At 42.6% G+C, this 131,518-nt stretch overlaps 2 protein-coding genes across 12 annotated transcripts; one reads left to right on the plus strand and one right to left on the minus strand.

Moving 5' to 3' along the window:
• The first annotated feature begins 8,009 nt into the window (after positions 1-8,009).
• On the plus strand, positions 8,010-9,200 carry LOC311592121 (small ribosomal subunit protein uS14-like). The gene has a single exon (XM_084772112.1). The coding sequence runs from the start codon at positions 9,021-9,023 to the stop codon at positions 9,174-9,176; it is 156 nt and encodes a 51-aa protein (XP_084628238.1). The 5' UTR covers positions 8,010-9,020; the 3' UTR covers positions 9,177-9,200.
• An 11,782-nt stretch (positions 9,201-20,982) lies between these two features.
• Positions 20,983-97,165, minus strand: EMSY (EMSY transcriptional repressor, BRCA2 interacting). 11 transcript variants are annotated; one of them, XM_084773968.1, is made up of 22 exons: positions 95,049-97,165; positions 93,284-93,392; positions 85,443-85,542; positions 84,037-84,111; positions 82,635-82,676; positions 78,975-79,150; positions 77,238-77,390; positions 74,827-75,086; positions 67,295-67,571; positions 63,342-63,677; positions 58,134-58,283; positions 56,006-56,176; positions 50,121-50,257; positions 47,116-47,289; positions 44,831-45,029; positions 36,417-36,581; positions 34,448-34,603; positions 33,567-33,608; positions 31,047-31,198; positions 28,477-29,040; positions 27,066-27,545; positions 20,983-24,378 (listed from the first exon to the last, which is right to left on the minus strand). In XM_084773968.1, exons 2-22 carry the CDS (start codon positions 93,351-93,353, stop codon positions 24,184-24,186), a joined length of 4,074 nt encoding a protein of 1,357 aa, XP_084630094.1. In that variant the 5' UTR covers positions 93,354-93,392; positions 95,049-97,165; the 3' UTR covers positions 20,983-24,183. The 11 variants fall into 11 exon arrangements, with proteins under 11 accessions (XP_084630094.1, XP_084630096.1, XP_084630093.1 ...); XM_084773970.1 differs by lacking the exon at positions 33,567-33,608 and having other exon boundaries at positions 77,238-77,387; positions 95,049-97,163; XM_084773967.1 differs by lacking the exon at positions 33,567-33,608 and having other exon boundaries at positions 95,049-97,163.
• Positions 97,166-131,518: the final 34,353 nt, after the last annotated feature.

Genomic DNA, 131,518 nt, shown 5'->3' on the forward strand with positions numbered 1-131,518 from the left:
CACAAAAATCCATTCCGGGTGAATAAAAGACAGCTGCAAAAAGTAGTATTCATATATTTTAACAAAAAGATAGCTGCCTTTCTTTCAGTGCTGGGGTGAAAAAGGTTATTTTCAAAAACAAAACCAGAAGTTCACAGCATGCGTACATCTGTGTGCTGCACTCACCCAGAGGCAGAGCAGATGGACTGAGCTGAGCTGGTGTGCTGCCTGGGCCTCTGTGGGTCCAACTCTGCCTGCTTCTGGAGAGGCCCAGGGCAGCCTGCGGCCCTCTGCCCTGTGGGTTCCCTAGTGGCAGCAACAAAGGGCCCCAAACCGGGAAGCTCAAAGCAACAAAAAGTGTGTCTCTCGTCTGTATTCTCTGTGCTTTTGAGACAGGCTCTCACAGCCCAAGCGATCCTTAAACTTACATAGATCCGTCCACCACAGCCTCCCTGAGTGCTGGGATCCCAGGCCTGTGCTGCCTGCCACGGGCTTACACACCAGGCTTCCCTCTCCTTACAAGGGCACAATTGCTAGGCCTGGGGAGGAGCGAAACGGGATGGGGAGGGGTGGGGGGGAAGGTGGAGGAGGGGGAGGGATGACTCAGTTGCAAAAATGTTTCTCTTGACAGCGGGGGGGGGGGGGGTCTAAATTGGTAATGCTTTTGCCTTAAAACATAAGGATCTGAATTCAGTCTCAGAACCTACATAGATGTGCCGAGGGCACAGTGGGCTGTGCTCATAATGCCAGGGCAGGGGAGGCGGGGGACGAGCAGACGCCTGGAAGTCATTCACCAACTAGCCTAGCCAACTTAACCAGCTCCAGGCCAGTGAGAGGCCCTGTCTCATAAAAAACAAGTAAGACAGTGCCAAGGAGGAACAAGTGACTCTAGCCTCCACACGCACATACACGTGTCCACACAAAATAGCACTTTTTATGTGGCATTAGGGCCCCCCTTCATCACCTTGACTTGCTTACCTGTGCAAAGACCTTGTTTCCAGGGAAGATCACATGTATGGGTACCAGTGGGTAAGACTCAAATGTATCTTTTGGGGAGACCCAGTTAACCTACACTTTAGCTTCATTTTTATCTTAGCAACACTGAGTTGCGGTGCACAAGCAGCCCTGGGCTTAGCAACTCTATCTACCGGTCTCCAAGTGGACATTAGTGGACCACACTGCGGCCTGTGGGCTAAGGATGTTAAATTAGTCCTGATGACAAAACCCTAAACAGACCATGCCCAGAGACCTCAGAGTGAAGGCTAAGCGGATGGTATCTGTGGAAGTGCTGGTGTGTGAAGAAGAGACCACGCAGTCCCCAGGCTTCCAGGACCTTCTTGGGAAGAGAGGAATCCGGCAGGGTCTCCCTGTGTCTGGGAAGCCCCTCCCCCATCCGTGCCCAGGCAGAACTGTGCTGTATTTTTCCTATTTCCCCCATGCATGGTTTCTTCAATTGTCCCATCAGCGTCATGATGTCTGAGGAGTAATGACCCTGAGGGAAAGGGCAGCCTGACCCCGGAGAACAAGCCGGTGGCCTCTGGGAAACCAGCATGAGTTTCCATACTCATGTCAGGAAACAAAGTCTTGACCCCGAGAAAGGAACCGAAGGCTAAAAGCCTGGGCCTCTCCGTAGGCGGTGGCCCGTGCCCCAGCCCCCTTCCCACTCAATCGAGTCTGGCCCCATTGAGATGCAGGGATGTTTATTTGTGTGTGTGCGTGCATGCGGGGAAAAGAGAACGAGATAAAATATGTCCTTGCATCTGGAAAGCTATTTTGAGCCAGGCCAGCTGGGCGGTGCTCCTGGCGATGAACCCCGGCTGACCCAGGCTGGGCCCCTGTTATGGCCTCCCGCCACCCCACCCCCACCCGCAACCCCCACACTGGGACTCAAGAGTTCTAACAGCTTCTGCGATTCCAGACCAAACCAGCGGCTCATCCTGGGGTGCTCTTGGGGTTGCCTTTGATGCTCCCTAGTCCTGATCTTCCAAAGGGAGACCCGGCACTTCTGCCGCCCCCTCCTGGGGGATCTCGATAGGGGAAGCTGGCAGTATGAATGTCCTTGTCAACTCTGTGAAGACAAACAAGGGACCGGCCACATAGCCTACTCCACTAAGAGCCAGAGGAGGAAGGCAGCTCCGTGGGTCCCTCTGACTGACACGAGTGTGCCCTTCTCCTCCACTCACACATTGTACTTCTGGGCACAGCTAACCTGACTTGGTCCCAAACTCACCAGATCCTTTACGGGCCTCCCACTGCTCACAGAAGGAAGTCAAGCTCTGCTCTCATCCATTTTCCTGCCCACCCCCCAGTCTGTGGGCCCTTCCTGAACTAGACCCATACCCTGGCTTCCTCTGAAGCCAGGCTGGTCTCTCCAGTCATCCAGGAGCTTCACACATTTGCTACACACACACACACACACACACACACACACACACACACACACACACGTGTTGGGGTGCTTCCAGGGCATCTCACAGGACCCAGGGCTGCCCGGAAGTGATGTTTTCCAATGTGCCTGTCACACAATGGCCCCTTAATGCTAGTTTCTTCCTTCCTTATGAACACACACCCTCTTTTCTTTACAAAACCCCAATGGCACACACATAAATCTCACTCCAGCAGCGGCTGGCGTGGCCTGGCATGGTGGGAGAAAGGAAGCAAAGAGAGCCAGGTTCTGAGATGGAGACACGAAAGCAAGCGGTGCCACTCTCTCATCAGCCTGTCTGCACATAGGGCAGAAAGGTGTATGCTGAGCTCCCAGAAGCTCAGTGGAGACGGGGCCCTGTCTCCTGCTAGAAGCAGTTCAGGAAGGGAGTTGGGACAGGGAGGGTGGGGAGGATTGCTCAGTCAGCAAAGTGCAAATGTGAGGATCTGAGTTCAATCCCCAGGACCCATGTTTAAAAACCAGGCATGGAGGAGAGTGTGTATAATCCCAAGGCCAGTGAGACGGGGACAGGTGGACCTTTGGGACATAATGGCCAGCCGACCTAACACTCCAGCCAATTAGAGATTCTGTCTCAAAAAGCAATGGTGGATGGCTCTTGAGGAGCAACACTCAAGGGTTATCTTTGGCCTCTACATGCACATGTGCACCCACATGTACACACACACACACACACACACACACACACACACACACACACACACACTTTAACAACAATAAAAATAATCAAAGTGAAGGCTGGGCTGGCTCCGTGGAACACATCTGTAAACCCAGCACTCAAGGAGGCAGAGGCAGAGGCAGGTGGATCTCTGTGAGTTCGAGGACAGCCTGGTCTACAAAGGCAGTCCAGGACAGCCAAGGCTACACAGAGAAACCCTGTCTCGAAACTAACCAACTAAATAGAGAAATAAATAAATAGATAAATAACAAACACATAAATAATTAAAGAGGAAGGATGGTCCCTTGAAGCAAGAAGTTTCCACAGAGTTCCTAATCCGGAAGGTGAAGCAGGAGGGAAAGCGATTCCCAGAGAATGAAGGCTGTGCTCCCAGTGAGATTAGAACAAGGGAGATTGGGATGAGGAAGGGAGGTACTCAGAGGCCACGAGCCATCAAGTGTCTGATCTGGAGGCTGGTTCACACCTCAGAGCTTGTTAGACATATAGGTTCAAGCCTCCTCCCAGCTTGCAAGGAAGAGTCTGCATATTGACAGGGCCTGTGAGGTCCCAGTACACTACAGTGAGTGAAATTCCACTCTCAGCGACTGTTCCATCTTGGGAACCAAGGGCAAGAAAAGAGAATCCTCTGTCCTGTTGGCCACTGTGTTCGTGATGGCCTTGAGTCTGGAAGCCCCATCCAGGGGTCCTTGAACTAGAGTAGCCACACCCTGGTCTCCCCCAGGCAGGAAGCCATCCTCCCCCTTTCCTGGAGGTGTTCACTCCAGAAAAGGGTCTGGAGCCTGGTTACTCTTACCAGCTTGTGTTCCTGGAGCCTCCAATGGCCCCTGAGGTGGGGTGAGGTAGGCAATGCAATCAGGAAGTGCAATGTGGGGTTTCTCACAGATGCCGGGTGAAGCCAGCAGATAAGATATCCCTGCCCCACGGATGGGGATGGGGACGGCAAGATCTGTCAGGTAGTGACTGAAAACTCCAGGTGCTGTGACCCAACCCTCAGCCCAGCCTTTCTTTTTAATGGTTTGTCAGCTTCTGTTAGCTATCAGGGACCTCAGCTTAGCTGACTGTTAGTGCTTGGATGTCCACATTCCTGGGCTGTGATGGAGTGTACACTGGGGGCCCGGGCTGGGGGTACCCAGAGTGACATGCTTGGCTATGAGTCCTGAGGCCTGGCTGTCTGGGGTCCGTCAGAAAGCTAAGAGCATTCTCTCTCCATTGAGGGGGCCAGGAGTTGTGATTAGAGGCTAAGGGGGTTAGAGTTCGTCAGGGCAGAGATCCAGCTAGACCTTGAGACAGGGTCTCCTATCCCTGTTGTCGGGGGAAAGAGGGGTCAGGGTGAGTTTAGATTCTGTGGCTGCCCAGGGAACAGTTGTTGAGCAGAAATACTAAAAATTCTTGAGCTAAAGTCAGACTTGGCTAGGGTTTTAGTACAAGCTTTGTCACTTACTAGCTATGTGGCGTGGGGACAAGCCACTGCCTTGTCTGGCCTCAGTACTCCCTAGGAAACGTGTGGGGTAGACCTGCTGAGGCTGTGACAACATGCAGAGGCCTCATAACAGCGATGAACTTAACAGTATATCCAAACGAAGCCATTGAAACAGCCGTCCGTTTGAAGAGGGGCGGGGCGGGGGGCAGGGGGAATGCATTTAAGCACACACAGCCTATGCACCACTCCAAGAACACACTTCTCCCGCCCACTTCGGCCCTTTGCCTAGTTTGGTTTCTCTCTCAACCCCCTGGAAAATTCCATCCAACCCCTGGTCATCCTCTCTCCTGCAGCACTTTCTGCTGTGCACAACGTGGCCTTTCCTCTAGCATTAAAGAAAGTAGAGAGAAAGCTGCCAGACGGGGGTAGACAGCCCTGTGTTAGCAGCCAGGTCTTATCCCAGGTACTACTGTTATTTGAAAGACATATTTTTAGGATTTTATGTTTCATTTGTGTGTGTGGGGGTGTGGAGAACATGTGCACATGGGTATTGAAGGAGGCCAAAAGAGGGCGTTAGAGCCCCTGGAAGTAGGTGGCTGTGAGCCAGCCAATGCGGATGCTGGATCAGAGCCAAAGCTGGGCCCTGTGGAAGAGCAGCAAGTGCTCTTAACCACTGAACCATCCTTCCGTCTATACTGGCCTCGCACAACTTTCTTCTTGGTTCCATCCTTTCCCTTCTGGGGTGGGGGGGAGTACCACAATGCTGGGGGTGGGGGGGGCATCATTCACTTTGAAGATGGAGAATTGGAGAGTGGGCAGAGAGGAGCCAGAACAGAGGGGGATGGGGGCAGGGGGTTGAGGGGGGGAGGACCTGGCAAAAGAAGGCAGATGGGTTTCTAAGAACACAGGAAGGGGTTAGCTAGCTGCTGCTCAGGATGTAGAAAGCTGCCCTTCTAACGAGAAAGAGCCAGTGGTACAGCCTGAACCTTAAATGCCTCCCCAAGCACGTGTGGTGAGGGCTGGCTGCCTGAGGGACGGTGCTACTGGGAGCAATGGGGACTAAAGGAAATGGAGCCAAGTTGGAGGAAGTAGGCCAGGGGAGCAACGCCCTTAAGGATACGTCCTCCTCCATCTTCCTCCTCCCTCCATCATCCCTAGTCTCTATGAGGTGAGCAGCTTTGCTCCATCATGAACATGCTACACCATGTTGGGGATCAAGCCTGGGGCCTTGAGAATGCTAAGCGCGTACTCTACCACTGAGCCACACACCCTCAGCCCCTTGCAGAAGTACAGGGATGACACCACGAGTCACTGAGAAGCCTCCCCCACCACTCTTAATGGCAGGTAGTGATAAAAATCTAGCCCTAAGGGAATGGCAAGTGTGAGATACATTGAAGGTGACCACAGTGACAAGGCCAGCCCAACTCAGTTCTTCATTGAAGTGACTCCTCTACATACACCAAGGGTCTGACTCAACAGGAGACACACCTGTGTGTCTACTTCAGTTCTATTTAGACAGTGGCTGTGACAACCAGACTAAATAAAAGACAACTTCCTGGCCTGGAAAGATGGCTCAACAGTTAAGAGCAGTTGCTGCTCTTCCAGAGGACCAGGGTTTGGTTCTAACAACCCATAACCTCAGTTCCATGGGATCATATACCCTGTCTGGCCTCCACAGGCACTGCCGGGCACACATATACATGGAATAAAAATACTTATACACATAAGATATACATTTTATATTCCTTGTCTTTTTTTTTTTGAGACAGAGTTTCTGTGTTTAGTCCTGGCTGCCCTGGAACTCGGTCTGTAGACCAGGCTGGCCTTGAACTAAGCCAGTGACCCACCTGCCTCTGTTTTCCAAGTGCTGTGATTGAAGGCATGCGCCACCACCCAGCTTATATTTTCCAAAAAGACAACTGCCAATAGCTCCTCTGATTAGGAATGGGACTTCACGAACCCCTGCCTGACCCCTGCTGGGATTTGGCTGGCCTGACCTTGTGGAGATCTTATGCCTACAATCACGGCCACTGTGAGTTCATGTGCGCAACAGCTGGCACTTTAGTCACTGTCTCTGGCTCTTACAATCCTTCTGTCCCTCTCTTCCTTACTGATCCTTGATGCTAGTGAGGAAGGGCTGTGATACAGATATACTGTTTAGAGCTGAGCACTCTGAAGTCTCATGCACACCTACAGCAAAAAGAAGCTTTAATTTAAATCCGATCTCATCAATAACTACATTAAGTATAGGTAGTTTAAATACATAATCAATACAGACTTGCACTTGGATGAAAGTGCAAGATTCAACCCTGTGTTGTATGCAAGAAACTCACTTTAGACATAGGATATAGATAGGTTAACTGCAAAGGAACAGAAGACTGTGGATAATAGCCCCATTGGTAGAGTGCTTGCCCAGCATGCACCAAGGCCAGGGTCCCATTCCCAGCACCCCATAGGCTGGGTGTGGTGGTGGCGCATGCCTGAATTCCACCAGCCAGGAGGGGGAGGCAGAAGGATAAGGAATTCAGGGTCATCCGTGGCTTTATATAAAGTTCAGGGCCAGCCTGAGCAACAGCAGACCCTGTCTCAAACTAACAAACAAAAAGTAAAAGAATACAAACAGTTACATCATAAAACATTAATCAAAAGAAAACTTGAGTGCCTTTAAGATTTTCTCTTTATCATTAGACTTGAGCTGACTACGAGGTATCTTAGCATGCCAACTCTTTTATTATTTACCTAACATACCCAATGCCACCCATGGCAGATTACTTGATGTTGTCTCCTGGTTAACGGATAGTTGTTCATTTGAAAGAATATTCTTCTTGCCTCATTTTTGATAGTTCTTGTTATACTAGTAAGTCCACTAGTCTGAAACACTGTTAATTTTATATGCGCGTCTCTGTAGCCTGTATGCTGTCGTCTTCACTGGTGTGTAATCTGGACCTTCCTTTTATTCTGGCCACGCCTCTACTTAGCTTTGGACACAGTTAACACAGCCATAGTGACGGTTCCCTTCCTCCTGCCTGCAGTTTTCACATGTCAACTTTGAGTTAGTTTTGATACAGTCTTCTCATCATAAGTTGTGTGGGGTTTTGTTTGTTTGTTTGTTTTGGTTTAGTTTTTTGTTTTTTGTTTTGCTTCCTTTCAAGATTAATGGTTTTGGATTTTGTTTCTTTGGTGGTGTATTTTTTGTGTATGTTGTTCTTGCATGTTATGTCTGTGCAGCACATGCATGCAGTGCCTGCAGATCCAGAAAAGGGCACTAGATCCCTTGGACCTGGAGAAATTTACAGTTGTGAATTGCCCTGTGGGTTTTGGGAATCAAACCAGGGTCTTCTGGAAGAGCAGCCAGTGCCCTTCACCACTAAGCCATCTCTCCATCAACATTTAAAATTTTTAATGGTACTAATTGTAAATAGCATCTTACTGTGTGATACACACGTATGCATATGTGTATGCATATTCTAGAATTTTGCTCTGGGATACCTACTTGGAAACAGTTGAATCCTTTTAAGCATTTGAGATCTGTTCAGCTGGGCCAGAGCAGCAAACCTCAGAGCACTTTAGCCCTATGCCTTGTGAAACATGAGGCTTTCAGGTGACTGGCAGGAACAGGTACCATCCTGGCCAGTTACAATATCCTCTAACCCTTCGTGGTGCTTCTCTCCCTAGCTTTGGGACACCTCCTTATATGGGCACACAGGCCCTGCTAAGCTTTTAAGAAGTGTTCAGGTCTCAGGAGCCCTAGGTACCTGAACATTCTTCCTTTCTTGGGTCTCCCTGCACTCAGTTTTGTTTCATTAATGGAGTCTGCTAGGCTTTGTCTAGGTTCTACTCCCTGTGGTGTGAATGAAGCTTTCTCCTATGCTCGTGCAATTATGGATGCCAAGAGTTCTGGCCTTTGTTGCTTGATGTCCAATGTTCTGAAAACCACTCATTGTTGGCTCAGGCAGAAGAGAAAATCCATACACTATTGCTCTGCACTGATTATAATTAAAAGACAAAGACTCCAGGGATTATATTGAGGCAAGTTTATATGTTAGAATGATCTGGAAAGGAGACCTGTAGAGGAATTATAGGCTACTCTTGCTGGAATACAGACACACCCTTAACCTTAAACAATGAAGGTAAAATTAGTTTGTAGAAGGAAGCATCAAGGTCGGAGTTCATGAGTTCAGGGCAGGTCAGCAGATGAAGCTGAAGCCAGAGAGTGAGAATGAGCCAGAAGATTAGGACAGATTGCTAGAGTTGGTGTGAGGCCAAGCAGAGCAACCCAGTCAGAAGCTGAGAGAAGCCAATTTGAATCAATCAGCTTGGAGAGGAGTTTGATCCAGAACAGCTGAGTTGCAGCAGCTAGCCAGAGTTCAGAAAGAACAAGTAAGGGTGAGCTTATTCAGAAGTAAGTCTCAGAGGATGAAAACATTCTAGGCCTGGATAATAAGACTGTATGGAGGGCCAGCTCGCTCCTTTTTCCTGGTTGGCTGTCTGAAGGCAAGATGGGTCACCAGCAGCTTTACTGGAATCACCCATGGAAGTTTGGCCAGGCTTCTCGCTCCTGCCGCCAAGGTCTGATCTGGAAATACGGGCTCAAGATGTGCCGTCAGTGTTTCCGTCAGTATGTGAAGGACATAGGCTTCATTAAGCGGGACTGAACGACCTTGAGTGGATTATTCAAGACTGCCTACCCAGTGAAACTGATCATGTAACCTTTGTACATAAAGAATTAAGAAGTGGGGGGCTGGAGAGATGGCTCAGAGGTTAAGAGCACTGGCTGCTCTTCCAGCCAGTGCTGAGTTCAACTCCCAGCAACCACATGGTGGCTCACAACCATCTATAACAAGTTCCGATGCCCTCTTCTGGCCTGCAGGTGAACACGGAGGCAGAACACTGTATACATAATAATAAATAAATCTTAAAAAAAAAAAAAAAGAATTAAAAAGTGAAGACGTGGGACAGTGAGAGAGAGGGAGGAGGAGAAAGGAGAGGAGAGGGAGATCACACTAAACCAAAAAGGGACCTTTTGATGCTGGCGAGATGGCTCAGTGGTTACAAGTACTCGGGGCTCCTGCAGAAAACCTTGGTTCAGTTTCCAGCATCAAGAGGCAACTCACAACCAGCCTGAGATCCAGTTCCTGGTGATTGATGCTCTCTTCTACTTGTGTGGGCACGGTCTGCACATGATGCACAGGCACACGCGCAGGAAAAACCCCTCATATATGTGAAAGTACTATCTCTTTAAAAGAAAAGGAACAATTACAGGAGGGAGCTCCTTGAGCAGGTTGGAGGGATGCGTGCTGCAGAGTGTGACTTTAACAGGACACTCTTCCACCGTGACGTTGGTTAGGTATGTGAGTTCAGCTGTAAGTAGGGTCAGAGAAGTGTCACAAAGGTTGGAAGAAGTGGCTTAAGTTGGTTTCCCCGGCAAAGCTCCAGACAAGCTAGTGAGTGTGAGTTGTTCCTTTAGGAAGAGCCCCCAGGAAACACTTATGCAGTAGGGAAGTGCAGCAAAGAGAAGGAAGCAAACAGAGGAAACATTTCCAGGAGTCACAGATGCGTACCTGAAGTCTGATGTGGGTAAGAACACCTTAGCATGGCCCAGCCTGAGCGTCAAGGGGACTTCTTATCAGCTTCCAAAAGCTCTTGGTTGAGTAATGGGCATGCCTGTCTCTCAGTGCTTGCAATCCCCACACCAGAGAGAAGACTGGTAGATCCCAGAGCTCACTGACTAGCCAGTCAAACCTACTTGGCAAGCTTCAACTCCCACTAGGAAATCCTGCCTCAAAAGACAGGCAAGATGCTCAGTCAGTAAAGTGCCACCCTCTCAAGTATGAGGATCGCATTCAATCCTCAGAACCAGCAATACAAAGCTGAGTGCAGTGGAATCCCATCACTGAGGAAAAGCCAGACACCCTGGGGTTCACTGTCTAGCTCAGTCCAGTCTAACTGGAGAGTTCCCAAGCCAATGAGAGACCCTGCCTCAAAAGAAGTGGATGAGGATGACACTCAAAGCTTTCCTCTGGTCTCCACACACACGTGTACCTCCCGACATGAACATGTATGTGTGTGACCCAAAGAAATACACATACACAAAAAATCAATACTGGATTGTAGGGGATACTGTCTGAGGTTGACCACTGGCCTCCACACACAGCAACACACGTGTGCACCCGTGCAAGCATACACAGATGCAGATAAAAGAGGAAGCAAACGACACCAGTGTTCATCTCTGCTTCTTGACTGCAGATGCAATATGACCAGCCATCTCACTCCTGTCCCCATATTCCTGCTACCCCAGTCCTGCCACCTCACACTCCTGACATCACACCTCCACAGCCACACAATAATGAGAAAAATAAGAGATACCAGGTGACTCAAAGAAAGGCACATGAAAAGCTAGCCATGTTAGCTCCTGTTAGCCCTTGTGAGGTGAGGCAGGATTGCTTCCAGTTTGAGCAAGACTGGCCTAAATACTGACATTTGGGCTAGCCTGAGCTACTGTATGATAGCCTGACTAAAAAAAAAAAAAAAAAGCCAGAAGCAGCACACTGAAGCAAGCATTAGGGTCAACCTCTCCTTCACTAGGTTTGGACTGCAGTCCAGATTTTTTTTTTTTTTTAATGAGGACAGCACTGAATCCTACTTCCTGTCAGGAGGCTGTGTTCTCATTGCTGAGATGGGAACTGTGATCAGCGTAACAGTTCTGGAGAAATACCAGATGATGGGCTCAGGGTCATGAGAGCACGAGAATGTGTTTCTGGAAGTTATGTGCTGTGCATAAAATGAACAATAACAACATCAACAACGTCCTGTTGCTTCGTTTATTTGCGCTGTAGTCACCGGAAAAGTCGTCAAGCCCCAAATGACTCATTCCCTGAGGTTCTGAATATAATCCTAAAATCACCACCCATGTTCTTCCTGTCCTTTGAAGTGACAGAACAAATGACAGCAGAGATGGGCACTGTCCCCCTGAGTCCAGAATGGATGCTACATAAACATCACCTCAACAATAACATCCTCATCTAAAAACAACCTGAAATAAGGATGTTGTTTCTGCCGTGGCTTGTGCCCTTCAGTTAGGAAGTACTGTGCACCTGTGTGCAGAGACCAAAACCCAAGATGGTTTGTGGGGCTTTGTACAGTCAATCAATTAACTTGTTGGTGTTTTCTCTATGCAGACCCTGCTCTAAGGGCAGGAAAGTGAATTCGATTCTCATGGTGAAAGTTGTGGTCCCAGGTGAGAACAGCAAGAAAGTAGATGAGGATGAGGAGGCTAAGGGGTAAGAGTAGGAAGTCCCTTGGGAGGTGACTTGCAATGAAAGACTAAAGAGGATTTCATCAGCAGCTAGGGGGTGAGGGCTGGGGAGATGGCTCAGCCTGCCAAGTGCTTGCCATGCGAATCTGGGAACCTGTTGGATCGATCCCCAGCACTCACGTGAGAAAGCCAAGTGTGGTGGCATGTATTTGTAATCCCAGCGGTGAGGTAAAGAAAGGAGGAGGCCTGGCAAGCTCCCAGTGAGAGATCTTGCCTCAAAAAACAAAGTGGACACACTGGATGAGGAAGAAGCACGTGAGGGAAAGGGCCTTCAGATTCTTCCAGAAAGATGTACCAGCACACTGGAATTAGAACTCTAACGGGGCGTGGTGGCGCACGCCTTTAATCCCAGCACTAGGGAGGCAGAGGCAGGTGGATCGCTGTGGGTTCGAGGCCAGCCTGGTCTACAAAGTGAGTCCAGGACAGCCAAGGCTAACACAGAGAAACCCTGTCTCAAAAAAAAAAAAAAAAAAAAAGAACTCTAGACAAGCAGCCCTTTCGACCATAGATTCTGACGATGCCTTGTGGGCAAGTAGAGAGTGACAGTTTCTGGGTGACTGCTCTGAGCCACCGTTCCCCAGAACCCATCTAAGCTCAGTTTTACGTTCTACCTTTAGATGCTGTGACTGTAGCATACCCCACAATTCTGCTCACGTAGGAAATGGCGGGCTCCAAGGAGGCCTCTTCTTGAAGTACCCCACCCTGACTCAAAATACTGACTTTGTCAGCACAGATGAGACGCTATGGTCAAGGGTTAACAGGCAGGAGTTAGAAGGACAGGAGCTGCTCTCAGATGAGACAGCTTAAGGCAGAAGCACTTTTAGGAAATCCGCTGGCAATACCGCAAGGCAACGGGTTTGCTCCCAGAAGACATCGTGCAGATAAGTACTCGAGTCACCAGAAAATTGAGCCAGTGCGTCCATTCAGCGATGCACTAACCCTGTACAGCTTCCTCCTTGAGAGCCCAGTACCAGCTAGATCCTCTCTGGTCACCCAAGGCCAGCGCAGCAGCAGTTCCCTCTCACAGCACAAGTGCTCCTTGGACCAATCCCACCTGTAACAACTCCTTATACCAAAACAAGGCCAAGCAAAATGAATAGAACCGGGTACGGCGCACACCTGTAGCTCCAGCTGTCTGGGAGGCTGAGGCAGGAGAATCAACTGAGCCCAAGAGTGCAAAACGAGGCTGAACAAGAGAGTGAGAGCTCACCTCAAAATACACAAGCAAACACCCCAAAGCAGCTGTCTATGCTGTGACACACACCTCCAATCTGTAGCACTGAAGTGGCTGTGGTAGGATTGAGTTTGAGACTAGCCTGGGCTACACAGGGAAACTGTCACTAAACAAACTGTTTTCTAAAACCTTTCGACTCCACTCACCCTTACAGCAATGACCTATTTTGTTTCTGCTTACTAATCATGGAATTGTCTATACTCTTCCAATTCTCTCCATTGTCCTACAGTTTTTGCTCCCAGTTTCATCAGAACTAATTTCCCCAAGGTCATCAATGACTTCCTGGGGGCCAACTCCAAGGATCATTGTATTGGATGTAACTGTTAGAAATGCCTCCCTTAGGGCTGGTGAGGCAACTTAGCTGCTGGTGAAGGTCACCAAGCTTGATGGCCTGTTTGATCCGCAGAACCCACAAGGTAGAGAAAGAGAACCATCTCCTGAAAGTTGTTCTCTGTCTCTCCAAATGTAAAGATAAACTTGGAGACAAACTGCTTCTTTATGTGTCCAGGACACCAAGGTCCAGTTGTACCTCCTACCCTTCTGGCTGTCCCTTCCATCTTCTTTTGTTGTTGTTGTTCTGAGTCACCCTGACCTCGTGTGCTGCACTGTCCCACGGTTGGTTCATTCAACCTGTCCTTCTGTCTAGTAAGCACCTTGAACTGAGTGGATGTCAAACTTAGTCCTGTCCTCACTCCCCAAGGTAAGAACCTGCCATCATTTCCTGTTTCCATGGCCATTCTACTTTTCCAAGGTGCTAATCTCAAATAGCTTGGTGTTGAGTGGTACCATTGAGATGGTCTATGCTCCCATCCCCCAACGGATGCATCAGAAACCAGGCAGAGAATGTGAGAAGCAGCCTTGTCAGAGTTCGAGAAAACAGTGAGTTACAGCAACAGCCAAATACCCAGTAAAGGAAGAAGACAATTTCAAAACTTCAGAGTGTTTACCAGGAACTTGGGGGGTGGGGAGGGGAGCCACTGTGTAAAGGGGACAGCTTGATGGAAAAGTTCTAGTGACGGACAATGGTAATGGCTCAATACTGTAAATGCACTATGCCACCGAGTAATGCCCCCTGACCCCATCACCACCCCGAGACAGGGTGTCTGTGTGTATCCTTGGCTGTCCTGGACTTGCTTTGTAGACCAGGCTGGCCTTGAACTCACAATGATCTGCCTGCCTCTGCCTCCAGAGTGCTGGGATTAAAGGTGTGCGCCACCACGCCCAGCTCCATTAATGTTCTTAAAACAGTTAACATGGTAAGTAATTTCAAGTTATATATATTTTGCTAAAAGAAGGGGGCAGGGAAGATGTCACTTTGTGACACTAACCAGCTCATGTCCCCATTGTGGGACCTTAGTTCCAGCTCTAGAAGCAGAATAAAGATGCCAGGCATGCTCGCCTGTGGTACACCGTTAGCAGTGTCCTGCCACACTGTGGACAGCCCACAGATGCTGAAGGGAAAACTGGTTCAAGACAGACAGATCAATCTGAGCCCAGGAGGAAGAGGCAGCGGTGTTTCCTGGGGAGGCAGACATTCAAAAACACCTCTCAGGAGAGGGAACTTGAACACAGTCATTCCAGAAAACTGAAACTGTCACCTTAAGTGGGTTCCTAGGATCTGTAGTGTAGAAGTCTGAGTAAGGCTGAAGGGCCAGAGGAGAGAAGCAATCTACAAAGAGTTTTGTCTGTTTAGCCCCTGGAATCCAAGAAAATATGCAAAACACCAGTTGAACACCAGCTAGAAACAAAGACTTCAGTAATCACAAGATGAGGAAGAAAACAATCCGTGAGAAGGACAGGAAAGGCCCTAGACGAATGGATTGCTACAGCTCCCAACAGCTAGCAGGCACAAACAAGAGCCTGGCTGGGTGTAAATGCCTTTCATCCCAGAAGAGACAGGCAGATCTCTGTGTGTTCAAGGCCAGCTTGGTCTACACAGTGAATCCCAGGCCAGCCAGGACTACATAGTGAGACCCAGGCTCCAAATGAACAAACAAACAACACCCCGAGAAACCTGAGGCTTAAAAGACAATGATTTACATAAGCTAAATGACAAATGTATAAAAACCATTATAAATCTGTGTTACTGGGTACGTAAAAATATACTTTGAGGGAGGGAAGGCTATACGGGAACAGCAGTTCTGAGGTTACATTGGTATCAATCCAAACTGGACCACTACATATTTAAAACATTCAATATTATTCCCACAGTGACCAAAAGGAAACTAAATATCCTAAAAAAAATTTTCTCAGTGGGCAAAGGTACTGCTCCCCGAGCCTTACAGCCTGAGTTTAGTCCAGGGGCCCCACATGGTGGAAGGAGATGTTGGAAGAAGAACATGTAAGCTGTCCTCTGACTTCTGTAGGTGCTCCAAGGCACATACACTCGCCTCTCCCTGCGAAAAAGATGCAATTTTAGAAGTTTAAAAAAAAAATCCTTAAAATGTACACAAAAAATGAGTGAGGAATGAAGACAGTTCACAAGAAACAACTGAATGAAGAGTCTCTAAGACAATTGGAACCCAGGTGAAATGGTAGAAGCTGTTCCTCACTGGTAATCACTGAGCATAAACAAGCTAAAACCTCCGGTCCTAAAGCTAGGGCTGGAGTACAGCTTAGTGGTAGGGCCCTTGGTCAGTATGCTCAAGGGTCCTAGGTCTGCTCCTTATGTGGAAGAGGGGAGAAAGCAACATCAGAATAACATTTAAAACCACAATCTAATTTACAGTCTACAAAAGGTTCACTTGTGACCCAGCAGACTGTAAGTGAAAAGATGGAAACAAGTAGTACATATAAATTTTAACCAAAAGTGGCTACAATATGAAATGAGACAAAGGAGACTTTAAGTCAAACACTGTTTCAAGAGACAAAGGACAATGTATACTGGTAAATGGCTTAATTATTAGTGGATATGCACTATGCAACATTGTATGGTGTTATGCCCCAAAATGAGTCAATATTAATGGAATTAAAGGAAGATATTCTACAATAGTGAAGACTTGTGGAGATGCCAATAAACACTTTTAATAAGAAACAGAGCTGGATGTGGTGGCATAGTCCTTTAATCCCAGCACTTGAGAGGCAGAGGCAGGCAGATTTCTAGGAGTTCGAGGCCAGCCTGGTCTACAGAGTGAGTTCCAGGATAGGTAGGGGTATGTAGAGAGACCGTCTGGAACACTCCCCACCCCCACACAAGGAACAGACAAGATGTTTAGACAGAGGATCAATGAGGAAAGAGGACATGTGCTCTACAGACCAATTAGCTCTGAGAAGATACAACACTCCTCCTGTAATCAGAGGTGACATATTCCTAAGTCCACGTGGAAAACTACCCAGATAAACCACGTTAGGCTAGAGAACAGACCTCAAAGCAAGTTGAGAAGTCTGCAACTACACAAGGCAATCAAGTTAGGAGTCACTGCCAGGAGAGATGGAAAGTCCACGCATGCGGAGATGAAGCAGCACACCCTAAACCACCGCAGAGGACACTGGAAAAACACCTACAGCCAATGGAGTCACAGAACACCAAATGTCACGTGAATACAGCAAAAGCCATACTTGAAGTAAAGAATGAAGTAGAGCAGGGTGTGGTGGTGCACAGCAGAGGCAGGTGGATGGCTGTGAGCTCAAGGCCAGCCTGGTCTACAAAGTGAGTCTAGGACAGCCAAGGCTACACAGAGAAACCCTGTGTCGAGGCGAGGGGTTGGGGGGTGGGGGGTTGAGGAGAAAAGGGGGAGTAGGAAGGATGGGGGCGGGAGAGAGAAAGAATGAAAGTAGAGACACCCCTGTAATCCTACAAAAGTGAAAAAGATCAAAACAAAACTAGGATTTTTTTTTTGTTTTGTTTGTTCCAGGACAGTCAAGGCTACACAGAGAAACCCTGTCTTAAAAAAAAAAAAAAAAAAAAAAACACCAAAAACCAAAAACCAAACAAACAAAACAAAACAAAACTAGGAACAATTGCACATCAACAAGCTTTTTACAGATGAAATGGGAAAATTCTAGAAACACACAAATGACCTAAACTGATGGAGATGGGGCTGAGAGGAGCTATAAAGAGTCTGACTCACTAATCAAACCCCTCCAAAGAAAGAAATTAAGACCAGATGCCATCATTGGTGAATTTTATGAAATACTTGAAAGAACCCAACACTAATCCTTCTCAAACTGGTCCAAAGACTAAGTGCCTAACTCATTTGATGAAGCTCAATATTCCTACCAATTCAGATAAAGACATTAAAAAAAAAAAAAAGGTACAGACCAACAACCTTTAAGCAAAATTCTACAAAATGTTAGTAAATTTAGTTCAACACAGTGGACGTATCAACACTATAGTCAAATGGGATTTAACCCAGGAACCAAAGGTTGGCTCCACATAAGAAAACCACTATACACATTAATAGAACAAAAGGGAGAAAACTCACACGATCATCTCCATTGACTTAAAAAACAACAACAACAACAACAAAAACCAGCAAACACTCAGAAGCTAGCACCCAGTTCTCTTCTGTTTCTTTCTCTTCGTTCATTCTAGTGCCCTCACTTGTTGTGGAAGACCCCAAGCACAAACCCTCCATTTACACACCTTGGGATTCCCTCCTCTCCTATGTTACTTTTATTATCCAAATACTCTGTAATGTTAAATTTATATTCTTTGCCTGTTGAGAATGTGATTTGTGTTTTTTTTTTTTGTACACTATCTCCCCAATGGTTAAAACAGTGACCAAGACAGGGCTTGGGCTTAACATTAAGATACTATGCAACTTTAAATTTTGCATTAATTATTAATTCATTTATTTTGGTTTTTCGAGACAGGGTTTCTCTGTGTAGTCCTGGCTGTCCTGGAACTCATTCTGTAGACCAGGCTGGCCTCGAACTCGAAGAGATCTGCCTGCCTCTGCCTTCTGAATGCTGGGATTAAGGCTGTGCACCACCATTGCCTGGCTTGTACTTATTTTTTAATTTTTATTAATTCATTCATATTACATCTCAATAGTTATCCCATCCCTTGTGTCCTCTCATTCCTCACTCCCTCCCACTTTCCCCCTACTCCCCTCCCCTATGACTGTGACTGAGGGGGACCTCCTCCCCCTGTATATGCTCATAGGGTATCAAGTCTCTTCTTGGTAGCCTGCTATCCTTCCTCTGAGTGCCACCAAGCCTCCCCATCAAGGGGACGTGGTCAAATATGGGACACCAGAGTTCGTTTGTATTTATTTTTAAATGATACACTCATCTATAAATTAACTGGATTTCCTTTGTCCACACACCATTGAGAGGCGACGATGTAGCTACAGCATAGGAAATTTGCATGAGAAGGACCATGAGCTGAGCACAAATCCTAATGAACATAGCATGGGAAGAAGACAGAAGCCAGTGGGAATACTACTGAGTTAATGAGTCTTATAAAGATTAGCAGGTATCTAATACCAGTAACGGAGCACTGACACAAGACACCAAGAATGGAGGAGGGGGCATTCAGCTGCACTCTGAGGCCTGAGCCAGAGAGACTCCAGGTGTGGAGCATGGAAGCAGCGAAGGGGATAAACTGAAGAGGTTCTTAAAACGATGTAAGAAACTGAGAGTGGCATCAAGAAATGCCTTTTTGTTTTTATGCACCAACATCTAAATACTGTGACCAAATTAGTTCACTTTACCAGCTCTGGTAGCTAAGGATCTACACACACACACACACACACACACACACACACACACACACACACACACACACTTTTGTCATAACACAATTCCACTTCCATTTTCTCCTCTTACCACTCTGGGTTTGGTTGTCCCTGGACAGCTTCCCTCCTTTCCTTGCCTAACTCCTTTATTCTGTTATACTGTAGCGACCTGTTTCTCTGAGGGACACTCTCCAGCAGCCCCATTTACAGCCTTCTTTAGCACTCAGCATTTCCCTTCATCATTTTTGGCACTTACTGCACTAAGCTATAGTTCTTCGATTCACATGTACCCTTTATTAGCTTGAAACTCCTCTAGTCTGGAACACCTGCAGCTCAACATCTGCAAATGTATGCCAAGGACGCACGGAAGAGGAAGAAACAGAATCCTTCCACCACCATGGTAACTGGGTGGCAACTTCTGTATGTAGCAAAGTCTTCTTGAAGAAATCAGGTAACACAGGGCCAGGACTCCAGCCTCTACAGTCTTCCACCTTTTGGAGCTTTAAGTTCAAGTGGCATATCAGGACGCAAGCCCAGGCTCGCCTGCCTTAAAGAAAAACTCTGAACTCGTAGGCATAGAAGACAGAGTGAGCCTTCCCACAAGTCCAAATCTGCGCCTGTTTCTTTCCTTTTCAATATACAGTTCAACACAGAAGCCTGCAAACCTACAAAGCAGAGGCAGCCAACTTCTCCCCAGCCTTTCTGGGAAAGGTCTTGTGCATACCTCCTCTTAAGGATTTTGAAATATTAAAAACAAAATAACCACTGAGTCAAGGACCTCTGTGGGAAGCTGCCTACGGCTGATGAATGTTGCACAGCCCAAGTTCCCACCCTTCCACAGGCCAGCCCTGTTGGATGGCACAAGCATGCTCCTGTAGAGAGGGTGGTAAGGCCTGCCTCAGGGCTATTCCGTTTGCATTTAACCTGTGAGCTCTCTTACCTTTTAACTTCTCAAGCCCTTGTTACCTGTGTAGCTAATGCAATGGCATGACTGCTCAAAACACATGCAACACCTATCTCCTTGCACGGCACTTTCACACTGCCCAGCCTTTAAGAGTCCCAAGGTTAGACTTTATAGTATGGAAACAGAGAATGTGACTGACTCAAGCTCACTCACATAAGCGACCAACCAGAAGAGCCAGGGGCTCAAATCCAGGCCACTGTTTTCCTTTGTCTCTCACTGCCCTCCACCCAAGTGCCTATCGTGGGGACCTTAGAAAGCAATGCATTTAAAGAGCAAGCTTTCAATAAAAAGACTATGCAGTTTAAGAATGGTAAGCAGTGTTCTATCAGAAAGAAAGAATTAGAGCTGATTCAAAAGATTGTAACGGTGAAGGTGAAGAATTACTTGTCTTCCAATGGCAGTAATACTTCTCACAATTCACAAATTCTCAGTTGAAATTATAATACCACTGAGAAGAAGGAAAGGGACCAAAGAGATAACTCTTCAAAGACAAACCAATGACCAAGGTGCACATGAAAAAAGTTCATCACTAGCTATCAGGGCAATGTGTACTAACAATCACAGTGAGGTACATCTTAGAACTGCTCCATTAAAAGAGCAAGCGCTAGCAAGAAGCGTCATGCACAGCTACAGTGAATGTAAAACACCTGGTCTCTGTGGCAAACACTCTTGGCAGGTCCTTAAAAGGTCAAAGGTAGTTACTCTGGAGAATTGAAACCTGAGCATAATTTGTGCACACGAGTTTGCAGCAACACTGCTCATAGCAGTCAAGAAGTAAAGCACAAGTTCACCTGCTGATGATTTTTAAAGTGCGATACACTCATGTGTCGGAACAGCCATAAGGAAAGAAGCACTGATACTTGCTCCAACATGGACAAGTCTTGAGATATGACACCAAGTAAAAGGCATCACAAAAGACCATTTACTGTGTTCTATTCACAGGAGCCATCTAAAGCTGATAGTCCATAGGAACCGAGAGAGGATGGCCCCTAGGGCTAGAGAGGTGGCTGTGGTGATGATGTTTGGGGCTCTTTTTTGTTGTTGTTGACTGATGAGAATGTTGTAAAATTGATTTTTAAAAAATGGGTGCCCTATCTGAAAAATCCTAGAAACTATTGAGCCACACACATTACGTGTTAAAACTGGGTCTCTGTGAGTTCAAAACCAGCCTGGTCTACATAGTGAATTCTAGGTCAGCCAGTGCTACATAGTAACACCTGTCTCAAAAACAATAAATAAAAATAAAAAATAAAGGGAGTCTTTAAAATTCACCATAAGTTACACTTGCAGCAGTAGGTATTTATTAAGAGTTTACCTTAAACCAAATCTTTTCTGAGGTGATGCGTTTGAGGGCAAATGTATTACACGGTAGAGGGTGACTATGACTTCTCACTCTCCCGCCTCTACCTCCCACGTTCTGGAATTATAGGCATCCAGCATCTTGCCTAGTTTTGCTGTGGTGCTAAGGATTAAACTCAGGGTTCTGTGCTTTCCAGGCAAGCACTCTACCACATTATCTCTAAATATCATTCAGCAGAGATAGCTTACAACCACTTTTATGAACTTAAACATGAAACAAAGAAATAATCTATCCTTGTGGGCAAAAGCACGTTGAAAGACAGATCCTTACACGCCATCAGTGTCATTATCAGTCCACTTAAGAAGCCTAGGGAAAAGGGGGCTGGAAAGATGGCTCAGCAGGTGAGAAGAGTCATCTACAGCTATGGCTGCTGTTCTAAGAAGGCCAGGGTTCAATCCCCAGCACTCACATGGTGTCTTACACTGTCGAAGTCCAGCCCCAGGGGCTCATGGGCAATGCATGTTCATTGATACACACATATAGGTAAAACATTCACACACGTAAAATAAAGGGAGTGGGGAAGACACCTGGAGAATATGGTCAAAGAACATTACATATACAAAAATGTCTAAGAAACCCAGTGCTGTGGCTCGGGAGATAGTTAAGGTGCTTGCCACACAAACAGGAAAACCAGCACTCACATGAGAAATCAGGCCATGACTGTGTTTATAAACCCAGCACTGGGGACGAGGAGACAGGCAGCTCCTGGGACTTTCTAGGCAGCAAGTTAGACTGGTTAGCAAGCTCTAGGTTCCTGCTTCAAAAAACAAGGCAGGGATCAGCAAGATGTCTTAGTGGATAAAGCCACCTGCTGCCAGGCAGGTGTCAAATTCCCAGGACCCAGATGGTGGGAGAGCTGACTCCCACCATCAGCCTCCAGATGTATGTAGACATAATAAACACACATATATAAAATACATAAAAATGTAATTTAAAAAGAAAGGAACCAGGACCCCACAACCCCAAGGGTGATCTCTGCCCTCCACATATACAGACAAAGCCACAGCTATATACACTGAATATGTGCTGATTAAAAAAAGAGAAAGAACCCCAGAATCATTCTTACAGCCCCGTCTGTAAGCTTGCAGATGGGCAGGATTTTCCATTTGCTCACTCTAACATCCTTGGTGGTTAGAGCCTTACTTGGCATTAAAGAGGAATGAATACAGTTTGCTCATAAATTCATGCTCTAAATGGTGTTAGAACCTTTAAAAAGAAAAAAATTAAATCTCCCTTGATAATTCCTGTGTGCGTATGTGCACATGCAATTTTTAAATGTGTATTGAAATAGATTCACTTGGCATTTCAACTGCTGGAACACAGTAAGGCTAGATTCTCAAGGGGACATAAGTATACTATGCTGATAGTAGATAGGGAACATAACTTATTCAAATTTGTTCTTATGTCCTGATCCAATGTGTATTCAAAAGATATTTTATTTTATAAAAACTTAAATCTGTAAATAATAGATTGACCATAACAGAGGGCTTAACCTGGAATACATGGATGGTCTTGGGAGCCCAGAAGTCCCTAACATTGTATGCAAAACCTTAACACGTGTACTGCCATGTGCATCTTTTTGGTGAGAGAGTTCATAGGTTAGTCAGATTCTTAAAGACGTCTATGACCCAAGAGAAGTTAAAATTTTTCTTAGCTAGAAACAGTCACAAAGTGGTTGAAACAAATTTGTACAGCAGCTCCATCTATGGGTGAGTAATGATCACCTGGTAGAAATGAGGACAAGCACCAGGAGCAAGATGTCTCAGGGATGCTCCTGATGAGGCCTTCCGTGTCACTCTAGTGGGAGTTTATTAACTACAGCATCACAGCTTCTTCCCAGATGTAGACACAAAAATTAGGAAGCTATTGATAAATTCTACTTACAGTACTTCAGCACCAAAAAATTGGGCAGTTATGCTGATAAATGTATATACATACAGTTCAACATCTGTCAGTCTTAAAATGCTTATTTATAGTGAAATTCATATAAAACCGTTAAAAACTTTTCTATTTACACTTTTTAAAAATGAAAAGTATAGTTTCCTTTGCCACAGCTTGTCAAAATTCTTAACCTCCCATCCCTTAGCCTTCACTCTGCTTGTGACAGACAGCAATTACGGAACCAAAATAGCACGTAAACAAACTGCACCCTAAAAAAGTAAAAACTTAAAAACATTACATTTAGAACTGTAAGTGAACTTTTTCATACATTTCAAGGGGCTTAAACAAAAGTAAGTAAAAGTTGTTTTCAAAGTCTCAGTCCAACATGGATGTGCAACTTCGGTATCAAGAAAGCATCAAATGAGCGAAGAGTTCATTTTCATTGACACAACTAAGCATTTCCTTTGGGCTAGAAATGTCTTTTCCTCTGCTTCCTAACCAAACCTTCTCTAAAAGGGGGGAGGGGAGGCCAGGCGATCCCGCTTCCCAGGACATGTAGAAAAAGGGATCCGGCCTGCTTGGAAACATTTACATTAAATAAATAAGCAAGTGTGGAACACCACAATAAATTAGCATAGAACCAAGGAGCACATTTACAAGCCACCCCAAACACGTCCTGGCTGGCGAGCTGTTGTTCACCCTCCAGCAAGGACTCTTTAAAACTTTCCTAGGTATTCATGAACTGAGCAAATGTAAAATGTTAACCAAACCAACACTTCCAGGGCTATGCAAAAACAAACACGATTCTAAAAGAACTGTTCAGATACATCATTTAAAAAATACACTCTTCACATTCTCCTTGCTTTCCTGGTGGCATTTGCTCAGTAGAAAGCAGCGGAGAACCGCTCACAGGAAAGTCTCTTTCTACTGCCAAACTTCCCTCTGCCCAGCTCCAACAAGGTGCCGGTCTCCACAGCTGTGCATCTTTTCCTTTGCTTTTTTTTTTTTTTTTCCTTTTTCTCTATTTGTTTTTTTTAAAAAGTACATTCCTCTGTGAGTTTTATCTTGTTAAAACGCTGCTCCTGCAGCAGCATCATTGAAACACTGTGTTTCTAGGTCCCCAGCCTAAGTATGATCAAAGTGCTTTTTTTATATACAGCAAATGTTAAGGTTCCCTGGACACTTGGTAACCAAGCAGGCTTTAAAGTGCACTCCGGTGTCTGAACACTAGGACCGGTCAGCAGAGCTCTGAGAGGGGCTGGGCTCAGTTCCATCCTCCGTGCTGCTGTCTACATCCTGCTCCATTGCTGTCTCCTCGTCATCCAGCTGCTGGCTGGTGAAGTTGTTCAGCTCCAGGAGGCCACTGGGCTCCACGACCACGTTGGAGCTGGAGTGACAAGGAATAGCGTACTGGGGAATGGCCTGGAAGAGAAGATGAAGAGGAGTGTGCTCATAGTGAGAAAGGTAACGGAACAATGTGTCCCCTGCCCCAGGCACAGAACACAGAAAGCTGGCATGGACTGGACAACCTCCATGACAAATGACAAGTACTGCGCTAGATCTCACACACAGCATTCTACTGCATCCGTGCCATGTTGTATGGACACTATCACTCCATGTTTCACATGAGGAAAAATGAGGTAAGAGACGTCCTCAAGGTCACACAGAAGGCGGGGTTAATGCGGGATCTAGCCTCTAGTCCCAAACAATTCAAAGGGGTCTTTCCCTTCCCTTATGGGTCCTCTTCTAACAAAGGTTAAAGTCTACTGCAAAACCAGAAAGCAGGTGTTTTGCTTTGCTTTGTTTTGTTTTGTTTTCTGAGAAGACAGCCTTGGCTTTCCTGTAACTCGCTCCGCAGACCAGGCTAGCCTTGAATTCAGAGATCCACCTGCCTCTGTATCCCAAGTGCTGGGATTAAAGACATGTGCCCCCACTGTCCTGCTCAGAGGGTAGGCTTTAAAGAATACTTTCATCTTATCATTAAGTAAATTTTACCAGTTTTGCTTTGGTTTTTTGAGACAGGATCTTACTATGCAGTCCTGGCTAGTTTAGAAGTCACTATATAGGTAAAGTTGGCTTCAAACTCACAGATTCACCTTCTGAGAGTAAAAGCACCATAACACCCAGCCTGAACTGTAGCATAATTTTGCTCTTCATCTTCAAGATAAATGATTGGTTGCTGACATAATGTATTTTAAGCCTCTTTGGTGGTTCAAAGAGGAAACTTTTTTTTTTTAGTTATAGCTATGACTATACACCTGCAATAGTGAAGGTATTCAAATATAAGAAAATGCAAAAAAAAAAAATCTGCCATTTAAACAACTAGAAAAACGTTACTAGGTGAATACTGGGACCTCTTGGTAAGATTTATGGTCCTACTGGATTCTTTTTTCTTTATAACTTTATTTTGGGGGGGGTGGGGGGGAGTTGGTGGTGGTAGAGACATGGTCTCATGTACCAAGCTGGCTTTCAGCAGACTACGTAGCTGAGTTGACCGTAAACTTCTGATCTGTGGAGATGCAAGCATGCACTACCATGCTTGGCTATAGAAACTTTTTAACAAGGAGTATCAGTTATATCACACCTCTGCCCCTAATCCTTGACATGAACGAACTATATTTTCATTCCTGGGAATACAACATAGAAAATTAATTTTCAACTAAGCTACCCCAAATGAGTATGACAATCTAGACTCCCAGTTGCCACAATCCATTTTAGTGAAATCAGTACCAGTTACCATCCATTGGACAGACAATGAAGCAGTCACTTATGTTTACTAACCTCACACAAATTCTATAAATTAGGCATTATTTATTCTCACTATTGATGAGGAAACCGAGGCAAGAGTGGCATTAGTGGCCCAGCCTAGAGTAGTGAATGGCCAGGCTAGAAACCCATTCCTTTTCCAAAATAGTCCATCTCTTCAGGTTAAAAACAAACAAATACAAACAAAACAAAAAAATGCAATCACAACAAAACCTTTTAAGAACTATATAATTCACTAAATCCATTTTTATAGATGGAATCAAAATATCGGAACAACTCAATGGCTTCTTTGACTAGCCTTAAGTTTCAAGCCCTTGTATTTAATTATGTCTCAATTTATTTAACAACAGTCAATCTGTATTCTCGCATAGCTTGGCATGAGCATGGCAACTGGAAATCCTACCACATGAACTCTGAAGCACACAGCAGAGGCTCTATGCCAATTCTAAATTATCTGCTAGGCCCTGAGTAGGAACTCTTAATGAACTAAAATGGGCTGCTCTGATTCCTTGCAAGCATGTACTGGTTTGGGGAAAATAAAAACTGCCAATATCAAGAAAAAACCCTTAACATCTTGCATCGAGAGATGGAAATAAAACACAATTCCAAAGTGCTAGTCTGGACTCAGTTTTAGTCATCACTTAATCTGTAACACACAATGACCGGTGGCTTTTAGAACGAAGGCAGCAAAGGTCAAGAAGGTGGGTAGCTGATGAGCTGTCCACTGTGGCGACAGCACCTTAACAAGATGATCAAATGACAACTGGCACAAGAAGCAAAGCTTATGCCTAATGGCCAGTTAAATGTACAAGCAGTCTAGAAACACACATGGAGAGCAGGTTTCCGCAGACGCTCCAGCTGGCTGAAGTGTGATAGCTCTAGGAACCACAAAGTCAGAGGAGGAACAACAAGTGTTTACAAAGTGTCCCTGAAATTCAGCTGACAGAAGTGCAAGTGGTTACATTCCAGTTTGTCAGACTGAGGAGCCTAGAGCCTGAGCTCAGGAAATCATTCATCTTTTGAGTGAACTCACTAAGGGAACACACTGAAAATACAGTATGGACATAAAGCCAGGCTGGCACACACAGGGATGGTCCTTATGGTCACACGCTATGTATGTTCTTTGACCACATCCATCAACTTTCTATGATTGTTTTCAAAACAGCAACAACTAAACATAAATTGGGGATTGTAATAGTTTTTTTAAAATCAACTCAAAGGGAAAAACCCCACTATATTTTGTTACCACCTTGAAGTGACTAGTCCTGTGACATACCAAATGTATCAAACCCACAGTAGCCCCCCAGCTACCCAAGATGGCTCATTTTCCTTCCAGTTCTTACCTGGATGATAATTTCTGTTGGGCTCTCTTCAGCTTTCTTTTGGCCTACATTCTGAATACGCATGAACTGGCCTGTCGTGGGCACTCCTGCCGCTTCGATTTTTCTGGTCGTTAGGGGAGGGCCACCAGCGGATGGACTTGAACAGGACTCTCTACATTTCGTCATCCCTGCCACCACCACATGGGTGGAGGGTAAAGCTCCTGCCTCGCCAGTGAGCACACTGGTGGCTAGGGCCTTCTTTGGGGGATCCACTACCATATGGTCTACATTTGTATCAATCTGAGCTTCCATCAAAGACATCTGCAAAATGTCTGACACTGCTGTCTTCTCAGAGGCCTGAATGGGAGATATGCTTGTAACTGGTGAGGTCAGCTTAGGAACAGAACTGCCACCAGTTATCTTTGTAACTGTGGGAGGCTGGCGCCCCTCAAATGTTATCTTTGTAACAGAGGATCCTTGGGTTAGAATTGGCTGCTCCACCTGAAAACAAATTGGGTTGTGTGTATTATAGCTAATCTCTTTGAGGAAAACTAACCAAACACTCCAGAAAATATGGTAAAAAACATTCGTGCGGTATACTAGGAAGACATTTTGAAGCTCGATGTTTTAGTAAGAGGGCTGGATGGGAAGGAGCTGTTTTCTTTTAAGGAACCTAGGGAAAGAGGAGGGGTTGAAAGAACCTTTGTTCAGCCAGCCAAGCTTTGAGGCAGTAAAGGAAAAAAAAAAATCACAGCAGCCTAGTTTCCTTTAAGATTTAAATCCCTAGACACCTTCAACCCCCTCAAATGATTTCACATAATCTCCTTTTAAAATTAAAAGTGAGTTGGATTTCTTAATCTTTTGCTTCCAAGTACAACTGTACAAACATATTCTATATATGTATTTTCAATATACATATACACACATATATAAAATCAATCTAGAATCACCAATTTTTGCAAATAAAATTTCTTTTGATTATCCACATATTTCCTCTGTTATCTAGATGATAAATCTAGAGGGTGACTTCATCAACCAGATAGTAAAGATGTAAACTAGAAAGGAAGATAGATGGCCAATGACGTTCCTTAAAAGACTGCAGTTTACTTAGCATCACTGCCACAGAAAGGAGTTTATAAGCATGGGATATGGAGCTATCATTTTCATGCACTGCCAGTTACTGCTAAAAGTGATTTCTTTAGAAACCGCCGAGGAAAGCACCCTCTGAGAGCTGTGCTTTCCTCTGTATCAGGACGTGCACCTCTCTCTTAATACATGCCAGCATAATGAGGCTTTCAGGTTCCTCTTGCCTGGAAAAAGCACTGCTGGCATGTTACAGCTATGGTGACAACTTAAAAACCCTCACCTACCCCCAACCCCCAATCCCCATGAACACAGATGTTAACTTTGCATGCTATCAAAGTTCTGTTACCTGGTTTGTGGGTTGTTTCTCTGATGAGGTGGGGAGCGCCATTTGGCTCTGGGGAGTTTGGGGCTGCACGTAGATTTTTGGTTGGTTTGGAGCTTGCTGCAGTTTTGGAAGCTGCTGTGTGGTTTTCACGGCAAGCACCTGTACTACAGTCTGCGGGGGCTGAGCCATTAAGGTAGGAAGCTGTCTGTCTTTGGCCACCACAGGATGCTGTGTGTGCTGTGCATCTGGCTTGGGCTGTGCTTGTTCCTGCTGGAGAGGAGTCAGTTTCTGATGCCTGATGGAGAGCTGGGGCATCTGCGTGAGTTTGTGCTGGAGTTGGTCTGCTTGCAGGTGGATGGTCTGCTTCTGTTTGGTCTGGAAGCACTGCAGAGTTTTCACTTGCAGCTGAGTCTGTTCCAGCTGGGGCTGGCTAAGTTTCTGTTGTTTAGTTGACTGTGACTGAGTCAGGGCAGACCGGTAAAACAGACCTGTCTGAGGGTCCAACGTGTCCATCTCTTCAACCTCACCTTCCTCAGTTCCAAGTTCCTCAGTGTGTTTAGTAAAAGCAGTGTGACTACTTAATGCCTAAGTAAGAGACACAAAGTAAGAATAAAATAAGATAAAAACACTTACAGTGTCACATTTTTCTTCACTTGGAAAATATTTGATATTTTTTAGAGGAGCCTAAAAAGACCACAGAATCTCAAAACTTATAATCAAAACCCCTAATGTGAACCATCAGACAGTAAGTACTTCAAAATCCAGTCCACTCATTAGTGTAGGGAAAGTCCTGGAGAACCCAGAACCTACAGATTAGAGGAATAAGGTGACCTTACAGCTCAGGAAGAGCAAAGAGGCTCCCAGCTCAGGGGCCAGGCTGCAGCCTGTGCTTGAGGTACGCTCACTCAGCTAAAGACAGAAGCAACAACTGAGGAGTGAGGCAGCTAGAGCAAAATCAAGGCTTGGGAGAGCCCACTTTGACCACATGCATGCCCTTAGTCCCAAAGGCCAGCTGTACTGTCTGGGAAACGTGTCCACCCCAGGGCCCAGAGCAGGCCTCCCTGAGGACAGGTTGTGCCACCAAGGCCTGTGAGTCTCAGAGTCCAGGCTCACCAGGCCACAGCCTCCTAGAGACCTGGGACCTGGAAGGTGGAGCCAGAGGACAAGACATCCCTCTTCATGGGAAAGGAGACTGCCTGCCTGGGGTCAGCTGGCACTGACAGGAGAAATCATTCTGAGTGACACTGTTAGAGCCCGCCTGTCTGGCCACTGTGTGTCTTGAGAGAGATCAATGTTAGGACCTACCAATAAAGGAGAGACTAAGCTCTGTCACCCAGAAAAATCTTTAGACACATGGCTTTCCTTTAGGACACAATAAAATCCACCTTGCTCCTAACTCCTCTGCTGGCCTGTCAGACACCACAACACTACTCTACCTTCAAAACTGGAACTTGCCCTGGTATCTTAATGGCCTGATACACGCATAGTTTTGATTCAACACCTCTTCACTGTCTTTGAGTAGGTCATAGACAGTCAGGTTTAAGCCCTGGCAGCAGTGACACAGACTTAAGGGAATACTAAGGGGAGTCATAGCTGAATCTGACGCCCAGGATGAAGTTATGTGGTAGAACTGTCACTATGAGTTTGAATTATGGCTCTGCACCTGGAGCAAGTTACATGACTTTGGCGAGTAAGTGGGATGATACGCCCACTTTTCAGGATCATAGCGAAAGTCAAGCAAATGAATGTACTTACAGTTCAAAGCACGGTATCTTACACAAATCTGCTTAACAATGCAGTTTTCTTTTCCTCACCTTCCTTAATACCAGACATTTCTATCTAATACTGGTTCATTCCCTTCCTGTTGAGTCTTCTTTTATTGGTCACATATAATTAAGGGAGTACAATATTTCCCTTCTTGTTCATAATAGTCTCATAGGACTTATAATGTATAAAATAAAGGCAAAAACAAACTCAGCAACAAACAGCTAAACAAGTCAAATGTTATTTCCTTTTGAAAATCATATTTACTCCATTAGTAAATCCTTATGAAATAGTAAGAGACACAGAAACAGTGACTAGTTTTGATGTTATGAGACTCACCTGGACAACCCAACTCTTCTGAAATGCTAAGTTTCCAGAATGGTAAAAATAGATAGACAGATAGATAGATAGATAGATAGATAGATAGATAGATAGCTGGCTGGATGGCTGGAGAGATAGCTCAGTGGTTAAGAGCACTGCCTGCTCTTCCAGAGGTCCTGAGTTCAAATCCCAGCAACCACATGGTGGCTCACAACCATCTATACTAGAAATTGAGGCCCTCTTCTGGCCGGCAGGTGTACATACAGACAAAGCACTCATATGCATAAAAATTTTTAACATAGTAATTAGTAACTTTAAAAAATACTGCTTTCTAATTATTTCCTGGTGTTCAGACCCACACTCAGCCTCTATTCATTCCTAACAGACAGAGGAGTTATACATACAGTCTATAATTCAGGTATGTCTTCTTTTCCAAAGAGAAAATTAAACCTTATTTTTGGGGAAAAGTTGTTATAGGCCACAAGAAGAAAAAGAAGAGATACAACCTGCTGCATAATGTGGGTGATTGCTCCAGGGGAAGATGCTGGGATGGACTTTACCACCACCGAAGTCTGTGTTGCAGTCTGTGACTGAGCCACATGTTGGAGCAGGGTCCGCTGGGGCTGGGAAGGCTGCTGGGGCTGGGAGCGATGGCTGACTGAAAATAGAGGAGGTGGTGATGTTTCTTCAGAAATCACCTCAGCAACTGTAACCAGTGACCAATCATTTTAAGCACGCATATGAGCTGGTATCCCACAGGGTGGTACTACACACTAAGAGGCAGAAGACCAGAACTTATCCGCTAGGAACTGTGGGACTCTAAGAGTCTCTTACAAAACTGCTTCCTCTTCTGCAAACTGGGAACAACAGAGCTATTGTAATGATGAGGGGGATCACGTAGAGAGGCCCTGTGAAAACTGCTGTCACCCAGGAGGAACATGCCTTTACGGTGACTCCCTCTTGTGAACTGCTGGCTTTTCTCCAGTGACTTTTAACCCCTGAGGTCACAGGGGACCAAAGCATTTCCATAACTCCAGCTATATTAGGGAAAGCGGGGGGCGGGGGGAATGCAGTTCAAACACTAGCCCTGCTCCTTACATGAAGAGACACTGCTTCCCAGCCCAGGCTTTGGACAAGCGATGCTACAGGCAGAATCCTGTCCTACTCTGTTCCAGCCACCTGGGAACTTGAAGCCACCTGTTTCAATGACAGCACTGGACTCAAATCTAGCACTGTTTGCCTGTGTTTGGATGGGGTGATAAAAACCCGCTGTTTCTTCTTACAAGAGGCAAATGGGTTGAAAATGGTCCTTAAATAAAGAGTCAAGAGGAAAAAAAAAGTTGCTCTGTCAGGCCAGTGATAGCTCAACTAGACCAGCCAGAGTGAAGTTCTAGGAATCAACCCACTTCCTCCTCTCTTGCCACAGGACTCACTCACCCACACGTGGGTGCCAATCTTTTTGTTCTTTCTTTTTTAAATACATTCTATTCTATTTTTTATTTTTTTCACTTTACATGCCTATTGCAGCCCCTTCCAATCTGTGTCACCTTTTACCAGCCTCAATGTTAAGTTTTAGCAGCACAAACACTTGCCACATCTACCCACAGAACACTCAAATGTCTTTGGCCACTGGGAAGGAAAGCTTGGAATCAAGAACAGGTAAAAGAGAAAAAAAATCTGTAAATGAGATTATGAAAACTCCTCCAATAACCCACAATTGTAAGGTAAATGTAGCTTATCTTCAATTTCAAGCAGCACTGTTCCATGCTTAGAAACAGCTGAATGCCCGAGAGTGAGTTGGTTACACCTACAGGTTTAAGTAGCTGTGTGGTGGTTCAGGGACTAAACTCTGGCTACAACTATGATTACAACGCTCTTTTCTTTACACACTCCCGAATGCAGGGCTTCTCTCTAGCTACATGTGCCCTGAGGTTACAGACAGTGTCATCTGGACTCCTTTTACTCTGCACTACACTACTTCACTGCATTTCACAGTATGCCTTTACATTGCATTTTAAAGTTAGATGAGTTAATAAAATCTTCCGTATACTTTCAGCTAAACTGAAAATAAAGAGCCAGGATTTACATTTAAACATCTACTGAAATAATTTACAACAGGACTAAAAAGGAGAGAAATAAATTATGTCATTAAGCTCAAGCAAACAAATCAATGCAATTTTTAAATGAAAGCATCATCAAAAATAAGTAACATCTGAAAGATAATAAATTTCTGATGAAATTATCAGATTATATAGGCTATTTTGATACCTATATTAGCGTAAGTTTTTTGTTTTATAACATTTCCTTTTACAAGTGGCTATACGTGCATGCCTGTAGGCGTAGGTATGGGCAGACATACCACATATATCTGGAGGCCAAAGGAAGGTATCTGACAAGCTGGAGCTTAAGTTACAGGTTATTATAAACCATACAGGCACTGGAAACCAAACTCAAGACCTCTAGAAAAGCAGCATCCATGCTCACCTGTTGGGCCATTGCTCCAGCCCCAATAGTAAGACTTTTAAATTAATGAGACAAATTGGACTTAACAAAAGATCAGATAAATAAGATCAGACATGTAAAAATAATTCTCCTTCAAGATCCTATAAATTTCTTCATACCAAATGCCCAGAGTGTAGGAGACCAAAGTGCAGGGAAACCCAACATCTACCACAGAACAAAACAAGGCCTAGAGCAGCTAGCTTTAAAGACAAAGCAAATGCTCGGTGTGGCTGTGTGTGTAAGACGTGGCAACTACAGAAGGAGGTCACAGAAAGAACATTTGTGAAACAGGTGATGTGATCTTAGCTGGCACACATAAGCCCCATAACGTCATTTATTTCTTTAAACAATTCTCTCTTTTTTTCCAGCAAAGTGCTCATTTTCCCACTTTGCAAAATATCATTTCCTTCCCTTCACTAGTGGCGCTTACCAGAGCAGAGCAGGGTGCATCCATTTAAGTGGTTCCCCAAAAATTCATCATCATCTACCTTTCATTATACTACAAATGGATGCACACCACTTACCTAGAAGGGGAAAAGCAACCTCTGTCCCCTCATCAGTGCGTTCTGAAAAGGATAAGTAAGGGGAGAGATCACAGGTCTTTTCATCTGTTTACTGCATTCTAGTCCAGGCTACTGCAGAGACAAACACTGAGTTCTGCTGACCCCTACATCAGCTGCTTTGCTAAGCGTCTGGGAAGTCCATAGTTTTCTACTGTCTTCACTGGATTTTTTTTCTGAGCACCTTTAATCCTACAGTCCTCATATCTCCTCAAATAATGCTAAAGAATTCCTTTTTCAAAAAAAAAAAAAAAAAAGAATTCCTTTTTCTCTGTGGCATCTGGAGCTTTCAAATGCCTGAGACTTTACATTCTCCTTTAATCAATGCTTATAAAACAAGACAGGAGCTCACCTCATACGCCATCTCTCCTCACCCTGAATTATTCACATCACTATCCTCTGAACTTCAGATCTCAAGCTAATAAAGTATCCAAAACAGAAAGCAGTATTCCAGGTGTGGCCTCACTTGAATGTAAGAGAATTTCACTTCTCCATAGGTACCATCCCCAAAATCTCATTAGTATTTTGTTGCTGGACCACACTTAAATATCTAATCTGGTGTGTGTGTGTGTGTGTGTGTGTGTGTGTGTGTGTGTGTGTGTGTGTGTGTGTATGCAGGTGCACATATATGAAAAAGAAAGAGAGCGATTAAAGTCAGGGAAATGAGAGAAACAGACAGACAGACAGAGATTAAACAAGGAAACCCCAAAGAGGATGTCAATCTGATGTGAAAACAAACAAGAAAACAGCTAGAAATATAAAGATATGTTCTCCCCCAAATGAGCACCCCATGATATCCACAAAGGTAGCACTACCTTAATACTATGTTTTAAGAGGACACCTACCAGTGGTGATGTATTCAGCAACTAGTTCTGACTCTACCACAGCAATGGATGGACTCTCAGGAGAATGTCTCTTTTCCTGGGTCATCTGAATAGGTACTGCCATTTGACTCAAGTCAATAGTGGGTTGTCTTGGTTTAGATTCCAATTTTTCCTTTACTGCATAAAAAAGTCATGGAAAAGTTAACTTTTATTATAAACAAGTACTAAAACCAGAGCTGTCTATGGGAATAATGAGTCAGACCTCTGGGGTGCCACACTGGCAGTGACTAAGAAGACCCTGAACTGAAAACTGCTGATTGCTGTGTATGGTTGTGTAGCCTACAACCTGCATAACCATACCCAGCAGCCTACAACAATTCATATGCAATCACACTCAAGCCCCCCGCCCCCTTATTACTCCAGGCCAGCCAGGTGTTTCTCTTGATATACTCCTCCTAGGATGTTATCTCCATTGTATTCAAAGTAATCCCTGGTACCCTCAGTTCACAGCTGCATGATCTGCTCACATCCCAGAGCAGCACTTCCCATCAATCAGTTCATTTGACTTACTAAAAATCCAAGGGCCTGAGAATGTTACCCAAATGCTGGGTGCTCATCAAACATATGCACGGTCTTGAGTTGATGCCCAGCACAAGGTGGGTGGGGTGGGGGATTCACGTAGGCTTTACTGAGGGAGGGAGGATTGCTGAGATCACTGCTGATCTGAGTGAGCTACATTCAGGCCAGCCTGGGCTATGAAGTGAGATGCTGCCATGCGTTTTAAGATGTGGTCAAAAAATGTTACAAGTCTTTAATGACTCTTAAAGAATAAAACATATAGCTTTTCAGTGTTGGGAGGAGAAGGTGCTGTACTTCTATATGTCTAGAATGTCTGATAAAACAGCCTGTAATTAATAATGGTATATGTATAGATCTATTTTTAAAAAATGTTTTTACCACTTCTTCAACAAAATCTCTTCATTCAACATTCCTAATTATATAAACGATTGATGAAATGGTTGAATTTTTCAAACACAAGCATCTGGAAAAAGTGCCCAAGGCTAAAAATAATATTAATAGAAGAAATCATCTATATTTATGTCAAATGTATGATGTGTAGGATATAGCATGGAATTTATAATAAATAGCACTCAGTAACTAAGTCCACTAAAAGACTGCTTCTACCAAGTGTGGAATGTGACAAAAGCAAAACAATCATTTTAAACAAAGGAACCAAACCTGAAGAGTCCTGCTATGATCCCACAAGCGGAGATGGCCCTGGCCACCATTCTGCCACTAACCACTAGGCTAACCTTTCTCAGTCTTAGCTAACTTCTCCAAACCACAAAAGGGTTAGATGAGATCATTACTTTAACCCAAAATATTTGCATAATTGTTGCCCTTTATAACAGAACACTCAGTATAACGTACATGGAGTTGTCCTAGAGTCTATCACAGATATTTAGTAACTAGGAGCACTGATAGGACCCTAGTACACACAGATGGTCTAGCAGATAACCTACACAAAAATCAATACATAAATCTGAAAATACGCTGAGAACAAATAAAAATGTTTACAAACATGTCTAATGGTGTTTTATAGCACAAAATAACTCTTTGATAGTATCAGCGAGGACAGCAGGGGCCATTTGACTTGTGTCCTAATATACTTAAATATATCCAGCAACTGAACTGCGCCTATGCTTGTTCTATGCCTGTGCTTCCAAGTGACAAGCCCACTCCCTTCCGCTGACGAGAGGACTGCCCATTTGAAGTAGGAGGCAGCCCTGTCTACTCTGTCTGTTCTAGTGACAACACTCCATTTATGCTTCATACTCCTATATACATCTTAAAGAACCATAAACTGTACCAATGACTCTAGACAAATCCAGAGAGGGAGAAAGGTACAAAACTATGGAACAGCAGTGTGTTTTAGCAACCCATCTCTAGAGAAAACATGCTTCATTCAGTTGAGCATGTGAATTCATACCTGTTGTCTGTTGGAGTTCTAACAGGGCTTTGATTGTTGAAGTGGCTGATTGTGATTCACTGGATACATCCTGATATATTATGGTGGGGCTAGTCTCCATTGCAATCTCATGTTCTGACCAATCCTGACGCCGGGAAGCAATTACATGAACTACAGGCTGGGAATCTGTTTTATATTAGTTAAAAAAAAACAAACCCTATAAACAAAGTTTCTCTTAAAATAAAGCATTTTTTTTGTTTATCTTTGTATTTAATGTAAATGTCAAATTTGACCTAGGAAGACTGTAAGCTCCCAGAAGGCATACTGTCTCTCACTTCTGAATTCATTTATTCACCCACTCATTTTACACTAGACTCCTGTGTATCAGGATCCATATTTAAAGGACGTAAAGGAACTCACAAAATAATCCAAGAGTGCTGAAGAAGCACACAGTCTGTTTGAAGAGACAAACATGTAAAAAGACAAAGTATAATTCAATAGGCTAACTGCTCGCTACACAGGTGTGCATCTATGTAGGTACTTGTTTGTGTTTACCAAAAACAAAATGTTATAGGAGACTGGTTTTCCCCAATGCACAGGAGAAGGTTTTTATATACAGCGTGAGTACTTGGAGGAATACTTCATTGAATTATTGACAATAAGAAAAGAGAGACAGTCTAGAAACATCATGATGTAACACAACAAGTTACAGAAGACAAAGCCAGGCGAGAGCCTCAACCTGTCAGTTATTAGCAAGCTGGTTCTTTGGGTCCTGGCTCTACTGCTTAATAAGAACAAGACGCAGGTATAATGCATGATAGTCTGTGCTGCTTAACAACAACGGTCCAAGACACACCTTAGGCAATGCTGTCGTTGTGAGTCTCCTAACACTCTCACAAGAAATACCTTGCTACAGGTACGCTATATGGCACACCCTATAACTGTCATCACATACACATACACACATATACGCATATGTATATATGCATACACATACAGTCCATTGCTGACTGAAACATTAGTATAAGGTACATGTTAATAGGTAAATAAGCTTTATAAACTGTAAAAAGTCAGTAGAAATGTGGTTGTTGGGGAGTGTGGCTGAAAATTTACTTCTACCACTTTTGGTTGGTTTGAAAATAAATTCCAGTATATAGAAATATAACGGCATGTTAAGCAACACATACTTAACAGTTCTCTATAAAGCAAGCAGGTTGAACCACTTTGTGTAAGAAAATGGGAGAGGACACAAAGACATGATCCCTAACGCTCAGATCTAGATTGTAGTGGGGGAAACAAATAGCGGCTCAATCGTGGGGTAAACATCAAATGGTTGAAATAGGGAAAGAGGCTGCTTTTAACCATGCTACTTACTTAAAGCACAAGAGCAAGAAGTATGTGGTGGCTCAAAAATACATGAAGAAGCATCATGTTTACCCTCCAAAAACATATTTTTGAAAGCCTAGAGGCTTTCTAAAAATGTTGAGGCAAAGGGAACAACTCTTCTAATGAAACCATCTTCCTGAACAAAACAAAAATCAATATACAAGAAGTTCAGAATGTTTAATAAGCATTAACAAACAGGTCAGATGTGGGCACAGGCCTATAAGCCCAGAATTTGGAAAGTGAAAGAAGAATAGGAGTTTGAGACTAGACTAGTCTGTATGAGACCTTGTCTTCAAAAAGCAAAACAAGCTGGGCGTGGTGGCGCACGCCTTTAATCCCACCACTCAGGAGGCCGAGGCAGGTGGATCTCTGAGTTCGAGGCTAACCTGGTCTACAAAGCAAGTCCAGAAAGCCAAATCTCTATTACACAGAGAAACCCTGTCTTGAAAAACAAAAACCAAACAAAACCCAAAACAGACTACCTCAAAAGCAAAAATAAACAAAAACCTTAAGTAGAACACATCACACCAGAGACACACAATTTCTATTAAGCTTTCCAACCATGTATGAAAGACTGGCTGTTAGCCTGTAATGCAAAGTGCCATGTAAAGAATACCGCAGTTTTTCTTTACATACTTTAAGAAGATATGCCGGTCATTTTGTTTGCTTAGAAACAGAATCTCACGTAACTCAGGCTAGCTTCAAATTTGCTATGTAGCCAAAATGACCTTGACGTCCTGATCCTTCCGCTTCCCTCTCAAAGTGCTGGAAATGTAGGCACATACCACCATGCCTGATTTATACAGTGCTGAGAATCGAACCCAGGTCTTCATGTATACCATGCAAGTGCTTTTCCAACTGAGATACAACCCTAGTGTCTAAATATGCACAATTTTAACTTGAGAAATGATTATACTAGGAAGCACTATTTTACGTAACTTAAAAATAAGAAGTTTTCAAGATGCACACAAGCCTGTAATCTGAGTACCTGAAAGGATCAAAAGCTGGGTGCCATATAGTCTGGGCCATATAGTTTCAGACTGGTCTGGACCTGTCTCAGAAACACAAATGCTCATTGATTAAGAGAGTCTCTTCAACCCAACTCTAAGATACACTGAGTCTCCAGAGTAGGAACTGTATTTAGATAAAATGAGAAAAGGTCAGAAAAAGGTAGCAAATTTCTTTGCAAGAATGCTAACCATATAATATATCTCCAAATAAAACCATTCCATAGAAGTGGGAGACTGTACCACCTCTTTCTGTCCACACAGAGCAGCTGATAATCACCAACCCCAAAGCTACGATACAAAAATGAGAACGTGGGGGCTGGAGAGATGGCTCAGTGGTTAAGAGCGCCGCCTGCTCTTCCAGAGGTCCTGAGTTCAATTCCCAGCAACCACATGGTGGCTCACAACCATCTATAATGTAATCTGATACCCTCTTCTGCAGATAAAGCACTCATATGCAATAAATAAAATTAATAAAAATCTTTTTTAAAAAAATAAGAACGTGAACCCGAGTGGAAGCTTTCTGATGGTCTAGCCCTCTTCTACCCTTTGGCTTAGGCTCAGTTCTTCTATCGCAGGACACCAGGAGTCTGATGTGACTATTACTATCTGTTTCTGCAGCGTTCATTCAGAGGTGCCTGGTCTTCTGATGTTTTAACACGACAATGTGGTCTACAAGGTATTGGCATGTCTGAAACTAGACTTTCATACTCCTTAGGGATAGTGGCCAGCTGCAGACTTTCCTTACAGGTTACTTAACAACTATTCATTGGATGTATACGTGTTAAGTACCAGAAAAGCATACTTTCTTATTATATTCAAAGGCAAACCCAGACATCTTTATGGAAGAACACCTCCTGCCTTTATCATGAACTACCTAGATCACAATCTCATAGTCTTAAGACTTCTTAGGAACCCAAAGGTCCATGTTACCATCCACCCTGCACTACTCCCACATGCAGGTGTCATCATCAGAGAACCCACTGCTCTCTAATGGTTCCTTCTCATTTCAGCCTGCGTAGCTGTGATATACAAAGTTTTCTACGTAAAGTAGAAATAGACTTTCCTGTCATCTCTACAACAGTACTATCGTCTGCCCACTTATCTACAAAGACAACTCACTTCCTTTATATATTACAGACCTGAGCATGACTAACAGTCCCGGGCCCTTCCCACCCACCCATCTCTACTCTTCCTCACAGAAAATGATTCCCAGTAGTCTCACTCCCTAAGCCACCTCTTCCAAGCTAATCTTAAGTTGTCTATATTCCTTCCATGTTATAATATAACCCTTTCCTCAGAAGCATTCTCCCAAGGCTCTAGAGAACATCAATTCCACAAAATTTTCTGCAAAAAGCAGTTCTATAGTCAAAAACACTAGGGAACAGAACATTTTATTTTATGTATTATATATCCTAGTTTTCATCTTTAACAATATAAATTACCAAATAAATTAGCTAATGAAATTCTGCAAATATTTTGCATAACTTATGTTTGATCTGTTAAATCACCCTCACTCTGACCTCCTAAGATTATGAAATTTCAGGAAAAATAATGCCAAAAAGGGAGTTCTGAGTTAAACTATGTCTTTATGATACTGACTTTCAAATGTTCCTCTTGCTCTGCTCCTTTAAATCTTACTCTGAACTCATCTCCTTGTTTTCTTCAGGTTTGCTTAATACAATCTTGCATTTAACCCACCTTATACCTTTTAGATGGGCAGTGGTGGCGCACACCTTTGATCCCAGCACTTGGGAGACAGAGGCAGGCAGATCTCCTGGGTTCAAGGTCAGCCTGGTCTACAGAGCAAGTTCCAGTAAGCCAGGGCTAAACAAACCCTGTCTCAAAACAAAACAAAACAAAACCCTCTTAGAAATAGAGCTGTATACAATTAAAAATGATAATACTTTTAAAAATCTGAGCCGGGTGGTGATGGTGCACACCTTTAATCCCAGTACTTGGGAGGCAAAGACAGGCGGATCACTTTGAGTTCAAGGACAGCCTGGTCTACAAAACTGAGTCTAGGATAGTCAAGGCTACACAGAGAAACCCTGTCTCGAAAACAAACAAACAAACAAAACTCCGGACACCAATAAGGACATCCCTTTGCAAGTGAGAAAAGAAACAGGGAACAAAGCACAGTAGCCTCAGAAAACGCATGGTCTGATTCTCAGTGAGTGACCTGGGGAAAGCTGACTTTGATCTAAGAGTCTTGGTTAACTCACTGTCTATTGACATACAAGCAACGGTCTAGGTCTGTGAGGAGACACTGCAGAGGAAAAATAATGTTTTGGAATGAGGTGACAAGAAAATGAGTTTATAAGCATGAAGCTTAATGGTTTTCCAGCTAGTACTCTCCTTGAGATGCTAACAGAGAAGAAAATAATAACAAAAAGTACAAAACAAAACGGCTAACTTAAAAAGCCAGTATCAGAAACATAATATGGTGTGATGAACTCTGCTAGGGTGGTCAAGTCTCACACCAGGAAGATGCCCAAGGCTTCTACTCTACCTGTGAAGAGACAGTTCAGGAATTTTTAAACATGGGGCCTAGATGCTTCCTTGTGAGGTGGGTACACCAAGGAACCTTAGAAACCACAAATAGAACCAAGGCACTGCCCTGAAATAAAGTATCCAGCATATATAGGAAAAACACCTTGAAAAGGATTCTTGGGTCAAAAAAGAGTGCTTCTTCCTTAGAATAGAACAAAGAATGATGAACTTTAGAAACTCATCTGCACATGCTAAAACTTGTGGATAAATGCCTGCGGAGGAACACTGTATTTATAGTCTCAGAGAACCTCCTCCCAAACTAGTACCAATCTCCAAGAGGAATGTGCTAACTTCACAGTGGGGAAAACCAGAAGCAATCATCCTAACCAAGTGACCACTGCTCATCTCAGCAATGTGGCAAATGGACATCATGTGTCTCCTGAGGAAGGTGACACCCATCATCCACATGTGCGGCTCCTATTGAATTAAATCATAAAGAAGCATAGACAAACCCAACTGAAGAAGATTCTACAAACTAACCTAAACTCTTCAAAAATATCCAAGTCAAAGAGGATAAAGAATAAAGAATGATGATGGTATCAAAGTGGCGTCTAATACGTGTAACTCCAGCACTAGTGAGGCTAAGACAGAAAGATCTCCATGAGTTTCACCCTTGCCTGGGCTATGAAATGAGATCCAACTCAAAAGGAGCACCAGGGCTTGACTCCCAGCACTCAGGAGGAAGAGGCAGGCAGGTGTTTTTTCATTCATGCCCAGCCTAGTCTACATATCAAGTTCCAGAGCGAGAAGAGCGAAAGGATGCTAACAATATAACGTGTAGGGAGGAAAAAGAGAAGGAACATGATGACAATAATGTGATGTTGTATGTACTACAGCTGAGTAAAACGTGTGACCCTGAGTTGGAAAGTGACTAGGAGACAAAGCAATAAAGAACATCACCTAAAAAAAAAAAAAAAAAAAAAAAAGAACACCACTTATTAATTCGTAGTCTATCCAGATGATTTAGAAATTAGATAGCATTATAAATTACATTAAATCTCTTGACTTTGATAATAGCAATTTAGTTATAAAAATGATAACCCACAAGAAATAGACCTAAAAATGTAATTGTTGAGAGGTCAAAGAACATGGAACCTGTAACTACTCTTAACTGTCTAAAAAACTTAAATGTTATACACAGACAATGGATACAAGAGAAATGAGACTAGAGACAAAAGCAATAAAGCATGGCTGGGGGCATTGTTCACTGGCAGAAGTGTGTGTTTAGCCTCATATAAGGCTATAGGTTTCATCCTCAGAACCAAAAATTAAAATACAAAAATAAAACCAGGGCTGGAGAGAGAGCTCAATGGTTAAGAACACTAACTGCTTTTTTAGGGGACCCAAGTTTGATTCCCAGCAGCCACATGGCAACTGACAACTGTCTGTAACTCTACTCCCTGAGGATCTGATGCCCTCTTCTGGCTTCTTCCAGAACCAGGCATGTTGGTACACATACATACATGTAAGCAAAACACCCATACACATAAAAATTAACTAAAATTTAAAAAAATGAAACAACAATAACTGGGCTGAACAAAATATAAACAAATAGGAATGACTAGTAGTAAGAGTCACATATTATAAGTAGTTTACATACTGATTTACAATCAGCAGAAAGAGGAAATGAATATTTGCAAAATAACTCCCCAAATAGTACTTATTATACCTGATAGCAGACGGAGGAAAACTATTCACTTTCTAAATATAAGTGCTATATTGTTTGTTGAAATCAACAGCTTATTTTTTTTTTAAATTAACAAGCTTTCAAAGAGCCTTTTAAGTTCTACTTGCTTTGTGAATGAATGTTTCTCATTTTCTTACAGTGTGGACTTTTAGCCTTTGCCATTATTTTCTTCACTACTATTAAATAATTGTATACTGCAATTGTATATGAATGTTTTCTAATATCCTAGTCTAGATTTCAAGCTCCTACAGCACATGAACTATCCAGGTGTAGTGCAGCACACCTGTAATCCCAGCACTTGGGAGATGAAGACCATCCTCAGAGTTAAAAGCCAGACTGGGCTATATGAAGCCTTATCTTTAAGGGAATGGGGGGAGGGGAGGGCAAGAACTGTTACTCAACCTTAATACGTCTAACATTATTCTTAGTACACATTACAAACCAACAAATAATGGTTAACAAATAACAAACAGCAATGTAAACCATATAAAATTAATGTGAGGGTATCACTGAATTAAAATAATGAAGTGTTTGTATAATATGGGGGGGATGTGTTTTCTAACAGTGCTTTTTAAAAAAGCACCAGGCATACCAGCAAGGCTGACACAGAAGCAGAGAGAAGGAAAAGAGAAGAATAGTAGAAAAAAGAACGTTTTTGAGTAGCTGCATCAGATTGCATAAGCACACACATAAACACAGACCGACAACTCTAATCCAAAATGCTCCATGATCTGAAACGCTCTGAGCAAAGTGACCCTACTAGCAGGAAATCCCGTATCTGACCTCACACGACGGTCACAGTGAAAACACAGGTGTAGGGGAAAACCAAAACCTGTAACCTTACCCTCAGACTAAGTGAATAAGGCTTATATGAAACATACATGAATAACATGTTTAGAACTTGAATCTCATATAAACATGTTCCCTCTCTCCCTCCCTCCCTCTCCCTCTCCCCACCCCTTCCTTCTGTCTCTCTCACACACAAACCACTCACACACAAATACAAAATCTGAAACCCAAGCTACTTCTCATTACAAGCGTTTCAGACACAGGATCCTCAGTCTGCGGCACCCAACAAGGGCAGTCAGGGTAACTGCATCACATGAACAGAAGACAATGTCTCAGAGCTTTGGGCTAGACCATGAGTTTCTATTATAAAAGATGTTCTAGAAAAATGTCATATTGACAACAATACTGAAGATTCTCTCCTGCTGTGTTGTCTAGCTTCTAATAACTGGGATAACCACTGATTATCACTTGGAATACTTTAGAAAGTTAAAGAAAATGTTATTAATAATTAGGCCAGAACAACAGATAGAAACTCAGGCCCATACAAATTGGGATGTACAGTCACCCACTTAGCGCTCACGTCTGGCCACCTAGATTGACTCTTTCTTAAGGTTCAGCAATAATCATTTTTAAAAACACATTCCCTTTCTTGTATACTTCTTCCTCTATTTACCCAAACCAAACAGGAAAAATACATAAAATTTATCATTTGGAAATTACATTTCTGCTTGATACTGCCTATGTGATAAATACCATCATCTAAAAAAAAAAAGAAATCTATCAATGATTTGATGAACATTTGACCCAAAGTAATAATGGTAAGCTATACCAAAAATAAATTTTCAGCTCACTTATGAAATAAACTAAAAAAATAAAATAAAATAAAATCAAGGCAAATCAAAAGAGCTTCCAGCATACATGTTTGGTTTGTAGTCCCTAGAAGGAACAACTCTTTAGGAGCTGAGGCTCAACATCATCAGTGCTCGCATAATCAGAAGTGCAATCAGACTTACCTTGGGAACCCTGGGAAGACTCCGTGGAAGAGGAGCTACTATCTGTGTAACCCTGGGGTTCTTCTTTTCCTTCCTGAGCAGATGAATTCCCGGCCTCTGCTACCCTGGATGCTTGCTGTAATGTTTCTGTTACCAGCTGCCTTGTTTGTTCACTAACAACTGTAGCTTGAAATGTCACTGGTTTGGGTTTAATGAGGACCTAGAAGAAAAGCAGAAACATGCCCAGATAAAATTTCAGAGCACACTTACATGCTAACTAGCAGTGCATGGTGATTTGTGCCTGTACTCAGTACTTGGGAGACAGAGACTTTGAGACTGCCACAAATTCGAAGCCAGGCTTGGCTAGAAAAAAATCCTGTCTCAAATAACAAACAAACAACAACAAAAGCTAAACTCCCAGGTCATTTTCCAAATTTAGAACTTAGCATTCTGCATATTTATTATTAGGCTTTGGCACAGTATTGCTTATCAAAGACTAATTCAACCCACAGATGAACTAGAGCTAAGCTATGCTCAATACTGTAAGTGGTCTAGGCCAGACCACAACAGCTACAATTCTTTGTTTTTTAATGTCTACGTGTTTATGCATATGTGCACATGTAACTGGGTGCCCTCAGAGGCCACAAGAGGGTTTTGGATCCTCTGGGGCTGGAGGTAAGAACAGTTGTGAGCTCCCCAATGTAGGTGTGCATGGGATAAAACCCTGGTCTTCTGCAGGGACAGCAAGCACTCATGACCACAGAGCCATCTTGGTCTCCCAAAGCTATGATTCTGACAAGATTTTCAGGTTTTCTTATCTAACTTCAGAAATCATTTCCAGCACTATCTATCACAGTAACAACCACAAGCTGAGTGGTAGAAAAAAAATTAAAGTTAAAAAAAAAAACAACAACAAAACAAAATAAAACAACAAGTAAACTGACTCAATAGGATTTTCTAACCGAAGTATTTGAGCTTCCTCTCTAAACCTGTATTAACAGAATAAAACTAAGACTATAATTTGTCCAAGCCACTGTTTGTCAAGTTTCTTTTAATAAGGAACCATCCATTTAACAATGAATTCCTGGCACGCCTGCAAAAAGCAAACTGCAGGAGATCTAAGTCATCTGTCAAGAAACCACAGAGGAAACTGATGTAAAGTGCTATTGAAAGCTGCAAGAGGTCAACTGCTGGCAAAGTTAAAAGCCCAGACATCAAAATAGTGAAATGGGAAAAGTTTTCATACTGAAACATTTCCCTTCAAAATTTGAACTCTAGGAATTTAATTGGATTCATGGAATAAAACTACTGACTGACCCCCAGTACTACCACCACCACCACTACCAAAAATAATAATACTGATTCACATATGAGATTATAAACCACTGATTTCCATGAGTTTAAAAATAAAAATATGGTTTCTGTTATACTTTACATGGTGAGACAAATGAAGTCATGACTGTTGAATTCAATAAATAATTTAGACTTATCACGAAACTAATTTTTTATAAGCAATTTGGCTATAATTTTAAAGGAACAGATTCCAAAGACCAACTATGAGTTTAGATAAATTAATATAAAATTAACCTCTAGGATTCTATTTCTCAACAAAAGCTGATATTGCTTTCTTTGACAGTTTTAGAAAAGTAGTCAAAGCACCTACAAAGTAAAGAGTAGCCTACCAATGAGAGACTATCTCCTAACCCGCAGGCTGGAATACAGCAAACTTTTGTAAGAACAGCACCCATGCAGGCCTGTCAGCTCACAGGAAGGTCCTAGCTTCTGGAGCTCCTTCCTTCCTCAGCTACCCAGGTCTAAAGTCACATGCATTTTCAAAAAATTTTATCCCAAGGGAATTCACTTTCCTACCTTTGCTCACAATGTGACAGATATATTAAAAAGTAATGAAGAAAAGACAGGCTTTGGGAACAGATTAATAAATATACATTCAGTCTTAACTTAAAAAAAAAACTATTTCTTTTCTTATCAACCCGTTGGTCTTTTCCTTGATTTCTACCTGGGCTCAACATAGTGGCACAAGCCTTTAGTCCTATCAGACACAGGCTGATCTCTGTGAGTTCAACACAGCATAGATAGATAGATAGATAGATAGACAGACAGACAGACAGACAGACAGTCAGTCAGTCAGTCAGTCAGTCAGTCAGTCAGACAGGAAGGAGGTAGGTAGGTAGGCAGGCAGACAGACAGACAGACAGACAGAGATGAGATAGAGATAGGAAGAAACTTCTACCTAGGAATCTTAAGCATTCAAAAGCCAAGAAAAGTCAGCACATCTTATAGCATACCTGTGTTTTCCCTTGTTGTCCATAGACAATTTTTGTTGGAATGATTTTAGCTGCTGGCTGGACTGTGGAACCTATTCCTTTGGGCTGTGTTACAATCATTTTGGTGATGGGTCTTGTAGCAGTAATTATAGCTGGCTTCGCTCCAGTTGGCACTGTCTGAAGAGTCTTTTCTCCCTAAATTGAAGTCAATTATCATTTAAGAGTTATATATATATATATATGCATTTAGATGATAAATACAAACAAAAACAAAAACAAAAAAACACCCCAACTGTCTTTTAACTGAAAAAGCACAGATTTTGCCAGGATGGGAAAAGGACTGTAGATTATACAACAAAGTATAAGATTTCTAAGTGATTAAAAAATACTGAGCTTAGCCAGGCACAGTGGCACTCCTTTAATCTCCACACTCAGGGAGGCAGAGGCGGGAAGATCTCTATGAGTTTGTGGCCAGCCTGGTCTGCAAAGAGTCCAGAACAGCCAAGGCTACATAGAGAAACTCTGTCTCAAATAACCAAAAAACAAAACAAAATTAACCAAACAAAAACAAAATCCTGGACTTTGTTGAAATAATATTACAAGTCATATGACCAACTTTCTCACCAAAAAAGAAATTATTACTGATGAGTAAGTTTTTTTAAATCACCACATCTAAGAACATCTAAAGTCTTATACCATCCCATTCAAAGAATACCTATATTAAATGGAGATTTCTGGAAGAACATAACTAAAATGTTAACAACTGTTAGGTCTGAGACTACAGGTCATCTCTCACACTCATTTTTACCTTTTAATATATCTGAAGTGAATATGTAATTTAAAAAACTGCAGTATATAAGCAGATAAAGATATACATAGAAAATATGTCAGATATATATTATAAATGTATATGGCAGGATGTCTGTATAAATAAGTATGGGAAAAATGAAAAGAGCAACGATATTAACATTCTTCCTAAGGTTGTATGGATGAAAGAGGGAAGAAAACTTAAAGCATTTTTCATGTTTTCCTAGTATGTTAAAATACCACTTTAGTCTATTACAGATTTACACCCATTAACCTTTCACCATTTTCTGAATTTTCACCTGCATATTTGCCTGTCTGTCTGCCTCCCTTCCTCTCCCTCCCCCTGGGGCATGTGTGTGTGTGTGTGTGTGTGTGTGTGTGTGTGTGTGTGTGTGTGTGTGTGTGTGTGTGTATGTGTGTGTGTGTACGCGCGTGTGTGCATGTTATGTTGCTGGAGACTAAACCCAGGTCCTAATAAATGCTAAGCAAATGTTCTACCACTAATCTATATCCTCAGCCTATTGTTTTCTTCTGAAGTACCATCTTCTGGTCATATTTTTAACCTCAGTTTTATTTGAATTTAAAATACAGTAATTTTATTATTTTCTAATTAAAGTTCATAAAATTAAAAAAGAGTTGGCAATTTATTTATTTATTTTGGTTTTTCGAGACAGGGTTTCTCTGTGTAGCCTTGGTCTCCTAGACTCGCTTTGTAGATCAGGCTGGCCTCAAACTCACAGCAATCCACCTGCCTCTGCCTCCCAAGTGCTGGAATTAAAGGTGTGTGCCACCACCGTCTGGCTTGAGTTGGCAATTTTTACATTATCAGTTTTCTTAATTTTTAGTTATCATCATAGATGTGTGGCTTTCAAACTTAGCAATTGGTAAACTGAAAGCAATCAGGTGAACTGTCTAAAAAACAGCCATTGAGAATTCAGATCTAAATCCAAGTCTAAAAATTATAAAACTAACTATCAACTACAATTATCCAAAGGGCAAAGTGTCTCCAGTCTGGTAGTTATTTCAACTCTTACATACTGCTAGCAGCAGCATTCCCGGAAAGAGCTCCAATTCAACCTGCTGATCTGTAAATGGCTTACCAGTCTGTCCAAGTACTATGATCCACACAAAACCAGCTTGCAGGATGTCATCTGAGAATGCTCATGTGTATTGGGCCTGTACAGGATGCCGGTGGGGGAGATGGGGGGGAGGTGGCAGGGGTGGGGGTGGGGGTATAAGCACATGCTGAAGATGACGGCCCCATAGGTTGATCTGCTCATTTTACTAGCATTGCCTGTCAAACTATTAGTCAAGTATCTACTAGCAAAAAATCACCCATGACTCTTTGATCTCCCGCAGCAGATAACACACCCTTTTCTAAATCCAAGTACTACAGAACCCTGGCTTTCCTGTTGGGTTTGCTAATGTGAACTCAGGGAAGGCCTAATCTGGACTTCTTTGGGCATTATAAAAGACTGTGATACATAAGCTTTTATGGTCTCCTTAAAATGAAAGATCTCTGTCTTCTAGTGAGGTGAGGAGAGGTTAAAGAAGCTAAGTCAGAGTGCTTAAATACCAAGATAGGTAAGAAACCAATGACAGAACTTCCCATGTGTTAGACACTGTTCTAAGCACTTTCGAAAAAAACCTGTCATCACCCCAACACAGACATGAAGAAATAAAAGATTACAGTGGTTAAATAAGTCACTAGAGGTCAAACTACAACAACGAGACACAAAACCTAAATGTGTCTACCTCCAACCCCTTAATATTGCCTTCAGAACCTAAATTGGGAAAAATAAAAACATAACAACAAACCAGTCCCCTTAAGTAACAAATCCCCATCTATTAATTTTATTTTAAATGCAAATGTTTCTCTTTGTGCAGCCTAAGCCAAATGCTTATTAACTGGCCATAAGCAGGAATAAAATTGTTCCAAGGCTTCCTGTAGCTAAGCCAGTAGAATTCTCCATTTAAAGGAAACTAAACACTCAACTCATAGTCACAAGCCACCTTGCTATGAACAAGTATGAGCACGTGTTTTCAGATCACTGTGAAAAATGGCATCAGCTGATGATTAAGGTTATTCTATCACCGCAGTAGAGAATCAAGCCACTCCATCCAGAACCAGTGGGGTTCTGATGTCCTAAGGGAATTTTTGTGTAGATGGCCTTTAAACTGCTTAGTGGATTACTGTGTATGTTCAAGGTCTTACTTACTCCAGCATTTAGCAATGTTGTGACAACGTTTTTGCCAGGGAGGCCTTGAATGGTCGTTCCTTTTCCTGTAGTCTTTTGTACAACAATCACATTGGGCTTGGAAGTCATTGGGATTGTAGTGATTTTGGTAGTCGTTCCTTAGAGAAGGGGGAAGAAAAGGAGGCCTGAGTTAAGGACTAGTGACACTTGGTTGTTTCTGTTTATGATGTATACAGGTAATACATGTCTAAACAAAGTCAACTTTAGGTGACCTCAGTGCGGTCCTAAGGACAAAAATGAAGACTTGGAATAGTAACTATTAAATCATCCTGGAATGATACACTTTAAGAACTGACTGGGTTTTTGTTTTCTACTTAAGGTTTTTGAGACAGAATTTCACCATGTTTCATGTCACTGACTCCTCTGTGTTTAGCAAAGAGGGTGGCAATTACTTGGTAATTTTTATTGCGTATGTGAATGATCTCAGTTCATCAGTAACATCTTTAAATGATCTAAAAAGTGATATCCAGGCAAAGTGTAGCCAACACTGCTCTCCTCTGCTTCCCAATTCCTTCATGTCAAGCATCTCTATCTTACAGTTTGGACATTCCATACAAAACTCAACATTCTAAATGAAAACTTTTACAGCAAGAATCAGAAACAGACTAAATTGAGTATTCCTAACCCCTACTGTATCTGTTTTCAAGTTTCCCCTGCTGTCACAACCCTACATGTGGGCTGTCAGGGTGGAGCAGCAGGTAGCAGCAGTGCTCACCATGCCCTATGAGTAAATGCAGTCCTTAGGCCCCACATGGGAAAAGGATAGAACTAGTTCCTACAAGTTGTCCTCTGGCCTTGGCACTCCTACCCAACCCTCACATAAATAATAAAACCAATAAACAAAAATAGCAGGTTCAGGCCCTTAGTCTATCAATTTAACCAAATTAGTTCCTCCTGCTCCCAAGAAACATCATAAACTATAGGCAAACTCTGAGGCATCCCACTGCCTATCCCATAAAGCCCAAACTCCTGTACGGAACTTCCAAAGTTCTGACACATTTGTGTGTCTGCTTGTTTTTCAGTCTTGAAAAACTGGTTTCTCTGTGTAGCATTGGCTATCCCATACTCACTTTATAGAACAGGCTGGCCTTAAACTCAGCGATCCGCCTGCTTCTGTCTCCCCAAATGCTGGAATTACAGGCATGCACCAACCACACCCAGCTCTGACAGATTTTTAAAGATTAGCCAATATACACCTTCCCATGAGTGTGATGATTTCACATTAAGCATATTAGGCCTGATTCTATTTTTGCTCCTAAAATTTCTGTGCCTAAAGAAAGCAGGCAGATCATATTTTTCTACAGTAAATGATTAAGTACAGAACGGGCACTCAATAAAAACACGCCTAATAAAATTCTCAAAATATATTATATAAATTTTTATATTTTCCACTGGAAAAATAGTAACATTTCTTATTAGAATTTCAGATGGAATAATCTTACACCAAGAATAAGAAGATTCTAGTTCTAAGAATTACTCAGAAGGGGCCAGGGAGATGGCTCAGAGGTCAAGGCCTTGTTGCTCTTGCAGAGGATCAGAGGGCAGTTGCAGCACCCAGCGTGGCTCATAAGCATCTGCAATATTAGTTCCAAGAGATCTGATACCCTCTTCTGATCTCTGCAGGCATCATGCTGAACACACACACACACACACACACACACACACACACACACACACACACACACTTGTGTGTGTGTGTCTGTGTATTATAAGCAGTCAAAACACTCATACATAAAATAAATCTAAAAAATATTTTTAAAGAATGAGGAAACAATTAAATTGGGGCAATCGTGTTGTAAATCTTCACAGTACATTTACTATATTGCCCAGGGTCTCATCAGTCTGAGTCGCCACTCAGGAGGCCCATAGGAAAGCACTTGCATCTACCAACTAGCTTTACAACGGCTTCAAATACTCCGTGAATAAGTACACAATTATAAACCACATTTTTCACTTAAACCAACTTTAACTCTTGATTAATTCTAATTCCTCATATATGATTATGTAGGCCATTTTAGACACTAAAAAGTTATCAAATATTGATAATGAAAGTGTTTTTATAAACACTACCTCAAAGAGACATGAACTATGCTTTTAAATTAACACCAAACCATAAGGGTCATTTTTTTTAAGATAAGACTTTTTTAATGATTAATTTATTTGTATCTTCTATGAATTGGTGTCTTGCTTGCATGCATGTATGTCTCTTGTGAGGGCATCAGATCCCCTGGAACTGTAGTTACAGATAGTTGTGAGCTGCCATGTGGGTATTGGGAATTGAACCCTGGTCTTCTAGAAGAGCAGTCACCACTCTTAACCACTGAGCCATTTTTCCAACTGTTTTTATTTGTATGTACTAAAATATCTATCTCTCCCACTATAAAGGTTTGTCAATTAGGAGACAGTCATAAATCAAGTCTACCAGCTTAACCAAATTAAGCAATGGGAGGCCATGGGGTGGGGGCAGCAGAGGAAGGGCCAATAATACAAAATGGGAGAAAAGGGACTATCAGGAAATAACAAGCATAACACTATATTAAAACAGAACATCACTCTTTTCTAGAATGACCAATACTAGATGCCTGAAATTCCAGTGTATATGTTTCACTTAAGGAGAAATGTATGTAAAGAAGCATTACATGTTCAAAAAGAAGAAAAGAAGGCCATGACTAAGCTTTCATTGTAGCAGGTCTACAGTTTTATAATACAGCAGAACACGCAAAAGCTGGTTAGCATCTTTAGTTGTTTGTTTTGTTTTGTTGGTGTTTCCTTTTCGCAGTTCTGGGAAGCAAGCCCAGGGCTCACACTAGGCAGGTGTCCTGGCTGGGCTTCCTCTGTAGTCCATTTTCATTTTTTAGGGCACACACTGAACCCTATGTACATGTTTATGTATCACAGCACCACACAGAGAATCTGGAATTTCAGAGAACCTACCTACGGAGGTTATACTTAGAAAGGATAGAAACACAAATCAATTTGGATCACAATAGACTCTGATAATAATGATGCATCCCATAGATTCTTTTTTCTGTTTTCAGAATGTTTGTAAACTGCAGAGGCAAAAGACCTGCAAGTTCAAAGACAGCCTAGGCTACATAGCTGGTGTGTGGCCAGCTTAGAATACATAGTGAGATCCGGTCTCCAACTATGAAAACCTCAAATGATTACAGGCAGGCTTGGTGGTGTAAGCCTATACTACGCTAGTGAGTGACGCAGGCAGGAGGATCACAAGCTCTAGTTCAGCCGGAGCAACACAGCAAGAACCGCTTCAAAATATAACGTTAAATGGTGTGGGGAAAGACGTACTAAGGAGTTCTTAGTGGTGCAGTGTTTGCAGAGCACCCCAAAAGGGGAAACCGTTACAACATTATGGTGTGTTGACTTACTACATTTACTGGCTTAGCTCCTACTAACCACAGACTCTCAAATCACCTTATCTTGGTTTTTGTGTAATAAATAAGTAAAAAAGTACACAAAGTACACAAACAACAGCTCCTTGCTTAGACACTGGGAAGATTAAAGGAGTCACCATCAAGTCTTGTCCCAAGTCTTCAAAATGCCCTTAGAAGCAAGACAATGAGTTCATTTCTAAAGGAACCAAACCTAGGCATAGAGTGAGTATACTTCTACAATGAACACTCAAGAATGTTCACAAAAAAGTATAAATCTGAGAGTTATCTGATATATATGCATATAAATCACATAGTTTCCATTTGTTTCTAATAAAAATTAAAATACAATTTTTCTAGAAAATACTATGGGAAATATAACCTGCCTTCTAAGGTGTTATACAAAAGAAGCAAGAGCTTCACAAATAGTTTATATATGTTCACCACAGGATTATTTACAATAACCAAAGAAGAAGAAAAAAACTGAAAGTCAAAAAACCCACACCTATAAACCATCTAAATCATTCAATAGTAAGAATATGACTAAATTATGGCACGCAAGAGAATATTACATAACCATGGGGTAGTCCAAATGCATTTACTGATATGGAAAAATATGTAAATTGCTAATAAAAAATAAAATTTAAAATATACATGTAAACATTTACACAAAACATAGATTACTTTTTCTTGGACCTTTCTAAAGTCCCACATAATGAGAGTTCTTTTTTTCTTTTGTTCTAAAATCTTCTATTCTTGCAGCCAAATGTCTGAAAATGTTTTGGCAAAAATACTTCATTTGTGTGGGAGAGGGAAATCAGAACCCACCAGCTGCTCATAGATGGTGGAAATGTATCTAAATTTGCTGAAGTTGATGATGAATAGACTTTTTAAATTACTATACTATAATCTCAGTGTCATAGGACAGCAAGAATATAAAGTAAAAGCACTATTTATTTTTTAAGGAAAGATTGTGAAAGTATTTGCCCCAAGTTAAACTGTTTTAACTCTAAGCCAGTATATCCTACAATGCTGGAAAGCTGGAGGACTTTACTAATTCTTCTCATGCCACCTAGCACATGAAATAGCAACTAACCATGAGTAGTTTCTTCTGTAATACAAAGGTGAATAGTATGTGCGCGCATGCATGTGGGTGTGCATGCGTGTGCGCACAGGTAGGTATCAGATCAAATCTCTGCTTCTAGGCTGCGCATACTTACATTAATTTAGCACCCAGAAGCTACATCATGAATAAGGTCCTAAAAGAGATGTCACAACACCTAGACACACCTGCAAACTATACAGTACTATGGATGCAGATACATGTAAGAAAGCTGTTCAAACTCATAAAAAGCTACCCTCCAAGGAAGGTCAACTTTCTGAAATATGTTTGAGAAAGAGCTTTATATTAATAAAAATAGTATCAAATAGTAAGTTAAAGTATTAACTGTATTACTTAAATGTCCACTTAAAAGCTACTGCACAATGACCTCTTCCCCTCCTCTGGTTGGCAAACACTACGTTTTCCTTACTTACATTTAAGAGTGGAGCCAAAATTAACAGCTTTGAATACAGAGCTTTATGTCAACACCATGCTCTGCTCTGCTTTTTTCCATTCTCTGAGTTATCAGCAATATCCAATTACTGCCAGGAACTTTATTCCTTTCACTTTAAAAATGTTAGAACTCACCCGGGACAGACAAAACATGACTAGTCTACAAAAATAGTAGACAGCTAAAGTCCACAAGTTTTGCTTAATCAGATCATTTACATAATTTTAATTAAAAATAATAATCAATGAAATCAAGTGCCACATTAACATTCCACTTCAGAATCTATAACCCAAATACTGTAAAGAGTAAAGAGCCAATGAAAACCAGGTACTGTTCCAGCATACCAATAAATAGGCAGAGGGTTAGTTTTACTATCTAAGTAAAATATTTTTAAAAATCAAATAGCATAAATGGTGAAAAGAAAGTAAGATAATCAAATATTTTTTTGTTTAATAAGCTAAAGTGACACCGTAACTGAAAAATCCAAACTACATTGCTGAAATATATTCAGATGCAAATACAATTCCATTATCCCCTTTGCAGGCACTGGACATCTTTATGTGACCTCTAAATCCATGTCTCTAGTGTTGGCACAATATCAAGTTATATAAAGTCAAACAGGGTTGTCAAAGTGAGACTATTTTTTAAATAAAAAAAAATCACTACGCAAACACAAACTAATCTTCACATTGTGAGTTAAAACTAGATGCCCCTTCAACTTTAGACTTATTAAAAGCTTTAATACTAAAACTAAAAACTATTTAATCACTACATATAAGGACTGAAAACAAGGCATCACATTTTGAAGCAAAAACTGCTATTAATAGAGCCCTGCTGTAGAGAAGCACAGCTTTCCTTCTAACCAAATATTACCATGGTTTTAACATATTCTAAACATACCTACCAGAAACAATATTACTGCTAATTATCTTGCCTCCCAAGGTAGCTAATGACTTGGGTACTACAGTAATGATGCTACCACTGGTAGTTTTCACATAGGTTGCGGCTCCAGGGGTTGTGGCTACACGGCCTAAGGATGGGCTCACGGTCGGCCGGGTATAGGTTGCCTGAGTACCTACAGGAAGAAAGTAGTGAAAAGAAAAATCTGTCAATACTTATAAAAAGAATGATAATCGTATACTTCATTATAGTTCAATGTCAGCTATATCACGTTAATTTGAAAATGCAATTGCAAGACATCAAGACATTCATTTACAATTTTACAGCAGTTTTCAACATGAATAGCAAGAAGCAATACCAAGTCAATTTAAATTAACTTTACATATAAAACTTTGTGATGTATCGTGTCAAATTACCAGTCCAAGGAAAGGCAGAGCCCTCCCCTTCTTCTACTAGTTTTATGTCAAAGCTTAAATGTAACCATCTTCCTGCCAAAGCATTGTAAGGGTTTCCGTTATAGATAGTAAGGTCCCTGTATCTGTCTGATGCTGTCCCATAGCCAAACCCAATGTCACCATGCAGCAAATAAGGCAATATTATTTACATAAAATTTTTACGACATTTCTGTTTTTTTATTCTGTGCTACTTTCTAAAGAGATTTCCATCTTTTAAAGGATCAGGCCATCATTTTTCTACAGATATAGTTGAAACTGCCAAGAATTGCAAGGAACAGTTGTTAGCCTAAAATATCTCTATCTGCACATTTCTTCAACTTTAACTGACCCGTTAGAAGATTTATCTTTACGTCTCTCTCAAAGGATTGTCTACCCCTCCCCACTACTTCTACGGCTTTCTCTTTCCCAAGGAGAGATTAAACACTAAGCAGATGTATCTGTTGCAGTTTCTTAAAAAGCTAGGAACTCAGAAAGACTATTCCTAAAGGAAAATTACCCCCAGGGAAAATGAAGAGGAAAACCAGAAAAGACTAAGATGACATTTGCTTACACTGAAATGAGACTCAGAGACCACATGACAGACATTTCCAAAATACCCAGTTTAGGAAGTTTAAAAACTTATAACCACTACTACCTTGAGATTGAGAAGACCACTAAGAATTAGACTAAACACAGCATACATCTGAACGGGGGTGGGGGTGGGGGGAAGCTAGTGCAAAGTCAACACGGTATAAGGGTATATAAAGTATGAATACTTTGAATGATTTTAACACTTGCTGCACTGTAAACACAGAACCATGAGTCAGTACTGCTATGGGTCTAGCTTTTATATAGGTTCTGGGGATTTGAACACAGTTCCTTACACTAATGTTAAGGTCTTAACCAGTGCTTTTACCCACTGAGTTATCTTCTTAGCTCCTGACTTGATATCATTTAATACTTACAAAGTTCACAAAGGGTGGTAATTTAAAACATTCTACATTGTTACCACCTCAAGCACAGGCTGATTGTGCTCTTTTCTCTAAAACAGTAACATGCTTCCATCAGCCTAGGCAACTTATTACACTATAATCCAGCATGAACTCTTAACCCCATGAGTAACAACCTTGTGAGTTGGGCCATGTTTTCAGTTACTCAACAAACCCTGAATGAGCACCTATATGTGGTGAATAATGGATTTGTTCCCTTGATCCCATAAGACTTATTGTCTAATATGAATAAAACAATCCAACAAGCAACAGGGTAGGTAGAAACCGGAGTAACTACAATAAGGAAAAAGGACAAGACTGAAAAATATTTATCAAAAGAGAACTAACCTCAGGATCGGGACAGGAAGAGAGGGAGTCAAGAAAGATCTTTTGAAAGCTGCTTAGTAGAGAGCTTGCCTCGCATGCACCAGGCCCTTGGTTTGATCCCCAGAAACTTATAAACCTGTGTGGTGGCGCACACCTGTAGTCCCAGCATTCAGGAGGTGGGGGCAGAAGGATCAAGAACGAGTTCAAGGTCAACCTCAGCTACATAGAGAATTCTAGGCAACAGACTCTGTCTCTAAACAAAATAAAAAAGGACTTCTTTGTAGAATTGTCTCAGTTCCTAGATGTGCGATGTAGCACACACTGCTGGGATGGGAAGTTATTTGATGACATGAATGCATGGACTGATGCTTGTGAAACTTACCAGTAGGAGTAGTTACCAGTTTAGTTGTCATAATTGCACCATTACTGCTAACCACCATAATTGGGGAATTGCTACTGGTGGGTAGAGTTGCAGTCACTGGTTTGGGTAAGATTTTACTTGGTTGAACCTGCTGTGTGATGATTTTAACACCTTTGGGAAAAAAAAGATAAATCTCAGTACAAATAATGTTTTAAAACTGCCACTTAGCCCAACAGGGCAACAGTCACACACACTTACTGAGTCCTACCCTAGAGATAGATGCCTTTGTAACACTGATGAAACTTTACGCTTCCATTGTTCAAATTCCTCTTTCCTTAATTCTCCCAATTCAAGAATGTAGCTATATTACATTAAAAGATTTCTTAAAGAAAGCTAAACCTAAAAAAATTAAAATTAAAATTAAAAAAAAAAGCTAAACCTGGACTTTTCTACATGGTAGTGTACATATGAGCTTTCAAACTAGTTAGCAAAAGCAAGTAATCTGTTCCAAACAAGTATTTGAGAAAAAAGGACTGGCATAAGATGTCAAAAGCAGTCCACACAGCCCTTCCAGATTCTCAGCAACCAAGATTTTTCATGACTCTTTGAACTGACATAAAAAGCTGATAAAAACTTAATAGGCTAAGAACAATTTTTGTTTGGTTTTTTTAAAGTGCTGTCTCAATTTTCATTGTTTCGTATGAGATAGTGTCTGGCCTGGAACTCACTGAGTAGCCAGGCTGGCCTGGAAGTACAGAGTCTACTGCCTCTATCTCCTGAGTGCTGGGATTACAGATGTGTGCCACCATGCTCAGCCTAAAACAAACGAACGAACAAAAGCTTCCTTGCTTTGTTTGTTGTTGGAACTGTTGAACCCAGGGGTTCATACATGCTAGGCCAGTGCTCTACCTGAAGACCTTAAGTGGCTTTCTATAAAAAGTATTTTAATACTTCACTTTATCAAATATAGACTGCCAAAAACGGCTTCATCAGTACCGCACCTACATAAAACATGAATGTGAAAAGAACACAAAGCAATGTACAATAAATATAAAAATGTTAAGAAAGTTACGTTACAACTTTTCTACCTTGTTTGTTTGTTTCTCAAGACAGGGTTTCTCTGTGTAGCCTTGGCTGTCCTGGAACTCACTCTGTAGACCAGGCTGGCCTCGAACTCACAGAGTGCTGGGATCATAGGCATGAGCCACCAGACCCAGCATACATTTTAATTTTTTTACATTTTATTTACGATGCTATGATGTTTATATCAGTTTTCCAAGCACAAAGTTTTCATTAAAATGTATGAGATATTATGCTCACTACACTTTTAAATCAGTGGTAACTAAAGAAGAAAAATGTAATGCCATTTCTCCACTCTCATCTTTAAAGAAAATACATAAAACAAAACATTTTCATAGAGAAAATTAAGAATGGCATGGTATGATGGTGTATCAGGACTGGCAGTTTGGCAGAATTTAGAATCACCATGGAAACAAACGTCTGGACATGTCTGGAGGAGTTTTCTAGATTGGGCTAAGGAGGAAAGAACTACAGCATCCCTGGGCTCTGACCCTGAACCGCTCCCTCACTGAAGACTCAGTGTGACCGACAACCTCAGGCTCCAGCCACCATTCCTTCCCTCCCATCAGGATCTAACCTCAAGACAAAGTAAACCTTTCCTTTCCCCACAGCTTCTGTCACAGCGCCAAGCAAGTAACTGATACCGGTGATGATTTAAGCTGAGACATTAAGGCAGGACATAGACCTATGTAATTAGTAGCTTTAAGTAATCCTAAACTTCCTTTAGCTAAGAAAGGGCATAATTATTTAAACAACTTTCCTGACTATTTTTTAATCTACAAAATAAAAATTAAATTAGTATATACCTCATAAGGCTATTGTGAGGATCAAGTAAATTTGTAAGGTCTCAAATCATGTCAAGAATTCAATAAGTATTGTAGAAATAGTTCTGAATATAATAAACCATAAACAATGAGGTTATATAAGGAAAAATTACTTCTAGCACTTTTTTTACTAATGAGCCATAATTCCACATAATTCCCATGCTAGAAAGAAGCTCCAAGAAATAAACATCACAGAAAAAAATTCCCAGACCTAACAGATAATCTACTCAGTTCTATGCAAATCAACCAATAATAATCTGGATCAAATAAATACCATTGTGAAAAACATTATTTCTCAAAACTGACCATGAAAAAGAGAGCAAATTAAGTAAACAAATTTCCAAAGAAGTTCTGTGGAACTTAACCCTCTCAGCAGGTGGCAGGCCCAGAAAGCTGCCATCCAAAAGACAGTCATTTCAATGCACCTAAAACATTCTGGAAAGCCATGCCAGATGTGAGGGCATGAGGAACTTTTCAATCCCTCAGTGGAACTCATGAAAGTTTTAAAACAGCCACCACTGAAAGGCCCTAGGGCCCAGAGGATGGCTCCACAGGTAAAGGCACTCACATCAAGTCTGACCACCCGAGTTCCACCCCAAAGACCCACATGGTGGAAAACGAGAGCTCATCCTTTTAAGGTGTATTCTGACTTCCACATGCACACCATGGCTCACATGCATGCTCAAAACATATGCTATCACACAACACATGTGCACATATACACAAGTATACATAAAATACAAATAAAATGCAATAAAAGGAGCCGGGCATGGTGGTGCACACCTTTAACCCCAGCACTTGGGAGGCAGAGGCAGGTGGATCTCTATGAGTTTGAGGCCAGTCTGGTTCGTCTACAGAGTAAGTCCAGGACAACCAAGGCTATCATAACACAGAAAAACCCTGTCAAACCCCCTCCTTGAGAGGAAAAACCAAAACAAAACAATAAGAGAGAATCCTCTGGAAAGGGGTCATTTGGCAAATAGCAAACAAAGAAACACCTACCCAACCAAACCTATAAAAGCTCAAATCAAGCTCTGTGATGTTTGAGCCTGGACTTTTTCTCTTTCCCTCCTTCAGCTCAGTAAGTTGGTGATACCACTCCAGACTGCTACAGTCACAGAGTGCAAGGTCCCTTCTGCACAGCTCCTGGCCAGAGGACATCCCTTTCAGGAGAAAACAGAACTTCAGCTTATCCTCTTCAGATACTTAATGCCAACAGAAATACCACAGAGAATATTTCTAATCCATAGTAGAATCCAACTAGAAACCAATACCAAAAGGACTACCAAAAAAAAAAATAGTTTGAAATAAAAATAGCATAATTCTAAATAAATTGTCAAAGAGAAAGTCCCAGAGAAGAAAAATTGTAAGAAAATTGACAACATATCAACGTAACAAGATGCTGACAAAATAGTGCTGAGGAGGATCCATCAAAGCATGGTTAAATAGATTTGGAACTAAATGTTAAATGCATAGGGGGAAAAAGAGTTTTTAATCAACAATCCACATTCCAGTCGCAAGAAGCTAGAAAAGCAAAATAGAGCCAAAGAAAACAGGGGGAAAAATGAAACCAAGAGACAACAAGAAATGATCAATGAAGCAAAACTCTATTAAAATTTTTTTCCTCATAATCCCTAGAAAGCCTAACAAAGAAAAAGATCCTTAGACTTTGTAGCCACTGACAGGATAGTAAGGAACTGCTAGTGATAAATAACCATTTGACAACTTAGAAATGAATAGGCTGCCAAAGTTTGATAAAACAGCTAACCCAAACAGTTTTCCAACCATTAAAGAAAGTAAGCTGACAATTTAAATACTACCAAAATAGAAATCTCCAGGCCCAGTGATTCACTGGAGAAGTCAACTAAATATTTAAGGAATTAACACCAATGTTCCCTAATCTCTTCTAGAAAACAGAACACTTCAAACTCATTCTGAGGCCACTAGTCCCTTGATAACCGACTAGACAAAGACACTACAAAATAAGATGACTATCTACCAACTCAGCAGATGATCAGTGGAACTGAGTTCCAACTGAGGTCCACATAAACGCCAGGCAGGTGTGGTGTCCTGCCTGTAATCCCAGTGTTCTGGAGGTGAGAGGAGGACATGAGGGATCCTAAAGCTGGGTAACTGATCAAGCAAACTGGCAGGCACTGAGTTCCAGTGTGACTCCCCGTCTCAGCTTAGAAGGTGAAGAGTGACCACAGACATCTGCATCAACATCTGGCCTCCATGTGTACTTGTACACATGTGCACAGAAACCTTCACATACATCTATGAGTATCACATGTGAACATACATATAAAATTCACCCTCTCATGGACAGAGATAAAAACTGAAACCACTGATGTATAAAAAGAATCATGTGCCATGATCAAATAGGGCTTATTTCATATACGTGATTGGTTCAGTACAACATTAACCCACGTGACTCAGCACATCAGCAGCTAACCACGAGAAAAGGTATTTGGTCACATCACTTGATCACGGAAGAACATCTGGCAGAACCTAACACACAGGCATAATGAAAGCTCCAGCAAAGTACAAGTGTCACATCCTCAACTCAAAAGGCACTCACGCGGAGCTGGAGAGATGGCTCAGAGGTTAAGAGCACTGTCTGCCCTTCCACAGGTCCTGAGTTCAATTCCCAGCAACCACATGGTGGCTTCACAACCATCTATAATACGATCTGGTGCCCTCTTCTGGCGTGCAGGTGTACATGCAGACAGAGCACTGTATACATAATAATAAGTAAATCTTTAAAAAGCAACATTCACACAAATCACATAACAGGCCTCACACGCAATGCTGAAAGGCCCAATACCTTCTACTAAAGACTGGGATAAGACAAGAATGTCTGTTCCACTCACTCCTTCTTTTTATACATCCTATCCAGTGAAATAAGACAGGAAAGAAAGGAAAGGCAATTGGGGAAGAGTACTGATTGGAAAGGAAGAAAGGGCCTGTCCTTATTTATAGGTGACTCAAGGGAATACATCCTGCAGACATTGGAGTCCCAAAAAATCTATGCAGATATTTCCAGAAATAATAAACTTCAGCAAGGTAGAAGAATACAAAGTTCAGCAACATGTTTACACACCAACAACAAACATGTAAAATGAAAAACTAAAATCACAACACCATTCAGAGTCACTCTAAAGAAGATCCAGTAGGGCATTTCCTACTGGAAACCATAAAACACCAAAGAAAGAAGTAAAAGGATCTAAATAAACGGGAAGTCACACTATGCGCGTGGCCTGCAGCACCAGGAGAACTGTGGACTAAGGACTCCCAGCAGACCCCACGCACACTTCCCAGTTACCTGACTCCTGTTTGATCTGGATGGTAGGTTTGATCCCGGGTGGCAATGGTGACTGCTGAGGCGGCTGCGGCTGCTGCTGCTGCTGTGGCTGCTGCTGTTGCTGCTGCTGTGGCTGCTGCTGTGGCTGTGGCTGCGGCTGTGGCTGCGGCTGCTGAGACACTGAGGAAGGCTGGGCCACTGGCTGCTGTGTCTGCTGTTGCACTGGATGTAACTGCTGTTTAGGAGACTGCTGATGCTGTTTAGGAAACTGTGCAAGAATCTGGGTAGGGGTACTCACTAAACTTTTGGGGGAAGGCAGTCTTGTCGATGTCATTTTGATGGCTGATGTAGATACACCTATAGAAAAGTAAAGAAGATTTAGGAAAAAGGAGGGTGAGCGGGTCAAAGTAGGATTTGAGCCATCAGCAAACTAATGTCTTGGAAACACAAAAGATCAAATGAATAGTCAAATGTTGTTTAAAAAAAAAAAAACCTACAAAGTAGACTAGGTACAGTGCCCGCTCTTGGTTATATAGTCTTGCCTCATTACTGGTTGCTAGTCTAATTTCTTTCTTCCTTCTTAACAAAACCATGTTTTTTTCCCTTGAGAGTCCACACTTTGGGGCAGTGACATACCCTTCTGTGGAGGCTGGTCCCTAAGCCAACTTTAGAGGGCAATTCTCAATTGATGTAAACGGCCATGGTAGACCACTACTTTTTCCAGGAATAAGGTAAAGCTAATTACAGACAACATCATATGAGAGGAATCTCTTCCTGGAGCTGAAGAACATCTAATGTAAGCTTTTCTCTTTTCTAGAAAGGATACACAAAAAGGAATTTTCTCTTCTTCCTTTGGATACTTTCATAACTGGCTATGATACCTACAATGCACTCATCTAACTAACAATGAAGTTACCCAAAGAGGGAAAAAATTCCTTGATGGTTGAATGATTTCCTAACTTAACTAAAGCATTCTGTCTTATAGATTTCTGAAATAATAAACTTTCAGTTAAAAATCAGTCAATCAATGATTATTTATGTGAAGTCATTCATTCAAGCACACATCACATTTTATGAATAAATTTAGGCACTAATCCAATCAGACTCTAGAACAATTAATTCATTACACATTTGGATGCCCAAAAGAATACAGGGAAAACTACTAAATGAAACATATTAGTCTATCTTTGGAAAAATTATGGATGAAGCTACATTGGTAATTTTGACTAAAGATATGCTATGGTTTGGGTATATAGCAGAGCCCAAGTGTTGAAATTCAATCCCCAATGTAAAGTCTTAAAAAGCTAGAAACTTCATCTGACTTAATAATTATAGTTTAGAAGTAGAGCTTTAAGGAGATCATTAAAACTAAGCAGGATAATGAGAGAGGAATCCCATGATTAAATATCAGTGGCGTTTTAGAGGAAAAGAACTCAGAGAAGGCACACATGTGCGATCCTGCTCTCTTGCCCTGTGACTGCTATGCTCTGTCTTGAAGCTCTGAAAGCAAGAAAGTCATCACTAGATGCAAGTTTTTGACCTTAGATTTTCAAACCAGAAGCTAAAATAAATCATTTTCCATTATAAAGTTACCCAGTCTAAAATACTTCATTATACCAAATAAAAATATGGGTTAATTACAATATAAAAGTTAAAAACTGTAACATGACCTTAGAGAAAGAATGAAGCCCAAAATCCCTATTTATGTAAAGAAGTATAAATTGGGCAAAAAGAGATGGTTCAACAAAACATTTATTTGCCACATAAAGGTGGGAAAAAAGGACCAACTGCATGAAGTTGTCTTCTGACTACCACATACTTGGTAGCACAGGCACACTTAGATGCACACACAATGATACAAATAAAGTGTAAGTGAAGAAAGATAACACATAAAAGTTACTGGTCATGTTTTATATGTTTAAGAAGATACTGAAAGGGGTGAGGAGGGGAATCAAGAATAAGACAACATACTAGTTAAACAGTTTCAATTAAAAAATTGAAACTGGCACAATGGGTCAGCAGATAAAAAGGACTGCGACCATGCCTGAGGACCTGAGCTCAATCCCTAGGACCCACATGGTACGAGAGAACCAAGCAATCCTTTGACTTCTACATGTGTGCCACGAATGTGCATGTTCACACAAACATACACAAAAAACCACAGTTACACACAATATAAATAATCTTCTTGGGCTGGAGAGATGGCTCAGAGGTTAAGAGCACTGGCTGTTCTTCCAAAGGTCCTGAGTTCAATTCCCATAAGCACATGGTGTGGCTCAGAGCCATCTATAATGAGATCTGGTGCCCTCTTCTGGTGTGTAGGCATATATGCAGGCATAAAACTGTATAAATAATAAATAAATAAAAATTTAAAATTATAATATAAAAAATTGAAAATAATTTTCTTAAAAAGAAATCATTCCCTTATTTTATTTTGCATTATTTTATAAACAGAACAACAAGGGCTTAATATTAGCCCAGCATACTGAAGGTTCAAGAAGGTAAAGTATGCACATAGACAACTCCCAGAAGCTCCCTATTCCACTGAAAACTCTTGCTCCTGAGGCACAGTATCATGGATACTGATCTAGTATACTAAAGCCAGGAGATAACCTAGATAATGGCGAGTAAGAAATTGTCCAACAGTAACAGAATTAAACAATAATGAAATAACTAAGAGAGTTATACACCCATAAGAAAATGCTGTCATATGGATGGAGTGGGGATGTTTTTACTACAGAAACAGAACAGCACTACAGTGCTGGTAAACAGGAAGGCACTGTGATATGGCTGTGGGCAATCGGTGGACTTTTTAAGTTTCTTTACTGTTCCCTAAAACTCTAGAATCCACTGGTTGCAGGTTTTAAAAACCTAAAAAACAAAAAACTGCTTAAGCTAAATGTGAGCCATCACCAAACTGATAGGACAGGGAAATCTGACAAGGAGTAAGAGTGGAAAACAGAGATTTCTTCAGAACTGGACTAAAGAAAATGAAAGCAGCAAGGTAACTAGAAGCGGCATTGTACATAAGCTGAAACAGTGTAGAACTAAGGTCAGCAGAGACTGTCACACTATCATGAAAGGAATTCATGAAGCCCGCTGAAAGTATGAGGAAAAGGATAAAATGAAAAGAAAAAATTTTCTTACCAAATACATTTGAGATAGTAGCAATAGAATAAAAATGCAATCCACCTTGCCTTTAATCCCAGCACTCAGGAGGCAGAGGCAGGCGGATCTCGATGGCCTGGTCTACAGAGTGAGTCCAGGACAGCCAGGGTACACAGAGAAACCCTGTCTCGAAAAGCAAACAAACAAAAAAAGCATCAACCTAAGTAATTAGCAATGGCCTATTCTTTGGTTAATGGAAGGCAAAAGGGCAGACACTAGAGACAGAATCAAAAGCTACTTACAGCTTCCAATCTTGAGCAAAGACTAGAAGAACCAAATAAGAAGCAATTATCTAAAAACAAACTGTTGTTATATACACAGAGAACGTGCCAACGCACACCTCTCTCTATGATACCAGCACCGGATTTAACACCAAATTACAAATTCTCCTTTCCAAACATTGAAGTGCACAACAGCATGTACAATGTGCTGCTAACTTTATCTACGGCAAAAGCTAAATTTGCTTACATGTTTACAAATGGAAGAACTTAGAAAGTAATGGGGTTCAAAGGACAGAAGGACAGGGCAAGGCATAGGAGTTACAGAGAGAAGACAATTGGTAACACTTCACATTTTCAAGCTAAGAGAAGGTGAGCAGACAAGTCAGCACTGACCCAACAGCAGAGCTCCTCAACCCTAAGATAAGAACATATACCCTCCTTCCCTCCCTTCTTCCCTCCCTCCATATATCTCTCCTCTTTTCTCCACTACCCTTTTCTCTCTTTCCCCTCCCTCCCCCTCCTCTTCCCGCCTTTCTTGTTTTTCCTCCACACATGGAAAGAATTAAATGGTGGCTCACCACTCACCTTGTGCTACTGTTGACATGACCACGGATGGTGTGGAAGATACCACAGCTGTTACTGCAACTGTACTAGAAACAGGTGATGGCGTAGAACTGCTGTTGCCACTGCTGCTACTGGTGACCAGAGAGGCCTGTGATGCAGTTATAACAACAGGTGGCTTCTGAGTTGTGGACGCAATGACTGATGTTGGTACAAGTTTAGTGACTGCTGCATAGTTATGGGATTTGGAGAGAATGTTGGGTACGAAGGTTGAACTTGGTGATGTGGTCACTATAATAACCTAAAGAAAGAAAAATAAGTCATTTTGATGCACCTACTATATACTGTCAGTGTATTTAAACCCATACAATTCAAAACTAAGCTTTGCAATATGAAAAACAATTCAACAGTGAGGAATATACAATAAGCTAGAAGTATATGAACACATTCCTATACCAGCAATCATCAAAACTATATAATTACACCAATTTTCAGCAAGTATTTTAAGGCAGTGTCAGTGTTGTGCATGACGTGGCTCTGCAAGCATCCCAGCACACCATATACCATGCAGGGGATAAGTCCACACCGCCACATGAGAAAGTAAACTGGAGACTTGTTCACGTGGAAATACTTATTGAGCATCTACTATGTGCCACACATGGTTCTAGATGCTGGGGATAGAAGAATGAACAAAACTTACTTGTTTACATTCTAGTGCAGAGAGAACAATAAAAATATATGACATGTAGAAATAAATGGGAACCAGGGTAAAGAAAAAAAGAGGATGGTGAGATATTAAACTTTTTAAATAAAGTTCTCAGTGAAGATCTCTCTAGGGTAACATTTGAAAGAAACCAGTGAGGTCGGGGTACAAACCATGGGCTGTTACACCTTAAGGACACTCATGGCATGGGCAGAAGGAAACAAAGGCCCCAAGGCAAAGTAAGCTTGGGATACTCAAGAAGCTTTGAAGATCAAAGGGACAGGTTGACATTTATAAGGCACACAACTATGGAGAAGTAGTGGAGGGTTAGAGAACTTAAAGCCACGACAGTTCCTGTCCTTTCATATGATGTGATGTAAATGGCACAACCTCTCTGCGATCTTCCTCAATAAAACGCATAATCCTAATCTGATAAGGAAAAAAATCCATAAAGTCTAGGAGTGGGCTTACTAAAACACCTGCCTGTCAAAGTTATCAAAAAGCAGAAAAATCTGAGAAACTTTCCCAGGGAAATGTGTGTAAGGAGACTGGACAGGTAAACAGATTATGACATCCTAGGGAGGAATCCTAGAACAAAAGAGGACAGTAAGTCAAACCCAAGGAAAGCCAAAGAAACTATGGACTTAGCTTAATATTACTGCTTTACTATTATTATTAATTAAAACAATGAATCATTAACAAGGAAAGAGATGTAACGTATGAAACCTTTATAAATTTTCTATAAATCTGAAACTTCTAAAAGTTAAATCTACCTTTTAAGGTATCTGCTAGGCTGAAGCTACAGTAGGGCAGTGACAGTAGATGAAGTTCTTACAGGCCAGTAGAAATGGTAGTGATGGAAATGTTCATGGGAGTTGTTAGTTACACCTTATTGGTGAACTAGGAGGATGTGCTCCTAACCTAGTACACAGAACAGCTATAAAGAGAGAGAGGTCGAGGTTTAGGCAATAAGGCTGAGAAACCATAGAGTTACCGGCAGTGCATTTCACAGGAAACAGCACTAAATAAGAGACCCTACACTGTGCTGAGGGGGGAAGGGGGGGGGAGTGCAGAAAACTTACAGCAAGGGAGGTCAAAAGCAGAAGCTAGATCAAATATGAAAGTCAGACTAAAGTATCTGGATCTCATATTAAGAACAATAAGAAGCCACAGGAAGATTTTAAGCACAAACACAAGACGTGGTGTCTATTTTTAAAGATCGTTCTAGTTCTAGGAAGTAAGGCAAGAGTGGAAGCTTTTATAGCAGGCCAGAAAAGAAGTGACAGCAGTTTCTTGGGCTAGAGTGTTAGAAAAGAGAAAAGGGAAGTGATCAGATTTGAATTATTCTGACAAGCAGAGAAACTACAACTTGTTGATGAATGATAACCACAGGTTCCTAGAACAGAACCAAGAAGAGCTCCCCGAGCTGATAGATATGCGGGCTTATTTAATTGTTCCCAAATCCCATGGCATGGATACTATCATTATCCCACTCCACAATGGAGAATACAGAAATTACTTAGGCTTCAATAGTATGCACCACAGTTTGGTCTGCGGGTGAGTAAGCTGTGCTATAGTGACACCCAGTGCTTTCACTAAAACTATTTGTGCCTACCCAGGACAGAACAAATTGTTTTGAAAAAAGAAATCCAAAAAAGTTAAGGAAGAAATTATTTTTCAGTTTTACATTGGCCCTAAAGAAAGTCTGAAGTGGTCAAGTCAAATTTTTCCTGAGTTCATACTCTCTATCTACATCAAGGGAACTGTAACTACACCATTGCTACATATGTTCAGTGTAACAAAGAATTTACTATATTAGTGTTTGTCCATTACTTTAAAGAGTCAGTTGTGTTAATAGTCAAGACATGTATTAACCAGCAGACATTTATAGGGAGCTGGTGGGTATAATCATAAGCAGGCTGGATTAGCCAACAATATGCAATATTATTGAAAACAATAAAAAATTATTATAAAAACTGAGAAGTGGACCACTATGATAACAAGGTTCTAAGTTTCAGAGTCAAATGAGTCTGAATTTAGATCATCTTGACTCTTACCACTTTCAAATGACAGGCCCCTAGATGTATTAAAATCTCGAGGCTCCAGTTTATTTTTTCTATTATAAGGACAATAATTCTGACCTTACAAAAATCATTACAATGATTAGGTGACATATCATGAGAAACATCTACTAGGCACATAGCAGGTGGTCAATATTTGACAGTTACAGATGATACTTACTAGCAGCTTACTGTTTCTATTTAATGTTAGATAAACATGAGTAAAGCATTATAGCTATCTAGAAACATGTTAAACATACTGTGTTTGTTTCATTAGGAAAGAAACATTCTTTCCTTCCCTTCCCAACTCTTGATATCCCTGAGTATACAAAGAACTCATAGCTACCACACCCAGACTACTTAGAGTACTAAAGGCAACTGGGTTTCACTTTGCCAATCCTGAACCAATAGTCACAGCTTCCAAGAGGCACAGTGCTGATGACTGCTGTACAGGAGAGGCTTCACCAGGCTTGGCAGGAAAGTAAGCTATAGTCAATTAGCAATGCTGTGCATGGAAAGGAAAGACAAGTGTGCACAATTCAAATATCTGAAATTTCAGAATAAGAGTATGGAGGTAGGGTTCTAACATTAAGAAAAGAATAAATCTAGAGTCCTTAGGAGCACATTTTAGATTACAGATACAAATGATAAGACATAACTTGAGATTTCAGTACATAAATGATTTCTGATCTGTAAAGGTGCTTCCCAAACTAGAGATCCACCCTGGAGAGATCACTTATACTTTAAAGTTGCTTATTACAAGAGGGAAGATAAAAAGGTTTTGAAGCCAAGTGAATCACACAGTGTTTATTCAGGCCATAATTCAAATCACTGACCTTCTAGTATTCACAAAAACTCCTTAAGAGTGCTGGGACTTGCACCCTAAGGACAAAATGAAAAATATCAATCAAGCACATGAAAGCATAAAGCTGTATTGTGTTGTTCTGTTTTTATCAGTGTTGTACCAATGTTGTTTTAAATGAAGCATATTAACATATGTGGAAATGTATCTACACTAAAAATGTATAGCCTATTTAAATGTGAATACCATTTACAAAATCAGCAACAATTACACCTAATGTAAAGCCATTGCCTACAATTCGTAATTGCTAAATTGACTTGAATCCAAATTGTGAGTAATCCAAGGTAAATACAATTATGACAATGGCCTTGGATAAGAATATTTTTAAATCCAACTCCTCAGCAAACAGAAAACAAAACAAAACATGGAAAGTGTATTTATTAATCCTAACCATAACTAGATGTCCAAAAATCTTTTAAAAATAAATGGCAGAAAAGAAATGAAGAGGGCGCAGATTTACAACTGAAACACAGTAGATGTTCAGTAATCATTTATGGAATAAATAAGTCTATTTTTCTTAAATGTTTGTGGGGTTTTTTGTTTTGTTTTGTTTTAAACACAAGTAAGACTAAATTTCTGGATCTGAAATTTTACTGTATGGCCTATATGTTACTTTGGAAGTAAATGTGCCCCTTAAAAGCATGAGTCTGACAACCTCAAATATTCATTTTCATCTCAAAGCCCTGAAGATAAAGCAAGAGTCAGTAAGGAAAAAGGAAAAGAAGCCAGAGCATTCAGATTTCACTTACGGGAACTCATCTGCTACAAATGTTTTTTTATAAGTCACCAAAGAAGATTAGAAAGCTAATGACGTTAGGTGGCACTTACTAAACACGCATTGTATGGACTATATAATTATTTTCAATGAGTAATCTCATCTAATTCTCCTGGTTATTCATAAGTACTATTATCACTTTTGTCTTAGAAGGAAACGGGTAGATTTGCAGACAATGAGCAGATGGCTAGTGACACAGCTCTGTGGGAAAGTGCTTGCTTAACATGACCAGATAGTACTGGAGCCAGATCTACTCATGTGTGTATTGATTTGTTCATTAACTAATTCATTCATTCAACAAATATTAATTAGCATCTATCTAGTACATGCCAAGGCATTGGTCTAAGTACTAAGGAATATAGTGATGAATAAAACAGATCAAAGCTACCCTCAGCAGTCTATAGGAGAAATAGGAAAAAAACTTATGATTTATAACATCAACTACTTATAAACATAATGAATAAAAATGAAACACAAAAGAATATGGATGAGATCTAGGTGCTCTTTTAGTTGTAGCTTTCCTAAGCTATTTCTTGAATACTAAAATCATTAAGTAGATGAAAGAGAAAGAAGAAAAAAAAATAGCCATAAGATCCAGTAATGAAGGCAGTTAAAAGAATTACAGTGAAGACTTAACAACCTGAAGCAAAGTTATGTAATGGTCAGTTGGTGTGAAGGCCAGCTCAAAAGCATAACTAAGAGCTAAGGCTGACACTACGCAGTGGTAGAGCACTTTTCCAGTCAATACAAGGCCCTGGGTTCATTCCCCAGCATTACTCACATACCAGAAACAAAAAAACCTTCTACACATGCACAAAACAAGAGTAACTGCAACACCATGTAAAAAGTGACATTCAGAAATGCTTACTTGAAATCAAGTAAAAGTGTAAAGACTATGTTTAATAAGCCCTGAAGCCATCTAAACACTTGATTTTGGGCTGGAGAGATGGCTCAGAGGTTAAGAGCACAGTCTGCTCTTCCAAAGGTCCCAAATTCAATTCCCAGCATGGTGGCTCGCGACCATCTCTAATGAGATCCAGTGCCTTCTTGTGGTGGGCAAGCACACATGCGGGCAGAATGCTGTATAAATAATAAAACATTTGATTTAAACATTTGATGGATGTGCTTTAGGGAACTGGTAGATTCATGTATTTGAAACAACTCATTATTAAAGGTAAATTAGTAAAATGCTGACTTCCAAAAATACTCTATAAAGCAATAAGAGCTGGCATTTTCTAGGGTGCAAGCTCTGTGTCACATCTTAAATACTCAATCCTACTTAACCCTTGTCCCTGAGATGAGGAAAGACTAGAAACACTTATTATCTCAGGTCTCACAGTACCCTTCTGAGATTTATTCTAAAATACTGGCAGCCAGGTTTATAATACTCAAAGCAGGAAGCTGAAGATTCTTGCCTGATGAATCTAACCCCACTCAGGAAAACCCTAAGGATGAGTGGCACAGTAATAGAGCAGTGAGTGTGCCAGCTTCATATGTAAGCTGACTGCCAGATACTTAAGGAAATTCTGAAAAGAAAAACTAACAGGTAAGATAAAGACTATGAAAAAAAGAAAGCCAAGCCAAAAGACTTATGATATAATCAAATTTTTTAAAAAATACAATCATCCTATCAAAAAGCAGAACACTAAAAAGGAAAAAGAAGGCAGTGTTATTTTTCAAAAGAAAAGTAAGGAACATCTACAGGAGAAGGAATAATTATTAGAAATTTAAAATATGATGGTGGCCAAGAACGTTAATGCATGCCTATGATCCTCAGCACTCAGGCTCCAAGGTCAGCTAAGGCTACAAAGTAAACCCAGGGCAAGATTGAACTAAATAGTGAGATCCTTTCTCCAAGAAAAATAAAGTATGATATCAAAAATAAACAATTCCATGCAAGTAATATAGATACTGATCAAGGTACAGAAAATGACGATACACATTTACCTGGGTTAGGATCTCTTCTAACAGCTTTACATATCCTATTTATTACACCCAAAGATCTTACACAAACACTAGGATTTTTCCCTCTATTTCACAGGAAAGACCTGGGTATAGAGTTTAGTTTCCTCACAGTAAAAAAAGCTAGTGACAAGCCAGATTTAAAATCAAGAAAGTCTAGTTCCAAAATCCATACCTCAAGCTACAATGTTACAGTGGGGGTGAGGGTGAGGTAGAAAACACTTGGAAAACAGAAATGAAAAAGTAGAAGAAAATTAAAGGATCAATTTAGAAAGTTCCAAATTCTCAGTAAGTGATCCACAACGGAAATGCAGACCATCAAAGAGGTAACCTGAGACGAGAGCTGACGACCTGAGTGTACAGGATAAAAACCTCTAAGAACAGAATCTAAGGGTCATGATTGTTGGTTCAGTCCTCTCAAGTTTCCAGAGACAAAACCAGAAGCTAGAAACAACGGCACTGGGTGTCTCAAAAGTAATATTGGAAGCTCGAAGTAAAAAATGTCTTCAAAACTCACAGGAAAAAAATGTCCTTTGTCCACACAGGGTCTCAAAAAACTTCTCAGCCACCCATACACTGGGAAGCTATTAAAAGACATGCTCTAGCAAAGTAAACTAAGAAAAAGGGAAGAGCAGAAAGATGCTAAAAAGGAAACCACAGAGATGCAGGTGTAAAAAAAGGCTCAGGCCATCAGAATCCAGACGAGTGTGAAGACTGAGGGTTACAAGAACATGAAATTAACAGAATACTAATGACTTGAGGTCAGAAATGAATGCATGACAGCATACACATTTTAAAAAGGAGGATAACAGCTATTCATTTACCCATACCCCTTCTTTCTCCTAAGAAACACTTAGCTCTACTTACTGGCAGAACAAAAACTGACTTCCTAAACGTAAGACAAGCCACATAAATGAAGACTTTAAAACTTTTCTAATTTGTTTCAAAATGGCACTACAATTACAAAATACACTGTAAGTGTAGAAACAGATCTACTAGCTGTCATCTTGAGCAAATCAGTTGGCACGTGAGCCTCATCCCTACAAAGTGAGTAATAATATCTATCTCAGTGTTTTATGTGCAGAATTAAACAAGAGATGTGAGTGCTCCCAGCATAAGCACGCGGCAGGTGACCGCCAGATCTACATCACACCATGGGCAGAGGCAGGAGGACTGACTCCCTCCAGCACCTACCTTCTGTGTTGTTGTGTTGGTCGTCTGTGTGGATGGTTTGGTGAAAGTTATTTTCACGGGTGACATGTGGGGTGGTAGGGAGTTGGCGATGCTCTGCATGATGTTGCTCATCTTGGGACTGCCACTCACGGGCACAGTGATCGTCTTTGAGACTGGAACAACGGCCTTGGGAACTTCCTTCAGGACAACAGGAGAGGAGCTAGAAGAGTTTGTTCGCCTGCGTTTTCTGGGTTTTTCATCTTCATCTGAACAGCTAACACCTGAAAGACGATGACAGTATTCCTACTTACACAAACTAACATTGCCCCTTATACTTTTTTTAATGTCTGTGTCATCCTTGGCCTCTCCCTTTCTTTTATGCCCAATTTGCCACTAAGTCCTGACAATTTTCCCTCAGAAAAGTTGTCTCTCTTAATACCCACCCTCTTTTCCTTAAACTACTACTCCACTTGGGGCTCCTTGTTTCTTGCCTGTATTTTATCAATAAAGCTGTCAGACACTCCTGCATCTTTCGGCGTCTATTCTACACTCCTCTAGGCTAAAGCAAGACAGGAAATTTCATGACTGAGATGCACAGTCTGAAATTCCCTAAGTCTGTATTTCCCTATCCTCCCAAAATCCTTACCAGACCAAAACTCAAGGACCACTATCTTTCAAGGCACACAATACCATCACCCTAACCCTGTGCCCATCTAAAATCTTGACCAACTAAATTTCTCACTACTATCCAAATATACTTCAGCACCCTCTTATCTCTGAGTCTGTATATCGTGTTTTTCATTGAAGACCACCACCAGCTTTGAAGACCTCTTCGTCATCCTGCCATCATCACCCTGCAAGCCGCCTTCTCAGTGATGCAAGGCTAATCCACCTCTCCTTTGAGCATAAGTACATGAAGCACTTTGTACAACTGTCTAGACATCTCCCTTATTAATAAGCTTTTAGACAAGAATGACTAAGTCTAACTGTTTTGTCTCCCTGGTATGTTGACTTACACAAAGTTGGTGAATGAATAATAAAACTAACATTGTCTTTGAGAACAAAGTGATATAATTCTTGTTACTTGAAAATACATGTTTGTGAAATAGTTAATGTTTGAGATTTGTAAAATTAGTTTTAAAAATTATTTTTAGAAATAGGTCCAGAGGCAGGTATGGTAGCACATGCCTGTAATCCCAGCACTCAGGGACACAGAGACAGGCAGATCTCTGTGAGTTCGAGGCCAGCCTAGTCTAGAAATCAAGTCTAAGACAACCAAGGGTACACAGAGAAACCCAGTCTTGAAAAACAACAACAACAAAAAGGTCCTGAGAGTCATTTCTAACCTTGGTTTAACCTTGGTTAAATCTACAAAACCCTGAGATGAACTTAACAGTCCATGACTCTCAGCATTTTTGTAGCCTAAAATCTCAATGCTTTTGTAGATTTCACAAAATTCATATGATACACAGCAATGTACATGGGAAATTTCTACAGAGTATGTATAAAATATTACACAGTGTGACTCATGGAGTTGGTAATAAAATATAAGTCTTTACAGCTTCCATTTGTAGACTCTATGCCCCACTGGCAACGGCCTAGAAACATATCTTTAAAAAGGCAAATACCACCTCAAAAATCTACGAGAAAATAATTTATTACTATATTGAGACCAATTAAAATAAAATACTAATGATAAAAAAGCAAAGCAAACAAAAGTAAAATATGAAACAATTTTTAAATAAAAATCAAGAAGCATTAATATAAGAAAAACTGGACATCAAACTGTTTTGTAGAAGCAAGTTTGGTAGTAACTGCAGTAGTCCCAGCACACAGAGGCTGGAGCAGGAAGGATCACAAGCCTGAAACCAGCCTCAACTACACAGGGAGATTCTGTCTAAAAAAAGAAAAGAAAAAGAAAAAAGACCTTGTATAGAGAGCAGAGAAGAGTCAGTTTAAAACTGCAAATAAAAATATTTTTAAGATTATATCAAGTAGCAATATAAAAGGTAGCCCCTAGAATTAGTCACTAAATATAAGAGCTGGATGATATATAAAGTAATTCAAGAAAGCACTGCAAAGCGTGGAATTCTGGGAAAACATCAAATAGTCACCTAAGCACATGCCTTCAGCTCCTATTCATCTGTGTTCCGCAGGAATCAAAAGATCTGAATGCCTAAAGGAAAGCACTGTTCAAAGGCAGATTTCCCACACAAAGAAAAAAAAAAAAAGACGGCATTTCTCAAATCCCAGAGCTGATGAAAAAGCAAATACCTAGTCATATATACAGATAAGAAGTCTTTAGAACCTTCAAAAACTGACACCGAAACAAGTTGTGGCCCGATGATTTACAGCAGAAAAGCAGATCTAGTCAGAGCTTAGACTGCAGCATTTAGTCAGGAGGGCCCTGGTAACACCGAAACATCACTTACTTTTGACATACACAGTACTTCCACTTGGCAAGACTACTACACTGGAGGCAGGACTGGCAGGCCGTGGAGACTTAACCGTCGCTATGCTGCCACTTGGAACAGGGGTAGAGGTTGGGGTTGACGTGGTACTTGTGTAGGAATAGCAAACCACTACTGAAGGAATGATAAAAAAAAGTTTGCTGTTAACTTTCACCACAACTGTCCAGACATACAGAGAAATACTTTTATATCATTTCCATGTGATCAGAAGCTAGATGCGAGTACAAGGTAGCGGACTCAAAGAGTTAAGGGCTATTTTGAAAATCATCATTTACTGGGTCTTTCCCAAGTATTTACTAGCTTATCAACAGGTAACAGTAAATGGAAGTATAAAGCAAACTTTATTGAGGGAAAAAAGGAAACCATTTCTCATAATGGCAAAAACTGGACAACAGGCACAAACTTGAAGTACTTTTTAAAACCAACATCAGCACCAACAGTGGGGTGAGTGTAACTTCTCCCTAATCACAGCAATTTCCAAAGTGCTTATAGGAGGAGAACCAAGCTACCATCTCTTTAAATAAACTAACTCATCTGTCATTTGCCAGCCAAGTAGTACAACAATAACTAAGATAAGGACATGAAATTTCAACCTCCTTACCATTTAGTGTAAGGACACAACTTAGAACACCAAGAAGATCCTGGAGTTATCTGTACTGAGTACCAGGTATTGTGCTAAGTCTTTGCCATCATCACTAACTCTCACACCACACCCCCTTTAATGATGAGGAACACAGTTTACAGATGCTAAGATGCTGAAGGTCACAAAGCTAGGAAATAACAAACTTAGATCCAAACACTGGTTTTACTATTAGCAACCCAACTTTCCTCCCATTCTACCAGCCAGCAAGAGGAAAAGGTAAAAGTGCAAAGAGAAGAAACTTAACTGCCAACCGCAAGGAACACAGGGGTCCAGTAGAAGCTAAGTCTGCACAGATAACTGCCTCCCTGAAAATACAGCTTCCTTTTACTTAAGGCCAAGCCCAGACAAGAGTGTAAGTGTCTCACTCTACTCAAAGCCTACTACTAGACAAGACAAAACAACTTCTCAAATTAATCTAGCAAATGCATTGTTTTTAGAGCTGCTTTTGTTCCAAGCACACTTTTAAATTTAGTAACATCCTTGCTAAGAGAATTCAAGGATTTTTAAAGTATGACAATTACTAGATTAAATAACAGAAAGAAAGTGCTCACTGAATGAAACCCTAGAGGCTACATGTACCCCGATTCAAAAAGACAGGTTTACACTTCTGGAGCTACCAGTTCAACATCTTTTACCCAACAGGTGCTTCTGTTATCTTGTTAATTCTCTATTGCCATTCTTTAAGTCCTTCCACTCACCTCAGAAGATATGGGAGCTCAGGCCTGCAATCTCAGCAGCAGGAGGGCTGAGATGAAAGGACTACCTCAACTTGGAGTCCAGCCTGGGCTACAGTAGGTTTTATGGCCAAAACAAAACAAACAAAATAAGACAAAAGATACACTAATGTCACAAACTCAATCTGAGAAAGCTTTTTGCAATTCTGTGACTAACACAGTTTTCCCTTTGAAGTAAAGAATTTTATTTTAGTGGAGACTGAAAGCCTGACAGTTTCTAGTTTGAGACTCAAAGCCAACAATCTCATAATTGTTATACACATCCTACAAACAGATGAAGAACCCTGACAGGGATCATCTCTAACACAGTGTCCTACTCACCTTCTTTGCTTGCTGTCTCTGCAGGCACGGGAAGGGATGCATTGTGCTGGACAGCTGCGTTGGCCACAGCATTTGCTGTTACAGTGAAGGCAGTTTGGGGAACCAGTCGGGGCATCAGTGGTACCAATCTACGTCCTTCGATGGACCATTCTGAAGAACTATTAGGTCCAGACATACTAAACAAAAGAGAAAACACTGCTACAAGGGTTCGCATTTGCTGGAAATGAGTCGAATAAACACATTTTTTTTAAATGATAAGAAATATCCTGAATTCTGAAGAGGCTTCATTTTAAGCAAGCAAGATCAAACTTAGGAACAATTAAATTCAAGGAATGCCACACATTGATGTTCCTACACACTTTACTCTATAATCTGAATCCTATAATGAACATAACTGCAACTACAAAATTATTTTCTATGCTTTGAAAATAAAAATTGGTATTGATTTTAGGTAATTGGTTTCACGAATGAAAACTAGCAATTCTACTAACTTTTAAAACTTAATTTTGTAATTATGCCAATAAAGTAACAGCACTGAGAGTGTTAAGAATCAGACTTTTCTTTATAGTTAAAGATGGAATTTAATGAATCTTTGCAAAATTTCCTAACTGCCCGCATGGCCAGAGATTCTAAAGGCTTTCAAACACAGAAAACTGAGGCAGTAAACGAGAGGAGTTAGTAAGATGGAAAACAGCTGCATACAAGGGCAGATGTCACTGATAGTATTCACTGTATTTTTATATTACCCTTCCTGTTTAAAAAAAAAAAAAAGCACATCTGAGGATGGTAAAAGAAATCTATCATTACTTTACTTTATTTGTATGGTGTACCCTGCACTCCAAAAGGCACTTGTAGCAACTGGACCCTCTCTCTCTCTAAGACATTATTAAATAGTCTGCCTTATATTTATTAAGTAAGTTTTGTTCCAGAAATCAGATTAGAGGTTAAAATACCAGAAGACACCTGCCATATCTCTTAACTTAGGCTCATGAAATATCCTAATGTTTAGTGTCAAGGTTTAAAATTAATCTAAAAACTGATTTTCTTCACTAAATCAGAAATATTTCAAGTTTAGTGAGACCACAGGTTCTACAGCCTAGTTTAGACTCTATGTCCAGTGATTCTTCAGATTCAGGCAGAGTACCCCAAATCCTTTGTCAGTGGGCAGGGGGGTAATTCCATGATGATGGTGGTGGTGGTGGTGGTGGTGACAGTGATGGTGTGGTTAAAATCAACTCAGGGCACATTATATTTCAGGCACTGCTCGGCATATCTTGTGTAAACTAACCCAGTTCTCTCAGCAATCCTAAGAAGTCATAGTATTAGCATCTCCGTTTTCTAGGAGAGAAACTGAATCACAGAGAACGTTAATTAACTTGCCTAGGGCCACACAATAAATGGCTCCTTCAACAAGAATATACCACACTTCTGTAATTATTTGTCATACCATAAACATAAAGAATAAAAGTTTCCTAGTGGGTTTTATGGGCAAGTTTGCTTTATACCAATTGAGCATTACTGTCTAATTACTGCCAACTATTGCTAAGGGAAATAAATTACAACTTAAAAGGGATTTAAAACAGCCTGATGGCACAGGCCTTTAGCCTTTAGTCCTAGCAGCCCCTCGGCAAAAGATAATCTCTCAGTAAGCTCAGGGTCAGCCTGGTTCACACCGTTAGTTCCAGGCCAGCCAAGGCTATATAGTGAGACCCTGTGTCAAAACATCAAAATAAAATATTGCCAAAAAAAAAAAAAAAAAAAAAAAGAAAGAAAGAAAAGAAAAGAAAGAAAGGAAAGAAGGAAAGGAAAAGAAGAAGGACTCAAGTTGAAGAACTCAGTTGGGTTACTATGAAAAATATATAAATTCTTTTGTAATTTAAAGCAATCCTATGTAAGGGAAGAAAAGGTAGACTTCTTGAGGTCCCAGTCGCCTCCCAAATATGTGACATAAGTTCCATGTTAACACTAGTTCAGAAACAAAGAACAGTACAAACAATAAGAAGACAAAAAACCAAAAACCAAAAACCACTATTACTGTTACATGAAAACTTTCCGAAGGCTGGCGTTTCCTTGGCATACTCCTATTTCATTGGACTGTCACTAATAAATTTGTTTGGTCTGAGTTTACCATACATAGTGACTTCTACACTTACCTGGCATATTGTTTAAATGGTGGCAGACATAGAAGATTAATATTATGAAACACATGGACATGTGCTACTGAAAAGATGAAGCTTGCAGTGCAAAAAGACACAACTGCAATTTTTAGGAAGAATTATACCTTCCAAATGTCCACTCATGCAAGCATGCTCAAATATTAAGTGAATGAGAAATGAATTATCATGTTAGAATTAGGTCAAAAGTTCCTCTTTGCTTAGTGATAAGGTTGTAAATATGTGTTAGCTGAACAAGTCATCTAAGTGAATTTAGAAATTATGTATTGAACCTGAGGGTTCCCTCAGTTTGCACACCCTCCTGCCTCTCTAGTCATCCAACGACCCCTGGGAGGTGTGGACACTAAACTGATCCCTGCTCTGAGAAAGCCACATACTAATGAGCTACAATGGGCAGCAGTGAAGAAAAGCTGCAGCCTCCCACTGCAACACAGCATCCTGGGAACGTCTGGCAGCCGGCAGACATGCAGAGGTTTGGTGTTCCAGACTCCCACTTTTAGTCTAGTTGTAGAGACCCTGAGGACAAGGAGTGGGCTAAGCAAGACATGAAGTATTAATATTGGTGAAACCAAGAGCTCCATACAGCATCAAAGGACAAGCGCCCTGCCAGTCAGGCCTTGGAACAGAGGCCTTTAGTGCAGCTTCCCTCGGGCCCAGGGTCCCTTCCTCCTGCTGTTCCCCTTCCTTCCTGCTCAATCTTCTCAAGTTTCCCATCCCTTTCAAGCACATTCCTTCTGGGCTCCACAGCAATTTCAAGTCAGGGAGGGGGAGGGGGAGATGGAGAAGGGAATGCATTCCTCTAGTGTTTTTACAGACTAAAACCCTCAGGTCCTCTTTGGGCCTACTAGGTTCCACTGCTGTATCTGAGGGCAAGAAAGTGCTACCAATCCTCATTCTCTGACTCTTGGGCTCAACAAATAAAAATAGTATCCAGTCATACTAAACCACAATATAAAATATTAAAATCAGAGTACAGAAAGTCCTCAGAAGCTTTTATAAAAATTATATGCTGAAGTAAATTCTTTTTTTGAAAAAGAGAAATTCATATATTAAAGAAATCAGAAAGAAAGGGGAGGGCAGAGAAACAGGTGGAATAGAAGCCAACTCTCAATTATCCATGCTAATGGAGAGAGGAAGGAAAGGGAGAGGTAAAATAGATTAAAGAAATCCACATATTATCCAAAAATTATTTTAGCAATTACTAGTAAATTCTTGAACCAATTTTTTTTTTCAGGCCAACTAACAACTAGTGAAATGAGTTATAAAAATTTTCACCTCCTCTCCCTTCCCACCCTCTAACTAGAGATATTCCCAAGCAGCAAAAATGGCTAAAGGTCGGGCAGTATTAGGAAGGTGAGGAGGGAAGAGAAGAAGCAAGGGGCATGGTTAATTCATAAATGGAGTATGTGCTCCTGAATAATTGAGAGCGTCAATTTGGAAATAAATACAAGAAAAAGCCTGAAATAATAATAACCTATTTGCATACCTGTAACTTGGTCTTTCACCCAAATATAAGGATAAATTCATTCTTAAAAGGGGAAAAAAGGAAAAGGAGACTAAATAAATGTTATCCTTTAAGAATGACACTGATGCATCAACTTATAACTCATTGCCCCACAACACCCTTTGAATCTTCTAAGGAATTCATTTCCTACTTTATTAGCTAGCACATAGTTCCTATTACCACCTCACAAATTAGAATCCAGACCCAGCTTAGAGCATTCTGATCCAAAAGTCTGAGGCAAATTCAAAAAGGGACACATTAAATTTGAATGTTTCAGCTGACACTGAAAACTAAATATTTGCCATCTCTACAGAGAACTTCCAAGTTTCTACAACGCATAGCTACCACGGACGAATCTCAGACTTCCAGAACAAACAGCCAAGCCTTCAAGCCAAACTGTTAAAGATGTGAGTACCCCATTCTATGTGTTAAGTAAAATGAGGGACAGTGACGTACAAGAGGCCAACAGAGCTGCGTAATCAATTCAAATTCTGCCAAATGCCTTACATCATCACATTACGGTAATGCACTGAGTTCTTTTTCTTTAGTTTTAGTTTATCGTATTAAAACATACAAATTAAAACAAATGGACTATACTTGAACATTTTATGTAACATTTCTGCTATCACTAAAAGGATTACTTTCTGATCCTTTCTGCTCTTCAGGATGTACTATCGATAACTAATGTCTACCCAGTCTGTCAGTTATGATGACCCAATAAGAAGCCTTTATCTCTTTAATGCGTTTGCTTTTTAAAGTACATTAAGTTATATTTATATTCCTTAAAATACATAATTTTATATTTTTCTAAATATTTTTCGAAACATTTTAATTAGAGCCATATAAAAATTGTAATGCCTATTTATAAAGCAATATACATATCAAATACCATTACAAGAAGCCTCTAAGCACCTTTCAGTTTAGGGAGGCATGTGTCTTTGTTATTGAGCTATGCTTCCAGTGGTCTTTGATTATACAGAGATTACCGTTTTTGTTGTTTGGTGTTTGGTTTTCGAGACAAGGTTTCTCTGTGTAGCCTTGGCTGACCTAGACTTATTTTGTAGACCAGGCTGGCCTCGAACTCACATTGATCCACCTGCCTCTGCCTCCCGAGTGCTGGGATTAAAGGTGTGCGCCACCACATCCAGCTCAGAGATTACCTTGTAATAGGATTTGACCTTTAAGCTTCCCTAACAAAATGCAAAACAAAAAAGAAAAGTAACCAATAGAATAAACAGTAATCACTAGGGGCAGGGTCTCTGAGTACAGAGATATTATTAAGGTAAAAGACTCAGGGATCTACCATACAAAAGGAAGACTGTCTCAAAGCTACTTTATACTACACCATTTTAAAAAAATCAGGGGTGGTAGACTAATGGCTTACTTATGTGCAATTGTTGTTAACCGTTCATCGTTTACTGCTCTCCGAACTTCAGCACGGTGGCGTTCTGTTGAGATGCTATGAAAAAAAATAGCCATTATAGAACTCTGCCAAGCAGGCAGCTCTTCTCTACACTTTTATTAATGTTTAAGTCAACATCTTTTAGGGGTTGAGGATTACTTTGCTTAATGTGTATCTTCAAATGTTTCAAAGTCATAGGAAAGGTTTCATACTGACTCTGTGTAACTGAGGACTATTTATCTGCAAATCGCAGGAAGACAAACTCAGCCTGATATGCAGATTCTTCCCATCTGTGGAAAAGCAGGCCACAGTAGGATCAGCAGTGCTTCCTGCTAACCAGACACGGAAACCGGTGCTCAAGGACTGAACTCATGACTGCTGGCAGGAGGCCTGGGCACTTAGAAGAGAGAGTCTTCTAAGGTCTTCTCTAAGGCTGAAGAGTCTGATAATTTTATGTTCAATGAATATAATAAAAGCAGGAAGAGTGGCCAGATAATGTGTTTCTTGTGAGTACATGCAATGAAACGTGACTCAACTTCACCTAGGTGCTTTCTACATTGTTACCAATGGTAAAAATGTGCACATATTAAACAGCGATAAATGAAACAGTTTTTAAAAACTACATCCATTATATTCATAAATACCCAATAAAGTAAACACCATTCTTGTAATCTTTAGCCCTTGACGCTAAATTTATAGCATGCATCACACACTTAAGGACTAAAAGCAGAACTTATGAGGAAGCATAAATAACAAAACATAAGACTAAGAACCTACTTAGTTATAGTCAGATATTAATGTTAGTTACATAATAAGAGCCTCTTCCATATTTTAACTTCTAAAACTAGAACAAAATGACTTTAAATGTAGAAAGCAAACTTGAGTTAAAGCAGAACATTTTCTGAGAAAGTGCAAGATATAAAAATGGATCAAGACAAAGTACCAAGGACCCCTTTGACTAGAGTTGTCTGATGAGTTCAGGCGCCACTCTAGCGCAGGGAAAGGAGTCAAGAGATTAAGGAAGTTGACTGTATGACTTGCACCCACTTACATGTTGAAGCATCGTGCTTACATCCCCCCTCTTTTCCCTCCAATAAAGGCCAATTCTGCATCATGAAATTCAGTTCCACCAGCTCTTCTTTCTTTCATCTGTCAAAGGACCTCCCACTCCAGGTAACCAAAAACATCTGCCTTAAACCCTTTGATTGGCTCATCCAACAAAAACCGAGTTTCCCCATATTTTATGGCAGCAATCACACAACTGGAATAAAATCTCTAAGTACCTAACAAACTGAAAATCTCTGTTCTTCAATTTGTAAGTGAAAAGAAGTAAATCCCCACAAAATGAGATTTCTAGTCACATCACCAAAACTTTCATGACAAATTACCTAAGGACTTTTGAGAGTTCTCCGAGAAGATCTTTCTTTTCCTTGGTGAGATCCCCCTGTGCCCGAAGTGCACTGATAACTCCAGCATATGCCTCCAATTCTAGAAAAAGAAGATTATTTTATCAAGATAAGCCTTTAGTTTTGAACAATGTGGCTGTGTGATATTAAACTTCAGGGCAAGCAATCCAAAGTCAACCAAATGCAAAATTTAAAATGCCTTTCAAAAATGTTATTGGATACGAAGAGCCAAGTGTCACTTTCATCATTTATATTGCTTTGCTATACATGTCTCACGGAAGTCGGGGTAGAAAAGGCTAGGAAAGAAAATCTTGAGCATATTACTGAAGAACATTTAACCCGGCCAAGGATGGTAGCCACATCTTTAAGTCTACAAAAAGTTCCATCCAAACAAATAAAACACACAAATCTACCATCAAAATGACTAATTAGTCTTGATATAGTGTTAGATGCCTATAATTCCAGCACTCACAAGACTGAGGCAGAAAGAGTTTGAGGACAACCTGGGATATGGAGCAAGAAACTGAGGCAAAGAAACACAGACAGAAAAGGGGCTCAGTTGGTAAAGTAACTGCGATAGATGCACCAGCACCGGAGTTTGGTCCCCAAAATCCACTCTAAAAAAATAAAAGAGAAAGCCAAAAGGTGGTGGCACATCCCTTAATCCCAGCACTCTGGAGGCAGAGGCAGAAGGGTCTCTAAGTTCAAGACCAGCCTGGTCTAGAGTGAGTTCCAGGACAGCCAGGGAAAGAAACCCTGTTTTGAAAAACAAGAAAGGAAGGAAGAAAGGAAGATAGATAGATAGTTGTCATCCCAGAGTTGAAGGAGGCGGAGACAGGAGGATCCCCTAGGCTTGACAGCCACTAAGCCAGCCTAGTTTACTGAACAGAATAAGTTTGAGGTAACAGACTTTTCGAAAATAAAACAACTTTTTTTAATTAGATGGATGATCCCTGAGAAACAACATTTGAAGTTGTTCTGTTTTACACATGTGTGTGAAGGAATATACAAACATGCATGGATACACACCTACACAAAGATACAGACAGACAAGCCAGGCATGATTAACACAGTCCAGTAATCCCAGTACTCAGAAGATGGCAGCAGGAAGATCAGAAATTTGAGGCTAACTTAGGCTAAAGTTAAAACACACACGCACGCACGCACGCACGCACGCATGCGCGCACACACACACACACACGAACAAAAAAGTCAGAACATACATAAAAAAAAGTCCACAAGCCTTTCCAACAAAAGATGCTTTCTTCCCATACCAATTCTAGGTTCTGTGTTACTTTTGGCCAATGGAGCATAAGCAAATGGAATGCAGATACTTGCTAAGTACTTGTACTGGTGGCCTTGCTCTCTAGGAATCATAGCACCAACCGACAAGCTGTGAAGAACCCCAGAAATAAAGGTCACAAAGGGAGAGGTTCAGCCAAATTAGCTTCTGGTTAAATGGAGCCTCAGGGGAGGTCAGACAAAACCAACAACAAAGAAAATGAAGCAAAGTAATAAAATGGTGTTTTTGTTTGTTTGTTTTGCTATTAACACTATGAAACAGATATACTGAAGCACTGAATGGTGGAAATAAACGTCCATATTAGAGGTATCTTCATGCTCACATTGTTACAAATATTTGCTCTCTGCCCAACAGAACCTCAGTGATGTGGGCTAACTAATAATAGATGTAAGGCTGCAGACTTGAAGCTAAGCAATAAATAACCAATAAATAGTTCTGTTCATAGTATCCACAATTCTGCCAAAAGGGAGTGTTAGGGATTAGATGGCTCAACAGTTAAGAGCACTTGCTGCTCTTCCGAAGGCCTGGGTTCAAATACCAACACCCACATAGTGATTCAGAGGCATCTGTAACTCCATATCCCTAGAAACCAACAACCTTTTCTGGCTGCCCCAATCCCTGTGCACACACATCGTGCACAAACACACATGCAAGCAAAAACATCCATGCATATACAAAAAATAAATATTTTAAGGAAGCCTTATATGGAGAACTGGGCTCGGTAACTGAAGCAGAAATGTCTAGTTCCACTGAAGAGCCTGATGTGATCGCCCTGCATAGAGTATGTACTGGATACTCTGCAGGCCCGCTAGAGTGTCTTTCAAAAGACAAAGCTCTGCTTCTCCAAAGGCAAGAAACAAATACTCGGTTCCCAGAAACACATTTCTGCTGTAATCAGAGTCAGAAGAGATTACAAAATGGTACTAGGAATAAGCAGCTCTGATTTACTATATTAAATGTTTAGCCCTATTAAAATACATTTGAAATATTCTATTCAACAAATCAATTTTGAATCCTAATACACATACACTGAAGAGTGTTAGGTCCTGACTGCAAGTATTTAACTGCAAAATACCAGTGAAACAACTCATCAGGAAATTAAGAGAGTTTGCATACAGTGGTAGAGGCATGAAAAATGCAGTATCTGGTTTGGAAACACGAGCTATGGGGACAAACTCCTGCAAAATAGGGCAAAAGAACTTAAAATGCTTTATGTTTACTTCACTTCCAGTAACAATATGTACTTTTTGTTTTGTTTTGTTTGTTTTTCAAGACAGTTTCTCTGTGTAGCCTTGGTCGTCCTGAAACGTGCTCTGTAGCCCAGGCTGGCCTCAAACTCATAGAGATCCACCTGCCTCTGCCTCCCAAGTGCTGGGATTAAAACGTGCACCACTACTGCCCAGCTAACAGTAACTACTTTTAAGAGTTTTACATTAAGCCGGGCGTGGTGCTGCACGCCTTTAATCCCAGCACTCGGGAGGCAGAGGCAGGCGGATCACTGTGAGTTCGAGGCCAGCCTGGTCTACAAAGTGAGTCCAGGACAGCCAAGGCTACACAGAGAGACCCTGTCTCGAAAAAAAAAAAAAAAAAAAAGAGTTTTACATTAAAGGAACTAAAATTATCTGTCTGTCAACAGTCACTATTCAAACCAAACTACTAACAGATTATTATAAGATAGAGTACCAGGGAAAATATTTAAACGTTTGTAGATATAAAACAAAGTCTCTATTCTTAAATTGTTTAAAATCACAATGATATGTGTGTGTTAGATGATTAATAAATAGATAAAGTATTATGAAGGTTTTATTTCACATATAAAAAGAGCGATTAGACTAAGAAAATCCTTAATCCCAAACTAAATAGTTATTTGCTAAAACCCAGTAACTGATTGTAGAAATGGCAGAAGAAAATGAGTAATATTTTAGATTTTGCAAAATGCTTAAGAGAATGGCAATGCCATAAAAAGAAACAGAGAGATCAGAGGTCGAAGGTGGCTTGAGAAAGACAAACACTATTGCCATTTCAGGTTTTATTGTATGGTTTTGAGACAGAGTCTTGTGTGTGTGGTTCAGACTAGCTTTAAATCCTGATCCTTTTGCCTCCGCTTCCTTACTGCTAGGATTACAGGCATGTGCTACCATGCCTGACTTAAAAACACTATTTCAAAGAAAACATAATTGACTGAAGAAATATGACAAACAGAGGTGGCAAGCAAGATGTCTCTGTGGGTAAAAGAGCTTGCTACCAAGTCTGATGACCAGAGTTCAATTCCCAGGACACACACAGTGAAAGGAAAAACCTTGATTCCTGAAAGCTATGGCCTGACCTCCACACATGCCCCACAGTGTGTGCCAGACCTTGTATGCATAGGCACATATAAATAAAATTAAAAACATTTATTTACAATATAACATCTTTTTTCTTTTTAAGCAGCCTCTTACCATGTAGTCCTGACTGATCTGGAACTCTCTATGTAGACCAGGCTGGCCTTGAACTCAAGAGAACTACCTGCTTCTGCTTTTTGAGTGCTGAGATTAGAGGCAGGTGCCACCACATCTGGCTAAAATGCCTCAGAAAACTAAAGGTGTGCCACACTTTTTTTTTTTTTTTTTTTTTTTTGGTTTTTGGTTTTTGGAGACAAGGTTTCTTTGTGTAACATTGGCTATCCTGGACTCCTTTTGCAGACTGAGCAATCCACCTGCCTCTGCCTCCCGAGTGCTGGGATTAAGGCCCTCACCACCTCGCCTGGCTTTTTGTTTTGTTTTGTTTTTCGAAACTGAGTTTCTCTGTGTAACAGAGACCTGGCTGTCCTGAACTCACTTTATAGACCTGGTGTGGTACTCATAGAGGTCCACCTGCCTCTGCCTTCCCAATGCTGGGATTAAAGGCATGTACAACACCTGTCCTGTGCAACACTACTTTTATCTAAACCTGGTCCATTTAAACAAATCAGCCACTTAATTAACTTTAGTCATAAAGCCCCAAGTCAATTAAGTTATAGGTCATGAGTTATAAAAACAAGGCAAGGGAGAGGCAGCTAAAAAGTAGCAAGCAATTGCCTGCTACTGTTACCCTGAGTGTATCATAAATGTCTAGCCCAATTTCTCTTTTATTTAAGTGTGTACGAATATTTTGCTGGTGTGTGTCTATAAACAGTGTACATGCCTAGTGCTAGAAGAGAGCACAGATCTCCAGAACTAGAGTTACAGATGGTTGTGAGCTGCCATGTGGGTGCTGGAAACGGAACTTGGGTCCTCTAAATGAAAGCTCAGTGCTCCACTGAGCCATCTCTCCGGTCCCCCAATTTCCTGATAATTTAAATGTTTAGCATCTCACACTGAAACCATTTATAGTTGTTTCTCAAGGGACAAAGTTTTAATCTAACAACACTTTTTTAAAAAGGGGGGACCGCAATGCCGTGTAAGTGCAGGTGCCCAAAGAGGCCAGAAGAGGGCGTGAGATCCCTGGAGCTCGAGTTACAAGAAGTTGTGAGGCACCCGGCTGCTGAGCTCTTAAGCCAGTGGTTCTCAACCTGTGGGTAGAGACCCTTTCAGGGTGGGATATCAGATATCATGCATATCAAATTCACATTATGATTTATAACAATAACAAAATCAGGGTTATGAAATAGCAATAAAAATAATTTTATGGTCGGGGGTCAAACATGAGTAACTTTTAAATATTAAAGAGTTGCAGGATTAGGAAGAGTAAGAACCACTGCTGTAAGCTAACAATTATTAAAGACGGCATCTTCTCTAGACTTTGGGCTTGGACCTAGTGTTTGAAAGTCATGCTAGTAACCCAATGGGTGGAAGAAGTCTTTGGTCAAATTGCTGTCAGGGTCCACCTTCATAGGTGCCACTGGAGATGGCAGTACCACAGGAGGTAAATCATTTTCTTTAGTACAGAAGCATCTCCCACATTATCTGCCTAAAACTACAGACATTTATTGCTAGTTATTTTTTACTTTTACTTAATTTTTTCATGCAGAATTTTTTTTCCTGCACTCCAAGCCTTTATTTCTTCAATTTCTTCTGGGATATCTTTTTTTTTTTCCCCTCTGTGCAACCTCCTCTTCTAGCTTAAGAACAATTTGACCCTCTTCAGTGATGGCCAATCAGATTTGGAAAGGGAGCCCCAACATATAGGTCAATCTGACCCTAAGTTTACTATGTCTGTGCTCATCTTGTTTACCTGAATATACTCAGAAACTGAGAATCTACATGTAGATCCAAGGGTTAAACATTTCTCTCCACATTTTAAATGGTGTACAGAAAACAAAAAAAGTTAGCACTCTCTTTGAGCTATGGCTGCTGAGACTGGACCCACTATTTGGCCTGGGCATACACATTAGCCCCATCATGGCAACCACACAATGGCACACACTGCTTTTATAAAGTAGTATCTTTCTGGTACCTGGTAGCTTCCAGATACAACCTTGATGGCTTGCACAGTTTCATGGGTGTTTACTCTTGAACACCAAAACTTTAACCTTTTGATGTGCATGATTTTATAGGGTCTTATGATCAAACCATTTTCATACATCACCTCAAATCACTAATGACAAAAGCTAGGGATAGATTTAGACTTAAAGGTTACTAACTTTATATTTAAACCTAAACCCTTGATTCAAGGCTCCCAAAACCCAGAAACCTCAGTGCATTCTCTTGTCTTTGTGATCTGTTCATCTAGTATTGTTTTTTTAACTGAGAGAAGTGGAGCTCAGTTTTATAAGCAACAGCAAGTTACATTAGTGCATGTGCACAGCCAAGCACCTTAAAAATAATGATCAAAGTTTACATGTAAGCTTAACAGACTGTCTCCCTCAAAGAACCCTCTTCAAATAGGTGAAACAATGTAAGTGGTTTGAAATCCTCAGGGAAAGACAAAAGGGGGCGGAAGTGATTAGCAGGAGGGCCACAGTAGGTACAATTCTATCTGATTTGCATATAGAAATTCACAACAAAGATTTCCTTTGAAGGAAGATTTAGTGGCCTACAAATGTATGAAAGTAACTGCTTTAAACACTATATTCGCAGATGTTAGCCACAATAATAGGCTTTTTACTTAATTAATATTCACCACCAAAACACTGCTGATCCTTTCCAGATTATCCTGTCACTTATTTAGTACACTAGCCTTGGGCTACAGTGGTAAATAAGACAAGGCCCTTATACGCTACAACAGCACTTTCACAAATTTTCACTTTAAATCAAAGATTCAAATGGTTAGAGTAACTCTTTTTCTCAATATTTCCAGGAACAGCATGTGGCTGAGACCCTCCTACACACATGGGGAGGACACTAGTTCCTTACACAAAACATAAGCCTTAGCATTAGGGCTTGCCCCTCTCCCTAAATGCTTGTTGAAAGGGCTGCTATGAAGGGAGAAAAAGAAGCATAAGATAATCAAGTTTAAATATAATGTGTATCTTATCAATTACAGTAAGATATAAAGATATAACTGGGAAATAGGCAGCTTGCATTAAATTAGAATCCAGAAAAAGCATATGATTCCCTCTCTCTCTCTCTCTCTCTCTCTCTCTCTCTCTCTCTCACACACACACACACACACACACACACACACACACACACACACACCCCTACAAAAGTTAGCAGTATCCAAAAATGAGACAACCCCACACAGGGGTCATCTACGCCACAGATATTTACACTAAGATTCATAACAACAAAATTATAGTTATGAAGTAACAACAAAATTTTTATTGTAGGCATGGTGGCACACGCCTTTAATCCCAGCACTCGGGAGGCAGAAGCTGGTGTGAGTTCGAGGCCAGCCTGGTCTGCAAAGTGAGTCCAGGGTAGCCAAGGCTACACAGAGAAACCCTGACTCCAAAATAAACAAACAAACAAACAAATTATTTTTCTTATGTTTGGGGGTCACCATAACATGAGGTTGCAGTATTAAAAGATTGAGAACCACTGTGCTACAGTTAAATACTGACTACATGACTTACTTTGAGTATTGCCTTAGGTTTGAATTTCATATGTAAAAAGGGACCAAAACAAAAAAATTTTCTACTTTGGGGCTTGAGTATCAGGTGAGATGCTGACTTTAAGAACACACAACAGGGCTGGAAAGATGGCTCAGAGTTTAAGAGCAGTGTCTGCTCTGCCAGAGGTCCTCAATTCAATTCCTAGCAGCCACATGGTGGCTCATAACCATCTATAATGAGATCTGGTGCCCTCTTCTGGCAGGCAGGCACACATGCAGGCAGAACATGGTATATATAATAAAAAAATAAATCTTTAAAAAAAGAGAGAGAATACACATCAGGCTTCCTGTACATCATGGCTCCTTGTATAAGTCCTATATCTTATGTACAAATCATTCTAGACCCTGGGGAAACAGTGAGAAAGAAGTGGGCTAAGCCATCAACAGCCATGACCCACACCAGAAAAAAAAAAAAAAAAAAAAAAGAATGGGGGTCACCACTCTGAAGACAACCTAGGCTACACAATGAGACCCTGTCTTAGAACAAAAACAACAAAAATCATACCCAATTTTCGAAGAATCCGTTTGCATTCATCCCTGCTGAGATCCAAAAGGGTTGGCCACACAACAGGCATTGCTGCTTCTGTTTGGAAGCCCCAAAGAGCTTGTCCTCCCTATCAGAAGAATAAGAAGAAATCGAATTAACAAAGTATATGCAATAGGCCACTCGCTTGGAAATCCACCCACAAACCCCCCACGGTATACAAAGGAAGGCTGAAGGGACGGACACTTCATAACCACCTTCATCACCATGCTTTCCAGCTCCTGGCAAATGAATCAAACCACCATTTGAGAGCATACTGGTCCAGCTTGTATTCACAGAAGAAAGTGGATAGGTTTTCGAGTCCAACACTTCTTGGTTCCAGTTCCAGCTTTTCAACATAACTAGTTGTTTCATGCTGGTGAACTGGCCCGTCTCAACCCAATGTGTACATGTTTATGAAAGAAAAAAAGTAATCCTACCTAGTTTGTTGTGTAAGCATTAGAAAGCAGGGCATGTCAAGTTCTTTCATCGTGGCTGGCATATAACTTGTCAAATAAGAGTCTACCACCTGTGCAACCTTGGACAACTGATTTGACCTCTGCCAGTTTCCTTATTAACAAGTTATGAAATAAAATAAGCAAAGGGTAGAGCATGTTATTTGGGTAAATGGAACTCAACAAAGAAATCTTTTCTCATGTTTCGACAGTAAAATAGTCATGAATCTACCGGTTAACCAAAACTTTAGATGTCTTGAATTTCGCACTGGGAATTCCCTAGTCTAAGGGCAAAAAGACACAGAACCGGTAGCTCACACTCAACAGGTTAAGCATGGAGTAGACCTTCCTTAGACATGTTAAACTGATAAATTGAGGATTAGCAGGAGTAGAGTGGATGAATGAGCGAGCCAGCCTAAGAGTCAAACATTCTATTGCATTCCAGGCTCTGAGTTGCTAACTCCAACTCTTGGCCTCAAGTGGAGCCCCCTTCCCCCTACTTTCCCATCATCCTCTAAGCTCAGAACCAACCCAGAGCGAGCCGAACTGGACGGCGCGCCCCAGCTGGCAGGGTGACATAAAGAAAGGGGGTGGAGAGGAGGAAGGGGCAGAGCCAAAGGAATCCGCTCGCTCCCTAAGCCAGTCTCCGCCTCCCGATAGGATGTCGGAGGCGGCCGGCGACCGCTCGAATCAGGCACCACGTCACGGCATCCCAAAGCATCCCCTCTAGCGAAGGCCACGGCGGGGGCCGCACAGCAAAAGAAAGCCGGGCGGCAGCAGCCAGAGTGCGCTCCCGGGACCCGGATCGCAGCGACTCGGTCCCCCGCACAAGTGTCAGCAGGCAGCCCGCCCCGCCCCCTCTCCAAACACGCACTCCCTCACTGCAACACAACAGGAGCAGCCCGCCCGGCTTCTCGCCCGCGCGGCTCAGAGCCGGTCCCAATGTCAAGCCCGCACCCCCGCAGCCAGCAGCCGGTCTCGGGAACGCTGGCCAGCGTCTGCGCCGCGCGCTCTCCACAGCGGAGAGGACAACGGAGAAAAAGCAGGGGCGCAGACAGACGGCCAGACGGCCCGGAGTCACCCCGGGGCTGCTAGACCTCGACCTCCGGTGTCCCATCGCCAGGCGTGCCGGAGTCCCCCTCAGTCCACTTGAGGGAGCCCCGCGATCCCGTTAGGAAACAACGGAGGATGGGGCTGACCGCTCAAGCCGGGCTCCCCATGCCTGGCCAAGTGCTCCCGTACCCTGGATAGCCTGCCAGCTCTTCCCAGGACCCTGCCTGAGAGACACCCACCTGCCCGGCCTTTCGGGGCTCATCTAAAAGGCTCCTCCGCCAAGACTAGGGGACACCAGGAATTAGGTTTGTTTGCGGTGCCTCAGAAGGGGCAAGATGGCGACAGATACCAGAGCGCAGGCGCAAGCGCGCGCGGCTCGCCGGGAGGTGTAGTTCGCCTTTCCCGCCTTTTGAGAGACGAGGACTCAAAAGCCTCCATTTGTCCTGTCCCCTTTCCTTCGCGTTTTAAAAGGAAAGGGCTGACGTCGCGGAGCCTTCTGGGAGTTGTAGTCCTCGCTCAAACTCTGTCTTCTTTCTCTGGCTGCTTGCCGGTCACAGCGCAAGGAAGTCTGGGAGTGTAGTTCCTTTTGGCTTCTACATTATTCTCCAGTCTTTAGCTTCGCGCTCCTATCCCTCGGTCTTTCCCAGCCAATCAGCTGCTCTTTCAGCTAAACGTGGGGCGTCACACGTAGCAGTCAAAATGGCGTCGGTAATTGGAGCTGAGCTTCGACCTTTTCGCTAGCGAGGTTAGGTTAGGGATGGAAAGAGCACAGCTTGGGCTCTGATGAACGGTTAAGGATTAAGATCTGGTGCCTCAGACTCTTGGGAGCAATCATCAGCGTCCTTCAGCCACCCAGACGACAACTCAAAAGAGTATCCAGGCTACAAGAGCGGAGAGAGAGGACTTCACAGTGGCCCCTACCCACTTCTCGCTGTTGAGAGTTGCGAGTCGAGGAGAGGAATCCAAGCGTTCTCGCCTTGGAGTTTCGCCTTGTGCGAAGTAGGAAAGGTAGCAATATGTCGTGCTATATCTGTTTAAGGGAAGAAGGGATTTACTTGAGGCACAACGACATGGTAGGTTCACCCTCGGCCTTTGTTATTATTTAACCGTACAGTGTTGTGCAAGTCTTGCCCCCTATTTTACAGATGGAAAGGGGCCTGATACATTATTACTCCGAACCCGAAAAAGCAAAGTTAATTTCTAGTAGTGTACGTTCCATCAAATTTTGTGTGTCCTTCCTCTAAATGGAGAACTGTGGTAACATCGGATGCAGTGAAAGTGTACAAATCTAACGGAAGTGTTAGTATGATCCTTCTATTAGCGAACTCCCTTGAAAACTAGGGTAACCACTGGAAGGACATATAGCTCAATGGTAGATAAGGACACACGACAAAAACTACCCTGTGGGAATATAAAATACACAAAGTTCTTTTCCTAGTGGGTCGCTATGAATTACATTTATAATCCCAGCATTGGGGAAATGGAAGAAGGAAGATGAATTGACACTCAGACTGGACTGCAAGAGGCCCTGTGGCCAAAAAACTGGTTTGGTTTGGTTTGGGTTTTTTTTTTTTTTTCTTTTGTAAATTGTGAACCACTGCATAAATTTGAGTTCCCATGTGTGCTCTTGAATGGAGCTGTAGGCTAACCGGAAATGAAAAGGACAATTTAAATTTCCTACACTTCCCTCCTGACCTTCCTGTGAACCCTATTTTGAGGTCAGTTCCTTAAGAGTATCTTGTAAGGTGGTAAATCGTCTTAATGGGAGATTTTTATTTGACCCTTGCAGCATCTCAATGAGATGGATGGAATTAAGCTTCGCCATCCCATGAATGGAAAGGCAGGGTTGCTCAAGAACTGGGGAACCAAGGGCTGCATAGTAGAGCCCTCTCTCAAAAGACAACAGGGAGCTGGGGAGATAAATGGCTCAGTGGTTAAGAGCACTGTCCGCTGTTCCAGTCACAGCACCCACGTGGTGGCTCACAGCCCTATATAAATCCAGTTATAGGAGTTCCTTGGGTGCTGCACTCATATTGTACACAGACGTACATCTCAGGTAAAACACCCAGACACAGAAAATACATTTTTAAAGAAGGCAGCAACAAAAACCTGACTTTTACAGTAAGTCAAATATGAGTGACAAATTGTTGGAGTTAGTCCTCCATCATTTGCACAGTAAGTCCTTAACGATTATTAGGTATATCTCTGGTTAAAAATAAGCCTCTGATACAGGTTAAGCATCTCTAAGGCCCCACATAAGTAAATGGTAAAGCAAGGATTTAAGTGTAGGCAGCTTGGGCCAGGCGTGGTGGCACAAGCCTATGGTCCCGGAACTCTAGGAGGCAGATCTCTGCGAGTTTGAGGCCAGCCTTGGTCTACAAAATGAGTCCAGAACAGTCAAGGCTACACAGAGAAACCCTGTCCCGAAAAACCACTTTTAAAAAATGTAGGCAGCTTGGGCTAGTTCAACAAGTAAAGACACTTGTCTCGCAAGCCTGGTGACTTGAATTCAATCTTCAGAAGCCACTCATGTGATACTGGGAGAACTGGCTTCACAAACCGGTCCTCTGACCTCCAGCGTGTATGCACACACAAATAATAGGAACTTTTCTTTGTTATAAATTTAGGTAGCTTGGTGCTGGAGTCTATCCCTTCAGCCAGGAGTAGTCCTCAGGCTTAACTGCTCAGCCAGAGCACTTGCTGGTCCTGGTAAATGCAATGTTTTTGGCTCTGTAGTTTGCGGATATATCAGGCCAGGTCCTGTTCCCAACAAGGTTCCAGCTAACAGTGCTGCTGACAATTACACAACACTTTACATCTCCCCCTTCCTCCTCGCCGTTTTCATTAGTGGTGTTTTTTGTTTGTTTTTTAGTTTTGTTTAGATCTCACTATGTATCCTAGGCTAGCCACAAACTTGAGATCCTCCTGCCTCCACCGCCTCCTGAGTGCTGGCATCACAAGTATGTGCCACTGCACCTAGCTCTTACACATGTTTATTTTGTAGCCAGAGGCTATGATGTCCTCTTTGTGCTATCTCTGACTGCTTTGTAGTTCCTGATATCCCTAATGTCCTCTCTCTTAAGGATCAGACTCAAACTCTGATTCTCCCTTACATCTCAGGAGACTTACCCTGGTCCTCCCAGGCCCTCTAGCATGAGACAGACATCCCCATAGTAAGTTCCCGCACTGTGTTTCTTTTTATTTTTATTTTTAAAGATTTATTTATTTATTATTTATACAGTATTCTGCCTATATATGAGCCAAAGATAGCAGATCTCATTGTAGATGGTTGCAAGCCACCATGTGGTTGCTGGAAATTGAACTCAAGACCTTTGGAAGAATAGTCAGCCTCTGAGCCAGCTCTCCAGCCCTCCCACACTGTGTTTCAGAGCTCAAAACATAAGAGTTATGGTCATTTGAAAATTTCTGGCTAGAAAGACAAGCTCTGTATGGAGAGGGACCAACCAGATACATTCTCTTTTGTGCCTGGCACATAATGAAAACAATAACTAAAGCATATTCATGGCTTTTTCTATTCTATTTGCTGTTCCATATATTAGCTGCCTTAATCCATACAATAACCTGATAGGAATATATTAGTATTAGTCATGGTTCTCTAGAGGGACAAAACTGGTAGAATGAATGAATATATATATATATGTGTGTGTATGTATATATATATGAGATTTATTAGAGTGGCTTATAGGCTATGGTCCAACTAATCGAGCAATGGCTATCTTCCAGCAGAAGGTCCAAGAATCCAGTCATTTGGTCTGGATATCTCAGCTGGTCTTCATGAGACTCTGGGATCCCCGAGGAAGTAGACTGTGATGCCAGGGAAGGAATAGACTTGCCAGAAAGAACACTAGGCAGAGTGAGCAAGCACTCATCTCCCGTCCTTTATATAGTCTACCAGCAGAAGCTGTGGTCCAGATTAAAGCTCAGTTGGCCCACTTCAAATAATTTAAGAGAAAAAAAAAATCCCTCACAGGTGTACCCAGCCACTTGGTTTTAGTTAATTCCAGATGTAGTCAAGTTGACAACCAAAAGTAGCCATGTTTTGTGGGTGAAAAAAAAACAAACAAACCAAGATTCAAGTTAAATACCATGCATAAGATAACAGATTAGTAAAGTAAGAAAGCATGATTTCAAATAAATTCACTTCCAAGGGAGAAGTAAGACTTGCCCTGCTAGACCCTAAGGATCACAATTGCCTAGTCTGGGAGAAAGCTTAGGAATAGGTGGAATACTTGCCTTAACTATTCCTTGCTTAACTAAGCAGCTGCTAAGTATTCAAACTGATTTCAACGTAAGAGGCCTGTCATGGGGCCAGAGAGGTAACTCCGTGGTTTAGAGCACTTGCTACTCTTGCAGAGGACCAGGGGTTGATTCCCAGCACCCACATAGTGCCTCACAACTAGCCACAACTCCAGCTCCGGGGGATCTGACACCCTCTCTGACCTCAGGCACACAGGTGATACACATACACAAAATAAGTTCATCTAAAATGGGGGGAGGGGTGTTTTTAATTATGCGCATGTGTCTGTGTGAGGGTTTGTTTACATGAGTACGGTGCCAGCGCCAGCGGAGGCCAGCAGAGAGGGTGGCGTTCCTTGGAGCTGGAGGTACGGGTGATTGTAAGCTACCAGATCGGGAGCATAGGAACTGAGTTCTGGTCCTCTCCAGGAGCAGTAAACACGTAACCGCTGAGCGCTCTCTCTAGCCCCGACCTGGCTTACTTCTACATTTAAGGAAGAAAAGAGTCCAAAGAAGCAATGGCAAGACGGGGCTTTCGCCTTACTCTTCTTTCCCCACTGCCCTTAGATTCTTGCCTTTAAGAAGTTTGCCACTGGGATGTAGCCAAGGGATACGCTAAAAACTGGACTCTAGAGACTGAAACAAAACAAGTAAACTGTGGAATACTATATCAAAATAAGTGGCTTGGGGCGGGGCGCTGAAAAGAAAGGAAACAAGGTAATTCGTGATTATAATTAACATTCCTGCGATCAAATAGCATCAGAAGCAGCTTTGAACAGTCTAGAATAGCTTCAGAAAGAACAGACATCTGGCCACTGCCTCATCAACTGCATCCATTCCCCCTCAGGATTCTCTGCTTCCTGTATAGCTGCCTTCCTGCTTTTACGAGTAACAGGGCCTTAGCGCCTCTGTGGACTTTTCCTCTTCTTGTGGAGATGCCCCAGAACACTTGGCCCAGTATGCCACAGTCCTGCCTCTGCTGTCAGAAAAAGCTCTCCTAGTTACCAACAACCTAAAGTTTTGCAAGCGGACCTGACATAATTCTAATTCTAATCTCTTCTAGAACACTGCCACCTCTTGGCCCTGTGTCACTGTCCAGCACTTTGAAGTCCTTTCTTCCGTCTTGCCTACCCTTTCTTGAACGAGGTAAAAGCTAGCTTTCTCCCACATTTCCAGACGGATCCCCCACGCTGGGCCTTTCACCATCAAGCAAAACTGCAGTATCCATTCTGTCACTCTGAGGAAGGTTTTTGACAGTCCGCTGTCATCAGTTTCCGTCCCCCTCCACCCCATTGTCACCTCTGCCATTGTAAAAGCCTTTCATCGTCGCTGCTCACTTTCGTCACTGGGTCTTGTATCCCACCAAGCTGTTGAGTTGAAATCAGTGACCAAGTTTTAATCCCAGTTTCCTGCTCCTTCGCCCTCACCCCCCCTGTTTAGCTTCAGTGACGTTTGCAGGCTTCCAGTTCAGCTCTGCTCCCTTTTCCTGTTCTTACTTTCTACCCTGGACCCCGCAGTCATTTATTTCAAACTCAGTGTTCTCACCCGTCCCCATTCGTCTCTGTCCTATCCACCCTGCGACAGTCTTCAAGCTTAATTTCCGCCTCGGCTTGTTAACCACTAGTGCTTAATGAATTATCGAGAACTCCGGTGTCATGAGACAATAAATATTTTGTTTTAGTTCAGTTTGTAGTGCCTGACAAAGTCACGAGTAGCTTAGTTGGGCGACTGACTCTGGGGGGAAGGCAAAGTTAAGAGAGGGTCCATTCCTATCTTCAGGCTGAACTCACTGCACAGGCAGCCTGGCCGAGATCTCTGGGCCTTCGTCCTGTTTCAGCCTCAGGTGGTCTGATTGATTACAGGCGTAGTGCTGGCAGCTGGGTGACTACTGCGGCCATTTTTGAAAGTACCAACTTCCATGGCCCATGACTGTTTACATCCTGGTTACCTGCCAAACAACTCTTGTTCCTCCCACACTTTGTCACATCCTGCGCTCAAAATTTCCAGTCTCATTATAGAACCAGGTTTCTGGTTTCTTTTTTTTTTTTTTAATTAAATAAGTAAACAGACTGTGTGTGTGTGTGGTGTGCTCACGTATTTGCACACATGTGTATTGGCATCCTACACGTGGAGATCTTCAAGTCAGAGCACAACTTTTAGGAGTAATCTCTTCACTCTGATTTCTGGGGGCCAGACAAAGGTCCTTAGCCATTTGTAGAATGTGTTTTTACCCTCCAAGCCGTCTTGCCAGCCCAGTCTTATTCTTGAGGACCACAATTTTGTCATCCTGATCTGGTCGAGCTAAGGTTCCTAGGGTACATTTACTCCCAGTGTAGCAAACTGTTTTCCCTGAATGTCAGTGATAGAACAGGCATAGAACGGCCACCATAATCTTATGTTCCAAATGGGGGCAGGGGGCGGGGAGTCCCAAAAGATCCAGGACCAGTGGCACAGGCCAAAATCACAAACTAGGAAAGCTGGGTTAGACTTGTGCATCTGAGCCTAGCTGAGCATGTCCACTCTCAAACTATTTCTCTGATTGAAGCTCAGCTTTTGACCGAGGCACCATTCTCTGCCGCAGCTCCTGATCCCCCCCTTCAGGGCTTTCTGAATTCTGCTTCCCCAGTCATTCTTTTCCAGTTTAAAAAAAAAGACTGTTTTGATGACAGGTAATTTTTCACTTGCTTCCTGCTCATCAAAGCTCAGGAGTCCAAAAACCTATTTTCCTCTTAACCGTTCTCCGTTTGTTTTCATCTAAATTTGTAATACATGAGTCTTTTCTAAATGTATAGAGTTTCTAAAGAATTGTATTCTCCTTTGTTTGATGAATTAAAAGTCACACCAACACAGGCTGGACAGATGGCTCAGAGGGTAAGAGCACTGGTTTGCTCTTCCAGGGGTTCTGAGTTCAGTTCCCAGCAACCACATGGTGGCTCACAGCCATCTCTAGTGAGATCTGGTGCCCTCTTCTGGTGTGCAGGTGTACATGCTAATAGAACACTCATACATTAAATAAATAAATAAAAATTAAAAAAAAAAAAAGGGCCACACCAACAGCCAGGCAGTGATGGTGGTGTGCACCTTTAATCCCAGCACTTGGAAGGCAGAGGCAGGTAAATCTCTGTGAGTTTGAGGCCAGCCTGGTCTGGTCTACAGCTTGAGTTCCAGGACAGCGAAGGCTACACAGAGAAACCCTGTCTTGAGAGAAAAAAAAAAGCCACATCAACAAGCTTTATCTTCCTGTCATCATCTTCCTGTAAACTTGCTACGTGGTAATAAGCTTAATACTCACAGAATTTAAACTGATTTGAGAAAAGGGTCCCATCTAATTCAGGCTAGCCTCTAGCTGGCTGATGGGACCAAGGTGACCTTGAACTGAACCTGCATCTACCTCCCAGTTCTTGGATACAGGTGCGCTCCACCACTCCGAGCTTCTGTTTTTAAAGATGTTGAAGAACACTGTTAAGACATTTAAAGGGACTGTTGTCTGTTGAAACCCCGTGGTGAATCTGAGGCCTTTACAGAGGGTTTTATAGTCACCCAGCTTTGTCTTTAGACTTTGTTATCGTGATAGAGCCCTAGTTTTCATTTCTGCCTGCAAACTGTTTTTTAATTTTAACATCATTTGGAATCTGAAACAAACTAAGAATCAAACCCAAAAACTCTTTATTCTAAAAATTAGCTGGCCCTGGTCTCTGGGCTGTTCTCTGCTTTCTCAAGAAGCCAGGTAGCACTTCTAACATGACTTGGAAAACATAAAATAGATTAGAAGCTTATTAGGTACCTTTTCAATTTCCCTGTCATCCCTGGTTACAGTACCACTAAGATCTCTTCTGCTATGTATTTAAGATCCACATTCCTCCCGCCTCCAGTAGGATTTTCCTCGTTTCCTTTATGCCCTCACCCATGGCTTTCTCTAGAGACCGCAGGCCTCTGCTGACAGTCCCTGTGAAGCCTGTTAGGCTAGCACTAACACCAGTCCCCAAACCACACTTTAAATTTTGGTAGAGCATACTGCTTTGGGTCCCAAAATTTGACCTGCTGATCAACCACTACATAGCATCACCACAAAAATTTCTGGTGAAAAACAATTAAGATTTATCTTCACTCATGAGTCTGCAATGTGAGGAGGACTTGGCCAGGAGTATTAGCCATAGTTGGAAAGTACAAATTGTTAACAGTCACACCCAAATTTAAACTCCGTTCCAACTCTTAAAACACAGGCTTTTCTTACTGTATCAGTATGATGGATATTAAATTTAAAAACCAAATGGTCTGTGTGCAGAAGAAGAGTTCAAAGAGAAGGGGTTACTATGGAAACAAGCCACATAATGGAGTAGCCACAGACAGTTGTGTTGAGGCCATACATAGTAGCTCACCCCTTTAACCCCAGCACTCGGGAGGCCGGGGCATGTGGATCTCTTGAGTTCGAGGCCAGCCTGGTCTACATAGTTCCAGTCCTACAAGCCTAGCCCTCAAACTAAATATGTAACTGAGAATAATAATCTTGGACTCCCAACCCTCCTGCTTTTAAGTACTGAGACTGCAGACTTGAGCCACCATCCCTGCCTTACAGTCTTATGGTTTCATTTTGTCTTGATTTTGGAATGGGGTCTCATTTAGCCCGTCTAGCTTTGACCTGGCTACATAGGCGAAGATGACCTTGAACCACGGATCTTCCTGCCTCTACTTCCTGAGTGATGATATCATTTATATTTGTGCCACCAGGCTGCCCCAGTGTAGGCGATACTGGGGAGCCAACTCAGGACATTACTGCATCCTAGGCAAGCAGTCTACTGACGGAGCTACACTCCTGCTCTCAAATCGCCAGGTTCTTGAGGCAAAAGGACATAAACCTGAGCAAGCTCAAAAAAGCAAAATGGGGGATGTTAGAGTCTTAGTAGTCCTCACTAGGAGTGCTGGTCAGAATAATGTGGGGAGCACTTTGGAATGTCAGAAGACAGATGTACACCTTGGATGAAAGTCTTAGATGGTTTTTGAGGTGGGATGACTCTGCTCTAAAAGTTCCTAGGTCTGTGACTTGTGCTCTGCCTTGATGTCAGAGTACCAGACGTAAGAACACAACTGTTTAAGCCACAGTGGACCCCAAGTGGCTAAAGCACCGTCTTTGCTCCAGACCTGTGACTTGACACTGATTAATGGCTTGATCATCAGACAGCCAAGGAGCATTGCAAATGAGAATACAAACACATAGTCTCACACGTTGATCCCCCTACTTCATTTTGGGGGGAGAGGATTTTTTGAGGTTCACGCAAGTGCTAAAATGTCTCAGGTGAGGGACTGATGATAGTCTGCAATTATCCAAGGCGAGGACCAAGGTGGTTCATAAGGATGGAAATAATAACCCTGTCAGAAGCGGGAATCAGCTACCATGGGGGAGGGGCCGATAAATCCAAACATACTATCCAGCTTGTCTTCACCTCTGAGAGTTTCCAGCTGCCTGTGACGTTCTTCTATGATTTGCCAGAGATGAAATGAAAAAAGAAAAAAGAAAAGAAAAAGCCCGCTCTAGCCAGCTGGAGGGAACGCTTGGAGGCATGGTCTCTTTCAGGAGGTGCTGGGAATTCGCGGAGTCTGCAGAGAATTGGGAGACAGAGTCCTTTCTCTTGTCAGTTCCAGTTAAGGCCGTTCCCTGGCAAGCCCCAGAGTACATTGCTGTTTCCTGAGTGAGCTAGTGAAGGTCAGGTCAGGCCTCTCGTGGCTTGAAAGAGCTTTGTTGTGATTCCGTGGGCTTTAAACTTGTCACTTTAAGGTCAGTGGTTCAAATCCACGCCTCACTAAAGCTTAAGGTAATAACAACATGGGCTTATGAAAGCCAGGGAGTGTGTATTGAGACTTGGTTGTGAGAAGGAAATGAGCCAAATAATGTTTACATGAGTATGTGAAAGCGAGCGCGCGCGCGCGCGCACACACACGCACGCACGCACGCACGCACGCAGCCCCCCCTGAGGTACCACAAGACAATCAGAGATAATAGCAGTTATTCACCAGATCACAGTCAGATTGAGGGGGAGCCTGAGGTCTTGGGTGCTCTGAATCCTGTTCAGGGTCGTGAATCAGTGCAGTAATGGATGAGAGTTGAAATCTCAGCCGGCATCGCGCAGTCACAGCGCCCTGCCTAAGCTTCCTATAGCAGGCCTTGCACCTTCCTGCGCCCCCATGCGGCTACACACCTCTTCCCTCTTCCCAAATCCTTATCATTTTGAGTGTAAGAACCACTATAAATATTAGTCTTTTCTGTCAAACACTGTAAAACTTTTAATGACAAGGCCAAGGCGTTTTTATCTCTCCCATCTTTTAAGACTCATGAAAATGCCCTCCCTCCCCCATGTAAAACTTTTCTTTACATGAAATAAGTGACCTACCCCTCCCACTTTCCTTCATTTCCTTTGCACTGGTTCTTTTGAAATGAATCAAGAGAGACAGACTTCAAGGTGGGATCCTAGCCAGTGAGGGAAAAAGACAGTCACCACCTGAATCAAACTAAACACCAAGTGACCCTCCTGTCCAGCCATGCTTGCTAGCCTGGTTACGCTCTGGTGTACTCTTTGTGCAAAAACAATTGCCCTGCTGACTTCCTTTTGCTTTCTGTATATGTTCTTTCGTGTGACACTGAGATAGGTCTGTGTTTCTGACAATTACGTGTTTAAAAAAAAGTCATTCCATGTTGTCCAACTCACTGCCTTTTGTTTTTGTCTTTGATTTTATGAGGGTTTTGTTGTTGGTTTTTTGGTTTTGGTTTTGTTGTTGTTTTTCAAGACAGGGTTTCTCTGTGTAGCCTTTGCTGTCCTGAGCTCAACTTTGTAGACTAGGCTGGCCTTGAACTCACGAAGATATGCCTGCCTCTGCCTCCCGAGTGCTAGGATTAAAGGTATATGCCACCATTACCCCACTCAACTCAACTGCCTTTTGAAAATAACTTTCTTCTTAAAAATTTTTATGAGGGGCTGGAGAGATGGGTCACTGTTCCTACTCACTGACTGCTATTCCAAAGAACCCGAGTTCCCAGCTTACAACAGGCTGGATCTCCAGTTCCAAAGGCTCTAACTCCAGAGGCCCTCCTGTGGCCTCTGCAAGCACTGCCTGCCACATGGTACACAGACAAACACACGGGCAAACTCTCACACACATAAAGTCTCCAAAATAATATCAACAACAACAATAATAATTTGTTGAGCATATAGCTGCTTGTCTATGTGTGTACCATGTGCATGCAGCACTGACAGGTCAAGGAGGACGTCAGATTCCCCTGGAACTGAAGTTCCAGAGAGTTGTGAGGCACCCAGTGTAGTTGCTAAGAACCAAACTCAGGTCCTCTCTAAGAACAGCAAGTGTTCTTAAGCACTTAGTCGTCTCCTCAGCCACCGAATGGTTGTTGTTGTTGTTGTTGTTGTTGTTGTTGTTGTTGTTGTTTGAGACAAGGTTTCTCTGTGCAGCCTTGACTGTCCTGGATGTGCTTTGTAGACCAGGGCAACTTATTTTTGTTTGTTTGTTTGTGGTGTTTTGTTTTGTTTTGAGACAGGATTTCTCTGTGTAACAGCTCTCGCTGTCCTGGAACTCACTCTGTAGACCAGGCTGGGAGGGCAACTTGACATAGGATATAAAGGGAAATGAAATAGGGTATTTTATGACAAGATGTTTACAAAGAGGTAAAACAACAGGATGTTCTAAGGAGAAGTAAAACATTCCATCCTCCAGCGCTTATTAAGACAGGAAGTAACAACTCAAAATAACTTCAGGAAGTCCCTGAAACTGACCAGCTTCACTAGCCTCTCCATCCCTAAGAGTATCTAAGCAGTAAAGACTGTTGCGAGGGACTTTGATAGGCCGCGCTCTATCCAAATAGACTCTCAGCCAACCCCAGCCGCCTGGAAGAAGCAGAGAACAGCGCAATTGCCAAGAAGTCCAGCTAAGCTGCCTAGAAGAGGCTCATGTCAACCGAGCCACCAGGAAAGAACACACCCCAGCCTGTTGACTGCCTATAGGTCATGCAGTACACTCCAGGTTTCCAGCTTTTTTAGTTGTCAGCCACACTGGGGTGGGCATGGGTGAAGGAGCTGTCTTTGAGTCCCTTCTGTTCCTGTAAGTAGCCCCTCACCCATATTCTTATAAGTAACCCCCAATAAAACTCAATGGTTCCTGAAGTTGTGCTTTGATACCCTCACTTTGGGTCTGTTATCTGCTCTTTATCTGAGGTAAGTAGACATTTGTTCAGGTCTCCTTGGGAATAGTGTCACACAACACCTCCCTCCCGTATTTCCTGTGATAAACTGTGTAAAATGCCTAGCTCAGGGAATGGTGCAGGGTAGACTGTCAGTGGTAAAGTGTGAGTTCTAGTCACTGATCTGTGAAACCCAGCTTAGTGCTTGGTGAATGGCAGTCCCTGTGACCTGTCCACCCTTCATACCTGTTGTGTCTTTCTTCCATTCCATAACTTTATCTATGTTAACTACCTCATCTGGCATTCCATACTGCTTGTGTTCTTTTTTTCTAGATCATTTGTTATTTGTTTGTTTGTTTTTCTAGATGATTTCTCTTGTAATCCTGGCTGTCCTGCACTCGGTTTGTAGACCTGGCTGGCCTCGAAATTACAGAGATCTGCCTGCCTCTGCCTCCCAAATGTTGGGATTAAAGATGTGCGTCACCACACCCGGCCCATTTTTCTAGGTCTTTAAGTGTGTGTGACCTGCGTGTGGAAGCCAAGAGTTGACCCTGTCCTCCTGTATCACTCCCCACCATAACTGAAACAGGGTCTCTCAGTGAGGCAAACTGGCTGGTCAGCAAGTCCCAAAGATTCTCCTGCCTCTGTCTCCCCAGTGCCAGGATTACTTATATGTGCCACCATGCCTGGCTTTGTAATGTTGGGGACAGATCTTAGGTCTTCACATTTGTACAACAAGCACTGACTGAGTCCTCCCCAGGCCTCCTAGGACTGTTGATAGGCTGCCTGGCCCTCTAACTCATCCCCTTTACATAAACTGAATAGGTCTCAAGGGATTATTTTAGGAAAAGCATCCTCTGAATGCTTGTTTAATCGAAATAGCACTTAATCCTGCTTTCCAGGAGACAAGTGAACGTGCCCATATTCTCCCAACAAGTGCTGAATGCTATAAGCAGCAAGGAAGAAATTTCCCTACAATTAAGTGGTTCACAGTTGATTGCTGTCCATCCAGCCCAAATACTCAGAGCCACTATTTCCAGATGTCTTTGTTTCTTCCACTTCCAGCCTGGCCAGACCAGAGCACATTCCCATGATTCCCATGAGGACATTTTTATTCCCAAAAGGGTAACCTGATACATCTTTTTCTGCTGATCTGATTACAGAGTGAAATACATTCCTTGGATAAAAATGCACAAGAATGGAGTTTTCTTTTCTCTCTTTCTCCCTGCCCATCCTCCCCCTCCAGGTATAGAAAGCTCTTGAAAGTGAGAAAAACTGAAGCCAGAAGGAAAAAAAATCTGTTTTACTGCAGGCAATGAAGAACACATGTAGTCAACATAACAGCTGTCCTGGGTTTAAAAGCTCAGCACCTAAGCCATAAAGGTCTCAAATCTTTATGCTTAATTGATCTTAGGGAAAAAAACAGAACCACAGATAAGGGACAGGAAGATGGCTCAGTGGGTAAATTTGCTGTGTAAGCACAAGGACTTGAGTTCAAATTCCCAGAATGCACATAAAAGCAGGATGTAATTGAATTCATGTCTGTAATCCTAATACTCCTACAGCAGGAGTGGAAGTGGAGGGAGACAGGAGAATCCTCCAAAGATGGTGTGGGCCAGCTGGCCTGCCATACACAGGAGCAAACAACAGAGAGACCCTGCCTCAAACAAGGTGGAAGGTGGACTGACACCAGAGATTGGACTCTGACTTATACACACATGATGTGGCATGCTAAAAAAAAAAAATGATATAAATATAAAATAAGTAAATAAATCCAATCCCCCACGCCCTGTGTTCTTTGTAACAATGAAGAACTGGAGGTAATCTAAAACCTTAATCCAACTCATCCAACGTTTTGTGAAATCCTAAATTCAGGGTTCTGGGGCTACAGAGGTACTGGTGAAGCCAGACTGCTGTTTTCCTCACTGGGAAGATGATAGCACTCAACTGTGGACACAGAACAGCTATGAGTTAAGATGTGTGGGACTTACCTAAAGACTTGAGACTTTGAGGCGGAAGAGATGGCTCACAGTTACAGATGTGTGCCGCTCTCACAGAGGGCCCAAGTTTTGTCCTCAGCACCCACGTTGGATGGATCACAACTGCCTTCACTCTAGCTCTAGGCGACCCAACACCCTTTTCTGGCTTCTAAGGGCACCTGCACTCACATGAACACTCAATACTCAAACAAACGCATTGAAGTAAAAATAAAATCTCAGCAACAACAAAGAATTGAGACATCAAACAGTTGTAGTAGTAGCTGAGAAACCTTGCTCCGAAGGTAGAGGGAAACCTGGGTCAAGGGAGTCCCCAGCCAGTCATCCCAGCAGAAATCAGGAGTACCCAGATTCCATGAAAGGCGTTTTGAGAGACAAGTTGGTGGAGCTGGCTAAAGAAATATGTAGATTGACAGCTAAATATCTGGCGGCTGGCCGAAAGCCACTGATGATCAGGAGTCCCCTAAATGGCCCTGCTATGTTGTTTGAGACTGGTCTCACTCACTATGTAGCCCAGGCTGGCCTCAGACTCAGGTCGATCGTGTCCCAGCCTCCTGAGAGCTGGGATTACTAGCGTAGGGCACCCCTAAACTGAGCACGGCCTAGGTTCTAACCCAGGTTCTGTACTTAGCCAGATGTGTGACCACATATATGTTCTCTTGTCTGGGCTTTGGGGAATCAGGAGGAGCCCTTGCATTCACAACCTCCATGGGTCGCTCTGTTGTGGCATTTAGCACATCTTTCCCATATCTGCAACTCGTGGTCTCCTCTTTGGCCTGCCTGAGATTCCCTGAGAGGAGTGACTTTCAAAGTCTCTGACCTGAAAACTTCGGTAGAGGATGTGCCAACAGAATAAAAACCGTTTAAACGGCGGGAAAGATGGAAATACAAACAAGACAGAGTTGGAACTGGAGTGTTTGAAGCGGTGGGACTCAGGGCAGCTGGTGAGTTACCAGCAGACGTTCCGGGGCCAGGGTGATTCAAATGAGTTCAAATAGCATACTGTAAGTGACTCATGACAGGCACTAAGGATGAGCCCAGGGTGTGTTGGGGAAGTAGAGTCAGAGTAACCTAGGAGCAGAGAACGCATGATGAGCACCTGACCTTACAGAGGGCGGGGCACACACCAGAAGCATCTGATTTGAGTCAATGAAACTGCGCAGGAAGTTCCTAGGCAGAGGGAGGCTCTGCTGCAGACCTAGCCCAGCAATGCTGAGCGTACAGGTAGGAGCAATCAGAGTCTAGGGGGCTGTAACCAGGTTGGTGAAGTAGGAAGAGCTTGCCAAGACAGAGGGAAGCAAACAAGGGTAAGACAGAGGCTGCACATTTTCTTCATGCCTAGGCTTATGTGCTTTGTTTGCCCCCCAAATATAGGCTTTAAATGGGTTGTTTTGCTGGTGTTTCAGATCCAGGTCTGACAACCCAAAACTCGCATTCTGATTGTCCTGAGGAATATTTGTCCTGGGTGCTGCGCATGAATGTTTTGTTACTCGCCGACACACCACACCCTTTTGTCACGTGCTCGTGTTCTTGGTTTTTGTTAAGAAGAAAAATATTTCCTAGTATCAGTGTCTCACTAAAAATTGGGACACAGAGGTCAAACCGCCTCTTCAGGCATTTCAGGAAATGGGGAACAGCAGGTCGCCATGAAGAAGAACCTTTAAAGTCTGTCCTCGGAGAAACAGCATCTTTATGCTAAACCTGTTCCCTTCATTTGTCTGTCATCCGCAGCGGTTGCTGTGTAAAGCGTGATAGCTTCCCAGGGACACCTCACTTTCATTAAATCTCACAGACCAGCAGGAAAGAATGCGCAGAGCGGGCTAGTCTAAAAGGTGTAGGAGACATGTCTGGCCAGGGCCTGTGGAAGAGAGGCCAACACCGAATCTCAAAATCCTCAAAATAAGTGATGAATCAAGTCGAAAGAAATTGAAAGGACACAGAGAATGGGCTTGTCCAGGCCCCCAAGGCTGCTAATGGCCAGAGTTCTCTGCAGCCAATAGTACCACAGGGGAGATGTAAGAGCAGATCCGCCTATAGCCCTATCTAGGGCCAAAAGACTGAGGTGCACTTTACACGCAGGGGCTTGAGAGCTGGCCTAGCTCTTCAGCAAGAAGGTCACTAGATCCGGCCACTCATCTGCTAGCCATCTCTCCTCACGTCTTAGCACTGCCCTTCACGTCTAAGTGTCTGAACCCTCCAGCTCTCCTAGAGTCTTGGACACGTGCTTCTGCGCTCTTGAACAGCTGCTCTGAGGAGGCTGCCTCGGTCCCGTGGGGACCTCCTGTCTTCAGCGATGATTCTCTGCAGCGCAGCTCTGGCAGCCTGGCCTCCTCTCCCCGTGTAACTGATCCCAGTCCCCTGGCCCTGTCAGCACCTCTTCTGTGTACACTGTGACTTGTGTGAGCCCCCAGCTGGGCGGCAACCCTCAATGAAGTGTGAGTTTCCTCCCAGCTCACACAGGCTGCCTTTCTGCAGGAAGCCAGACACCTTGGACCCCCCTCGGCTAGAAACAGCGCTTCCACTGGGGGATCAGGGAGAAGAGATCCCCTCAGCCTTCAGACTGACGTCACTGTTCCGCATCTTCTCCCTCAGCCGTTCTCCTTATGCCTGCAGAATTAACACGCACAGCGGCACAATGCCACGTGTCATGTTTCAAACTCTGTCAGTGGCTTCCCCTTTTCCACAAAATTCAAAGCAAGCTATCTGTGTTAGCATGAGGATCCCAGAATGCTTTTTATTGGCTCCCCTCCCTCCCACGATCAACAACAAATGCTCCTTCTGGAACGGTGCACACTGTGGTTGTCAGGCAAGGAGCTTGCTTGCCCCACATCTTGTTGCCGCCTTCTTCCTTGCCAGGTGTAGCTCTGTGTGTCTGTAATCCCAGGGCTAGAGAAGCAGAGACAGGTGGATTTCTAGGGCTAGCTGGCCAGCCAGTTCAGCTGAATCCATGAGCCCCAGGTTCAGTGAGACCCAATAAATAATGTGGAGATTGATAGGGACAGACACTTAATGTTCAACTATGGCTCCCACCTGCACACATAACCATACACATATGTACACACACATATACATGCGTACACACACTCACATACAATCCTAGGTATCATCTATTTATTTAGTCATGTGCTTTAGAGCCTAGGCCACAGAGGTATTTATAACACCAGGGCCTAGTAGATGAAAGATGATCAGGAATGTTTATATAAGTGGATTTGTGTCCTCCATCCTGATAAATTATTTGGTAGATTTAGAAAAAGGCCTTCCTGGTATCTCGTGCAATCAGCCTCTTTGGCATTGGAATGGTTTTTAAGTGTCGTTTTGTCCATTCTTGTGTTTGATGACAAGAATCTCTTTAGAGCATCCCCAGGGAGGACACAGTGTCAAGTCATTTCCCCTGAGGACAGTTGGAAGAGTGGTGAGGCCCATCCAGGTAGAACTAAATGCTTGTACCAAGAGAAGAGTTTCCTGTGCCAAGACACCACGGTGAATCTCTTTATGGGGCAGGCTTTTCCTTTCTGTCTAGTGTTCTCTAGCCCGAGTGGTAAAAGCCCAGCTTGCTGCCACTAAGGACCCAAGGCCAAGCCACTGGTGTGTCACTTGTCACCATTCTACACTGCATCCTGTGGCTGTCCCTTTCCATTCTCATAGGGGAGGGACATCCTAAGTAGCATACATCACAGATCCAGGAACCTGGACATTTTACCCCAGAAATTGAGAAAAAATGAAATGTAAACAAAAGATCGTGGTCTTGGGAGCCAGCCAGGTGGGTAGGGCCCCACCTTCATTGTCTGGCTAAGAACTGGTTCCGAGTGGCATTCTGTGATTTCCTATCTTTGTTACTTTCGATAAAGTCACCTGGCTTCTCAGTGGCTTTGTCTTATTGTATACAAAAAAGGGAGCACCATTGTTCTCCTGGGTTTATGGCGGATAAGAAAATGCACAGGTATCAGATAGGATATCTTCAGCTTCTAGGGATAAACTCAGACCTAAATGGCCACCACCATGAGGGACATTTTGTTTCAGGACTGCTGTGTTCACCAAGGAGCCGGGCTGCTTGCATCTTATGCTCCGCTAACCTCAGTGTGAAGCTCGCCTAGGCTGGATTCCCACAGTTCCAAGAATCACATCCAGAGCCTCCACTCCACAGCAGCAGAGGGCATGACCGCGTGCTCTCTCTCGTTTTATAAGAGCGTGGAAATCTTTGCTAGAAGCCCCTCCTTGATTCTCGCCCTCATATCTTTGGCTAGAGGTGACAACTCTTGCTTGAAGCCAACGACTGACAAGGGAAATTAGGATTGCCATGATTCACCATACTGGAGATCCAGTGCGTTGCCCAAGAGATGGATATCTGAACAGCCAGGATTCAGTCAGTAGAGATGGGTAGGATGGATGTTGGGAAAGAACCCAACAGTGTCTGTTACATGTGTAGCTGTGCGATAAGCATTATTCATTAGCTGTGTATTGTGAACTCTTACTATGTGAACTTATTGGTGATCAGTCTAAGGCCCTAATTTCTTCACCTGAAAGATGGGGATAAAATTATCTGGTTTGGTGGTAGTGGTATACACCTGTAATCCCAGCCTTGAAAAGTAGAAACAGGAGAAGCAGGAGTTCAAGGTCATCTCCAACTACATATTGAGTTCAAGGCCAGCCTTGACTACAAGAGACCCTGTCTCAAACTACAAAAACACATACAAAACCAAGGGCCGGCTGTGGTGGCAAATGCCTTTAATCTCAGCATTTGGGAGGCAGAGGCAGGAAGAACTTGGAGTTCGAGGCCAGCATGGTCTGCATAGTAAGTGAGTTGCGGGACAGCCAGGGTTGCCTAGTGGAAACCCTGCCTCAAAAAACCAAACCAAACAAACAAACAAACAAACAAATAAGAACAACAAAAAATATGAACTGAAGAGCTGGCTCAGCAGTTAGGAGTGTTCACTTCTCTTACAGAGGCCTGGAGTTTGGTTTCCAGCATCCACATTGGGTAGCTCATAGCTGCCTATAAATCCCGTGGACTGGATGCTCTCCTCTGCCTCCAAAGGCACCTCCATGCATATGCACAGACACACACACACACACACACACACACACACACACACACACACACACATATATATATATATATATATATATATATAAATTTAAAAAGGTTAAAACAGAAACAAAAATAACAACTGGGTTGTGGGGTGGTTATAAAATTAAGTGAGGCTGGTCAGTGGTGGCACATGCCTCAAGTCCAAGCACTTAGGAAGCAGAGGCAAATGGATCTCTGTGAGTTCATGGCCAGCCTGGTTTACAGAGCTAGTTCCAGAATAGCCAAGGCTACCCAGAGAAACTCTGTCTCAAAAAACAAAACAACAACTATATATACATATGTATAGTTGTAGTATATATAACATTATATATAATAAATATATATAAATAACTCAGGCAATAATTATATATGTTTATATATAATTATAGCGTGCGCGCACACACACACACACACTTAGGCTGCAGTGCTCTTACAAAGGTTCCTTGGGTTGGCCCCTGCCTGCAAAACTCAACAGAATGATCACTAGAAACAGTTTATACTTAACATCTTCTAACTGCAATTCCACATCTTAATCTGCCAACCTGTAACCCTGTAAGTGCAGCTGTGTATCTCTAATAGGTTTCCTGTGAGAGGCTCAGGGAGACAGATACAGAGATAAGATGGTCCACTGTTATGATGCCCTTGCCCCTAGAGGGCATGAGAGGCAATCCTGCTTCCCTTACTGAAGCATTTGAAATCCCGAGACCAATAACTCTAAGCATCCTGGCAGGGGATCTCATTTCTTGTTGGGCAGAAAGCATCCTTTGCTCCTTAGCAGCAGCCACTACCATGTCTGGGTCAAGATCCTGTGACTGATCCATCTCCACCACTTATGATCAGTGTGACTGTGGGCAAGGCACTTTACCTGTCTCAGAGAGCTTTGGCCACACCTGTAAGATGGGAAGAAATCTCATCTGTCCCCTCACACTCCAGCTTCCAGTGACTTGGAGTGACCTGCTGTTCCTACACATCCTCTGCCCGTCCTCCTTCTGCGGGATCAGTGTCAACCCCTCCCCCATCCTCTGCTGGATAACCTGCTGTCACCCTTCGGGATGAAGTTTGGCTCCTCTTCCTTTACCTCCTCCACACAGCACAAGGGCCCTAAAAGACCATGCATTTGTTTCTGATCGTCCAATGATCTCCCAGGAGGATTGTCACTCTCTTTAACTCTTCTGTCCTCAGCAGAGAACAAGGTCACCCTCCAACCCATGGGCATCACTGCACTCTCAGGCGGGTCAGAAATGACCAAGTGCTGTCACTTGCCTGAGGCCTTATGGGTGAAGCAAGACTGTGCAGTTGCTAGTGAAATTGCAGTGCTGTGTAGAGCCCCCCCCCCAAAGTCACCCCGGCAACCCCAACCATAGCAAAATAGCGTGATGACTTACTTCCTGGAGAGACTCTCCCAGCAAGTGGAGCATTTCAATAAACAAATAGTAAAAGTGTGGAACAAATGGGAGCGGGGAAATGTGGGGTCCCAGAGGAGGGCTGGAATCCGACTTGGCAAGAAGCTGGGAAGAATTCAAAGCCTGAGATTTATGACTGGGAATTTTGTGTTTCCACATGGACCCACCTGCTCCACAATAGTTACCAGACAGGACAGGACACGGTGCCAGAATGATTTGGAGGAGCTAGGATACCTGCATTCATTTTACTTGGAAAGAATTCCGAGTTTGTACATTCCAATAGTCTTGTGAGGTTGCCGTTCCTAGAATGTACACACAGCCCCCTGCTTCCCATCTATGTATGCCCCTATGCCTGAGCTCTGCCACACCCGATATGCAGAGACCATCTTTCGGTGACCGGCGGATAAAGGGTTTTCTTTGCAAGTGTGAGGACTTGAGTTGCACCCCTAGAGCCCGTGTATTAAAGGAACTTTTATTCGCCTGATTTCATTGTTGTCTCGGAGGCTTACTGCCTCTCTCCTCTACCTAAGCTTAGTCCTGGAAGCTTCTAGCCTTCGTACAATCTAATCTAGGCCTAGAATGTTTCCAGCCTCTGAGACTTACTGCTGAATAAGCTCACCCTTTCTAGCTCTTTTTGAACTCTATCTGTCTTGTTCAACTCAGCTCAAACACCTCTCCAAGCTGACTGATTCAATCTGGCCTCTCTCAGCCTCTGACTGAATTGCTCTGCTTGGCCTCAAACTAACTCTAGCGATCTGTTCTAATCTTCTGGTTCCTTCTAATTCTATCTTCACCGGTGTCTAGCTTGTCCTCTCTTCAACCTGGCTCTGTAAAATTCTCCCTGTAAAACTGTCTCTGTATTCCACGAACTGAACTACCACAAACTCAACTCCACTGCGCTGCCTCTCAACCTACTGACTCAACCGACCTTCTGAACATCTGACTAGAACTCAGAGACGTGCATACCTCTGTCTCCTGAGTCCTGGGATTAAAGGCATGTGCCACCATGCCCGGACCCAAGCTTTTCTTTACCTGAAACTTGATCTATACCAGGCTGACCTTTAACTCAGAGATCTGCTTGTCTGTCTTATGGGATTAAAGGTGTGTCTGTATTCCAGGCGGATCACACAGACCTAGAAGGTCTTTGGATGTGATCTCTTGCCAAAGCAGACATCTTCTAAATTAAAATTCCTCTACACCCATGGATAAAGCCAAGCATTGTGGTGTGTGCCCGTTATCCTAACAATGGCAACATGGGAGCTGGAGACAGCGACTCTGGGGTGAAGTTTCAGGCCAAAGAGAGACCGTCTCGAACAAAAGGTAGAGGATACCTGGGGACCAATACCTGAAACTGTCCTCTGTACACATCCTCTGTGTACATGCATACCTGACCTCATGAATGTCTGCATACACATATTTTTAAAATATCAGACTCTCATGCTCTGCCACAAAGGAATTAGATATTTATGGATTTAAGTTTTCTAGATGCTTGTGTTTGGCTGAGTTGAACTGAATGCCTTCATTTCAAAATGTTGGGTCCCAATCTTTCCCATTCCGTGTCTTTTCACATGAGAAACCTGAGGCATCTGTGACTCTGCTAGCTTTAATAATTCCGTACCAGCAGGATCAAAGTTTAGGTCTGAGTTTCAATTGTACTAGTCCTAAAGATTTTTATAGGTGTTACAAAATGTTAATTAGGTCTAGGCTTGTGACTCAGTGGTGGAAAGCTTGTCTACTATGCACAGACATAGTAGACAAGCTGGGTTCAACTTCAAAATCTCTCTCTCTCTCTCTCTCTCTCTCTCTGTGTGTGTGTGTGTGTGTGTGTGTGTGTGTGTGTGTGTGTGTGTCTGTCTGTCTGTCTCTCTCTCACACACACACAGACACACGCACATACACACACAGACACACACAGAGTTCTCAGAGCCACTAACAAAACTCTGGTTCTCAGAATATGTCTAAATTGGGATTTTAGAACTTTTAGCTTATACTTTTATTTTGGTGAGACCTTCAACAGTCAGAAGTCAATCTACCTTAAAATCCATTTCATTATAGTTCCCATCTTTAAAGTCCCTTCCAATCATCACTTAATCTCCCAAAGGCTTGTCTCCAATGGGCATCTTGTCCCAGGTACTCATAGGCTTTAAGCAAGTCTTCCCTGTTGCATGCCACAGACCATTAGCTGTTGACAAATGCCATTCGACAGAGCTCCAAATTTGTCATATGTCCTTGCCAGGTGTGCCAAATGGGTAGGACTTAACTATTCGCTATGCTTGAGTCATTTCTATAATTAGGCATAAAGGAATTAGGTAGGTCATGCCTTCTATGCTAACAGTTCACTCCCCTGGAGGAAGGAAACAGGCTAATTGATGACTTGCCAGAAAAGCTTCAGAGCTCTTGGCCTGGGGCTCCTCAGCATTCCCATACTGCTTGGGGAGCTGCCATCTCAGCCATTGTATTAGCCCCTAGGACTTTCAGGGAATAAAACTGCTTTACCAGGCTGTGACTCCGGTGACTACTGTGCTGCAGAGGAAATTTTCTCTATCATGCTTTTGGGGGCCTGGGGCTCCCTGGTATCATCACAGGGTGGAGGCTCCTCCCCAACACAGCATCTCGGCTACACTGGCAGTGTAGTCATCACTCTCTCAGAGTCCTATCTTTGTGTGTCAGATCAAAACAATTGCTTTGCCTACCCAGTGTCTGTCTCAACAAATCATTGCAGACTGTGTTTTCTAATATTGGCAACCACTGTGACTGTTCATATCTAAAATACTAACCACTTGTTCCAAGAGCTCGCTGTCCACACCTGTACTGGTCAGCCGTCAGGCTATTTCTACCACCACAGAGCACTCTACTGAGTAATGCAGCTATGTATTAGTTAATCCAGGAACTTCTTTTCAAAGATAACGGGTGTGTGGGAAAAGCCCCCAAAACACTTAGTGTGGCTAGAAAAGAGTGAAATGGGGTAGATGCTGCCACCATGTATCCACCCATCCAGTCATCTGTCCATCCATCCAGCCTCCAGTTATATTGGTCCATTGGGCACCACTGCTAAGAACATAGTATCTTAGGAGGAACCCCAGGGCTGCTCTGCTGCTGCTGCTTCCAGGGATGCCACCAAAGAGGCAGAACAAAACAAGAGCCTCTTCTGTCCATATGCCTTTTAGCCACCTGCCAGCACCGCTGTCTAGCAAGGGGATATGGAAAAACATTCTAATTTGCCAGTTTTCTATACTGCTTGTATATGGAGGAGGGCAAAAAAAAAAAAAACCCCATGGGAATGAGTTTTTCTTTTGTTTTGAGTATTTTTATTTGTTCTTTGGTAACTTCATGCATATATATTTTTTTTATCATATTCATCTACTATACCTCATCCCCTCTCACTTCCAATGAGCCCTTTCTTCCCAATGTCTCCCTCCCTCCCTCTCTCTCTCTGGTCCATGTTACTTAGGGTTACTTGCATGAACATAAGCAGCTTACCAGTGGCTATACCACTAAAGAAAAAGACCTGCTTGCATTCCCTCCTCCCAAACCCCAGCAATAATTAACTGCCAACAGCTCCTCTGGAAGGGATGGGACCTCGCAAGTTATCAGGAATTAATCTTAGAATAAGTAGACAAATGGCCTATGGGAGAGGAGCTGCATCAGTGATGCTGTTCCTTAGTGCTAGCCACTGCTACCTTAGCCCTAACTGTTCACCTCTCACTGTGCTTCCCCACCTGAGGATCTTGTATTCCTGGTCCCTTTCTCTTCATGCAGCTAGCTGCTTCCACTTCAGCTAGCACGTTCAGCATTTTCTCCCCAGAATCAGTGCTAGCCACTGCTACCTTAGCCCTAACTGTTCACCTCTCACTGTGCTTCCCCACCTGAGGATCTTGTATTCCTGGTCCCTTTCTCTTCATGCAGCTAGCTGCTTCCACTTCAGCTAGCACGTTCAGCATTTTCTCCCCAGAAAGACATTCCATGACCTGACCTTGCCAACATGCCTAAATTAGCCTCACCGCACACTTCCTATCCTATTCCGGCTTTCCCTGTCACACCACTGTTATTTTTACTGGTTTTGTTTTTATTGAAAATCATCTTCTATGCTTATTTTCCTTCTGCTCTTGCTAGAGTGCTAGGTCCGGAAAAGCAGGCAGCCTGCTGTCTCGTGTTGCTAAGTGCTGTGTTCTCAGGGTTTAGAGTGGTACTTGATAACTGTACTGCCTGAATAAATTGTTTCCATCTACTCTTCAATTATGCACTCCTTCCTGTCTCCCTGGGTGAGGTGTTTCTGCTGTATCCCCAGCGGATCCACACATTCTCTCATTATAACACTTAATTACAATTACAGTTGGCCCTTTGACAGAACACCACGGTGACTGAAGCTGTTGGGCAATTTATCATTCCCAGTCATATGCAAGGCTGGCACTGGGAATTCAGCGACAAGCAAGGCAGACATGGTCTCTGTATTCACTCATGTTATAAGTTTATAAATTCTACCCCTACGGATTCAGCCAATCAAGGGCTGAAAATAGGCAGAGAACAAAGCTGCATCTGCGCTGAAAATGTACAGGCATGGTTTTCTTGTCATTAGTCCCTAAGCAATACAGTATAGCTGTTTATACAGCACTTCCATGGTGGTAGGCATCCTAAGCACTCCAGATAGGATCTGAAGTATGTGGGAGGATGTGTGCGAGCTGTATGTAAAGATTATTCCATATTAATTAAGTGATCTTAGCATCTTTGTGCTTGTGTGTCTTCTCGGGGGGGGGGGGGGCAGTTCCTAGAACCAATCCTTCATGGATACCAAGAAGATGCTATACTTTGTACTTTGCCCCTCACTACACCATACACTCAGTGAAAGTAGGGATCGTGTCTGTCTTTCTCCTAGGTGACTCCCCAGAGCCAGCACAGCACAGTACTTGCAATAGAACTGAATATAATAAACTCCCTGACAGATCCAGTTAGCACATTGTACTGTCAAACGATCTAGGAAAAGATTTAGTGATGGGTACATAGAAACCAAGCAAAACAAAAGGAGACATTATTACCTCCAGAAAAAAACTAAAATCTGAACAAGAATGAAACCGAAATCATATAACCGTACACAGCTCAACCTAGAAGTGCGTTTATGTAGACACAGACCGTGTCCACAGGACTGCTAGTTACTCAAACTGAATTAAACAGCTAAAACAGCTCTGGCTAGTTAGTTAGTAACTACCTGAAGCTCCCTGCGTATCCCTGGTGCCACATCTTAGAACTTCCAGGACTCAAAACTAAAGAACCCGAGACACACTTTTAATTCCAGCACTCAAGATACAGAGGCAGATGTTCTCCATGAGTTCGAGGCCAGCCTGGTCTACATAGCAAGTTCTGTGCCAGCCTGGGCTACATAATAACACTGTCTCAAAACAAACAAATGAAGGGCATCATTGTACATTGTGTATATTAATATACATCGCTGATCTTTTCTTCTAAGAACACATCAGTCAGGAACAGTCCCTGGAATAGGACCCTCCAGACAGGCTAAAATCCTCTTCACGGCTCCTTCCGGTCAAGAGAGAAGGGCAGTTGGGTTGCATTACCTACCTGCCTTTGGGATCTACTTACAAACTCTTGTTTCTGCTTCGTTTCCCACTGTTGTCCTCTCCTTTCATGCCTCCCCGAGCCCCCAGACTGCCTGGCGTGACTGACCCCTGTCACCCCCACAGCATCATGCTCACATGCTTCTGTGCCTGTGCTTTCTTGCCACTTTCTGCCAAGCCTGTCCACAGATTCCCTTCTGTTAAGCTCCCCTCTCCCCCCAGAGCTCAGCTCTGTGGAACTGAGAACGTTTGAACTTTCTCCAAGACTCGGTCCGAACACCGTCTCTCTGTGAACTCCTTCCAGTTCTCCCAAGAAGGGGTTAGGCATTCTTGCTGTGTGATGCCTAGAGGGGCTCATCCCCAAGCAGCAGTCATTTCTAACCCTGGCTATGTGTGGCATTGCAGTCGGTTCTTTCTCTTCATCTTCCATTATCCTTTACACCAGCCTTTGTCTGGTTTAACAGTTAACCTCTGTGGTGGGAATCATGGCTGTCAACTGGATGGAACTTAGAATCGCCATAGAAACAAGTCTGTGGGCGTGTCTGGGAGAGATTATTTCACTGTGGGTAGTACCATGTCATGGGCTGGGGTCTGGTCCTAAGTGAGCGAACACAGGCATTCCTGACTGTGTGAAGTGTGATGAGCTGCCTCCTGCTCCTGTTGTCAAGCCTTCCCCTCAATGGTTGGACTACATTCTGTAGACCTATAAGCTGAAATAAATTCAACCATTGTTTCCTCTACTTTGTCAGAGCTTTTTAGTCACAGCCATGAGAAGAAAAAAAAAAGGACTAGTGCAATCTTCTAAATATTTTTAGCTGGTTATCTGTCTCTGTAGCATTACTACTGGTCATCTCCTCTCCTCAGGATTCCTGCAGCAGTCTCCTAAAGGATGATATGATGACGATGACAATGATGCAAGAGAGTAATATGTACGCTATAAAATAATGAGAACAACAACAATAATAATAAATGGTAGGTTCCTGCCCATCCGTCTTCATGCTAACCTTTGCTCCTCAGAGACAGTGAACCACTTTCAACTTTTTCAGCTGTCTACTACTACTACTACTACTAATTATTATTATTATTATCATTATTTTGGTTTTTTGAGACAGGGTCTCTCTGTGTAGCCTTGGCTGCCCTAGACTCACTTTGTAGACTAGGCTGGCCTCGAACTCACAGCAATCCCCCTGCCTCTGCCTCCCGAGTGCTGGGATTAAAGGTGTGCGCCACCACACCCGGCAACACTATTTCTTGATTTTAAGTTCAGACATTATGTACTGACTTTGTACAATCAAAGATTTCTCTGATACCATCTTCTCCTATCACATTTGGGCTATGTCATTATGAGGTCTTGCGCTTGAGCCTGCTGTGGCAGGAGCAACACTTAGGGACACAGCCTGATATGTGAGAGGTGAGATAGGCTGGCTATTGGCTAGTGGGTCTGGAAGAGCCCTGGATAGTTTCTACTCAGGAATTCCAAGACAGGTGGGTGTAGCAAGCACTGCTATCATAAGGGCTTCTCCAGGGGCCAATGGCAAGGGGCTGAGGATTGGCCGGGATTGGCAGAGGCTGACGGCTAAACAGAGGCTGGCCTTGTAGGCAGAGTTCTGGACACCCTGGCAATGACTGGGCTTAAGATCTTCCTTTTAAAAGGAAAATGTTACATTCTGTTTATGTGGGTGGTATGTGCATGTGAGTGCAGATGCCTATGGAGTCTGGAAGAGGACATCAGATCTCCTAGAGCGAGTTACAGGCAGTTGTGAGCTGCCCAACATGGCTCTGCACAAGAACGGCAAACCCTCTTAACTAATGGGCCAGGTCATTAAGGCATTTCTGCATCATTACTAGAAATACTAACAAAGGGAAAAAAAGAATTAACAAAATTTCATCAGGGAAACTTCAGTGATAAGCAGCACATTTACCAATGAATATGACTAGAAATGTAAGCAGACTCACCCAGGAGACCTTCTGAACTTAGTGATGAGAAGAAAATTAAAGTCACACAAGAAGAGAAAAACCAGAGGGCCCCCTCAGTCCCACCAATGGGTGTTCCCATCTACTGAGCATTTCTAATGAAAGTTTTCCCCCATTCAGACTCATTTCCCTTTTATTAAAGCCCAAGTTACTATTACATGGTTTGCTCCTCAAAGGCAATTTTGTTAAAATAAAGCATTTCCAGGCACTCACTTCCATCTAATAGCAATTGCAGTAATGGTCAGGAAGCCCACTGGGGGCAGTCTCACTGTGCGGAGGCCCAGTGCCAAGCAGGTAGATCTCCTTATGAGGGCCTATTTGGCCATAACAAACTCCAGGATGCAAACAGCACTAGCAAAATCAACATTGTCAGAATGCCTGCGAAGTGTCATCAATGATTTGGGGCTTGAGGCCAGATCATAGCCAACAAGTAGGTTCAGTCCTTTATTCAATCCCCAGGCATCTGTCTGGCTTGTGTAGGTGTCGCCCAGCTGGCATAAAACTCATCTGTCTCATGTTCCCCATGAGAATAAAGTCACAGCAGAGGTGGCGTACAGGAAACTCTGCCTAGAAACAGGCAGCTTCAGAAGAGAGGTGCTGAGATCCCAACTGAGGTTAATGTGAAGGTAGAGCAGCGCTTTGCCTCTGCGACATGATGCTGCCATCACGAAAGATGGTGCATGTCAGTGAGCTTTCCATGGCTGCTACCAAAATGCCTCAGAACAATGTCAAGAGAGAAACCAGTTCTTTTCAGTCTGTGGTCAACTTGCTCCCTTAGGAGCTGAGCTGAGGCTGAACACGATGACCATGGGAGCACAACCCTCTTCTAGGATCATAGCCTCACATTTTATTTTCTTGGCACGGTGCCCCACTATGTAGCCCAGGCTGGCCTCAACCTAGCCATCCTCCTGCTTCAGCTTCCCAAGTGGCAGGATTATTTAAAAAAAAAAAAAAAAGGTCCGCCATACTTGGTGTGATGCCGGTATCATAGTTCAGTCTCAGGGGACTAAGCTTGTGTGGTTAGCAGTGGGTAGAAAACTAGGAAAAGCCATGTTGATAGATATGATGCTGAGCAGCACGTGTAGCTGTGAGGGCCACGACTGAAAAGCAAGGCTATTCTCAGACGGAGGGAAAAGAGGAGTGCAGACACACAGCACACGAGTGGCCACCTTATCGTTTGACTTTCTTTTCACAGTGCTATGTATACAGTAAGAACACTTCATGAGGACAGGTGGGGAACATGGGAAGATATGAGTCCCTAGGGTGGCTCGCTAGTGGCACGTCTGGAGTCGCCTCCCTAGGAGTTTCTGCATCTGATGGTGATTGCTTTTTCCTGGTCTGGGTATTTGCTGGCTCTTCAAGGAAGGGCCTGTGTGAGGTTCTGACTGATGGGCAGAGGCCAAGGTGACCTCAGGAGACACTGAAACAGCACCAACCACCAGAAGTTTAGGTGGGTGTTATGAGTTCCTTGATCTTTATTCTGTCCTTGCCTGCCAACACTTTCCAGATGCTATCCACTCACACACCTTTCCCCCAACCTGCTCTTCCTTGTGGCCCCTGACATGGCCAACCTCTCCCTGTACTCTGATGCCACACCCTTTAGCTTCATTCCTTTCTGAGGCAGGGTCTTGTGTGGCACAGGGTGGCCTTGAACTCCCAATTTTCCTGCTTCCACCCAAGAGTAGCAGGGCTACAGGTGTACGCCATCATACCCAGATTATGTGGGACTTTGGGTAGAAAGTAGGCTTCCTAAGCGCCAGGTGAGCATGGCGGACAGGGCTCCATCCCTTGCCCCTGAGCCACATAGCTCATGCTCCAGTCTCCAGTCTCTTTTTGAGGAACGAATCACTCCCTCCTCTTTCCCAAAAAGCCCTTGGTTTGTATTTTTCCTGAGGCATTTATATTTTTTTTCTGGATGTCATGGACTTTCTGAGAAAGTTGTTGAGAATTTAGGCAAGTGGCCAGTTGGTGTTCTGCTCCTCGCTTTCCTGTGCATTCTGGAAGATGCAGGACAAGGAAGAGGAGGAAAGGTATCTGTGGCTCTGTGTGCCGGCATGCAGCCAGTGCTCCTGAGAGGCCCAGTAATGGAGTAGTAACTAACACATGCAGACTGGTACTCCCTCACACCCGTTAACTCTGCCATGTCTCAGGGAGCTCTCAGAAGTAGCCGGGTGGGCAGCTCTTCCACCTGAGGAAATGCTCAGAAAAATGAAGCAATCTGTTGAAGATTAAACTGGCTCAAACCCAGCTCTGTTGACCTCACACCCCTTTCTCTGGAACTAGAGATGGCAGGGACTCTGCCTACTCTACCCCTTGATAAGGCAGGCCAGACTCAAACCCACTATGCGGTGTGTTTGCCCCGGGCCCCAGTCAATAACATTGTATGTGTTTATGTATGTCCACTCCTTTACTTCCAAGTCCAGAGCTCAGGCCTCTCACTGGGTCTTGGTTTTCATTTCTATAAATGGAGGCTGAGCTAGAAGTTGAAATGGGTCACGTTCACACCAGGGCCTAGCACATAATTCCTCTCCCGCTCCTGGTGGACAACTCCCAGCTCCAACACTAGAGGCCTCCCAGACTGCAGCTGACATGATGGAGTGTGTAGCCAATGCTGCAGCCTCTTCCCAGGCTGGCTGTGGACCGCGAGCCTCCTCTAGACAGCAGGGCCGCTCCGTACAGATCAAATCCGGAGCCTCATTAGTCATGTCAGATGACATAGTTAACACTTGAGGCAGGCATAGGCAGTTCATCAAAAGCCCCTGTGTGCTGGCTCCACCACTGCAGTGGAGGGACTACTGTACATCACAGGAGCAGCGCCCAGAGTGCTTCCACATTGGTTTTTGATTAATCACATAGACATGTCTTTAATCGGTGCCAGGGTAGCAGCCAGGGAACTTATGGGAAAGCAGGATGTTATGCTTTCGTTCCCTGAAGTCCCATAAAGCAATGAAAGATGAGGGACAGAATCACTGCTCGTTGAACATTTATGGACCATGCAGACCTAGAAAACACAAATAATTATCCGAATCAAAACCTAACCTCATTTTCCCAACTCACTGGAAACCAGGCATGTTTCCCTCGGCCTGACCTGCCTGTGTGCCTGTCTATTGAGACAGTTGAGCAGAAGGTACCAGATCTAAAGTGCTTTAGCACTGAGAGCATCCTCCAGTTTCCTCAACCTTCTTAAAGACACCTGGAGATAACTGGGGAGGCGCCCACCCTCAAGAGCTCCCTGACTCCAACCCATCACCATCCCATGATGCCAGGACTGTCCATTCTTTTCTATTCCTTGGAGATTTAAGTAAGATAAACATGGTGGTACATGCCTTTAATTTCAGTACCCAAAGCAATGCTGTCTTTTAAATAAAAGATGTCTTGTTGTTATTTTTTGAGACAAGGTCCCACAGTGTATCCCTGGCTATACTGGAATTCACCAGGTAGACCAGACTGGCCTCCACCTCACAGAAACCTCACCTGCATCCTGGTATTGTGATGCATGACTTTAATCTCAACACCTAAGAAGCAGCAGGCAGATCTCTGTGAATTTAAGGCCAGCCTGGTCTACAAAGTTAGTTCCAAACCAGTCACGGCTACATAGTGAGACTTTGCCTCAAATTAACTAACTAGCTATCTAGCTAGCTAACTAACTAACTAACTAACTAACTAACTAACTAACTATCACATACTTTGAGTGTGCACCAAATAGCAAGGACTGCTCTGGTATCACATGAATTACGGTATGGAGTACAATATGGTCTTCCCTTGGGAATGGTTATCTAGGAGAAGAGAGGGTGGGTCCACAAAATGAACTGATGTGTGCCTGGCAGCATCACATCACAGAGAAGCTGAAGCACCAGGATATGGTACCAGGAGGATCTGGGTTCGAATCTCAGCTTCCAGAGGCAGGAGAGATGGTTCATCAGTTAAGCGCACTCACTGTTTTGTTTTGTTTCCTTTTTTTCAGTTTTTCAAGACAGGGTTTCTTTGTGTTATCTTGGCTGTCCTGGACTCTGTAGACCAGGCTGGCCTCAAACTCACAGTGATCTGCCTGCCTCTGCCTCTGCTTGCTGTGTTGCTGTTCTTGCAGATGACCTGAGTTCCATTCCCAGAACCCACACCGGGAAGCTTGCGACCACCAGTTCTAGGGAATTTGGGGCAGTCTTCTGGCCTCCCTGGGCATCTGCACGTATGCATGCACAACACACGGACAGACAGATGTACATATACATAACTAAAAAGAAAATAACACATCTTAAAAATTTTTTTACTTGTCAAAAAAAAGAAACCTCAGAGGGCTCGAGAGATGGCGTAGCAGTGAAAAGCACTGCTGCTTTTCCAGAACCTTGGGTTTGAGTCTGAGAACCCACATGGGGGCTCACAACCATCTGTAACTCCAGCTCTAGGGGATCTGATTCCTTCCCCCAGGAACATCATACATGTGGTGCAGATTCACATGCGGGCACACATTCACAATCCATACACATAAAAGAAAACTAAATAAAAGCAAAAAAATTAAAAACACCTCAGCGCTTATTCGTATTTCTGACCTTCCTTGGTCTGAGTTCTGAGGATAGTATGTAACCCTGTACAATAGCAATCATAAAGCTTCTGAGAGCTAGCAGGCTGGAAAGTACACAGCGCAGGACTGAGCACTGATCAGGTCTAAACTTCATAAGCGCCACCAGGGAGCTGGAGAGATGGCCCAAGAGTTAAGAGCACTTGCTATTCTTCAAAAGACCTGGGTTCAATTCCCAGAACTCACATGATGGCTTACAGTGACCTATAACCCCAGTTTGAGGGGGTCTTGTGCTCTCTTCTGACCTCTGTGAGTACCAGGCACACATGTGGTACACATATATGCGTGAGGCAAAACACTCATGCACTTAAAATAAAATAATCAAAAAACAATACCACCAGTAAGTTCTGATAAGAGTGCTATGTGAGGTTACCAAGAAGAGACTTGATACCCTATGAACATATACAGGGGGAGGTAATCCCCCTCAGGAACAGTCATAGGGGAGGGGAATAAGGGGAAAATGGGAGGGAGGGAAGAATGGGAGGATACAAGGGATGGGATAACCATTGAGATGTAACAAGAATAAATTAATAAAGGAGAAAAAAAAAGAGTGCTATGTGAGGAATCACATGTTCCTGAAACAAATGTGTACTGGCCAGAGGCCCCTTGCTAGCCTCTGTTCTGATCACTGGACATTTATATAGGAAGCTCAGGCCACTCTTGGATGAGACTGCTGCCTACTAGAAAGTAGTGGTGATCTAGCAAGCTGAGCATGATGGTGGTGCCTATAACCCCAACACCAAGACAAGAAGATTCAAGTTCAAGGCCGACATGAGACAGGTTTGAGACCAGCCTAGGCTACCACTGAGACTGTCTCAATCAGCCAAGCAGTAAAAACAGTTGCAACTTATTACAGGTCTACTGACACTAGCCCACTCAGGGTTAAAAGGGAGGAAAAGACTGGTCATTCACCTGGGAAAGCAGGATAGGCTTTCTTCAAGAGGTAATGCTTGAGGCAAACCTGAGAGATGAGAATAGTATAATTTCAAAGAAAGAAAGGCACCCCATGCATGACAGCATGGCACCCTTAGGTGTGGCTGGATGTGTTGGGTTCCCAAAGGCTCCTGTGCTAGAAACTTAGCCCTCAGTGTGTGGTGTTTAGAAGTGGTACACCTTTAAAAGATGGCCAGGCATGGTGGCGCACACCTTTAAATGCCAGCCCTCGGGAGGCAGAGGCAGGGGGCTCACTGAGAGTTTGAGGCCAACCTAGTTTACAAAGTGAGTCCAGGATGGCCAAGATAACATAGAGAAACCCTGTCTCAAAATAAATAAATAAATAAATAAATAAATAAATAAATAAATAAATAAAAAATGAGACTAGGGGCTCAACTGCCAGCACATCCTAAGGTCCCTAGCACAGAAAGAAAAAATGGTAGAATACTGTCTCCTTCTTGGTATTTATGAGCTAATAGTTTCTTTTTTTTTTTTTTTTAATTTAACTCTGTATTTCCCATAACAAAAAGGATTGATCCATCTAGGCTTAGTGGACTATGTCGGTCATTTCAGAACTTGGGAGGCAGAGGCAGGAGTATCAAGAGGTCAATAGTTCAGGGGGCTGAAGAGATGGCACAGCAGTTGAGAGCAAGTGCTGTTCTTACAGAGGACCTGGGGTTGGTTCCCAGAACCTAGACGGCCACTCATAAGCATCTATAACTCCAGCTCTAGGGAACCTCATGCCTTCTCTTGGCTTCTGTGGGTACCAGGCAAGCATGATGCATATACATACATGCAGGCAAGTATATACATAAATAAATTGTTAAAAAATTGAAAAAAGAGTTAAAGATCAGCCCCAGCTATTCAGAAAGTAAGAGGCCATCTTGGGAAATATGAAAGTCTGTCTATCTCAAAAACCATATAAAGCCAGGCACGGCTCACACCTTTAATCTCAGCACTGGGGAGGCAGAGGCAGGTGGATTCTCTGTGAGTCCAAGGCCAGCCTGGTCTACAGTGAGTTCCAGGATAACCAGGGCTACATGGAGAAATCCTGTCTTGAAACAAAACAAAATACTAAATAAAATATAACGCCAGGTCTATGCAAGCATGAGGTCTTGGCTGTCTTTTCCTCCATTTTTACATCTAGAACATAGTGTGAATGTCCAGTTATATTAAGGGTGTCACTGAATAAGAACAGGCACAGGACGACACATTGTAACCAGGGGACTAATACAAGTCCTATCTCTGGCACAGAGCAAGCTTCGACCATTTTTCCCATTGAGAAATTAAAGAGAGAGGTATTAGATCTCTAATCCCCACCTTGAAGGCAAGAGAAATGTGACAATGTGGTAGGGACCCTAGGGAGGGGACCAGGAGGATTAAATCAGAAAACAGTAATCTAGAACAGATCATTTGTTGTCACCCACCCATCCTGTCCCCTGGCTCATACCCCGCTCTCTACTGCCCCCTGTCTGGAGGACCTAAGACATTTACGGCGTCATTTCCTTGCAGGGTAAATCACAGACTGTTGTGTGATACTTGCTCTTAGATTTTACTGTCCCCCAGGTATAGCTGTCTGGATTAGTCCGGGTGGAGGCCCAAGTAAAGGCCTTTGCAAAGGGTGGCAATGGGGCGTGAGTAGGGTGACTGCGTCCCACTCAGACCTTCCTGGCTCAGTGCCTGCGTGACTTTATGTCCTCAGGTCCTGAGTCTGTATCTTCTGGATGCACCTCAGTTCACTTGCTGTAGCACTGATGTGTGACTGCTTAACTTGGCCGCTTCCTGGCCCAGGGATCCTGGGCTTTGGGGAGCATGGGAAAGAGACAAGAAAGAGATCTTTATATGAGGTAAGTCTTGACAGTAATAATAAAGGCCAAAGACTAAGTTACATTTATGCAGTGCTTAACAATTTACAAAGCCCTAGAGAACTCTATCCGTCTTTATGACCCTGTACAAATGTCACCTTTTTTTTTTTTAACCAAAGGATAGCTCTCCCAGGCAGTTGATATTTCCACCCACACTTGGTAAGACTTCCATTATCGTCCTTATTGCCTTGTAAGAAACGTATTTCTGTATGTATCTCATGCCTCCCATAAGTCATCGGCTCCTTAGGGGCAGATCACTTTCCTGTCATAAAATGTGTATTTTTTCTTTGCTAAAAAGTAATTTTAGTGTTCACTATGCATAAATTTATAATTATAAAAATAATACAGTTACAGTAAAAAAAAAAAAGTGTATATAGGGTCAGCTAGATGGCTCCGGGGGCAGAGATGCTCGTTGTCAAACCCGATGTGCTCAGGCCCCAGGAATCACACGGTGAAGGAAGAGAACCCACCGTACTTCCACAAGCTGTCTTCTGAACTTCACATGTGCACTGTGGAATGTACACACACACACACACACACACACACACACACACACACACACACACACACACACAGTGTAAATATAAATAGTAGGTAAGCTGAGTATGGTGGCCAGCACTCATAGGGAGGGGTAAAGGTAGGCAGATCCCTTGTGAGTTCGAGGCCAGCCTGATCTACATAATGAGTTCCAAGATAGTCAAATGTCAATCTCCAGGAGCCAATCAGTGACTTCCAGGTTCAGTGAGAAGTCCGCACCACGCCAGGCCTACCCCCTACCCCCCCATCCCCCGGTCCGCCCCCCCCCATCCCCGGTCCCCCCACCCCCAGCCCAACTCTCTGTGGTAAGCAGGTAGGTCAGTCCACTCAGGAGCCTTCTAACCAGGCTG

Source organism: Acomys minous (assembly GCF_964271855.1).
Source record: "Acomys minous genome assembly, chromosome: 2".
Taxonomy (NCBI): Eukaryota; Metazoa; Chordata; class Mammalia; order Rodentia; family Muridae; genus Acomys; species Acomys minous.

Bases quoted from the DNA above. Each gene is read 5' to 3' on its own strand.
- LOC311592121 (XM_084772112.1), top strand. From the start codon at position 9,021: ATGGGTCACCAGCAGCTTTACTGGAATCACCCATGGAAGTTTGGCCAG.
- EMSY (XM_084773968.1), bottom strand. From the start codon at position 93,353: ATGCCTGTTGTGTGGCCAACCCTTTTGGATCTCAGCAGGGATGAATGC. The intron at 84,112-85,442 runs GTAATTTGTCAT...TTTTTTTCATAG, and splicing joins GAACTCTCAAAAGTCCTTAG to CATCTCAACAGAACGCCACC. The intron at 77,391-78,974 runs GTGAGTAGGACA...TCATTCCTTCAG, and splicing joins AGAGACAGCAAGCAAAGAAG to TAGTGGTTTGCTATTCCTAC.